The 103989-nt window shown below is 48.6% G+C and overlaps 4 protein-coding genes across 14 annotated transcripts; 1 reads left to right on the plus strand and 3 right to left on the minus strand.

Annotated features, from left to right (window-relative positions):
* Positions 1-5259: 5259 nt before the first annotated feature.
* Positions 5260-64041, minus strand: LOC117902273 (protein turtle). 10 transcript variants are annotated; one of them, XM_034813533.1, is made up of 20 exons: positions 63903-64040; positions 61795-62235; positions 52020-52453; positions 49162-49271; positions 44462-44744; positions 43358-43599; positions 43029-43115; positions 41113-41383; positions 40185-41048; positions 39593-39676; positions 34308-34721; positions 30404-30545; positions 29481-30024; positions 29091-29109; positions 13153-13378; positions 8253-8555; positions 6912-8185; positions 6743-6843; positions 6385-6673; positions 5260-6330 (listed from the first exon to the last, which is right to left on the minus strand). In XM_034813533.1, the coding sequence occupies exons 3-20, from the start codon at positions 52378-52380 to the stop codon at positions 6119-6121; spliced, it is 5826 nt and encodes a 1941-aa protein (XP_034669424.1). In that variant the 5' UTR covers positions 52381-52453; positions 61795-62235; positions 63903-64040; the 3' UTR covers positions 5260-6118. The 10 variants fall into 10 exon arrangements, 8 of the variants coding, with proteins under 8 accessions (XP_034669424.1, XP_034669430.1, XP_034669431.1 ...); XM_034813536.1 differs by lacking the exons at positions 5260-6330; positions 6385-6673; positions 6743-6843; ... (3 more) ...; positions 29091-29109; positions 39593-39676 and adding exons at positions 30185-30255; positions 36920-37003 and having other exon boundaries at positions 29848-30024; positions 49150-49271; positions 63903-64041; XM_034813535.1 differs by lacking the exons at positions 5260-6330; positions 6385-6673; positions 6743-6843; ... (2 more) ...; positions 13153-13378; positions 29091-29109 and adding an exon at positions 30185-30255 and having other exon boundaries at positions 29848-30024; positions 49150-49271.
* Positions 18241-24345, minus strand: LOC117902275 (protein borderless). Of its 2 annotated transcripts, none has more exons than XM_034813543.1 (6): positions 23756-24345; positions 20265-20772; positions 19730-20139; positions 19379-19607; positions 19099-19305; positions 18241-19038 (listed from the first exon to the last, which is right to left on the minus strand). In XM_034813543.1, the coding sequence occupies exons 1-6, from the start codon at positions 23969-23971 to the stop codon at positions 18470-18472; spliced, it is 2139 nt and encodes a 712-aa protein (XP_034669434.1). In that variant the 5' UTR covers positions 23972-24345; the 3' UTR covers positions 18241-18469. The 2 variants fall into 2 exon arrangements, with proteins under 2 accessions (XP_034669434.1, XP_034669432.1); XM_034813541.1 differs by having other exon boundaries at positions 19099-19311.
* Positions 64042-67096: 3055 nt separating the features above from the next.
* LOC117901401 (protein arginine N-methyltransferase 1) lies at positions 67097-68750 on the plus strand. Its single transcript, XM_034812135.1, has 4 exons — positions 67097-67275; positions 67514-67721; positions 67781-68010; positions 68099-68750. The coding sequence occupies exons 1-4, from the start codon at positions 67097-67099 to the stop codon at positions 68733-68735; spliced, it is 1254 nt and encodes a 417-aa protein (XP_034668026.1). The 3' UTR covers positions 68736-68750.
* Positions 68751-84871: 16121 nt separating this feature from the next.
* Positions 84872-85886, minus strand: LOC117900581. The gene is made up of 2 exons (XM_034810990.1): positions 85213-85886; positions 84872-85155 (listed from the first exon to the last, which is right to left on the minus strand). Exons 1-2 carry the CDS (start codon positions 85788-85790, stop codon positions 85062-85064), a joined length of 672 nt encoding a protein of 223 aa, XP_034666881.1. The 5' UTR covers positions 85791-85886; the 3' UTR covers positions 84872-85061.
* Positions 85887-103989: the final 18103 nt, after the last annotated feature.

Consider the following 103989-nt stretch of genomic DNA (forward strand, 5'->3'; position numbering starts at 1 on the left):
CTCAACAACGCTCCACCGCAGGACCTTTGGTTTCTCTTTGGCAACAATTTGTTTGCAAATAAAATTGTGGCGCAAATTAAGCGTATAAATAAGGCCCACATAGAGACCCAGCCCTGCCCCAAAGACGCACATCCGGTTGGTCGGTCTGTCGGCCCAAGCCACCGGATTTCCTACGACATGGCACCGTCGCTCATCATCAGAATTCAGCATTGGTGCTCGCTGTTGGTTGCCATGGCATCAGCCTCAGAGCCTTGGATCCTTTTGGAACTTTGGCAATTGATGCCACGACGATGGCCATCATTCCCATGCCCATGCCCATTCCCATTCCGAGGCGGGGGGGACACAGAAATGGACCCAGAAATCGGCCGCAAGGTCGAGCCGCCGCCCTGCCGCTTGTCGTTATTAATTTATTATGAAAATCTAAACGACTTAAGTGGAATAATATGGGATAAATTATTAAAATTTATGTGCTTTCGAAGGAGCTGAAACAGGAGTCGCTGTCGTCTAGTTCTCGTCGTAACGCCATCCGGTGTAGCGACGGCAGAAGACACCATTTGAGAGGCAGCCAAAAGTTGCTCCTGCGGGGCATACTTCACTTTAATTTCTTTTGGCTGCGAGGCTGAGCCAATGGAGCCACCGATGGCAGCGTGGCGGAAGCGCCAGAAGCTGAGTGATTAAGTGGGCCGCTTTTTTGCACTTATGCTTTTTGCATAATTTGTCGTGGAGCCTAATTTTGGGGCTGGTAGTCGAAGGTGCTGGGACAGAACCTGTCGTAAAACTTGTCTCCCTGCGAGTGGCAACTTTTAATTAAAGGCGCAGTGGAGATTTAGTGGCAGTTGCGGAGCTCGAAAGCAGTTTGTTGCTGCGACAAGGACTTTTATGTGTGCAGCAACTTGAAATTTTCGATTCGTTTTATTGAAATTAATCGAATAATGGGCCTCAGTCGCAGGGAGGCAACTCTCTTTCTCTCCTTTAGCTCTGTTTTTATGGGGCACTTGTTTCGCGTTAATCGCAAATCGTAAACTAAGCATTTTTACGGCACCTGCGGTAATGGATTACCAAAGGGAGGGAGGGAGGGTTACCCCCCGTACGCACTCGTCATTGGTTGGAAAATTAATAAAGTTAAGTGTCGAGCGACAATAAAAATGGAATTTCAAATGGGAAGCCTGCCTGCAGGCGGTGGCTCCTGCTCTGCGCTCCATCTGTCACTCGCTCTCTTTCTGTGTGTGTGTGTGTGGGTGTGTGTGTGTGTGTGGGGGGAGGCCAACAAGTTAGCGAGGCGTGAAACATTCGCCCCAAAGCAATGTCAAGCACATGGAGTGCTCCATGCTCCGTGCTCCGGTTATTGCTTTGGTTTGCAATAATTGCAAAAGTGCAATAAATTTCTTTTATTTGCCCGCTTTAAACTCAAAGTTGAAGCACAGGCAATAAAAAAAAGGCAGGCCTAAGGGCGTACAGTGGGTAGGGGGGTCTTGCCGCAGCCAGAGCACAGGGTACAGTGCCCGTCTGCGTATGCGTAATTGTCATGTTCGCATGTTGATGGACATGCGCTGAGGCAGCGCTTCTCTGATTGCGATTTATGGCACGTTTTGGACTCTCGCATAATGCAGATGCACGATGCAAGATGCAGCTGCACATTAGCGGGGCACTCCCATATCAATGACCTCACACACGTGCGCCTTCCGCTGTCAATTACCGGGACAAGACCGTGCCGCCAGACACCAGACACGGACACGGACACCGACACCGACACCATGGCGTACAGTGCACGGACACGGACAGGTCATGGACAGGGACATGGTTCCTTCACGAGCGCGGAGTAGAGCGAAGAAATTAAATAAGTAAAACACGGTCGCTGGTTGGTTGGGGGATGTGGCGGTTGGCAATAAAAACGTAAGGCCATAAAAAAACTTGCCACACACACACACTGAATGTCTCTCTCTGTGTGTGTGTGTGTGTGTGTGTGTGTGTGTGTGTGTGAGACTTAACACGCAGTCGATGGGCGCATTTCCGGCGTAAAAATCTGCACTCCGCCGCAACGTAAAGTCGTTCCGAGCGTTTCGCGTTGCAAGTTGCGTGCGGCGTTGGTCATTCAGCGAGCGATGCATAAATCACACAATAAAACCCATAAATTTCGTATGCAGCGAGAAAGTCGGGAGGCGAAAGCGACAAAAACTTGAGCGACAAAACGGGGAAGCCAGGGAGCCGGCAAGCCGAAGCTGTAACTGGAGCTGGAGCTGGAGTCTGAGCGGGGCAAAGGAGTCAACAATGGCCAAAAGGGAAAGAGCAGTGACATGTGGATGTGCCACAAATCAGAGATACTTCTGCAGGGCAAATGGGGGATTTACTTTAATCAAATAGCTGCAAATAGTTGCAATAATTAAACAATTGCAGCTGCAAATGCCTTAACTTGGAGAGAGTCTTATTAGCTTTATCTTTAGGCATGAAACGAGCATTGGCTGTAGCAAAAAGTGCTGCCAAATACCAGGCAGAAACGACCGATGGGCACTGCTGCATGCACCTTAAAAGTATTCCCAAGTTTGCTGGCGTTTTCTTGCTGCCGAAAGAGCATCCCCTAGTTCCCACTGCCCATTGCCACGTGCACTGCTTGCAAGTGTTTAAAGTTTAAGTTGCAACTGCAATTAATGCCCGGGCATTAGAGTGAGTCCCTGAGCAACAGGAGCAGACATACATATGCTGGCCAAGGAGACTCGCACTCGCACTCGCACTTGGCTATGCATTGCATGCATTTCATTTGATTTACTTGTCCTCGTCAGCGTCTCAGAGACTGAGGAGATCAGGTGGAAGGGCAGCTGCTGCTAGTTGCAGTTGCAACTGCAGTTACTGGGTGTTGCTGCCACTAAACACATTGTGCGCAAATCCCAAGCCAAATCCCAGACGTGCGATGGAATGAATGCGAGAGAGAGAGCGAGGATGGATGGGAGTGGGGCAACAGAATGGAATTGCATTGGCATCTGAACTGCATTGACAGCATTTTAGAGTGGGCGGAGGCGCCACGCCACGCCACGGCTCAGAGCTCAGAGCTGTGAGCTGGCGCAAGCCTTTAGGGGCAGGTGGGCGTGCCATTATAGTGGCATGTTTGTGCTAATTTATTACGCCTGCGAAGCATAATGCCTGCTGCCTGCCACCGATGCCATCCGGTGGTGCTGCCGCTGCTGCTTGCTGCTGCTGTCCAGCGCCAAGGGTACAGTACAGAGAGAGAGACACAGCGAAAAGGGATTGCAGTTGGAGCTGGAGTGTGAAGCAGAGACGCAGACTGGCCTCGGGGGCATGCTGCAAATGAATGTCTAATTAATTAAAGTGCGAACTGCTCTGCTCGTTGGCCGCTCGTTTGGCTCTCGATTTTGGCAGCGGGCATTAATTGCCACCCTGCCACCCCCCCAGTAAACATATTTAGCATTCGATATCCTTCGTCCTGCTGCTGCCGCAGTGCCACAGATACAAATGATTTTGTTTGATTTATAGATACTGTTGTGCCCCTTCCCCCCGCCCCCTCCCGTGCTGCCGCAATTTTCTATGCACACACATTTGTAGCTGCATTTTCGTATTTGTATTTGTTTGGGGAAAATGCAATTTTCCATTGGCGGCTGTTTGGTTATTTTTAGCCAGAAATATTATCATTTGCCTTTGGGGGCTGCTCCGCGCTGCCCAGCGTTGGTGGCGCATCTGCAGTGGCCTCTCTCTCCCACTGTAGCTTAGCGGCACATAAATAATAAATTTCCCTCCTGCCCATCCATGTCTATCTGTGTGTCTGTGTGTCTGTCTGTGTGTTTGGGTGAAACATTAACAATTTATCAGTGAATCGAAAAAGCAACAAGCCAATAAAAATCACTCCGTTTGACCGGTGACATTGCAACATTGCAGCATTGCCCCAACAGCCAGCAACCCCCCCCATATGTCTCTGTGTGTGCCTGCCCCACGCGGCTAGTTTTTTGCTGCCTCTAACATCAGTTTTGCGCCCCGTTTGGCGTTACAAATGTCAAATGGCATTGCAATATTGATGTTGGAATACATGGAGCGACATGCGGAGTGTGCTTAGGGGGGTCTGGGGTGGCAAATTCTAGCATTCTAATGGCTGTGGGTTGGCCGACAGGGTGAGAGGGAGAGAGGCAGCGTGCACTGCAATAAACGTTTGAAGGATATGGGGCGGATAAAGATGAATTGCAATCGATACGAAACATCATGAAATATGACGCTGAGACATGAGACAACTGAGAGGAAAAGACGGAGCTGAAAAGGGGATTCAAGTTTGTGTTTCAAGTTGTTTTATTCTCAATATTGAGTAAATGTTGCACCCTCTAATATAGAAGATATATTGGGTATGCTCTTTCTTTCACTTGGCCCACACATATTGACCTTTTGTCAGAAAAACGAACCTCTTATCGTGACACTAGTAAATTCTTAATTTAACGCCCCCTGTCAGGCGTCTCGTGAAAAATTTTATTATTGTTAGTTAAGACACAAACCATACAAAGATTTTGCAGCTGTCTGCTGTTACTGGGCATAGCTGCACATAAAAGTACCAAGCAAATGTTAATTAACAGCAGTTTCAGTTCAGCAAGTTTTTGTCAGAGATCACTCCTATAAGCGCCATCTGGTGTAGTATTCAGTTTTTAAGTTGGGACACAAACCGGAAAAGGATACGTTGATAGGATATTTGGTTGGACAAAGGTGAACTCTGACAACAGCTGACTGAACTGAAACTGAAACTGCTGTGCTGACAAAATCTCACTGTCAAGAAACTGGAAGACAAAGAGGAAATATTTCCTTTGCTGCGAGCTGAAACACCCCCAGTGCGGCTGCAGCAAAATGTTCAAATTTATTAAATAAAATTCTTCGTTAGATGTTTGATGATATTTTTGGATTCTTTATTTATACAAATCTACAGGATCGACGGTTTTGAATGCAAATCTGTTGGATTTGAATGTGTTTGTGGGTGTCGCAGTGTATGCTGTTGGTTTTACATTAATTAATAATATCATACAGACACATTGTACATGCACGTAAACATATCCCTATGTACAGTTCATTTTGTTCGAACCAATTGCTTAAACGAGAATTTATGATATAGTTGCACTTCCTCTGAGAGGAGAGGCTGAATATGTTGCCACAGATGTTTAGTTTATACAAAAATTTCACTTTTGTCCTTACAAATATCACACCCAAGGGCAGGGCAATCTTTGGATCTTAAGAGAACATAAAAAGGGTAGAGCGAAAGAGAGGGGTAGAGAGTAAGGCTCAAATGATAATTGCATCTATTTTGGCATGATAAATGTAGTTCGTATAAAATTAAACTAAAAACACGAATTACTAAATTAAAATATAATAATCACAAATACGCCGCAACAAATTCTGATTGGAGCCCAGTACTACTGTCCCTTCCAGCTGCTGCTGCACCTGCCCCTCCCGCTGCCACTCCCGTTCGTATCACAAGGGGAGAATGATGATAAATGTATCCCTAGTTGTAGTACCATCCCAGAACTTAGTTACTAACAAAAAGTAGCGAAAAAGGTGGGGTTCCCAGAAGAGGAGAGGGAGTCTACACACACACACACACACACACACACACTCAAGCTACAGGTTAGGACGGAGTGAAGAACGTTGGGAAAAGGAATTTCTTTTTCTACTTTTAAGTTCAGACTCTTTACAGCTTTTTTGGTCACAAGAATAATTGTTTTCTACAGCAGCAGGAAGGGTGGGGCAGGGGGGCCAGCGGCACGTGTGCGGGATGAACGAACCAAACTAATTATAGATGGGTGTTTAGAATATTTAGTAACTACATGTAAATGTATCTGAATGTGTTTTGTGGGTATGCAGCGCAGAACAGAGACTACAGCGACTACAGAGCCTACAGCTTATCTATGTGTGTGTATCTGTATTTATCTATCTATCTACAGATAAATGTTATAAGAACCGTGTGGCTGCTGTTTTGATACCCTTCTGGCGGTAACCTGTGTGTGTTTCTGTGTGTGGTGTATAAACGTACAAAGCCTAAACGGGTGTTAGGGGGAGAAAATTGAATAACTACGTTGATCCTTTTGATCCCTGAACTTTTTACTCGTATTTACAAATGGGGGGGGGAGCTACTAGGAGCCGCTTAGCGTATCATATGCAGCTTCCAGCGCAGCACAAAGTACGCAATGATGCGCAGGGCAAAGAATATCCCCGTTAGGGCGACGGCATCCACCCAGAAGCGTGCATTGTCCATGGACATCTCCTCCAGAAACTTCTTGGGCATGCGATAGTGGCAGTACATTTGATTGCACTGCAGCTTGGCACGATCCATGCCATAAATGGCCACCATGGCGCCTGCAGGGAGACTGAATTAGAGCGGAAAATCTTAGGAGCAGTGTTCAGACTCACCCTCAAAGCCATAGCGCACATAGCTGACATACGTCACCCACTGCAGGTAGCCTGGAATCGTGTCAAAGTTCACAAAGAAGCCGGAGAACAATATCGTGGGTATGGTGGTAACTGGACCCAGGAACACGCCCGTCTCGATGTTCATGCCGGCGCCAATGAGCAGCCCCAGCGACTGCGCCACCAGCGAATTGAGCACCTGAATGAGCACAAACATGGACACGCGATTCCACTCCATGGGCTGCGAGGTCAGATAGTAGACGACCAGAACATAGACGCTGGAGAAGACAATCTGCGGAGAGGGAAAGAGCAGCTGTTAGAGAAGAGCAAACTAGCGGGAAGGAGTGCCTGGAAGACTCACCTGAAAGGGCATATCCGCTATCGTTTTGGCAAAGTAGAAGGCCTTCAGGGAGTACCAATAATTGAGATGCTCCCGCACGAACACAGACATTTCCGTGGGAACTGCAAAGGGGAAAAATAAATCAGCAATCAGCGGAGCAACAAAGGAGAAGCAACAATCCCCCACTCACAGGTCAAAATGGTTGGCATCATCGCCGTAAAAGTGGTGAAGAGTGACACAAAGAAGATGCAGCCCGCATTGCTCATGATTTTGGATGCCTCATTGCCCACATCGTAGTAGATCATGCCAATGATGGCGCCCACAATGACATGCGAGAAGAGTCGCATGTGCGTGAGCATCCTGTCCCGCATGATGGTGCGAAAGGAGCGCTTCAGCAGTATCCAGAACTGCTGCCAGCCGCTGGTGGGGAAACCCGTCTTGTTCGGCAGCGTCACCACGCTCTCGTGCGAGTCCAGCAGCGAGGTCATGCAGCCCACAACGCCGCCAGTGGTGGGGCCGCCCGCGGCGCTGCCTGGCGCACCGCCGCCCTTGGAGGAGCTGAAGCTGCAGCTGTCCTCGTTGGTTTGTGGCATCAGAATGACGGCGCTGCAGTCGGAATTCTGCGACTGTTGCGCCTCCAGCTTCGGTGGTTTTAGATCCTCTTCCGGTTCGGCATCGGCATCCCCTTCAGCATCCAGTGGATGTTGTATGTTGCCCGCGAGCAGCGGCTTCTCGTCCTCCACGTGCAGCACGGCACTCACCGTGGTCTTGGCGGGCAGCAGCGTGAGGCAGTAGTCCTTGTGGGCGTACTTCTTGCAGGCGCCACTCTTGACGGCATCCACGAGCTTGGGCACCGCATCGCCGTACTCCCCAGAGGCCACTTCCAGTACATAGTCCGCGGGATTGTGATACGAGGGGCACTCGTAGCCGAGCGACGACAGATACGGCACCAGGCCGCGCACCCTGCCCTCGTAGACGCACTGCCCCTGTGCCAGCAGATACAAATGGTCGAACTTCTCGAAGAGTCGCGCCGAAGGCTGGTGGATGGTGCAGACGATGGTGCGGCCGCCGCGTGCCAGCGAGCGCAGCAGCGAAATCAGCTGGAAGCAGGTGGAGCTGTCCAGGCCCGAGGTGGGTTCATCGAAGAACATCACGGGGGGATTGTTGACCAGCTCCAGAGCAATCGACAGACGCTTGCGCTGCCCGCCCGACAGATTGCAGGTCAGCGTGTGCGCCGACTCCTTGAGGCCGATGGTCTCCAGGATCTCCTCGACGACCACACGCTTGGCGTAGGAGATCATGTGCTTGCCGAGCTTGAGGTTGGCGGCCACCATCATGGCCTCGCTCACCGTTAGATTGGCAATCAGGACATCGTCCTGCATGATGTAGCAGGAGAGCTTGCGGAATCGGCGCAGATTGCGCTCCTTGCTGTTGATCATCACCGAACCAGAGAGTTGGGCAGTCCTTCCAGGATAGGGAGAATGATTAGTGAATGTTTTTTTAGTTGGAAAAAAGTATTTTTGAGTCTCACTTGTAACCCGCGAGGATATTCATCAGCGTGCTCTTGCCCGCACCCGAGGGACCCATGATGGCCGTGATCTCGCCATTGCGAAACTTCCCGGAGACGCTCTTCAGGATGGTCTTGCAGCCGCGACGATGGCCGACGGCCACCGAGTAGGATATATCACAGAACTCAATGTCCACCGGCGGCCGCTGGGGCAGGTGGGAGAGCGAGATGGTGCCCTTCTTCTGGCCATTGCTGCTGCCGCTGCCATTGTTCAGCACCTTGGGGGCCAGTGCCACGCCCACGCCATTGCACAGGTTGTTCTGTGACCTAGAAAACAGTTCAAGCAGAAGCGTAATCCGTGATTAGTTGGGGGTTGGCTCTCGGTTGTGTGGCGCCTACTTAAGCCAACATGGGGCACAGTCCTCGGGCCGCTGCAGGGCGCTCACACAGCTGCCGTTTTTCGTGAGTTTTGCCTGCACAAAGGACATGGAGCGACGATGTGGCATCTCCTCGTAGGTGGATCTACGACGCTGCAGTAGCTCCGCCTCGAAGCTGGAATTCTGAATGCCGCAGCCGCTGTTCACGCTGCTGCAGCGCGTCAGCGTCATTTCCATGTTCATTTTTGTCTTTTCCCTTTAGCTATGTGAATGCCACATGATGTGGCACCTTCGCTAACGACCTGAATGGGGGCAATCAATCGATCAATCAGCAGCATTTAGCGGCAAGCCACAAGGGGAAACGGAAACACCCAGACACCCAGCCAGCCACCCACACAGCCACCCAGCCAGCCACCCACCCAGCGACGCTGCAAAATGCCAAAGTTCGAGTCTCTCTCTCTCTCTCTGTCGCGTGTCTGGGGGTTTCATTCATGAAATGTCGCGCAAAAACAGGGAGGGGGGAGGAGAGTGAGAGCAGTGCTTCGAGTGCGTTTTCATTAGTGTGACGGGGTGGGAGCCGGTTGGCCCTGCAGCGCGGGGCCAATGCCAATTAACATTATTACATGTCTTTCGGGTGCAAATTCGTTGAGGGAGCTAAATGGATGATTGCGTGATTGATTGGAGGCGGAACCCAACCACAACAGAGGCAGATAGAAGGAGAAAGAATCTCCCAGAGGTTGACTCTGTATATTTATCTGGAAAATAGCAGCTTATCAGCGCAGCAGCTGAGGCATGAGCTGAGTAGAACGTATCTATCAGATACGCACGCACTTCAAAAGCCAGCCAAGGGGGCACACGGGTTGGATTGGCATCCTAGCAATTTGTCTCTAATTTCGCTGCCGTAAACGGAGTCAAGGAAATTGGCTGGAACGGCGGGGCTCTGCCCCAATCAGCTGTTTGGCTGTGAGCCATGCGAGGCGGCCTCTGCGCTCTCTCTCTCTCGCTCGCGCTCTCGCTGCTAACTGAATAACGCTACAGATACCGATACGTTTAAGCAGGGGGGAGGGTTCCTACTACCACTACCAATAAATAATAAACAATTTCTCATCGTCATTGTCGTCATGGTGGTGCTGCTCAGTCCGGCTCTCTGCTCTGCATTTGGGCAAAATGTTTAATACTCTTTCCGCTTTTGGGTGGAACATTATTTTATTTAATGTTTATTATTTATTGACAGTATTGGTAGTGGTTGCATGCGCCCATTAATGTGTAAAACTCTTTCCTTTACGGGGCAGTATATTATTTATTTATTGTTGGTGTAAAGTTCTCCCCATTTGGGGGGTTCTAGTATTTATTTGAGGATCATAAACAATCGCAAAAATATTCAACGAACCCTAAAGAACAACTTCTACTTTTGCTTTTCTTGCAGATCGCACTCCAAGAACCTATTGGATCTGCCATTCAATTTGACTTGTAAATTGGCCCCTTGGTAAGTGTATCTTTTGCTTTGCACTTGTATTTATCTTTTCTCGATTGTTTTGTTGTTGTTTTGCTTTTTCTATGTTTGGCTTTAGCTTGTTGGCCTCTTTCGAAATACGATAAATATATGAAGACCCCGTCAGACCCGGTCCCCCCTCCCATAACCGAAGCAACTTCTGCTCGTATCTGTAATTGTAATTGCAACTGTGTGTGTGCCTGTCGTTGTGTATCCATAAGTATGGCGAATCGTTTCCCGCGAATATCTGGGTGCTCGTGCACCTAAAGCTCGGGTACATTCTGAGTGCGCATGCACTCGCTTGCACTCACACTCGTGCGGTGAACGAACTCAACGAAGCGAGCGAGCGAGCGAGCGAGCGAACAGCAGCGAACGAAGCGAGCACGAGCAGCGCTGTAAACTGAACGAAGAACGAAGAAAGAAAGAAGCAGTTGCTGCTGGGGCAGAGGGAGGGGAACTTGCTTTGGTCTTTGGCTTGCGAAATGCACGCGATATTTGCACTTGCATTTGGTCAAAGAAGAAAGAATACAGAAATAAAGAAGAGAATTCCCTGGGGGGTGCACCCACAGCTCACAGTTCATAGTCCTAGCAATGCAATTAAGTTCGCTCAATTGGATTCAAATTCAACAAAGTCACGCAACGCCCCACTCGACAAGGGGAACTTGGAAACCCCTCCGTCGCACACGTATTATCAATCTTAATGGCAGCTAATTGTAACATCGATTGCTGGGCTACCTATTTTAATTGATTGATTGCTGGTTGGCAGAGTCCATAAAGCAGCTGCCACAGCTGCTGCTGCTGCCTGCCACAGTTCACACGAGTTCCAGTGCCTTACCGCCTGAACCTTGGCGAGAAGTTACATTGTGTCGCTTGCGCACTGATTAAAGTCGCCAACCGGAAATATCAGCACTCGACTGTGTGGATTAGATCATCCATTGCTAAACGACAATTAAACAGCTCATAAATGCCACACACACACAGGGAGGAGGACAGTGGCGGTTAATCAACGAGAGACGACGCTAATAAAAGCATTAAATTCCCTCCTGCATGGAGGGCGCACTGAGAGCTTAATCCACTTGCGTTGCAGGCGGAATGAACAGCAGACAAAGGACACTCATCGCTGTAAAGGATACACTCAAGCAGAAGGTCAATCAAATATGCAAACGGATGTACGTTTGCAGGCGGGTTGTGGGTGTAGCCCACCGCCTTCCGTTGCCCTCGAAGGTCAGTCCAGGCGGTTGGCGGTGCCTGCCACGAGCTTAGATTTACAGGTTGCACGGCGTCCCACAGTCTCGACGGTCTTGTAGCCTTTTTGCCGCAACTTCATATTACATAACTGGTGGCACAGGTTCACTTGCCAAAAACAAAACAAAAAGCACGTAAAAAACGACTGCGGATATGCGACTCCACACCTCCCCGTTGCTCCCCGTTGCTCCCCGTTGCCTATTGGGTTAGCATTTTTCTTCGTTTTCTTTTTGTTTTTTGTCTAATATTTCTATCAATATTTAAAGCGAAAATTGGAGACAGCCGGCGCCCCATACACAGGCAAGTGCCACACAGAACTAAATGCCGCACGGAGTCCAACTGCCAGACTACGGGCACAACTTTGGACAGCAGCAGGCTGTCGCGTGGCGTGGCGTGGCATGGCGGCATGTTCGATTTTTCCCAACACAGCCAAAAGGCATGCGGCGCCAGCCACTTGCTCTAACATTCAGAAGGAGTTGCTGGGCTGAAGGAAGCAGCTGGAGATTTGTGGCGGTGGGGAAAGAAGTTTGCTTGAGGGAAAAGTCTAGGGGAGAGAGGCAGCAGGGGGAGGATATTAGCTTCATGTAAAGAGCATCCTTTGTTCGGTGAGGCGGGTTCCCCCTTTTTGTCACTGGCTTTTGCTCTTTGGCGGCGGCATTTCATTCAGCTCTCAGCACCCTACCTCCCGTTCCTCCCCCTGTTCATGGCTGGATACATTTCTGTGTGCGTTTGTTTTTGTGGCATATTATTTATGGGGCAACAAGCCAGGGGCGGGACGGGGCGGGGCACTTAAAGCCATTTCTCTCCAGGCGCTGACTGGCCGCTTGATTGCTTCAATTGTGCCGCACATATGCCAGAGGCAGGAGGAGGCTGCCGCCTGGATACACCGGCAGGACCTGGTGACCTTCCACTTTTAATTACACTTTGCGCTGCATTGATTTCCACGTGGATAGAGCGGCAGAGGGGAGGGGAGGCGTGGCTGTGTGTGTTTGCGTTTTCCATTAGATCTCTCTTCTATTAGCATTTTAATTACGCTTTTGCTTCGGCTTCAGCTTCAGCTTCGGCTTCGGCTTCTGTGCGATGACAGCTCAAGGCTGCAGCGCGGCTTGCCACCTGCACGACTGACTTCTGAAGGATACTCCCACAAGCAAGCCTCAGTCCCAGATCCCACTTGAGCCACAGAACTCGAAGTCTAAGGAAATATCTAAGGAATGAATTTTTAACTGATTTTCTCCCAACATTTGTGGCTGCATAATGCTGTGGCACTGCTCCAGTTTGGTGGGCGCCCATTACCATGCCGACACGCCATTTGTGGAGCTACACACAGCGAGAGAAGGATGTCAGATGTCGGATGTCGCTTTTCGAGTAGAAGCAGCCATCGATTTTCTGTAGTTGCTTCCTTCGTCCTCTTGGCGGCGCACCTTGATGGCGTGTCTGTTGGCCTGTCGCGTGGGTGCGTGGCAGATACGGATATTACGGAATGTCCAGACCCAGACCCAGTCCCAGTCCCATTAACGGACACATTGCCATAGCTAATTTTGAGTCGTGTTCCATAAATAGAGAGCCAGTTCCTGCCCCCCCTTAAGGCTCATTGTTTCCTGTGCTTCTGTGATTTGTGATTTAAATAGACAAAAGTGGAGCAAGGGGCACAGCTGGGTGGGTAGGTGTCAAGGCGTTATAAATGAGCTGTGCCGCCCGCCCATTCCTTGTAGCATAAATAAAGGACATGGTCCTTGGGGCCACACACACAAGCATAATCCCAGATAATGCCATTAGTGGCAATAGCAAGGAATAATGGACAAGGACTCACCCATGGTTCACATTGGCATTGCATTGCTTCAGGTCGTTGGTCATCTTCTGCAGCGGCAATCCCTGCAGCGGCTTCAGCAGTGGCACGGGTGTGGGATTTGGATTGGTATTGGTATTGGGATTAAGATTTGTATTAAGATTGTGATTATGTGTGGGGCTCTGGGAGAGCGTTGACAGCGTGGCGCTGTTGTTGCTGCTCTTATAGAGCACGGCATTTGGCGGTGTTGTTGCTGCTGTTGCAGCTCCTTCGGCGATGTCTGTCGTTGCTGTTGCTGTGGCAGGCAGTATGACTGCCTTTGTGGCATTGCATTTGTCCACCAGGGGCACATTGGAGGCCTGCAGTTCATCCATTCTGTGTGTATTTTGTGTGTGCTTCTGTATTGAGTATCCGTTTCAGTTCGTGCAACTGCAATTGGCATTCGGTTGCGTCAGCATTTGGCTTTCTTTCTTTCGAATTTCTTAGCGTGTGAATATTGATTTGTGATTCCAGAATTTGTGACTCTCTTGGGGATGCTCCTCTTGGGCTCCTTCTATTCACGCATCACACGGCATTGGCAGCTGCTTTGGAAGTACTTTTGGGTCTGCAAAGAAAGGGAAATAATTGTAGTCACCTCTGTCGCTAGAAACGCTGATCTCTGCGGCACATAATTTGTGCTGATTGATTGAACATACACCCAAGTCCAAGCCCTGTCTGTGGCCCGCCTTCAATCTTCATTACATCACAATTGGGTGGCAGCGGGAAGCTGACATTCTTTTGGGTCTCGCCTGAAGGCCTCTTACAATACGTTGCTCAATATCAGACACATTCAGCTTTGAATGCTGTGGCTCTAATTGCCACACAATGGGGCACAGTCGGGCAGAGTGTGTAGGCAGCCAACATGTAAACGATAGGCGATAAATTCAATGTCAGAGACTTTTGAGTGCTGCCCTCTGCTGAGTGTCGCTGTCCCTGCCCTTGTCAGTGGATCTGTCCCTGCCCCTGGGGCAGCATATCAGCTGCTAAAAACTGCAGGAACTTGAAGGTTTCCATGAGCTCGGTTTGCCTGCACCGACCCAAGAGAGAGAGAGTATCAGGTGCAGGTGCTGTGGTGCAGGTGGCCGGCACTGGCACCGGCTACGATAAGATTTCCACTGGCTAACGATGAGCCAGAGCGTATTCTGGTAGCACTTTGTACGAGCCCAGCGGAGTATTTATTACAGATTTTTGCGTTTGTTTGTTGGCTGCGATTAGATGCGTGGCCCGATAGGCTTCCTGCTGCCCACTTTTGGCTTCCTTTTGGTGCGCTAATCGGCGTTGTAAGGGCCACAGCTAATCTGCCAATTATTGCTTTATATGCGACGAGACATGCGAGTGGCGGGGCTGGGGGCAGTGCGGGGTTTCCGCGAGGTTTGTTGCCATCTCTCGACGGATGAAGGCAGTCGTCGGCTTATCGGCGACGGCGGCCACGCCGCTCAGGCCACGCCGCACAGCTGCAAAAAATTGTCTAATCGGGCAATCAGACGGAATCAGCGGAAGGCCCGGGGACTGATGGATTTTTGGGGAATTTTGCGTGGCCCAAGAATTCGCAGAAAACTTGTTAAGCAGCTCAAGTGGGGGAGTGTGGGAGCGTGGGGAGTGTGCGTGGGTTGGCGGGGTGGGTGGATGACCTGCGTGTAGAGGTCCTACCCTAATGCCAATCGATGTAGGTCATGTCTGTCGAAGAATCTACTGGCAGCTAGCTGCTGCTGCTGCTTTGACCCAACTTTCGGATGCTCCACTTCGACAGAGACACGGAGACATGCGACCCGCGACCCGCGCACTCACTACCTCGTTTTATTCGTGTATTAACAAATGGCGGGCCATGGAAACATTTAAAAACATTCAACGCCAGAGCAAGAGAGCAGAGCAGCAGATTGCGATGGTTGCGAGGGGTGTGCCGGGAGGGCAAGAGAGAGCGCACGCGCTCTCGCCAGATAAAGATAGAGGCAGCGGCAGCAGCGGCAGGAAGACATTAGAAGATACATATGACGACTTTTCCCCGTAGAGCAGAGAGTACGGAGAGAGTGCGGCGGAGGTGGGGACAGCTAACGGCGTGCTATAATTTACCGCCTCTGGAGTTTCTGGTGGTGGCTGCCTGCGACGGGGAACTGCAGCTACAAGAAAGAACCTTCAGACTTTTGAGGGTTCACTGCGTTACGATTGTGGCAGAGCGGAAGCGCTTAGAGCTAAGCTAGGAATGAGCACCATTCGCATTCGCTTTTGGAATATATTCTATTCATTCCATTCACTGACGACGCAATTTCCTCACACGCACTCGACACTCGCACTCGCACTTCAAAATTTCTATTCGACTTTTAATGTAATTTCTTGGGCCTCACCTTTTGGGATGATGGCAAATGTTTCGTTTTCCTCTTCCGAGAACATCAGACCAGGCACAGGCACAGCACAAAACGTGTTTTCGGTTTTATTAGCATTAAATATTTCGGTTGTTTTTTTTGCTTTTGCTTTTTGTTGTTGTTGTTGTTGGCCACTGCCAGAGATATTTATTTGCTCTGCCGCCTCGCCTCCCTTTTTGTTTTTGGCCACTCGATCGCGCGATTTATAAGTATTTGATTATTACGAGAGAGCAAACATCGTCTGATTTTTATTCAAATGTGCCTCGAGGTGGCAGCAGCACCACAAACAATCTCTTGGATACGTTTATGTTTGTTGTCTTTCTGTTTTGTTGCAGGGGCAAGCAGGGGAGTTCTGTATTACAGCTGCGACTCGGGCTCCAAGGTGGTATGAAACGTGTTTTATTTTCCACAGCAAAACGCGAGAGTGGATAGTCCGTCTAGCCGTCCGATCCGCCCCGTAATATTTCGGTGAGGTGAGGCCAAAAGCAACCAACGCGAACGACGAAGAACTGTGAAATGCGGGAGCTGCTGTTTGGCAACGGAGACGAAAACGAACCCCAACAGCAGCAGCAGGCAGCAGGCAGCAGCACTAGAAGCAGCAGCAGCAGCAGCAGCAGCTGAGAAGCAGTGCACTATGGGGAGTTTTGAGCACTTTTTGTGGCAAAAATTAAGAAATATGAATTAATACATTTAATTAATATTACGCACTGAAAACTCTAAATTCCACTCATTTTGTCAGATGCCTCAAAAGACAAGAAATAATTGTCGTATTAACAGCGCAAGCCTCTCGCTAGCGAACAGCTCTGTTAAAAAGCTGCTAACTTAACAGTGGTCAGCTCTGTTACATTTAGGACTACATAAAAAAAAGGAAATTAATATAAAAATAATAATTTCTTAAGTTATTTTCAAAAGTAGGTTTTGGCCACAAAAGTTTTCTTATTACCCATAGTACAGTGTGGCTGCGCTCGCTCTCAATTGCTCTCTCTTTGTGTATTTGTGTAGGGAGAGCGGATACGATACTACTTGGGTTTCGTCAATGGGGAAGTCGTCGTCACACATTCGCTCTCTCTCGCTCTTCGTCTTTGTCTGCCGTTGTTCAATTGTAATGTTGCCCATACAATTTACTTGCTCAGCGCGCTGAGCTCTCTGAGAGTGTGTTCGTGTGTATGTGTGTGATAGCTGCGCATGTGAGGCAAGGCATGTGCGTTGGTGTGACAAACAGCTGACTGTAAACAGAATGCTTTGTCTTCCCAGCCAGCCTCATGGCGAATGCAGCAGCAGCGGCGTGATGAGTCCAGATGCACTTGGTGGAGTCGCCTTACACGCACTTCCACTCCCCCCCTGCAGATTTCCTTGGAATTATCAAATTAAGAGAGAAAGAGGGTGACCCCAGGGCTTTGGCGGAGGAGTAATCGCATTTCTGCTCATTTCCATGCCCGTCTGGAACAATTGTGACCTTTGAACCGACACGATCACAACAGAACAAAGCACAAACACAATTTTGATTTCTGAGCAGCCGCAGGAGGAGGGAGCAGCAGCAGGCAGTTATACATATCTGCGAGTGAGCAATAACCGACTCCTCCCCCCTGCACCCCCTAAAAATGGGTTTCTTTCGCCATTCAACTTTTGCAATCAAATCCGTTCGTTCGCTTCGCTCCGCTTGGACTTGCTGCGAGAGAACAAAGCTCAAGTCGAGAACGGAACAGAACGTGAGCTTGTGCTGTGCTTTCCTTCCACTGCTCCCCCCGTGGAAATGCGCTGCGCAGGGGACTAATCGTCTAATCGCAATGACCTTATTATAATATAAGCAACTAAATAGCATACACTCATATCAGCGTCCAGTGCCTGTGTACTTGCTTATTGTTTTTACTGCTTTTAATGGTTATTGTTTTTGCCTTCCTTATTATTATTGTTTTTGAAACTCTGCGCAAATTGGTTTCCAAATAATTCGACAGTCAATGGACGATAGGCACACCCTTTGATATCATTTCAGACACCTCATTAGGCTGCTGCCGAGTTTGTTGACTCGCTTTCGTTTTGATTCAGGTGCCAATTCTATAGTTCCGTGCCACACGAACCTCCTCCCAGCTGTAAATTGGGTCAATCTCTTGGGGGCAATGCATCAAAGCGTTGCGAGTGCAAATCAGTTGGCGGTGGGTTACATCAATTGAACCTCCGCAATGACATCTTAATGGGGGGGACGGGGCTCCAAGTACAACGTTTTGGGTGCATTTCAGGTGTGCGCCTAACCAGGAAAATGCGAATGAATGAATTGCCGGAACGACTGTCGGTTTGGATGCACTCAACGTGCGCCATATCGGATGCGATGGCTACGTGCCTGCTAATTGCCCATTTAACGTTGTGACGTACTTCAGCTGCGGATTGCGTGCGTCTCATGGAGGTGGGGGAGTGGAGTGTGAGGACAGCTGTCCTTAGCACACGCCATGCGGTTTTGTTGTTTGAATTTTTGAATGCAGCGAAGCGCAACGTAACGGTGAAAGCCCTCACTCAGCCACGCAACGAAAGAGAGAGAAAGCTCCCGAAAGCATTTGAACATTAAAAGCTCTTTTCAAACCGAAGCGAGCTTTCAAGCAAGCGCATGCATGTAGCTCTTGTCTCGCTTGCGCGCGCCCGAGCGGGATAGCTAGCTAGCTTGCGCTTGAACAGTGCTACCCATCGAATGCGCGCAATTTGAAATTGGTTTAAGATTCCTTTGTTGATTTATTTGATTTTTATTTCGAATTAGTAGAATTTATAGTACAGATAGCAGCTAGACATAAATTAAAAAGTCAGTATTTTATGGTGTAATGGATTATGTTGGGGTTGGGCAACACTGGCAACTGGCAATTCAAGTGGCATCACTGGGGGGCCTGTTATGGTGGGGCTGGGGATGAGGCACCCTCGCTGGCTATCGCATCAAAGTGCCAGCGGATCTGTAGCATTCAGGAGGATTGTCGTATCTTGACGCTGTCCTGCTCATCGCTGTCACAGTCCCCGCTCTCGGCAGTGTCCTCATCGCAGGCTGCCTCGCTGTCCCGGGCAAACAGGTGCCGCAGGCAGCTCCTTTTCACGTATAAAAAAGCGCACAGTGCGCACAATAAAAATATGATTCCCACGGAAGAGCCAATGATCAGTGCCCGCGTCTTGCGCTGCGACGGCACATCGATGAGCAGCTCGGGGCTGGGCACCTGCTGCTGACTGTTGGCGCCCACCGCCACCACCTGCACCTTGAAGGTGGTGTCCTCCTTGAGGTGCCGCAGCTGATAGAAGTTGTCGAAGGTCTCCGCCTGCCCGATGAGATAATGCTCCGGCTCCTTCCACCAGCGCACCGTGTACAGCCGCAGGCCCTCGAGCCCCTGAGTCGGATGCTCCCAGTGCAGCAGCCAGCCCTGCTGATTGCTCAACGCGCTGAGATTTGAAGGGGCGCCCAGCCCACCGCTAAAGGTGGGCAGCTGTCCCAGCTCATTCTGTGCGAGTTGGGCATCGAAATCCTCCGCGCGAATGGGTGAAGCTGCAAGGGGAGAGACATTAGACTCCGCGGAACAAAAACTCCACGCTGGATGAGCCTCACGTTGTGTCTGAAAGCGGAACTGCTTGCTGAACATCCCGTCGCCATATTTGTCCTGACTGAGGACCATAAACTCGTACTCCTTCCCGGGCACCAGATGCTGTATGGTCGCCTCCATCACATTCTTGTCCAGCACGCGCATTGTGCGCCACTCGGGCGCCTCTGTCAGGCGATACCACACGGTGTACTCGAGATTGGGCCGCAGGTAGCCTGCAACTGCAACCATTAGAGCCCACCGCACATCCACATCCACATCCAGCTATGTGTAATCTCGAACTCTCACCTGGCTGCCAGCGTATGGTGATGCAGGTCTCGGTGCTGTTCGCCGTCAGATTGTATGGCGGCCGTGGTGCAATGTTCTCAATCATTAATTCGGCCTCTGTCGTTATGGTTGCCGCTTCATTGGTCGCCGCGCACTCGTACATGCCGCGATCCGATTCGATTAGGCTCGTGATGGTCAGATTACCGCCACTGAGGCTGTGCCGCTCCGGCGGCAGCGGCTGCCCATCTTTCTGTCGTGGAAAGAGGAGCCATGGAGCATGCATAATTAAAAATGCAATCAAGCAAGACTCTGCAGTGTCCACTGTCCATTGAAAATGGCAACAGTAGTCCCCACTCTCCACATTCTACTCACCCGACTCCAGACAATGGATGGACGATTGTTTCCGTCCCGGTCGATGGCTTCGCAGGGCAGGTCGGCCGACTCGCCCAGCTTCTGTATGTAAATGGCCTTGGGTGTGACGCTGAAAATGGGCGGTCGCAGCACAATTACACTAATGATGGGCGAGGGCCCGTCCGTGCCGAGGTCATTGTAGGGTGTGCACGTGTAGCTGCCCGCATGATTCTCATCCACCTTGGCAAAGAACAGGCTGCCATTCATCTTGTAGAATACGCCGGGCACATTGTACGAGTCGAACAGCAGGCCATCCTTCTCCCAGCGCAGATTCTTCAGCGGTGGATTGGCCCTGAAGTGGCAGTCGAGCACGGCAGGTTGGCCATACGGCAGATACACCTCGGGCGGTGCATAAATCACCTTGGCCTTATCTGTTATAGGGGGGAAAAGATAGTCAAACAAACGAATGAAAGGTACTGCCAGGCGCTGGCTCAAAATGTAACTGAAAGCTGCCTGAAAATACCCCGCCAAATGCACGCTTTCGCCTCGCACTCACATTGTATATTGAGAAAGGCCTTGGCCGTCTGCAGTTCACCCTCATTGTTGCGCACCTTGCACTCGTACTCCCCCAGGTCGCTCATCATGGTCGGATCGATGCTGAGGCTGCCGTCGGGGCCCATGAACGAGCGCCGCACCAAATCCTGCACCTCCTGCAGCAGCACCCCGTCCTTGTACCACGCTGCCTGCGAGTTATCCGGATACTTCATGACGCAGTGAAAGAACGCGGTCTGCCCCTCCTGAATGGTTTGATTCACGGGCGGAATGCGTATGAGGGAGCCGCCCTGCACGGCCAGATGGTAGCGCGTGCCATTGTTGCGGATGCTGGGCGAGCGATTGGGAAAGATCACCTGGCAGTGGTACCAGCCTTGGTCTGACTCCCTTATGGCTGTTAGATTGACGGAGGCACGACCGTACTCCGGATGCTGTTCGACGAGGTGCAGGCGGCCATTGAAGAGCTCGTTGGTGGAGGTCTCCTTCTCGAACCACGTGAAGATCTTTTTGTTCTGCGGAAAGGGAATTTCAATGGAAATTAAAGCCCCAAGCACTTCACAGAGTATTGGAAAACATTCATTCAACCCCGCTTGTAATTATGATTGGGCAAGGCGCCTGCTCCGCTTGTCCTTGTCTGAGAATGCCGAATGCTAAATGCCGTAAATCCATTTGTCAGATAAACAGACACACAAGCCCCACCCAGCCAAAGGCCTAGCTCTGTGTCTCTGTTTCTCTCTCTATGCAGCATTATAATTTTCGCAAACTCCCGCTGAGCCTGCGCTCCATTGCCACTGCAGCTGTGTGGTGACGTGGCGCAGCGGTGGGGCCTTGGTAACAATAACCAAGGAGGGGAGCAAGGAGGGGAGCAGCCAGCCCTGCCGCTACTTTGTTGACAAATTTAAATGGACTCACGTGGTGCCACGCGGCGCACTTGAAGTGCCACCAGAGCTGCAGACTGTACTGGCATGCAATAGATTGTTGCCACAAATGACATTTTGTTTTAATTAAAGTTGAATATATTTGTCAATATTTGTGTTTAATGTATGACCTGGCACATTATATCTGCGCAGCATAGGCAAAAAACCAACCGACCAAAAAAAGGGAGAATGAAAAGCGTATTAATAATCGCCCGGAGAGTAAACACAGCGTCGTCTGCTATTTGTTTGCTTTCGTGCTGTTTGTTGTGCAAAAAGCTGCGGCAACACGCGTTAAACTTAAATTATTTAAATGCAATTGAAACGCGACAGAGGCAGAGGCAGAGGCAGCGGCAGAGGCAGCGCGGCATCTGCAACGGCATCGGCATCGCTGCTGCGGTTTTGCATCCACTCTCTAATTGCTTTGGCATTAAACAAACGCAGGCATTTTTATGCTCGTTTTGTTTCTGTTTGTGCACTTGACTTTTTTATCCATTCTATCGTTTGGGTTTGGGTTCTTGGTGGGTGGAAAAAACCGCATGCTAGGGATTTAGTTCGTCGCTCGGTTATTGATAGCCGCTGACCGCAAAAGTGGCAGTGCCAAGCAGCAGCAGCTGCTCCTCCAGCACAAAATTGCAATGGGATACGTTTAATTGTGTGACTCGGGCTCTGGCCTGGGTGTTAGTTGATCTATTGACATTCGCTTTGTGCTTTAATTGAGATCGGGAAATAGACATCAAGATGCACAGCCCGCTGTACTCTGCTGTGACCGAAGTGGGCATCAATGTCACACACCAAGCCACCATTCAGACTGTGAGAATGCAATGATGATGATGATGCATTATGCGATGCACTCAAGAGAGTGCCTGGAACCCAGTGCCCAGTGCCCAGTGCTCGTTCCCATTCCACAGAGCCAGCCCGATTATGTACACCCAACTGTGTGTCAAGTCTGCTGTCTACACATTTATCAGCATTATCCAACCAAATTACAAAACGTAACTTGATTTATCCGGTAATTTTTTGTTGTGCGCGAAAATTGTGCAAAAATTGGCCTCGCGACGGCCGTGAAAGTGGAACTCGAGCACGGCACGCGGGACGGGGGACGGGGGACGGGGGAGCTTCGCTCATGGATTATGCATATTTTTGTTGTTGTTTAACCTTGTCTACGATTTTGTTTAATTACTAAAACCAACGAGAAATGCGAGTAGTATCCTGCCCTTCCGCGGGGACAGCAGATACAGATACAGATCCGCACACACAGAAAATTGAAAGCGCAATTAAAGTGAATCTATCAAAATGACATCATGACCCGCTGACCGAGTGGAATTTTCTGCATTAATACAATGCGGATGAGTGCCACAGAGACACAGAGACAGAGAGAGAGAGTGAGCAAATTAAGCGAGCGGCGAGCTAAATAGTTAAAAACATAAGCGGGGCACAGCGTCGTCGCCCCCTCGATTAAGGGTGGGGATTTGGGGTACTGTTGAGCCAATGATGAGCTTGTGTGTGCGATGAATAGTAATTCACTTTGATTTAAATACAAATGCGAGCATATTTCGCTGACAGATTGAAGCAATGATTGAATGACTGACGGACTGACTAACGGACTGACGGACTGTCTGCGAGGATTGCGTTTTTCTCTTTTGTTGCTGCTGCAATGAATTTGCAATTGAATTAAATTGCATTACTCACAGTTGTCAACAAAATGCCAGCCATTCAATTCGATTGAATCCAATTGAAATTGATTTCAGCTCGGGATCTTTGTGCCACTCCCACGTGTCCCCTGCCCCCTGCCCACTGCCCCACTGTGGCCCGCGTGTGTCTTTGATGTCACACTTCACGCTGACACCCTCCCTGTTCGGGTTTTTTGCTCTCTTTGTTTTTCTCGCCCTGATGTTGGTAATTTAAAGTGTTTGTGATACTGAAATCAGTTTTTCACTGGCGTTCAAATGAAATTTAAATGCCGCATGGCATGGCATGGCCCGGAAGGAAGGAAGGACATAGGACAGGATGCGTGGATGGCAGGGATGCCAGGATGCAGCCTCGATCGACTGCATGTGGTTGCGCTTTAATTAGTAGCCAGGACCCACAGCTCCCGCCATGCCTTCTGTGTGTGTGTGTGTGCATTTAACGTGATGCAATCGCTGCACCTGCAGCCCCACAGCCACCCCAAAATGAATATTTTCTTCTCTTTCTGTTTGACTGGCTGGCTGGCTGGCTGGCTGAATGCTTCCGCGTTGCAGAGTGCGCCCAGTGCTATGGCCATAAAGTCCGGGGTCGCGTAGCCCTTTTAATGAATGTGAGAGTCTCGTTTCACGCTGTGCAGCAGCATCGCAATTAAGGCTAACCAAGCACACACCCACCCAACCCCCCCAACCACACACCCACGCGGGTCAGTCCGTCGGTCATTCTGTTGGAATGTCAGTCGCTCGCTGGCCAGTGTCCGGGGCCACCTACGTGTCTGATAAATTAATAATTTGGACAATTTCATTTAAGAATTGCGTGCGCGTTGGCGTGAGCCATGAATAAGTGAGTGAGTGAATGAATGACTAAAAGGCAGTGCCCGGGGTGACTGACTTACATCCTTGCTCCAGTGCACAACATACGGAATGGGCGAGTCGAAGGGGAAGTCGATGTAGCAGCTGAAGACCACGTGTGAGCCCACCTTAGCCTCCAGATTCGTCTGGCGTCGATGATCGCGAGCGCCAACCGTACAGGATACACACATTAAGAGCGTCAGCAGTGCAATGAGTAGCAGCGTACCGCAACGCACCGATTCCAAAGTTCTTCTCGGCATTTTCTCCAGCTGTCTGTCTCGTGTCTGGGCTGAGCACTCACTTGAACACACTCAAAACACTCGCACACTCACACTCATTCACTCGTAATATTCATTGCATAATAATTCCGCGTTGGGCAGCGCAAAAACAAAGACTCAAAATCAAATTAAAATCTATGCAAAGCCCCGAAAATCAGGTCAAAATGTTTGCTCTTTGCTCTGCTTTTCTTTGCGCGAATTTCTATGGCAGCTACGGCTCGTATTTCTCGGATCCGCACCAGGAAATATCTATTGTATTGTGCGCAGTTTGTTGTTCCCTCTAACCCGATGCTGCCTGCTGGCTGCTGCTGACTATTTGCGGACTGTTTTTGAGGGTCGCGTACTGCACGGAACGACTGGAGAAGCGCTACTGAAAAATGAAATGCGATCAGACTGCAGAACGCGCAGAACGGGAGCTCGGATCTCTGCTGTCTCTGATGTTGTTTTCTATGCTCTCTCTCTGGCCTCTCTGCGCTCTTTCCCCTTCTGCTAAACATTTGACATTTGACACACGCCCACGCCGCAGTTCAACCAAACAGCCATCCATTGGGTCTCTGCGTCTGGTCTTTGGGCCGTTCAGTAGTCTCCCCCCACAATTCGTTTTCGCAGACGTTTATCCACTTAAATAATTAGGCGATCGCCAAAGTGTTGCAGAAAGCATTTATGGCGGCGACTCCAAGAAAGGCGATACCCTGTTTGGGTCCGAGATAATCGATTCTACATTGAATTTTTATCAAATTCTCTTTTAATTTCCCTCAGGCTGAAGCCTTTTTCCCTTAGCTTTTCACAGGGTATCTGCTCTTCCATTGGGGTCTGTTTGCAGCTGAAAATTAAGCTATTTTTATAGCTGGTAAATTTCATTAGTTTAATTGGCCTCGAGCGCGATGATGACTGCCATCGCCTTTGCGGTGGCCGCGCAGGCGTATGAGTGATATTTTGTTGTTGTAAATGTGAGAAAATAATATTTACGAGTATTCTGTAATTAAAACCCGTAGTGCCCGTAGTGGCTTCCGGATTCCGATAGCGATCTGCGACGCATAAAGTTAATAATAAAACCCATAGAAAATGCCATTTAATTCGTTTTATTTGATCAATTTCAAGTTTTTTATTTTTATTCGTTTTTTGTTTGGTTTTTGGTTTTTGTTTGTTTGTTTGTTTTCTTTTTTTGTTTGCTTCTGCTTTTGTTTTTGTAAGTTTTTATTTGTTTAAAAATTTTGTTCATTTTGCTAATTTTCTCATTATAATTGTCAGTGTGTGTGTGTCCCGTGTGTGTGTGTCCTGTGTGTGTGTCGTGTTAATTACAATATATTTTCGTTCTAAACTGATTTATCCTTGTACGATTTATATATATGCTGAATTGGAAATTTGCAATCAGTGTGTGGAGGGGAAATGCAATGCGCGGAAATGGGGGGAAAAGTGTGAAAAAGTGAAGCGAAAGAGGGGCTGAGGAAGGGAAATGTTTGTTGAAGTGGAAGTAGAAGTTGAAGGAGGTGCAAAAGTATCTTTTTTCATTTGAATAGTTCCTATTTGTTGTTGTTCCTATTGTGTTTTGTTGTTCTTTCTGCGAAAGTGAATTCGAGAAGTGAGAAAGTTAAAGACTGACGCAGTCTGTCGCACCTTGTCCAAAAATCAAAGGCAACAGACGACTAAAGCGTTAGATTTTTACTTAACTTAGTTTTTGTTTTCGTTTTTGTTCTTTACTCTTAATGTACATACATGCCAGTTGAATGCCAGTAATCCAGTAACTGCTTTATCCATAAATATATGCACATACAGTAGATACATAATCATATATCGTATGTGCCCAGAAGTCCCTTCATCTGCGCCTATTCTGCTTCTCTGCATCTCAATTAAAATTCAATTTATTCTCTGTAATTACTCTCTCTCTCTCTCTCGATTCGCACTTGGCTTTTCGCTGCCATTTCGGCTTGTGCTTTCGTTTCGTTAATGCATCAATTAATTAATTTATTTATTTTCATTTCTAGTTAAACCTTTTAATGTGTGTGTGTGTGTTGCTGTGTGTGTGTGTGTGTTTGTCTGTCTATATGCAATACAAAAAATCAACTTAATTACTTGAATACCTTCAACATGTACAAGAAAAGTGTTCATCGATAATGCAATTTTCTGCCTATACCAATCCATACCATCCCTCGCTCCCACTTTGATTTGTTTCAGTGTAATTTTTGGATCAACAAAAGTCGGGGCAAACACACACAAATACATATATTTATATAGAAATTCTTGAGATCATTCGAGTAGTTCTTTCGTAGTTGATTTCTTGATTTGCTTTGCTCTCTCCCTCTCGCTATCGAACTCTTTACCCCCCTCAAATCGTTATTCGTATTACCTTTATGATTAGTATTATTATTATTATTATTATAATTATTATTAATATTATTATTTTGTATATTTGTTGTCTCTGTAATTTACATACGTTATGCACACACGTGTCACATCTTCTTTACGCTTCTCTCGCTCTGGCAGTGTTTTGGCGTCAAGTTGTGTCAAACCATCATTCCGTACAATTTGATCGATTTATCGTTAATCGTTAATCATTTATCATTTATCGTTTAACAAGTACCTAAAAAAACAAACAGAAACTCAGCTGGATCTATGCACAACTGTGGCCCTCTCTTCGCGCTCTCCCTCGCTCTCTCTTGTATCTATAGATATTGTATCTGTATCTGTATCTTGTCACCTTACCAACTTATTCAACTGTCGAGTGGCGTCGCAATTGACCAAGTCTTGGGCTGTGTGTGTGTGTGGTGTGTGTTGTGTGTGTGGGATATACTATATCGTACCGGAAAGAATCGTTTTGCTTTTATTTATTTTTTATTTTTATTATTATTTTTTTTTTGGTATTTAGTTTTTGTTTTGTGTTTTGCGTTTAATAAATATTCTTGTTCGAGTTAATTATCGTGTGTTGGTGTGTGTGTTGTGTGTGTGTGTGTAACAGTAAACATATATGCAGCAGTTATATTTCATTTAATTCGTTCGTTAAACTGTTTATTTTTTTCGTTTCATTTTTGTTTTGGTTTTCTCTGTTTGTCGTTAAATAATTTAATTATGAAACAATTTCTCTATATGTGGTTTGTTCTTTTTTAAATACGTTTTTAATCGTTTGTTTTGTTTTTTGTTTTTGTTTTTTATTTTTAACATCGTGTCATCGTCTGCCGGCTATCGATAATCGATAAATTTAACAACTAAATGCTTAACAGCTAGCATATTCCGTATTTCCGTATTGATTTTACTCGTACTTTTAGTGTTCTTGTTTTTATTTTTTATTTTTTTTTAACATAATTTAGGCCTTACGCGCTGTGGGGGATTGTTGGGATTTTTGTGTTAAATGTTCTTTAATTTATTAATGTTTAACATATCAATCTGTACGTGTGTGTGTGTGTGTTGTTAAATATTCAAATATCTAAATACACTCGTAAATAATAATAATAATAATATTAAATTGTAATTTGTTGTTTATTTTTTTTTTTGTGTGTTTAATATCAATTCATTATTCTTTATCGAGTTGTAATAATATGTTTTGTTGTTGTTGTTGTATAATTGCTATAGTTTTGTTTTTAATATTATACTTAAACTTTCGGCTCCTCAGCTGCTGCATGCCCCTCGCTCTCCCTCTGTCTCCTGTCTCTATCTGCTGCTCCCTTCAAATTATTTACAAATCTCGCGTGGAATTTTCGCTCTCCCTTCCCTTTCCTTTCCGTAAAATCTATTAATTGTTTCATTGCTGTGGTAACTTTTTAAGTTTCATATCTGAGGGTAGGAATCTCTAACGTGTGTGGGGGTTGGGGTTGGGGGCTGGGTTTTGGGGGGAAATGGCAGTACGCGTGCACAGACAGATGTGTGGCCTGATCCGATGTTCGTTTATCTTTCTGTGTATCCATGTATCATGTATCATCATCTCATCTGCTACGTATGCGGTTGAATGTTGATTGCAATGGCATGCATGCTGCTTGCGGCTGCCTCAGCCATCGCTCATCCGTCTCATCCGATGGCATCGCAATTTTGCGGTGCTTTTGCTTTTAGCATTGAGGCGCATTTCATGGGTGTGTTGCGGATGTGTGTGTCTGTGTGTGTGTGTGTGTGTGGATGCCATGTGGAACTTAATTAAATGCTTGACTGGAGCTGGCACTCAGCACACGCTCTCCATTTCGGGCACTCCCGCCTGTTGCATCGCCTGCCGCTTGCGGTACGCATAGAACTCCTCTCGCATCGCCTGCAGCCGCACCTCCACATTGTCATAGCGTGCCGGCAGCTGGTGTGGCAGCGGCAAGGTGCGCAGCTTCCGGGAACTGCCCGTTCCGCCGCTGTAGCCCGTGGGGGCATGGGCGTGCAGCAGACTGCCGCTCAGCGGTCCCAGCGTGTGATGATGATGGTGCAAATGATGATGATGGAGCGATGTATCGATGTGCAGATGATTGAGATCTTCGCGCAGCATACCACCCATGCCCGTGGGCGTTGAGGCGCTCGGTGTGGGCGTGGCCGGGTCGAATTCGTAGTGGCCATCGACGCTGCCCACGTCCACGGGGCAGGGCGCTTTGGGCGCGGGCAAATTGCTGTCCGTGGCCGCGTTCAGTCTTGAGATCATTTCCAGCCAGTGGGCCATGGTGTAGGGCGGCGTGTTGGCCCGCGGATAAGAGGAGTAGGCGGAATGCGGCGTCTGTCCTTGGGCCTGCTGACTGCCAGCCAGTCCCCCGCCTGTCCCAAAGTAGCCCGAGTGCTTGGGCGGCGAGGGTGGCGCACGGTACGGCGGCAGCAGTCGCCATTCGCTGGTGCTGCCCGGATGATTGGAGGTGTTCTTCGAGCCAAAGCCGCTCGAGCTGCTCCGCGACTCGGGAGAGGCCTCCAGCCCTGCATTGACCCCGACGCCGTTGCGCAGCGATAGATTCAGATCGGGCAGCGGGGAGAGCAGCTCGTGCTGCTGGCGACTGAAGAGGCGGGAGTAGTGGCGCGGATACCAGCGCGTGCGCGGCCTGTAGCTGTGATACGGCAGCTGCCCGTGGTAGTAGCTCCGCCACGATGGCGGCGACGGCAGCTGCAGCGGCACAAAGTGCTCCTCCAGCGGATGCTGTGGTTGCTGTTGGTTCTGCTGCTGCTGCTGCTGTTGCTGCTGGCGGCGTGTCTCCTCCTGGATGGTTCTCAGCGACGGCAGCTCCTGGGAGTAGTAGCGATAGCGACTGCCTGCGCCGCCGCTGTTGTGGGAACGCTCCGCCGAGTTGGGCGGATAAACGGTGCTGAGATCGCTGAAGTGTGTGGGATAGCCGACGCTGCCACTGCCGCCGCTGAGCAGCAGCTGCTGCTGATGCTGCAGATGGCTCATGGCCGGCGAGCTGGAGAAGATGCGCGAGACACGCGACGGGGTGTAGTGCTGCGGCGAGAGGAGATGGTGATGGTGATGCTGCTGCTGCTGCTGGCCCATGCCCAGCGCTCCGCTGATGGTGTTGATGTGCAGCGGGCGACTCCTGTCCGCATTCCCATACAGGCTGCGGATGTTCTGGTAGCGAGCCCCACTGATGGCCTCCTCAAAGTGCGCCGGCTGATGGTGCTGCGGCTTGCCGCCGATCTTGAGCAGACCCCCGAGGCCCTGCAGGAAGCCGCGTGCCGAATCCGCTGCCGATTGGAGACTCAGCTGGCTGGAGGATGCCACCAGGGGACGCCGCCACGAGGCACGCGCTGTGATGAAGTTGCGCCGCGAGAGGAAGCCGCCATCGTCGCTGGAGGACTTCTGGGAGACGTTGCTGTTGCGTCGCTCAAAGAGCGCGCCATCCACCACATCGATGTTGTTGTTGTCCAGCGTGTAGCCCTCGATCTTGGAGCCATCCACATCCAAGACGAAGCGGCCATCGAGACTGCGCTGAATGCGACTCACAGAGCGCCGCCCGGTGGCAGTGTCGCAGTCCTCGAGCGTTGTGGGGGAGCTGTAGATGGAGTGGCAGTTGGTGCAGCGATCGGGTGGCCAGATCCAGTGAAGAATGGCGATCAGTATGGCGGTTAGACTTGATATTCGGGTTTGTTTGTACCTGCGAGGGGGATGGAAATAAAAAGAGTTTTAGATGCGAGGAAAATGCATGGAAAGGTAGATATAAAACTCAAGTGAATTAAACGCTGAACAAAAGTGGGAAACGGAACGAAAAATTGAAACCAAAGAGTGAAACTTTGAGTAGAAACATTTTTGCTTACGATTTTGATTATGACAGGATGGACCTGGAACTATAAAAACGCTTTCATAATCACGGTAATGTTCAGTATTGCTATTTGGTGGAGCGTTTTGTTTTGTTTGGGTATTGGTGCATTCCAATCAGAGAGAGAGAGATATACAGATACAACAACGTCGGGCATAATTTAGTTTTGCTCCTTGGGTGTGCTGTGGAAGCGGTTTGCTGGACGCTTTATACTCACTTTTTTAAAGGCACTTGACCAGAGGAAATTGAGCCCGTACTGCGATTGTGATGCAAATGATGTTGTTGATGATGATGATTATTGGCTGCATTGGCTGCAATATTACGAGCGTCCGTTATCCTGCAAGCTACCATGTTGAACTCTGTAAACGTATAATTTCTACAATTAATTTTGGCGTGCAGCGTGAGCCGTCCTATCCTCTTCAATAAAATACACAACACCCAATGGACACAATGGACACTTCTACACACATACAACAGCAGATACATTTATTTATACATATATTTCTATATCTGAACTACAGTGCACTCTACATATAGACGAGGTATACACATGGCAGATTCAACCACTTGGGGAAGTGGGAAACTCATTTGCATGCACAGCTGCCCTTCTCCGATGTCTGTCTGTCTGCTAATAAGTTGAGATTTTTAACTAGATTATTAGCTAGGGGTAAGGGCAAGCATTTACCAGCAGTTAGGAGCAGCATTTATTGGGAGCTTGTAGCAGCATTTAATAGTTAGAGCCAGTTACCATTTAGTTGCTAGTGACTAAGCTAAGGAGCTAGTTAGTTAGTTGTTTCGGTTTGATTATGCTAAACGTTGGCAATTACATGTTGCAGAACACACAAGAAGTTGCCAATTAGTGGAGCAGCGAGGCGGAGGCTAAACGGTAATTGGAACGAGAAGCTAATGCCTAAAACTAAATCGAAACTTAATGCTGCCCGAGGCAGCACCCTGGCTGGCTGGCGGGCGGGAGATTTCAAAGAGCGGAAAGGCCATTGATGTGTCGAAGTCGAACCTGCGGCACACATACTGCAGGGAACACACACTCGCAGAACGGACACACACACACACACACACGCCTATATGTAAATTGCAAAAAGTATATAGACATATATACAAATAAATATATACGCATCGATATATATGTATATACAGACAGCCATGTGCCCTCTCTCTCCTCTCGCGGCGCAGTATTTTATTCGGGATATGGCTTCGAAATGGTTGGATAAAAAAAAACAATGACACGTGAAATGGCTTTTGAGAGAGAATGGTCAAGATACGAATTGAATTTGTGCCGCAAACGGAAAACAGAAGAGAAAGACTGAGAGAGAAAAGAGAAAACAAAAGGGAACAGCGAGGCGTGGAGTGGAGTGCAGGATAAGTTTAATGAAAATCGAGAACCAAATATCGCTGATTATGGAACGACAAAAACGTCACAGACAAAACGGAAGCGGAAACAAAAAGTTGAGCCAGACAAAAGTTTGTCCGGCAGAGGAGGAAACTGAAGAGGCAGAAGAAGAAGTGATTCAAGATACAGAAACAACAAAAAATGAACCAGAGAAACGAGAAACGAGCTTCGAAAAACGAGAAACGATAAACGATAAACGAGAAGTGTGAATAAGTTTTTTTATATATTTTTTTGGTAATTTGTTCTTTGTGGATTTCGTGTGATTCGTGGTGTAATTATGAAATCTGTGGTGTGGTGTGGTGTGTGAAATGAGTTTACGGCCGCAGCGGCTGCTTTGAGTGAGTGCTTTCATGGGTGCTTTTTGAGAATACTTTTGGGGCTGCCGGACACAACAGATGGCAACAGATAATTGTATGGAATGGCTTATGAATGATTCAGTGTTTATGGTGGATACAATAGTGAACTAGTTGATTGATTGTTTGATTGATTGATTGATTAGGTTAGTTATTAGGTTGGCTGGGGGGAACTCGTCTGAAAATAACCTTTTAAGTTTTGTTTGTTTTGTCAGTTAACTTCAGTGGATTTTGCGGTGGTTGCACACGACATCGATTTTGTTTTTTTGTAATATTATTAGACAAAAACTTACCCTTGCGCGCAGTGTCGTTGATTGTTTTCTTTGGGGTCTTTGGGGGGTTTTTGGTGGGTTCTCTGCTGCAGCCATTACTTTTGATGGTGCCCTGCCGCATGCCTGCACAGTGCTGGGGGGCATCATCCGTGCAGCCATGTGGCGGGGACACCCCAGGGGCAATGCAGACTCTTGACAGACCGATCATCAATGACTTTTGTCGGAGCGATCATTTTATGCTTGGAAGTGTGGCCTAAGGCCACCTTTCGGTTGGTCTTTTTTCGGCCTTTGTTTCTCTACGTGGGATTGTGGGCCTTCGTATTTTTTACCATCTTTGTGCGTGAATTGTTTACAAAAAACGTCTGCCCAGTATTATTGTGCGCTATATAAATGTGCGACATTTATACAGGATTTGCTTGATTTATTCTCTCTAAAAGAATACCCTTATCCAGCATGAACTCAGCCCTGGGCAGAAACAACGACGAGTTGGCCAAGAACATGCTTTACTTTCTGTGTTAATTTAATTCTTGGATAAAGGTATTTTTGTGGTTCATATTTTCTATCAGATTTTACGTTAATTTGCGCTCTCTCTCACTCTCACTCGACTGTGGCAGCTTTGTGTGTTGTGTTGTGTGTGTTTTTGTGTGTGTGTTGGGTGTGTGTGTGTGTGGATTTGCCACAGAACAAAAGAATAAATCAAAAACAATGTGTTTTCCATAGTGGGAGGATATACGAGTACACAGCACATTCGTAATAATTCAGAGTTAATGGGGCTGCGCAATTTTTTCCTGTCTTTCCTTTTTTTGTGTGTGTAAGTGTGTGGTGGCTCCGAAAAGAATACATAAATAATTGATTGAAAAAAACGCAACATTAATTAATCCACTTAAAATACAGATTAAAAGCAAAAACCAATGACAAAGGCAGAGAAAGAGACAGACGAGGAGGGGCGTCGGGTGGGGAGTTTCGTTTCGATTCGATTCGATTATCCAGCGTATAAATATCGTATGCAATAATGAGGAAAGGCCCTGCCTGGCATATTCAATTTCCGCTCAAAAAAGAGAGACAGTGGGAGGGACCCGGACCCAGGGGGACTTGCTGCTTGCGGCTGGCATCCTTCTTAATGCTTAACTAAAGTTGCAACAACTATGTTTTATATGTTTTAGCATGCGTTTCAGAATTTCACAAATCAAATGCACTATGAAGTCAGTTATGAAACTCAAACGATTAAAACCAACGATTAAAACCAGAAACAGAAACCATAAATAATGCAATGAAATGCAAAACATAAAAGTTTAACTCGAGGATTGATGGTGATGTGTGGCCAATTGCGAACTAAGTTCTTGGGGTGGGGTGGTAGGGGGAAAATGTATCTTTTTAGCTTTTTCTTTTCTCTACACACTGAACGGGCGGGGGGGCCGGTTAGTCGTCTTGGATTGTGGGGTAGGGGACAGAGGTGGGACCCAAACAGAACTCAAATTTAAGGAAATCAAAAATGCAAAAAGCAAATAGCAAACATAAAACCAAAAATCCAATTAGTATGTAAATATTATATACAGCAAATTTTGCAGTAATTCTTTTTTGTTAGATTTGTTTTGTTTTTTTGCCGAATTGTTTGCAACTGAATTTGTACTTGCAACAAACTACAACGAAAATATATATGTACGCAAAAGATATTCTCTCTTCAGACACAGGCATTAATTTTGTGGAGAATTTTTCGAATTTACTTTAACTTTTACGCGGAATACGCTTCAGCAAACAGCACAGAAACGGAATGGTGATGGTCTCAAAATGTGTTGCTGGTTGTGCAAATACTTGCAATAAATATTATCAATTTTGCTCATGTTTTAGCTATTTTTACTCCGTTTTTACTCATAATTTATACCACAAAAACACAGTTTTCATCACCCTTCTGTTTGGCACTGCTGTCAGAGAGCGTATTTGTCGTAGGGGTTCGACTATTATAGTTAGTATGTATCATTAGCATTAGCATCATTAATTAATCACTTATCGGAATTATCGATTATCAAAATGATGTTGATCAAAAACCATTTCAAGTGTGTGTGTTTAGGTTTTGGGCCTCAGTGTTACCTTTTTCCTGTTTTCGTCGTTTACGTTTATTGCAAATTTTTACGGCACAAACCGATAAAATGATCGCAACAATAAAAAACAGGATGCCCCCAACGACGCCGGCGGTTATAGCTTTATGCTTGACACGTGCCGGCACGGGGAACTTCACCTCATCGCTGGACTCGTACGATTTCTCCGAATTGGCCAGCACGCGGAAGTAGTAGGTGCGTCCGCCCACCAGATTTTTCACCAAATACTGCGTCTCCTCCGGCCGTATTTGTCCCCGATTCAATGTCTTCCACTGGGCATCCGTGCGGTACTTAATCGTGTAGAACTTGACGATATGCGCCCGCTCCAGCGGCGACTGCCACGTGATGAGGAATCCATTGGACACCTCCGTGACGGAGACGTTCCTGGGCGGTCCGGGCTTGGGACCTAACACAAAGAATGGGCAAAAAAAGAAAGCTATTAGTTTTTAACAGGAAGTGGAAGTGTTGGTGGGATTTTCCTTCTCCCTTCTGCACCTATTTTTAATTTCAAATCCAACATCCCACCTGTCGCTGGGTGTGGGGGAGCGCTAAATCGTTTGAATTATTTTTTGATTTATTTGCATTTCATTTTTATGCTTTGTTTATTTACGCTCGGGGATTTTCCGCGTAGTCCGCGCGCTGCCCTTTTATTACCTTTTCGGCACTTTGCCTTTGCCTTTGGGTTTGGGTTGGGGTTTGGGTTTTCCTCTGCACAAAACAAAGGGTACATTCACTTGGCTGAGCAGCATGCAGCGCGCACTAATTTATGTCTCTCATAGAAATCTAATAGCTCCTTAAAACCATTCTAAAAACATTATCCCAAAGGGTGCTGCCAGTGTCGGCTTATTCCGCAGGATCTTCTCCGCTTTGTTTTAGATTTCTTTTTATTTATTTCGCTTTTTTTTTTGCGTTTCGCTTAAAAGCTTTATGAAATTTCCATTTGGCTTTTTGCAACTCTTGCGAACCCTTTTTGCCATTGCTGTTTGCTTGCTTTTTGCACCATGCATTTATTCATGATGGAGGGAGGAATGGGTACGAGGAATGGGAATGGGAATGGGTTTTCCATTGCACGAAAAGGGATTGACAAAAACACATTTTAATTAGCATACACACATAAAACTTTGCCATTTTTTGTTCGTATTTGAATACTTTGTGTCAGTCTCCCCATCCTCCCCTCAAAAACGGAAAAATTATAAAAATATACGAGCAGCTACAACATGTCCATGCAACAGCAACAGCAGCAACAACGGAACAGGAAGGACTAACACGGACAGACACTGGCTAGGCCTTGGCCAGATACGGCCCCATGCGGGCCTAGGCCATGGATAACCTGAATTCTCAGTGAATCCTCTCTTGGGCTGCTCCTCGCCGCTGGCTGGTGATTTGTGAGAACTCGTGCTCGATGCAATTAACTGCCGGTAGGTCGTTCGTTCGCTCGCTCGCTCGGTTGGTTGGTTGGTTGCTCTGTCTCCAGGGATTGGTGCGGGGCGGGGGGGCATGTCGCACATGCAAATGCAAATTAAAACTGCTTGGAGAAATTGGAGACACAATACGATATGTCATGTAAATGTACCCCCCCCAGCTGCTGCTGCCCTTCCATTCCTGCAATCCTGCTGCTGGCTCCCTGATGGCGCTTATGAAATTTTCAACAGCAAAAAAGCGATGTGTGTGTGTGTGCCTGTGTGTGTGTGCTGCTGGTGCAGATGCGAGAGAATTTTGTGGGGTTTAAAGCGCAGCGAAACAACAGCAGAAACGAGATTAGGGAGTTTTACCCCCCAAAAAATAAAACTTGCACGATAACAGATGAGGTGGGATGGAGGGGGGTTGCGGGAATGTTTGGCAATAAGTGCAAGCCATTTATTATGAAAACGCTAACGAAAAATGCCACGCTCATTATGTATGTATGTATGTTAATTAAAAATGCTTTTAAAGAGCTCTCTCGGGAGATTTGAAAGCGCATATAGAGAGAGAGAGAGAGAGAGAGAGAGAGAGACTCGCTGCTGCATATATCAAAAGTTGATTATGCGAATAGCTGGAAACTGAAGCTGTATCCTGTGGGTGTGGGCTGGGGAGCAACCCTTTTGGCCCGCATAAAAAATGTGCGCAGATTTGACATAACATAAACGAGACAAGTGACAAACATAAAAAAACATAAAAATGGCAAAAGGAGGAGCAAGAGAGAGCGGAATGGCAGGCAAAAGCGCACGAACACGGACCAAGCAAAGGCCTAAATGAGATGGGTAGACACAGGCAGACAAACGGACGGACAAACGGACAGACAGACGGACGGGAGACACTGTAAAAATGTCAAGGGTAGACACGACCCTGTGAGGCGAGGCGCCGCACGGTTAAATGTTATTTATGACTGCAGCAGTGGCAGCACTGGCACTCGGTAGGTGTGGCACCCGCAGAGGCAGTAAATTTTGCAGCTGCAGGAATTGTGGCATTACAGGCTGTGTCGCAAGACAGAGACATTACTTAAGAGCGACTTGCAACATGCTGGCCAAGGCAGGGGTTGGGGCTGGACTGGCACTGGCACTGGCACTGTAAAAAATATTGGGCAGGGTATAATCTGATATTTGATATTTGATGTGATACGAGTACCTTTCACTCTCAATCTGGGTGGCGAATAAACTAGCTTGCCCCGCGAATCGGTGTGAAAGAAAATGTCAAAATATGCTAAGAGGTCTGCAAATAAAAATGGAAACAGAAAACACACAAAACAACAAATCACAAATCAAAAATCCACAACAAACAAATCGATAAAAAATGTTTTTTTTTAAATTAAAGTGAGAAAATGTGTGAAAAAGTGCAGCCCGAAATGAGGAGGAGGGAAAAAAGTGCAATAATAGAGAGTGCAAACCAAGAACCGAAATACAAACTACGAAAAACAACGCCAGGGAGGAAAATGCCAAAGGTCAGGCCACACCTTATGGCAGGAGGAGAGCGAATGCAATCACTCAAGCTGCAGCCGTCAATTGGTTTTCCTTGATGGAAACGCAAATCAAAGATTGAGAACAGAGCTCCAACCTTCAAGCGGGAGGCACATAAGCCACGAGCTGCAGCTGCAAATTATGACAGTGAAATGCATTGAATATTCATAAATACTCAACGTGCATGTGAGTGAGTGTGTTTGTCGAGCGTAATCAGCCTTGACATGCATTTGCCTGCTGCTGCTGGATATCCCACAGTCGAGCAGCAGTCGCTTGCTTTATTTTGTCGAATGTCAGTGGCGGAAATTTGCAACCGTGCAAGTAGCGCTGCTGCTGCTGCTGCTGCCTCGCATTGTTGTTATTAATTTTTAAGCGCTGCGGCGCAAGGATAAAACAACAAGCGCTACCAGCAGCAGTGGCAGCAGCGTCAGGGTCTACATGGCGTATGAAAATTGCTTGACATAAACAAATGCGGCACGGACACACACACGCACGTCCTGCCGCGTGGCAGGAGGGTATGGGTGGGTGTGGCAAATGGTTTACCGTTGATGTTTTATGCACGATTTAAACAACAACAAAAGTAAGAGAAAAAATATTACAAGAAAGTAAAAAAAAGAACCAAAATAAAAGCCAAAAAAGAAATACAATTTCTGCTGCTGCTAGTTGTGTTGTGTTGTGTTGTGTTAGTGTGTGTGTATGAGTATGAGGCGCTGCATTGGGGTGGGGTGCCTGTAGAGTAGTGGGGTGGGGGTGGCTGGTGGCTGCTGAAACTGAATCTGAATCTGAATGGGGTGGTGGCAGGGGGCGGGCGTTTGCGTTTTTGGCGGATGATGGTTGTTGTTGTTGTTGTTGTTGGGTTTTGCTGAAGGTGTTTCGTTACAAGCGCCAAAAAAAAGGTACACACGTACACGAAATCCAGGGTTGCATTACACAACACAGCGCACATTGTTGCCGCCAGAGTTGCCACCGCCAGAGTTTCCTACAGCTTTTCCTACTACACGTTGGCTCCTACGTTTTTTCGTTGTTGTTTTTCTTTTTGTTTTTGGTGTTTTTTGTGTGTTATTTTGTTGCTTCTGCTGCTGTTTCTTGCTTATTTTTTGAACATACGCGTGCGCCAAAACACGTATACGCACTGTTACACACACACACACACACATATGCTACACACACATACACACCCATAAGCACACACACAGATACTAATGCAAGTAAATTAAATACGCTAAATGGGGGGAAAACATTTGTATGCGTCTTCGTGTGTGTGTACATACAGCGGGAGGGGGGCTGAAGGGGGATTGTAGGGCATAAACTACAGACCAAGGGCTGGAGCAGCTGGGGGGGGAGTATAAAATTAACTATTATCGCAAAGCGGTTGGAAAAACACGCGGCAAACGTCGACAAAGGCATTCAAATTGCCGCACCTACAGCGCCCGCAATGGGCGGCCCACGAACAGAGAGGAGTGGTAGGGGGACATGGGGTATGTCCTTGTTAAATGTGCCTCGGCATTTGGTAATATGGTTGTTTAAATTACACCACCACCCACCCTCACCCAGGGGGCCATGTAGCCTGGTGTGGGTCGTGGGGCGTTGTCATATCGACCGCACGACCTGCAAGACACGAAAGGCAGCGCCATGGCTGTGTCGGGTGGGGGCACAGTTGTAAAAACAGTTCAATTAATTTAAATAATTAAATGTGGGACAAACTGTTTTAATTACGCGCACACATAGATGCAGCATTACGGCTTGAAATGTAATATTCAGCGTACGGACAAGCCTCCGCTCCATGCCACTCCATGTGCCAGAAATTATGCCCCGTGGGAAATGGCGCGAATTTGGGGCGTGCTTTGGCAGCCAATAAAGCCGGGGAGTAGAGCGCAGATTGAGGGCAGATCTCGTGCGTTGCTTAATTGCTTTGCATATTTAATTGTTGCCCCGAAAATTAATATTGAACACCATTTTCTTTGTGGGTTGTGTCTCTGGCCTAGCCTTAAATATTTGCTGCTTATTTCTGCGTAAATTTGGGCACTCCACTTGGCAGTTGAGTACACAAAGACAAGCACTAGGCTCTGCACTACACTACGCAAATGAATGCCCACTCTTGTGGTGCGCTGCTCCTTCAGAATCATTCATCATTCAGTTCATTCATCGTTCTGTAATCCTTGTTATTTGTGGCTGAGTTTCCCCCCTGTTGGTTTTGTTTCTTATTTACATTACGCATTCGCAATCGGAATCGCTTTTATGTGCTTGACTAAGGATTTTGGTTTGTTGGGTTTTTGGTTTTGGTTGGAATTGGTTTTGGTTTTGGTTTGTTGGGTTTGTTTTTTGTTTGGTTGAATTCTCTTACCAGCTTCGTCTGGCATTAGCTGAAAGAATGAGTCGGGCGGTTGTGTTGCAGCCTTGACATTACGTGGCGCTGCCGGAGCGTCTTCTATTTGAATTGAATTTGAATTTTTCAATGGTGGCCGCCATCCAAAAACGTCAGCAAGAAAAATTCAAAATTCAATGAGCGCGCGAATAGTGAGAGAGAGATAGAGAGAGAGAGATTGTCGATGTGGAGAGAGAGAGAGAGAGAGAGAGAGTTTGTTGGCATTTGGCGGCGCATGATTTAGTATGAGAAAGTTATAGATCGAGTAGCGGTTTTTGGTTGGTTGTTGGTTGTTTTGGTTGGTTGAACATCGATGGCGATTGTGAGAAAAAAGAGAAGAAAACGAGAGAGAGAACAAACAAGAAGAGCGTTATGTTAGAGCCAATCCAAAGTAGAGAGCAGACTGCGTCGAGTCTGCCCTTTGTGCAAAAGGTTTTTCCATGATAGATTAATGTGCAAACGATGCTGTAAAGTAACCCAAAAGGAGGAGCAACCCAAAACAATAGCCAAAGCAAACAGAAAACAGGAAACCAAAGGCAAAAGGAGCAACAAGGAACAAGGAAACACTCACCCAAGGTGCGCACTGTCATCACTTTACTCATCATCCCGTCGCCGAGCACGTTGCGGCCGACCACCTGGAACTCGTAGGTGGTGCCGGAGGCCAGGCCATTGATGGTCACCTGGGTGCTGCCGGAGGGGGTCACCGAAATGGTCTGCCAATCGTTGACACCCGCCTCGCGGAACCAGATCGTGTAGTCCTGCTTGTACTCGGAGCCGCCGCTGTAGCCGGGCAGCCACTGCAGCGTGATGGAGGACTCGGTGGCCTTGCCGGTGATGTTGTAGGGCGCGTGGGGCTGTGTGCCCTCGATCACCAGCTGCGTGACGGCCATCAGCGTGGCCACCTCATTGGAGACGACGCACTGGTAGTAGCCGAAGTCCTCGCGTCGCAGATTCTCGATGGTCATGTTGCCGCCGGAGATTTTGATGCGATTGCGCTGGGAGTCGGCCAGCTGCTCGCCCTCCTGGCGCTGCCACTTGATGGTGGGCCGCTCGGTGCCCTCCGCCTCGACGGCGTCGCAGTGCATCTCGACGCTGTCGCCGACCTTGCGCTGATAGAGCGTCTCGGGCTCGACAGTGAAGGCCGGCGGCTTGCGGACCAGCACGTCCATGAAGCCGGAGGCGCCGTGCGTGCCCTGGGCATTGTAGGGCGTGCAGGAGTACTGGCCCTGATGCTCCTCATTGACGCGCGTGAACAGCAGCGACCCGTTGGCCATCACCACAATGTCCTTCATCTGGTAGGGCTCCAGCAGGCGCTTGTCCTTCGTCCAGGTCACATACTGCAGCTGGGGACTCGACTTGATGTAGCACTGAACGACGCCAGCCAGTCGGAAGGGCAGATATTGCACCGTGGGCGTGAATGTGACCTTTGCTGGATCTGCAGGGGGATGGAGGAGGGAGGAAATGATTGGCTGAATCGCTCAAGCTGGACTTTCACTCACATTCAACGCTGAGATAGGCGGAGGCACTCTGCGGATCCCCAATGCCGTTGGTCACCTCGCACAGATACTGGCCCGAGTCGTCCGGCTTGATGGGATTGATGATGAGGGAGCCGTCCTTGCGTATGGTCACACGTGTCTCCAGCGAGGCGACCTCGCGCACCGGTGAGCCCTCGCGGAACCAGCGGACGGTCACATTGCCGGGCATCGCCTTAGCCTCGCATGAGAATATCACTTTTTCGCCCTCGAGCTTCGTTTGGTTGGTTGGTGGCACCTGTCAGACAGAGGGGAAAAGAGAGAAAAGAGAGAGATTTTCCCTTGAGACAAATCTTCGCTGTGGCATGAGAAGGGCACAAAACTTATGACGGTTGACTGTATTCTCTTTTGTGGACTGTTTTTTGTGGACTGTAACTTAAACTCTCCAACCCAAAACTAAATCCTAAATGGTAGGAGAATCCTGGAGCTTGACAGCTAATTTTTGGCTGTCGCCGTCATCGATATTCTCTCTCTCTCTCTCTCGCTTGCGACTCATGAGAAATAACATTTTGTGCTGTCACACAACTATGAAATGATTTTACCCCACTGCACACCCGCTGACTGCCATTGACAAGTTGTCAGTCAAATGTCAAAAGCGAACATTAAGGGAGAACCCTCTTCGGCCCCCTTCTGCCATTCGATTCGTCCTGACTCTGAGCTCTGAGCTCTGGGTAATTGCATGAGTGCATTTCTCTGCTCTGCTCTGCTCTGCTCTGCCTGTTGTACGTCGTTTTGGGGTTATTTAATGGGCACATTTGCTTTTGCTTTTGGGCAATTTGCTTGCAGAATGTTTCAGTTGAATTAGTCTTAGTTATGGCAAAGCATTTGGCTCTCTGATGTGGGTCGACTGACTCCCGGCATAGGCTCATAAATTGATTCGGAAACCCCAGTCGAATTGCTGTGTGTGTGTGTCCACTCAGCCAGTGTGGCCACAGTTATCTACAGATAAATGTTATTGCAATATTTATGCGAAAATTGCAACACAAAATGTGGCAATTGCAGTAATTGAAGTTTGACTGGGTCTGGGTCTGCCTTTAAGCAAGCTCCCTGCTCCAATAGGTCATGAAAGGTCAAAGTGCAAGCTAGGCAGGCAGGCATATGAGTGGGAGTGCCAGAGCTAAGGGCAAACTGTGAGCAAACCGAAATGCAAATGCATTAGCGAGGCGCGCACAAAAGTATGCTATGGTTTCGTGTGCTCCCACACACATGCACGAGGAGGAGGCAGGAAAGAGTGAAGAGTGTGTGTGAAGGTAGAGTGGCATGTTGTAAGCGGGAATGGGAATGCCAAGCCCAGACCCAGGCCAGGCGAATGACCAAGTCAAGTGTATGCCTGCAGGAGTACGGAGCACGAGTACAAGCAGCTCCAACTGCTGAGCTCCTGCTGCTGCTGCTGCTCTAAACTATTCCGCATGCCGTTCTGTTCAGGGCACTGACTGACTCTCTGGTTTTTTCGCGTTGTAGCTGCATCCAGCCACTGCGTTTTAGTGCCCACAAAAAACTTTTACGCTCGTTACAATTTTTTTTGTTGGCCTGTGCGCGGGCTTAACCGCGTTTTTGGGTTGCGGCTCTAGAAATCAGAATACAGCAAACAGCAATGGGTCTGGGGATGGGTAGTGCCACTGACTGAGGCACTTCACATCCTGGACATGGTTTGGTCTGGTGATTTCTGAAGCTCTTTAGAGCCTTTAGAGTGATTAGTTTGCTTTCAATTTGGTCTGAAGAGATGGACTGCAGCGGCAGAGTCTTTGGCTAGCGGTTGAATGGAAAAAGCGTTGAACATTGATTATAAATGCAGTAAATGCGGAATGCAGAATGCAGAATGCGGAATGCAAACAGAGAGGATGAGTGGAGAGTCGGAATAGGAATTAGAGTTCAACACTTACTCTTATGGCAAATTTCTCATTGATGGCATTCGCCTGGGGGGACTTGGTGGACTTGGTGCGTGCGCTCTTGTCGTTCGCGGCATTATCCTTTATTTTAGATCAAGGATTTGGGCAGTGGAAAGAATATACATACAAAGAAAACTATTAGCGAGAGAGCGCGCGAGACCCCGAGAAGACTTTTGTTGGCCAATGATTTGATAAACGCTTGAACCCAGTCCCTGCCCCCGCCTTTTGGCATACGAATTTGCAATTTAAATTTAAATTTACATTCCGATCTTTTCGTTTATGTTATTCTCAAAGTTAATTGATTTGTATTTTTAGGTTTTTACCATGATTACAGCGCCGCCCGCGATTATAACACGGGCCGTATGGGAGACTTGCCCCTCACCATTGCGTGCAATGCAAGTGTATTCCCCGATATCCTCGTGCCGTATGGTCGAGATCCGTAGCTCGGTGCCGTCATTGAAGATGCCCACCGTGGGCGAGGGATCAACGGGATTGGCATCCTTGTACCAAAGTATTTCCGGGGTCGGTGTGCCATCAGCCTGGCAATTGAGTATAATTGAATCACCTGCAAGAGGAAATGACACAGAAAGCCAGAGAGAAGGAACGAGAACGAGAGAAATTAATAAGGTAAGTGGTGGCAATTGTTACGCTTTTTGGTTTCATTTGATGCGAAAATGTGTGTCTGTGTGTGTGGAAAAGGGGGGTGTAATGACCAGGGTGGGGGACCATCTTCCGTTTAAAACTGTGGCTTTTGTTTCTGTTAGCTGGCTGCACCATCACCATTTGCAGCAGACAGACAATGGCAGCTCTTTGTTGCAGCTCGTCCTCGTCCTTCGCAGTCATACTTTGTGCCGCCTCACTGCGCCTCCCCGTTTTGTGTCTGATTTATGCGGCTGCAGCGCCGCATTTTCTCTCAACGCAACGCATTTCCGGCAAACGGCTTTTGTTTCGCTTTCGAGGGGCTCAGACTTGTAAACATTTTAACTTTTGATTAAGCGACGGAAATTTGATTTGATGCGATTGCGAACATAAAGAGCTTATCGATTTTTGCCCCCTCTTCGGTCTACGCTCGGACCTTGCCCATTCAGAAGATGACAAATGGCGGACACATAACTCCTTGGGGAAGAAAGGCAAAGGAAAGGCAAAGGAAAGGAAAGTATGGCACACTTTTTACGACGCATGTGGAGAGGTCGGGCGGCACTGTAGTTCATTTCCAAGGTGACAAACTCATTCGGGGCGCTGCAACAAATTGCCGGCCATTTGACACAGTCAAAAAAAGGAAAGGAAAAAGGAAAAAGGAGCAGCAATAGGCGGCAGAGGTGGCTGCCACTTAATCTGTGGCACGTTGACAGCGCAGCAAATATGAGAAGTGAATGTAATTTATAGGAGGAGGTTGGGTTGGGGCTTCCTGCACATTATTTACTCACCTAAATTAACGTATATTATATCCTCGGGCGTAACACTAAAGCGCGGCGGTGCATGTACGTCTAAGTGGAACCATGTACCGTTCTTGTGCTGCTTGGGATCGCGATTCAGGAAGACGACCTTGCACTCATACCAGCCCTGATCCGACTCCCTGATGTTGGTCAGATTGAGCGAGGCGCTGCCGAACGGCGAGTCCTGTGAGACGCGCGACACGCGTCCCTTGTAGCCCTCCTCGATGTGCTCCGGATAGCTCTCATACCAGATGTATATGGGCAGATCGGAGCCCTATATATTCGGTGGGTTTAGGAATAAAAAAAAGCGAGACATTAGTCGTGATCTGTTTGGTTGTGATTCGCGTTGCAGATTTTTGATTCGATCTTCGACTTGTAACGTTATGCATGGGTGCTAAATGGCATATTCTGTACATACGATACGAAACGGAGTCTGAATTTACACTCGTACACAAATGGGGAGTGGGGGGACAGGTTACAGGAGGGATTACATGGGTTTATAGATAGTTTTTTGTTGCTAAGTTTGTGAGTTCTTTTGAGGGCTGAACGGACATGAAGCGAATGTTTATTTTTGTACAAAAAACAGTTGCGGCAGCATGCGTTATTTATGTTCTATGTATTCTACATTTTGCTACATATTTACTACGTGACATGCAGGTGCTAAGGCACGACAAAAAAAGGCGAAAAACTTTGCGTACGCTAATCGGAAATTCAAGTTTCTGTTGGAGCGCACAAACAACTAAACAACTGTCAGAAATAAATTGAGTTGCGACACATAAAAAACACACACACACACGGAACATACATACACACACAGTTACATGTACAGTTAGACAATGACATAACTGCGACTCCGTCTCCGTCTGTGTCTCTGTCTCTGTCTGTGGAGCGAAGTAAAATCTACAAACAGTCAAAACAAAAACTCATCACGTTAACGTGAAGAAATTGCGCTGCCGCATGGTAAACACACACACGCACAGCACACACACACACACAGACATGGCCACACATTTTCACTGTCAACACAAGCCCGCTGCCTGCCGAGCAGTTTGCATGCTCATCAACAGCCCCCAAAGGCACACACACAGCGAGCGAGTGTGCCAGGGACACGCTGGCAACAATAAATCATCTGTAGCTGTGTGTATCTGCTGTGTGTGTGCTGTGTGTGTGGTGTGTGTGGCAGCAACTAAAACAACGACGGGGCCAACCGAGAGCGAGAGATACATTTGAAATTCTAGCTTGTGCAGATACAAAAAAAAAATGTACAAAAAATTTGTTGTGCATGTAAAAAATATTTTTTTGTTGAGGCGAGGAGCAAAAATTGGGGTTAACCTGCACTCGCCCCCAATCCTCAAAAAAAGGCAAACCCTCCCCGCCTCGCCTCTGGCTTCCTCCGGCGGGTCCTTTGTTTATTTTATACGCTCCACACATGCCACATGCCAGAGGGGCGGGGGCAAAATAAAACGAATGCATTGAACCGAATGCATTTTCGATTCGAATTCTTTCGCATGACCAGAAGTTGGCCAAAACCCGGCCAAGCATTAACACTTGCTGGCAAAAAAATCAAAAGGATTCTTTGCTGTCTTTGCGCTCTCTCTTCCGTTGCCTCTCTGGCGACAGCGAGATAATTGCGTATACATAAATAATTGGTAAGAAAATTGCTCATACGCCATGTTATCCCCGAGCCCTGAGCCCTGAGAGTTAATCGATTTATTTTCGTAATTAGACGGGGGCCTGCTGCTGCCTGCCGTCTGGCAACGATATATAGGCAGCTACGCCTACGCCTCTCTCGCTTATTAAAACTTATAGACGTTTTAATAATTTCCTAGGCTGACGTATGAAATAATTTGCTTTGGCATCCGTGGCACACGAGGCGGAGCAAAGGGACTTCGTCGTGGCACATTCAGGGACAGACAGAGACAGAGAGAGAGAGACACAGACAGATAGACAGACAGAGAGACAGACAGGCAACAAACGAGGTCCTGGTCCCTTGCTCTCTCTGGTCCCTTGGTCGTTGGGGGCCAAAATTAATATTCGCACTCGCAGAAGCGTCATAAGTTGGCTCGGCAAACATTTTTCCGCTTAATTTATTCAGTAGCAATTAATTTAGATTGCAACTAAGGCAACGCCAGACGCTGACGCCTCTGCTCGACTCTCTCCCTCTGCAAGCATTTTCTTTCGCTTTAAAGAGCGCGCGCACAAAAGTAGGCAACATTTAATGAATAGCGCACAGAAATTTCTGTGCCATTTTCATCCCGTTTTATGGTCCAGCACCAGCATGTAATGCCCGAGAGACAGAGAGAATGCGAGATATACGAGGGCATAAATTAAAAGCTAAAGCCATGTTAATCCCTTTAATTCGGCCATTTAATGTTTTTCTTTTGCTTCTTTTGCTTTTCCATTTTTCCCATTCTCGATGGCGAATGTGTGTGTGTGTGCGACCGTGTGTGTGTGCGCATTTTTATCGCGACAAAACATAAACATACTTTTTTGCAGTACTTATAACTTTGTTTGGCATTAAAATTGCTTGTAAAACTTTTAACTTGCGCACAAAAAAAGGCAGCTATGCAGGAGGACAGCAGGAGGACGTTATCTGCCACACACACACACACACACACACTTCCACATAGACAGTAAGAACTTTTGCAGTGCATTCTCCGCGTGACTTTGACGCCCCCATGCCCATCCCCCACATCGCATTCTTATCCCGGCCACAGCGTCGGCATTTCCACTTTATTATCCTTGCGGTTTTTCTTAGTTTTTGCTCGGCTTGAGCTGCGCTATCAAGCGGCAGGCAACAATCGCTGGAACTCCCACTCTCTGGCCGCCCGAAGAAAGTTAGTTTGCTAGGCTTAGGCGTGCTTGAAATTATGGAAAGTAAGCTGTTTGAGGTTGAGGTTTTAGGTTTTAGGTTGAAGTTGAAGCTCGAGCTTGAGGAGGTTGAGTTTGCCCACGTTAGTTGGCTTCATCAAAGTTTGCATTGCTACAGCTGCAAGTGTCTCCCAGCGACACAGAGGAGACAGTGAAAAATGAGAAATAAAATGCCAGCGAGAGCGAGCGGCATGCAAATTATTACACAATATATTATTACACACAAAATTCCGAAATGAAAATGAAAAGGAGAAATTTCAACAGAGTATGAAAAAGTGATGAGTGTTGGTGTTGGGGTGGTTTGGTTTGGTGTTTTTGCTGGTGCTGGATTGGATTGCCTCGTTTGCTTATTTGATTGGAATACAATTTGCTTATCCTACAGGAATTTGCATTGGTGGCAAACTTTTGGCAGAGTCAAAGTCAGAGGGAAAGTACTGCCATCAATCCGTCACTAGCTGATTGTCCGGATGGCAGTGGCCAGTGGCAGAGTTGAAAAGTTTTCGCATTCATCCCCATGGAATTCGGAGAATAAATCTTTCGTCTGTTTATCTACGGCTCAACTTGGCCAAACATTAGCATATTTCTCTCCGACTGTGACACTGCCCGGTGCCTGCTGCCTGCTGTGGGTTGTGGTTTCAAGAGTGCAGTGGAGAAAATCTGAGAAAATTGTGTGACTAATTTGCTTTCAATACGAGCACGAGAGTGCCGAGAGTACGTGAAAGTGGAACGTGTGCCCTTGCTCAGCTGTGAATAGTTGTGGCTAATTGTTGTGGATTTTTGGATTGGAGTTTTTGTTGCATTTAGATGAGAGAGGAGCAGAATAACAAGAGCTGGAAAAATGTTCGTTGCAGTGAGCCGCTAAGCTAAAGGCTACATTTTGGCTGTGTGTGTGTGTGGGTGTGTGTCGATTTATGTTTCGAGTCGAACGAATTTCGAAAATGGAATTTGGTGGATTTTGTGAATTTTATTTTTGTTTTTTTTTTTTTCGATATATTTTGATCGAGTTTCTTCTCTTTCGCTCTCTTTGTGGGTGGGGGTATCCGGGTGCTGTGAAGCCCGTTCAATGCCCTTCAAATTGATAAATAATTTTCATTAAAAATTGTCTCATTCGAATGCCGCAAAAATAATCATTTCAGAGTGTACAGAGAGTGTGTGTCGGGTGTGTGTGTGTGGAAAAATGTTTCGCTTGCACAAAGCTGAAAGTAAGCCTGAACAAAACACACACACACACACAGTATGCGCGTGTGTGTGTGTGTGTGTGTGTGTGTGTGGTGTGTGTCTGTAGGGTTGGGTCAGATGGTAGATGAAGAACTGGAACTAAAAATGCAAAATACGAGTAGGTACCAATCGGGCAAACACATAAACGAACACTTATACGAACGATAGTTATGTCAAGCAATCGGATATCGGATCTATATATATCGGAACACAAATTTAATCTGTTTAAGGGTTTGCAGCCCTGCAAGCCGAAAGCCGTAGCTGATTTGAAAGCTTTTAAGTTAACACAAAGGATGCCAAAAAAACTCAAAGAAATAATGATTCGAGATGCTCTCAGTATTTTGTATTTATAGCAAAAATAACACACTGAATATTAGAGTATTCATTTAGGAATAGGATAGAGTAGTCGTAGATTGATTGATTGATTGATTGATTTGGTTTCTGGTTTACTGTGTCGCCCTCTTGCGTGCGTGGTAACGGGTCGGGTTTTTATCTGACTGTTTCTTACTTTTTCTTGCTTTTTGCGTATCAGAACAACGTATTGTAAAAAAAGAGAGTTTAGAGAAGAAATGTTATCTGTGATATCGTACCGTTTCGCTCACCTTCTTGTCCCACTGCAGGACATACGGCACCGGATGGTCGTTGGGGAACTCCACATGGCAGTTGAAGATGACACCCTCGCCAAGTATGGCCGTAATGTGCACCGCATCTTCTGCAATAAAAAATGGGAGAACGAGAGAGAAAATTGCATTACTTGTTGGGTGTTCTGGGATCGAGGGCATTCCCCCAGGGACGTGCTGCGCCCATAATCCAGTTAATTCGGTGCAAAAGCCGCAGTCCGTTGCGCCGTCGTTATTGCTTTTCCATTTAGACGTGACATTCAGCACGATTCTACCATTTCCATTCTCCATTCTGCTGACATTCCGTGCGATGTGTTGGCAGTGCCTGAACATGCCCCCGGGGGAGGCTTTGGTTTGGTTTTTTTTTTTAAATGGATTTGTTGATGGACTACGTCGGTCACATGTCAAGTGCTGGTCAATGACTGATGTGCAGAGTACCCCGAGAGGTGTGGAATATTAACAGTTAGCGCATAGAGTGTGCAGGGGCAGGTGTGGCGGAATTTGCAGTGGTTTGAGGCACTCAAACAAAAGTTATTGGACACGAAACTCTCGGAACTCTGTCTCTCAGACGCTGATTGACGCAAAACTTGCGGCTGTCTGTCCGCCCCTCTCGGCACTCCCAGCGACTGGTGACATTTCATTAGCGTTTGTCACTTGTCTGTCCATCCTTCGGTCGCTGTCTGTGTCTGTTGGACACTTGACAGTCGCTGATTAGGCTGCTTGTTGTGCGAGGTGCGAATGTGTGTGTGTTGGGGCTGGGGGTGGGCCAGCACGAGTCAAAACTGAAGTTAAAGTTGAACATTATTGTGCAGCAGGTTGGCGCACAACGGAAATGCAAATGAATTGTCGGAAACAGCAGGACAACAGCAACAGCAGCAGCAGCAGCAACAACTAAGAAGCAAATGCCATAACGTGAGCATATCCTGTTACAGACACGGACTCCACTCGAAGCAGAAAAGACTCCTACTGGCTGCTGGCTGGCTGCTGGCCCTGGGCATGACACTAAACTTGTTAACAAACAACTTTTGACCTGCACATGTGGATGATGCTGAGCTGCCTGCCCGCAGCCTGCTGCCTGCTCCCTGCTGCCTGCTTTTGCCATTGCAATCGAGTGGCTGGAAGTCCGTGCTGGTCCTCCTGCATTGTGGCTTTGATTTTTGCTGCAGCAGGGAGGCACGGGGCTGAATCGAAATCAAATGTGGAAGTGGATATGTGCCAGAGCTGGCTCTGATTGGGTGCGCAGCAATGGCAACAGCAAAAATCATCTTAATGCATTTTGCATAATTTTCTTTTGCAGTGTGAAAATGGGAAAATGAAGCTAGGAAGAGCGAGCAAAGGGGTGGCTGTCAGGACTTGGTTACATGACGTCTTTGTTAGCCACTCTTGACTAGACACTTAACCAGTCACTCACTCAGCTGGCCCCCCCGTCATTCATCTCGTCTGCCCACTGTCCCAGGCCCTGTCCCTGGCCCCTGCCTCAGCCTCAGCCTCAGCCAGCGTGCCCTGCTCTTTGGCTCGTTTTATGCACTGCACGCTTGTTGACTTTGGCATTTGCATAAATTTATGTTAACTTGGCCAGCAGCTTTGGCAGACTATTTGCAACGCCACTCCACAGCCCGCCCCAGTGCTGGGCTGCTTCCTCCCGAAATAAAAAGAAAGAAACATTAACATTAACAACGTTGAGGATAGGTTGAGCATAGCAGGATGCTGCTCATAATGATGATGATGATGGAAATGAGAAGCGTATAGTCGCCGCACTTGTGCGTCCATTGCCCTTTGATAGTGCTGCAGACATGTCGCAAGTCCAGAGGGTAGCAACAGCAACAGCAGCAGGAAGTCGGTGTCGCCCTCGTGTGTCTGTCGCGCCTTTTGATGGCGTTAACATGCAAAAGTGGTTTCATTATTCCATTTAGAATGTCCTTCACAGGGCAGACATTTCCACTCTGCCAGCACTCCAGTGCGGAGCGCACTCGAGCACTCGAGCTCGGCAGCGACTGAGCGCCGCACTTTGTTTTCATTGATTAAAGCCAAGTTGAGTCGTTTTTCCGGGAACTCATTTCGGTATTTTCTAGCTCCAGCCACGCCCCAAGCAGTTGACCTTTCGACCGTGCAGCAAAGTGGCCATCATGGCCACTGCCTGACTGCCTGCCGAAGGCTAAGGAATCTCAAGCGGTTTTTCCAATTTTCGGCTAAATTAAATTGAATTAATTCACTCGAGGAACGTGGCAGGCAGAACGTGGCACGTCACGGTACATTGAGCGGCAGCGAACGAAAAGTAGCAACTTTTAATGTGCTGCTCAGGGTGGGGATGGGGAATGGCTTATTGAATTCAACAGAACGCCGCCTACTCAGGACTCGCATTTTCGTGGAATTTTGATGGGAAAAACGAACACCACAGGCACTCATATGCCACTCTTTTTGGGGTGGGCACAGATGACGCTGCATGAATCTGAATCTGAATCCAAAAACCGAATCGAGTGGCACTTTTCGTCAGGCGACTGTCAACTAATTGCCAAAATGTAATCTGCTTTGCCCGGCACGTAAGCCGCTTATTGTGCACCATTAAATTTTGCCTGAACACGGCATAAAAATCTACCCACATGGCCGGACTACGGGCATTAGATTGCAGTGGACTCGAGTCCGTTTTCTATCCCTCTTCGGTAACTTCCTGCGCCCTCTCCAATCAGTGGAGCTTCAAGGACTTTCGGGGGGTAACAAAAAGTAAAACAAAAAACGTTTATCACATTTTTTGCTGTAACTTTTGACGAGGCTTAGCCAGAAATTTAATTAAGCTGCGAAGCGGATTGGGTTTTGCATTCAACTAGAACCTCCTCACTTACCTGGAATGTTGTGCGTTTGTGCATGCTCCGCTAGTAGGGAAAGCAACGAAATCAACACAAATTTGATAACTTGTATCGATCTGGTGGCAGGTCCTGAGCAGCTCGAAAAGAGTGCACTCGATCTGGCGGCATTCACTTCCTCGTTCTCGTTCTCGTTCTCGCTCTCGTCACCGCCTGCTACTCGTCGTCGGCCTCTGCTTCTCGTTGATGTTTTCACTGTGAATGCAGCCGTTTTCGTGGCTGTGGCTGTGTTTGCTGCTGGAGCGCTGTTTGAGGATTGTTGCTGCTGCTGCTTTGGTGGCTGGCTGTGGCTCAATGCCCGACACCATCGATGAGACCCAAGGTCCGCACACACGCCCATGCCTCTGTTCCCATAGTCAATGCCGCCGCCACTAACGTATCCTCCTCCTACTCACTTGTGGCAGTGGCGTCATCTGTAACGAACGAGAAAGATGAAGAGAGAGTGAGTAAATGTCTTGCTGCAGCCTGCACCTGGCTGCACTTGATGAAGCTGTCACTTGGCAGCCAGTTGCATCCATCATTCGTCAGTGTCAGGCGTCGGGCGTCAGGCGTCAAGTGTCAACAGACATCGACCGACATTGGCCATCTACAGACTGCAATATTCCGCGATTAATCTCTGGCAACGATGACAGACCCAAATCTCGGGTCTCGACAAAACTTTAACAACGCTCCTTACACAAATTAATAAACAAAAGTTTTCCATTTCAACACCCAAACCCGACACACACACGTCCGTAAAATTAAGCAGCTAATATGTTGTAGAACTACGAACTGATAAGGCGACACAGCCCCTGCCACCCACCACTTAGCAAAGATTGGGCGACAGAAACTTACGAGGCGAAGGCTTTGCGCTGCTCTCCTATACAAATAGCACAAACTTTTGCCGCTGCTCATTGTTTGGCAATAAAAGTTTGGGTTTTAATGTAAAACTCGTGTCGCCCGAGACACTGAGATGGGGGGAGTGAGACACCCATTGTTATGGGGATAGAACAGCCAAGGATCTGGGTGGTGCTGCCCCTCTCTACTGTTGCATTGTTAATTGAATTTGTGGCTGCCAGTCGCTGAGTTTTATGACTTGGCCACAGGAATGCAGCCAAAGAGAAATTAAGGTGCAAAAGCGCGAGTGGAGAACAAAGCCAGAAATGTGTTTTTAATTAAATTATTCGGGCAATGGAATGCCTTAAACGGAATCCGCTTAATTTGTACAAAATGCGAAACAGACTGAAGGCAGGCAAGGAGCAGGGCAGGCCACCCACAGGCACAGACAGACAGCAGATCCCTGCGTGTATTTTAAATGGCAAGCAAAGCATTTTTGTAAGCATTTTCATTGCCATAGAGGCGGGAAAGGAAAGCCTCTGCTGTCACTGGTGTGTTGTCACTGCAATTAAGTAACTTGAGCAAAAAGAAAAAAAGGTACAGGAAAAGGCAGAGGCAGGAGCATCACAGGAGCTCTTCTTTTAGTTGGCTTCTGCGGTGAAAAGTTACATTTCCGTGGCTGACAGAGCTGTATAAACGTCATTAGTGTCATTTTAATGCACAACTTAATACCAGGCTGCCAGGCGGGAGAGACAGCAGAGAACAAAAGAAGACAGACAGCAGCAGGAGCAGCAGCCACAACAGCCCTGCTCCGACTCTTCCTGCTGCCTCGTGTGTGTGTGCGTAAATTTTAATCCTTTTTGGCATGACATGTAAAATTTTAATAACGTTCAAGGTTTCTGTGAGGCGTTATTAAAAGTTTCCTTTTTTCTGCTGCTGCACATTATGACAAGTTTATTAAAACGGAAAATGTATTTATAGAGCGTACTCGAATGCCGCAGCTCCCACAAAACTAAAAGCCCAAACGGGCAGACAGAGAGAGAGAGAGGGAACAGCCAGTCAGTCCAGGCAGCCAACAAGCAAGCAGCAAAAATCGCATTAACTCTGCGGCAATGTCTGCTCGTCCCTGTCCAAACTGAGGCAGGATGCTGGGACCCAACGCCGACACAGAGCTAACTAAAATAGAACAAAAGCCGGAAAAATGATTTCCCTTATGGCTGAATTTTCATTACCGAAATGCCCGCCATGGCGTATGATTTCATTTGTAAATCAGCTCAAGTTGAGACTCGACCAGCGCATAATGTGCCACCCGATAGGGGGCTGGACGTTGGACAGCAAACAATGACAAATCAGCAAACGAATTGCATTTGCTGATACACGTAGCCAGACGACCTCCCAACCAAATGCAAAGCAGGGCGAGGACAACGAGGCGGACGAGATGCCCCATCGAGATGTGAATGTGCCGTGCACTAAATCAGTTGATTGGTTTGCCTGACAACCCAGCCTACTGGCACAGGTCCTGACGCTGCCTGACTGCTGCCTGTCCTTTGTTTTTGTCTATGGCAGGGGGGCGGTGGCGACTGTGCCATGAGACCCATAACTGAATTGTCGGCCACGTCGTTGTCATTAAAATGTGTGCGACTGTGTGTGTGTGTGTGCCGTGCAGATCCGCATGTGGAGCTTCCATTTTATTTTTCGGCTCTGCTGTCAGTCGTTGCTGTTGGTGCGGCGGCAGCACTTTATGGCATCCGCTTCCGTCACCGCCAACGACTGATGGAGCAGCAGGAGCAGTAGGAGAGGGTTCGAGCTGTTTTGGTTGACTTCACACACGGCACACAGGATTCACACACCGCATGATCTTCCACGCGGCAGCTACTTGGCGCTCATTTGCATTACTGCGGAAAGGCAGAAGGGCAGCGCCAGTTTTAATTAAAAACCCTCCGTACTCCTCCTCCTCCTCCTGGCAGCCACAAATTATTTTCCCTTCACGTGAATGGCCCTGGTCGTGGTCGTGGTGCTGCTGCTGCCTGGGATTCAGAAACTAATTAAGCATGTTGTGCGCCACAACTTGCGGCCCCCGAATGCCCGAATCTTTTGGCAAGGACTCGCTACGAGCACTACTCGCTACTAGCTGCAGCCCCCCATTGGCACTGCGAATAAGTGCGAGTGGCCACTCGACCAATGCTACTTGTCGCCGGCTGCCACACCCCAAGACATTTCGACAGGTCCTGCCGGAGTGCACATATATGTTTGTGATTGTGTGTGTCCTTAACAAATTTTACAACTTTTGCACATTGTGCCAGAGCAACGGCAACGGCCAAGTCCCAGCGAAGAAGTGGAGTGCCCCAGAATGTGTCCCATTTTCCAAGCATCCATGGGATTGCTGTTTCTTCTACATTTTAGTATCACTCATACGCCGCGTTGCTGTACGCCTTGAAACTTTAATGAAATGGAACGCCCTGCTCCATTCGCTCGCTCTCTCGCTCTTGCTAGCATTTGGGGGAATGAGCCCTTAAGCCATCTGGCAGTAAGCTTGTTAGCAAAGCTGAAACAACAGCAACAATGCCCCCAACAAAGAAGCAGAAGGCAGGCAGTGGGGAGGCAGCAGCAGTGGGCCAAGCAGCAGCACTAGAGAGGAGGGAACTCCTATGTAGGCCAACTGCATAACAATGGACCGGGGCAGCTTTGCATTGACAACCCTTATCCCCTTTGGCCCCCCAGTACCAGGTCCAGAGTCCACGGCAATTATTTTAAAACGCAGCCTCCCTGCCCCCAGCTAATTTTCCCAATGATGTTCGGCCAGCCAAGATATGGCCATAAAGCGGAATGCTATCACTTAATCTAATGAGTTCTCCCCACCTTTCAAACGGGGCAATTACGTGAAGAACATAGAGAGAGAGAGAGCGAGAGACTCTCTCTTCTATCTCTGTGCGCCGCCAAAAAAAAGAACTTTGCCCCATTAGCAGGGCGGGGCAGGAAAGTAAACGTAAAAGTTTGAAACATAACAGCAGGAGGAGGAGCAAGAGGAGCAGTGGCTGGCAAAGTCAATATATCATTAGGCACTTTAGCGTTAAATGATCCAAAAAAATGCGCCCAAATAGACCCAAGAGCTGTGGCCATGTTTGGGCCATGCAAAATGGCCCGAGCACTCGGCCATTGGCCATTGTACAATTTTAATTGCTCTAAAATGTTGTAATACAACACGAACCACAAATAAATAAAATTTGCTGACATCAACAGGATGTTTGCGGGTTCCTGTGCGCAGTCTAAGGGCCCAGGAACAGGGCCTAATGGCTGTCCGGGGCCCAGGCCGGGCTTTTGAAAATGTAGGCAGGGGCAGTGGGGGGGGGTCTGTGGGCAGGAAATGAGTCGGAGCATTGCTTTGTGCTGCCGTCCGTTCGTTTTATACTTTTTTACAATATATTTGTGTGTGTGCTTGCCTGCCTGCCGTCTCATTTAGTTTTCACTTTCTTATCGGCTTGCCCCCCATTACGCAACAAATTTTCATTCACTCATTCATTTATTGCGGAGACACAGCAGCATCTCGGCTTTTGTGCGGCTCCAAACGGTTGACTGCCATAATGGATTGTTTCACTTGACGACGACGACGACGACGACGACGGCCCATGTGTGAGCAGAGTTATTTATTGGTCAATTCATTGTGTATTGGCCGGACTGTGGGTACAATGACAGCGGCAGGCATGACGGCGCACAAAAGCGGCTCGGTCGCCGCGTCTGCAATTTCTTATATCAAATGATTCTCACTTATTCGTTTTACAATTTTCAACAATTATGCTGCTGCTGCAGAGGGGCGTGGCTAGCCGCTTTGCAGCAATTAAATTCTTAACAAAATTTCGGAAACGAAACTGCACAAAACTTTGGCTCTCGCTCTCTCGCTCTTCTCTCTGTTTTTTGTGGCAAAAGTTTAACTTGGAAAATATTTTCTTCCTACACTCGGAGTCGCACTTGAAGTCGCACTGGGGCTTGGGCACAAATATTTCCCAAAAACTAAAGCAAAAGCAGGGCAGAGAGGGTTCCGGCTGCGCGTCAGAGCAAAAGGAAAATGCTGAACAAAGAGAGCGCAAAACGAGCAAAAGTTTTATGCTTGCTGCTTAATTGCGGCATTTCGATTAAGCAAAATTAATAATAAAAGTTTGTGTTATTATTTATGCAGTCCCAGGACGAGTGAAAATATCAAAGGGAGAGGCAGCGCAAAGCGGAGCCCGGCGGATGTGAAAATTTAGCCTGCGCCCTGCAAAACTTTTCCATCTTTTGGTTTGTCTTCGTTTTCTCTGTTTTTCTGCCCCGCTGTATCTTTATTCATTTTCATTTTCTTTGCTTGGTCAAGGCGGTGTGGGGGGCTGCTCGCCGTCTCTTTCACATAAATCCCCGTAAAGTGCTTCAGAAAAAGTTTTGCCCACCACAATTTGAAGGCTGAAGGACGGGCAGAAGACTACTAGCTGAGGTCGACTAATAACTGCAGACATGCGTGCAACATAGGAAGAATTTTGTCCTTTTGAAGCTGTCAGCTCTTGGACCCCCCGCACCCCGCACCCATCATTATTGTACACTTTCCCCAGCCATTTCTGCCTTGCATCTCCTCGCCTCTTCACTTATTATATGAAGTTTTGTGTCTCTCATTTAACTTTTTTAAAACTTGTTCAAACTAAAGCTCTCACACTAACTAAAGGGTGGGTGGGGGTGTGGACTCCCTCTTTAGTCTTTAGCGGCTCTAACTTCCACTGACTTTTCGGACGCACTGTAACGGGGTGGCGCAAAAACACAGAACGGAATGGAAGAAAAATAAATAAATGTAATGGCAACGCTAATGAACGGCCACCCAGCCAGCCATCCATCCATTCAGGCAGCCATCCCCAGCCCCAGCCCCAGCCCCACCCCCAACTCCGCTTCGACTCCTCGAGAGCAGCGGACATGACCATAAACTTTGCTGCGTTGCTTGGCGCTGCTCTCCGCTCGCATAAAGTTGATTTCGATCAGAGCAAAGAGGGGCGGCGGAGAAAAAAGTCAAACGGGGATTCGGGCAAAAAAGTTTAGCACTCGAGCGTCGACGCTGCCTGCCATTCCACCCCTGTTTACGCACGTCTTTTGGTCGCTGCATCAAATGCTGCTGAATGTTGAATAGCGGAAGAAGATGGAAAAGGAAAGGGAGCACAAGAACAAGAGCAAAGGCGAGCAGCAGCGCAGTGGGAGTGGGGAGGAGCGCGGCAAAATCATGACTGAAGTGCAAAACTTTTCCCATTATGCAATAAATAAATTTCCATGCTTTAAAGTGGCAATCGGATGGGTGGTGATGGGTGGTTCAAAACGTAATTACGTATATGTCATGTGCTGTACCTTGTAATGGGGCATATCAGCCTCGAAATTGAATAAGCAAACAAAACAACGAAGCGCCGGCAGTGCCTGGCGAAAACTTGGCCAACAGTTTCGCCCCGGCCAGATGCAGAGGTGCTGCTCGCTCGCTCTGCTTTGGCAGGTTATTGATTTTTCAGCGGCACTAAGCGGCGTCTTATGTTTCATACCAAAGCAAGCGAAAAAAGGGCGCACAAGCCAGCAAACACGCGCCTGCTGCCTTCCTCCCTTTTGACGAGTCCATTGAACTATTTGCTGTTGTGGCCTGAATGTCCTTATCAAGAGCTGGTCCTCGCTGCCTCCACGCCGACTGGGCTCCTGTCGATATCTCAAAACTAATAAAAAGGGTTCCGTGCATCGAAAACTTTGGCAACTTTTTCGTTGTTCAAATTGATACTCGAGCACCGAAGGGTGAAGCAACTGCTGGTCAAGCAGAGGCTTGGACCGGGGCTAGCAAGATTTCTGATTGCGCTTTAATGGGGCCTAATGGCCGGCGACAAGTGTGGCAAATTACTTTAATGGCCACTACGAAATAATGAACATCGAAACACTTTACAACGGAGCGGGGCAGAGGGCAGACTGTGCCCCGTTTTGTGGCCGCTTTTTGGTATTGGTTAACCATTATGGCCGGGGCGGGCACCCCCGTGACTCCTTTTTCTTAACATTTTTCCTTTCCTTTTTGCCAACTTGAAAAGTCCTTAAAGTCCGTGCATTTGTTGTGCTGTATGGAAATATTTTAATTTGCCGTTCTTTCCACTTAAACATTTTCACATTCCGCTGCCGGCAGAGCCTCCCAGAAGTTTGGGCCGTAAGAAAACAAAAGAAGAGCCCGCATAGTTATTAAAAGAGCGCAGAGGCATGTGGCAAAAGTTGTCTCTGACAGTACTTTGTAGCCTTCGCTTGTGCCAGGGAGGAGCGGGACAGAGAGAGACTTCTTTTTTTTGTATCGCAAGCGAAAAAATGCAAACAATTTTCAACTTTAACTGCAAAGTTGCTCCGTCCCTGTGCTGCCTGCTGCCAGGCCGCAATTTTTGCCAGCAAATTGAAAATGCATTCGTGCACGGCCGCCTGCCGCCTGCCGCCTGCCTGGCTGACGGACCTTAAAGCAAAACGAGACACAAATCGTGCTCGCTGGCTGGCTCTGGCTCTCCCGTTCGCATATTCAGAAATTCGAATTTCATGCATATAAATGGAAAATTGAAAACGAAAATTCGGGCATTGTTTTTTATGTTGCAGCTGCAGTGGGTGCCACTTGCCACCCTTTCCCATAGCTGCCCCCACGGCTGACTCCCTGTTTTCGCAGAGCTGTAAAAATAAATCAACAACTGGGTCAATTTTAACGCTTCACTGCCAATGGAGTGTAAAAACACAACAACAGCAAAGGCAAAGCCAAAGGCAAAGCCATGCACCCGCTGCCTTGTGGGTGCAACACTCGACCTGAGAGCCCAGCTGAAGCCCTGCTGCTGCTGCTGCTGAAATGGTTTCCCTGGCTGCCTAGCTACCTGTACCTGTCTCATATGTGTGAAAGATCGTCGTCGACAGCAAATTGCATTTTATGTTTTCATCCAGAGACTCTCAACTGCCTGGCTGGCTGGCTGCTGCAGGAAATTCTGTGTATCTATCGGACTCTGGAGGGAGTCGCTTTGCAAAAGAAAAACAAGTTCGAGTTGGAGTTGGAGTTGGAGTTCTCTTATACGCTCGACGATGCTGTATATAAGCGAGAGATACATAAGCCGTAGAGCGGATACATAAACTCCAGTGTAAACCGATCTCCAAGTCTTGAACTTCTGCCTCCAAAAACAACAACAAAAACTTCTACGCCTTCTACGCTTTGCTTGGCTTTTATTTTGTGTTTGTTTGGACTCAAGTTTCAGCCTGAGAGTCGCAGGTCTCGCTCCTCATTATGTGCGCCAGTTTGTAGTTTTTTGGGAGCCAACTTTGGCCACAGCTCGGAGTCGCTCTGTTTGTGTGTGTATACCCAAAGCTTCTCGATCGCTTGCTCTGGTTTATTGGTTGCCCCCAAGAGCAGAGCAGAGCATAGCTTCAGCCTCTAGCAAAATTCCAATGAACCACGGAATCGTAGACATAATTGAGCGCGTTAAAGCAGACTCGCTGACTGACGAGTGACCAGCGGAGCAGCGGAGACCAGCAATCCCCCCCTCCAGCTGCTGCTTTGTTTGTAGTTTTCTCGCATTGTTTATGTTTTGTTCCAGCAATTTGGCTGCATTCGTGAGAAAAAAATCGTTATCATTAGGGAGGGGGGGAGAGACTGCTGTGTAGCTAAGCGACGTCATCATAGCCCATAACCCGTTTTGACTTGGGCTTTTGGCTTTTTATTTGACTCCAACTCTGCCTATGACCTTAGCCAGCAGTCACGCAAGGCGCCCACTCCTCATATGTAAAGTCAAATGGGAGTTACAACTTCGTTTGTAATAAGAAATCGATTTGCTGATGAGCAGCAGCTCGGCACATAAATCTGCGTTTGAGTGCAAATGTCTGGGGAACATAATCCTTTCTTTCTTTCTTGCTTTCTTGCTTTGGGGACGCATCATCGATCAGAGCGACACACTTTCATTTATCATTATTAGAGCCCCAAAACAAAGCCCCGACTGGAAATGAGGCCTGGGGCCACGGCCAGCGACGGAAAGTGGAAATTCGAATAAATGATTGCACGAGCCACAGCCACAGAATGGAGTCGGAGCAAAGATAGAGCAGAGACCCAGAGACAGAGAACGTTTAGTGAAGCGCAAAAGGCAGCAGTTCTCTCTGCAGTTTGCCTCTCTTTTTGCACTGTGTTTTGTGTCTCCGTTTAAGGGAATTTCAATTTCCTGGGCCCATACATATCCATATCCACAGATGCCACTAATAACTCTGGTGGCCCTTTGTCGGAGTCTCCGTCGTCATCGCTTACACATGTTTGTTGCTTCGTTACGAGCATTTCCAATTGCATTTGACCATCTGTCCGGTCTCTCTCTGTCTGCTCTGAGGAGCATGATGTACCCTCCAAAGCCACAAAACCAATCAAGCTGCCCCCTTGCCTTTCGCTGCCCAAACATGTTGCACTTGGCTGGGATGGCTCGCTGTCTCTCTCTCTCTCTCTCTCTGGTGGGTTGCCATTTTCCCTGACGTTTGCTCTGGCTCTGGCCCACTTTTTAGTTGTTGTTTTTATTGGTCCGTGTGTGTGCGTGTGTGCGTGTGTTTTTTCTGGCCTCAAATATATATTTTGTAATTGAATTGTGCCATAATGCCCCAACGCTCTCGCATTCGCACTTATTTACACTTTTGGTCCAATGTAATTGAAAATTTCATAAATTTTAATTAAATTTTAGCCCCCGGTCGTCGGGAGTATTTGATTGCTTTGTGTTCAGTCCCAGTATTGGCAATTTATGCTTTGCTCCAGCTCCCACCCCTGTCTAGTTTATGTTTTCCCTGCGGAGTAGTTTTTAGTCGAGTTTTAGTCTCGATTTTCCAGCCCGCGGGCGCGTCTGCTCGCTCGAATATTGAAATTCTGGCAACATGTTTATGTAGTTAGAAACAGAATTCAGCGGCGGGGTTGGCTGTGACTCACCTCAATTGGGCAACCATTATACGATGTGTTCAGATCCAGAGTCCAATGTTGGTGGGGTGGATGGGTGGTGGCTGGGCGCTTCCTACCCTGGCCAGCAGAATTGATTGCTCAGGTCGTAAAAGTCCTCCAATCCGACAGCGGGTTGCCTGTGCCCGTTCGCTGTTATGTTTGCTTTTGTTCTTTCCGCTTTTCCGCTTTTCATGCACTCCAAATGTGAAGGCTTTATTGGAGCAACTCCTGGCTGTTGCGGATCGAATGTTGTTCTTGATGCTGGCTGAACGCTCTGCTGTTGTTGTTTTACACTTTGTTTACAGGATAATCGCACGCTTTATGACACTTTCCCTTCGAGCATTCAAGCATTCACTTGGCTATGCGTTTGATGAAGGACGAAGGACTTTGAAACCGTTGTAGCCGTGGCCGTTGACTTTCTACGTGGGGCTGCTGCAGCACAAAAGGGAATGGAGCATTTTTATGTTATTCTTTGGGTTGATGGCAGGACAGAACAAAGGCAAAAACATAAGACATAAACACACACACACACACACAGAGGCAGGGAGAGGCGCGGCTTTTATGCACAACAAAAATAAAATCAATATGGCGTAAAAATAAGGAAAATTATACCGAGAATTATTCGCTTTTGATGTTGTAATCGCGCCTGGGTGGGGGTCGGGCTTATGGGCTTTGGGCCTCGATTGTTTTTTCGATTGTCCTATTGGCACACACACACACACACAGAGGCACACACGCACACGTGACTCATGCGGCGGCATTGGGGCGCGCGAGGGTCACGCCTTTTGTCTTTTGTAATTGGTGCCGCCGCCGCCACTGCCACTGCCACAACTCAACTCAACGAGTTTTACCGTACATTATATAATTGTTGTGGCATTAGAGGACACTTTATTAGCATGGGCCACACACCGCGCGAGAGCTGGCGCCTGCTGGCTTTGCCTTTGTTCCTTGGAGCTTTACTCCCTTTACACAGAAAATCACAGTGGGCAGCGAGCCAGCTAGTACTTCTCCACACAGCTGTGCCACACGTCGCACCGCCACACCAATTGCCGTTTCGAGACTTGCGACTGTTTGGCTGTCGACAGCAGCACACGGCCAGCCAGGCAGCTCCTCGTGCTGCTGCCTCTCAGCGCTGGAAAAGCGCTGCACAGGGGCAGAGCCATGGAGAGCCAGAGTGGGTACCAGTTTTCCAGGGCAGCAAAATATTGGGTTTTATTTTTGGGCCATTCACGGCAAGAATGGCCCGAAAAAACTTTCAAAATCTTAGACAAATTTCGGGTTACTCTCTCCCCCAAGCCACAACGAAAATCAGTTGAACTTTTAGGCAGCATTTTCACAGATTTTTCTGAAACTTATTCGTTCTACTTTCAATGTCATTTTATTTCCGCAGCGCCGCAGCACAGCTGATGCGTAACGGTTTTTCGTGCAGTGAAAATTCCATAATAACGGGAATTTGATGTCCACTTGCGCAACTGTCGCGAAAATCCTTGCCACAGCCAGCCAGCCAGCAGGCCAGCTATGTAGCTCCCTCCCCTTTTAATGTTTTTTTCCAGTCAACTCTCGCAGCAACTCTCGCGCTCTCTTCTGCGCTCTCCTGCGCGCGCTCTCTCTCTCTCTCTCTCTCTCTTCGTATTTTGCGATCCTTACGAAACTGGAAATTTTTCTTCTACAGCGCCAGAACTCTGCTGCTGTTTTTGCTGTTTTTCTTTTGGGTTTTCTCCTACAGCGGCTGTGGGTTTTTTTTTTTTCTTTTTCAGCCTGTGCACCCGCGCGGGTGTGGTCCTGGCTCTGGCTCTGTCACTGATTCTGTTTCTGTTTCTGCCATGCAAATATTCATTTTGATTTTCGCTTTTATTAAACACGAAACACACTCACGCACGCACGAGCACACACTCACGAGGGGTGCAGCCACCCCTTGGGCCATGGGCTGGGTTCCGCTTGATTGCCGCTCCGTAGCCGCTTTTCCTTAGCGCAATTTATTAATCAATTTCGTATCCATATTTTTGTACAATTTTCCGAGTCAAACTCAACACACACAAACACACAGACACAGACACAGAGGGACAGAGACAGGTAACGAGTGGGAGGAGAGCACTTACAACAACCGAGACACAAGAGACACTCACTAAACGCTGCGTGCGATTCAGCTTCAGCTTCAGACACGGACTGAAATTGAGATTCGACGTTGATTTTCTAGGTCCGCGCTCACGTACGATGCCGCAGAATAACAATTGAGGAATATTGAGGGAATAAGCGCCTATGAACGGCGCGACGCGACGCGACGCGACGCCAGCATTGCAGCCACCACAACTTCCGGAGAGTAAGCAGCGGAGAGTCTGTAAAGCAGAGAGCGAGAGCGAGAACGTGCGCAAAGAGCAGGCGGAATCGTAATCTCTTATACGCTGCTCACCTTTCGCCGCCGCCGCCGCTGCTGCTGCTGCTGCTGCTGCTAACCTGTCTGGACAGTCGGGTTCGGGATGCGGTTCGGGTTTCTCTCTCTCGCTATCTCGCTCTCTCCCGCTCGCTTTAACCCTTTTGGCTTTGCATGCCCTTTCTGGAGCGAGCCTGAGAACCGCGAGAGGCCTCGATTCGGCTGTCCCATTGAATAATTATCTGGAGTTTACCTGTTCAGGGCGGTCGGCCCTTACGTAGTGACCCAAAAACCAGTTTCAGTTTTCTGTTCTCTGTTCTGTGTGTTGTGTGCGGGGTTCTGGCCAGCAACTCGTTTGCCACTCCGGCTTGGAGTTGGACTTGAAGTTGGCTTTCGGGCCATGGGCGCACAGAAAAAAGCGGCAGGCGCATGCGCGACGCGCTGAAAAGCCCAGCTTGAAGGGGGAACAACTCTTCAGCCATGTGGAAATGTGTTAAACGCCAAACACCAGTCGCGCGGTGTATTTCTATTTGAGTAGCCGTAGAGCCGTAACTGTGCCCTGTCGTTGCAGATAATTGGATAATTTCGAGCGTTTGCTCTTCCCCCTCTCCCGCTCTAATAAATGGCTTTTTAATTATGGCCCCGCTATGGGAATGCTGTCCAGCATCTGCTGGCTGGCTGTCTACCTGCCCTGCACTCTCCAGTGCAGCAGCCTCAGGCAATGTACTGCCGCTGCCGATGATGATGTACCTTTTGTCCAATCTTTTGGCAAGTCATAAAGTTCTCATGCCTTGACCTACGATGCAATATTTTAATTAGCAAACATCTGCTGTGAGTGGAGTTGCGAGGAAGAGTTTCGCCAGAAATATTTCCCTTGCAGACGCTGGCCGAAGAGCGAACTCCGCGCTCCACTTGGGAGCGAAGCAACTGGAAGGCAGAGAGCCAAAGCGGGAGAGCGCCTGCGCCTAACCTGCACGACGCGCTCTCGCTCTCTCGTGGCGCAAGTCGGAGACATGATGCCGCCCCAAATGCTCCACAGCCCCAACCCCACAGCTTTAACGAGCAGCTCCGACGTTGCCAAAAATATTTCGTTTTTCGCTGAATTTCACTTGGTTTACAGGCCAGGGCACGGGCACCCAGGTCGTATCTAGTCGGAGGCCCCAAGGAGCAAAGGATGGGGGATTGGGCTTGGGCTTGGGGTGTGGGTGTGGGTGTGGGTACTTGGTGCAGTATTTATGCCCAATTCGGGCAACAGTATATGTTGACTTAAGCAGCCTGATTTATGCATTATATTAGCGTTGATTTTTAGCTGCAATAAATCTGCAAATACTGCCATAAACCCATCCGCCCTCATCCGTAATCATAATTCACTCGAGGCAGGCCCAGTAATAGCTCGGGAATAAATGTGCCCTTCATTGATGCATCGACTAATTTGTGTCTGGATCGTGGAGCGCTGCCTGTCCTGTCTGGCCTTAAAGGTTAAAGAAGTTTCGTGCCATATGTTGCCCTCGCTTCAGGGCATGACTGAAGCTTTTGCAGCTGTCACACACCTGAGACCTGAGACCTGTCCAACTAATTGGCAATTTCATAATCGCCAAAATCACAATTTGCGCTACGAACAAAGCACTGAGAAGATTGCCTTGTTCTGCCAGAGGTTGCACAACTATTAATGACCACACGCACGCGGACAGACAGCAGCGGAGAAGGAGACAGAGACTGAGAGTGGGATACGGGTGCTGCCTGTCCGTAGGGAAAATCCCGGAACGTGTTCTGCCTGGCCAAGAAAGTTTCCTCCGACAGAGCTTGAATTATTGTCTCTGATCTGCCAGCGCCCCTTACTGCGGGTAACTCATAATTTGCTCGGCTGCAAGGTGTTCATGTGGCCATAAAAACAATAAAATATTTAACACAAATTTTAACTTAATGCTCGGGCTCGTAAAAATGTATGAGTGTAAAAATGTTTACCTATGGCACAGGAGCGTGGCTGAGTCCATTCCAATGTCGCCTCATTAAACCAGAAATTACACAAAGGATAACGCGCAGCTTGACGGCAATGGCCGCAAAGTGTTTGTGTTTGCTGCCTGCCTGCCTGCCTGCCTGTCTGTCTGTCTGTCTGCCTGTAGCTCTGCCTCACCCCTTTAGAGGCAGCCTCCTCCTACTGCTGGCTGCCTTTGGCTTACGGCTGGCATACAAATAAAAAATTATCGCCCACGTCCAGGAGGCTGCCTAAAGACTGCCTTTGCCTGTGCCTGTGCCTTTGCCATTATATTTTATTTTCACAATTTTTCGTCACTTTTGATGCCAGGATACACAGAGCCCAGCAGCCCATAGCCTGGCAGCCAGGCAGCTTTATATTCTTTTTTTTTTGTATTTTGTATTTGCTCTCGGCTTAATATTCTCCAACCCCCCAGCCCCAGATGTTGTGCCTAGTACCCGTCCCGGACCCCGCCTCGTCATTGTCTTTTGACGCTGCGAGCGTTTATCGGTCTGTCCCTCCGCCTGTGTGTGTATCTTTTCCTGTTCGAGGCTGCTTCCTGCTTATTTCTTATGTGTATTTTTTACCGACGCTGATTTTTATTCCTCTGCAGGATGTGAGATATTTCATTCAGCGCAGCTAAATGCTCCAGCCCCACACCAGAAGGGACCAAGTTGAAGCAGATAATAATTTTTCATCTTTATGATGTTTTCACGCTTTGCTGTGCCCTGCTTAAGTCAAGCATTCAACATTCTGCGAGTGCGATGGCTGCCAGGCAGCCAGGCAGCGGCATCTTTCGCTTTTCACTTTTCTTTCTTTGCCGCAATCGAATTGGGGAATGTCCGGCAGCAGTGCTGGCTGTGGGCTGTGGCCATAATTGCAAACGAAAGACTAGACGAAGACATTGTTTTGTCCGAAGGCAGCACGATGATGATGCTGTGAATGATATGCCCGGCATCCATCCTGCTCCCTGCTCCCTGCTCTACTCTGTTTGCCGCGACCCCGTTTTCGCAGCAATCTCCTTCGCCATCTCATCATCATTCGTCCTGCCTCCATTATCCATTGTGCCGCTGTCCATTGTGTCCACATTGTACGTGGCAGTAGGTCAGGGCGATGGTCTGCCCGGGTTTGTACTCTTAGTAATACAATTTATGTTCTGCATAACGCTGATTTATGCACGCTAATGAGATTTTTAATTAGTTAATGCACGTGCGGGTGGGCGGCGGAGAGTGCCGACATTTAAGCATTTAATTATGACAAAAAACTAGCAGAAGAGTCAACAAAAAGGAACGCCAAGAAGCAGCCATCAGGTTGCCTTTGCTTTGCACGTCAAAGTTAAATGATTTTTTGTGGCAAATTCGCAGCTCAGTCGCTGGAAAATTGTGTTCAAACTTTAAGCAAATGGAAAAGCAAGCAGAAAATGCGGCAGCTGGCGATTATCGAGTGCAGCAGGCGCTCTACTTTAAGATGTACTCACGGCTCGAGGTGCAGGAGTGGCTGGTAAAGGATGCCGCTCGGAATGCGGCCTACCGCCAGGCCATTGGCTGGAACAGGGCGGCATTCAGAGGCAAGGTGAGCGACGGAGCAGCCCACTGATTAGCACTCCCCCCTCAATCCTCCCCTACCACAAGACTGTCCTGGATGTGGGCTGCGGCCTGGGCATGCTGTCGCTGCTGGCTGCCGAGGCGGGTGCACGCCGCGTGATAGCCGTGGATGCGGCCAGCATTGTGGAATACACACGCCACATCGTTGTGGACAATTCATGCGCGGATGTCATCACGGTGCTCAGGGGCAGGGTGGAGGAAATAGAGCTGCCCGAGGGCATCGAGAAGGTGGACATAATACTCTGCGACTGGATGGGGTAGGTGTTGCCCCGAAAAGAGAATTTTCTTTTGCTTTTCTGCCCCTCTGCCCCTTGCTAACCTCTCACGTTCCGTGGGCATCCGCAGCTATTGCCTGTTCTCGGGGAACATGCTCGAATCGCTGATATTTGCCCGGGACAAGTGGCTGGCACCTGGGGGACTAATCTATCCGGACGCTGCGCACCTGTATCTGGGCGCCATCACGGGTCAAGCGGGTGAGGCCCTCGAGCAGTGGAACGATTTGTACGACATCAACATGGGGGCCATTCGTCGCCGCTGCGAGGCCACGGCCGTGCTGAAGCGCCTCGATGCACGCCAGCTGATGAGCAAGGTCGTGCTGGTGAAAACGCTGGACCTCTACACCGCCCCGCGCCACTCCTGCCTCACGCGCACCCACTACGAGCTGAAGGTCACGCACAGCGGCCACGTCCACGCCCTCTTCGCCTGCTTCGATGTGGGCATGGGGCAGTACCCAAGGCGCGTGTGGCTCAGCACGTCGCCGCATGCCCCTTGGACCCACTGGAACCAGACCGTTTTCCATCTGCGCGCTCCACTGACCGTCGAGCCGGAGCAGCTCATACGCGGGGTGTTCAGTCTGAAGCCCAGCCCGAAGAGCATTTACGGCTTGGAGTTTGACATTAGCTTTGAGCACAAAGGCAGGGAGCAGCGAGCGATGGGCCGGCAAGACTACTCCTTGGATTACTTTCTGCCACAGGGGTTGTAGGGAGGGGAAAACCACAGACATGAGAGCGCAATATTTATATGATTTAGCACTACGTACATGCTGCAGCTGCTGTAACAAATATAGCTACGAATATACGAACCTTTTTGCTGTATTTAATGTGAGAGTAACGGCCCCAGCGGCCAGCCCTGCACTGAACAGCACTTGGACAAGCCAACAGCCTGTGTGCTGGTCTCTCTTTTGGGTTAAATGGTGTAAATAAGAGCAGAGCCAGCATTTAATTATTTAAAACAGTTTTCCAATGTGTGCTGGCAGGAAAATCTAGTGCACAGCCAGTTGGTAATTTATGCGCCATGTTTTCATTTTTACAATTTTACAATCATTTTTGTTGCTGCTGCTGCTGCTGCTGTTCTGTTTTTCTGGTTGCCATTTCTCATTTTTTCGCCACACTTTATTTATGTTTGTTGGCCAAACTAAAGCCATAAACTAAAGCATTAAGCGAATGCTTCAAAATTGACAACAAATATTTTTGCAGCATTCGAGGGTGTCCCGCGGCGTGATAAATGTCCTTCGAATGGCAAATAAAATGGCTGAAGGATGACGCTGAGAATGAAGGAGTTTCCAGCTTCTTGCGCGGAGTTTTCAATCAAATTATAAGCTGTTGTTGGCCCAGTTACTCTCTCTCTCTCTCTCCACATTTTACTCACAAATTGGCCCACAGAGCGAGCGACCGTCGACCGTCGACTGTCGGTTATGCAAATGTTAGGTAAATGCGCATAATAATAATTTCAAATAAATTTAATGTGCTCTCCGCACACACATGGAGAGCGGGAGGAGCTGCAGGGAGCGCGGCAGCGCCTTTTGCTTGGCCCCAGCAGCAGGTACAAGTACGAATAGCTGTCCCTGTGTGTGTGTGTGTGTGCTGTGTCCTTGTGTGTGTCCCCGTGTGTATGTAAATGGCAAACGAAACGTTAGACATGCGGCGCCAGCGTCAAAGCTGAAATCTTCCCAACGCTGCGGCAAGTTCCGAGTCCCCGCCCTGCGCCCTTTGCCACCGGTTGTGTGTGTGTGTTGGGGGTGTGTATGTGTGCTGTGCATGTGTGTGTGTTTGTTTGCATAATGTGCAACATTTTATGTTTTTATTACATCTGAGGGAAGGAGACAGGCCACGGCGACTGGCAGGCGTGTCTAATGGCTCTGTGGATATGGGCCTTTTGGCTACCATTTTGGCTCTTACCTGGAGGTGCTCCCCCACCGCAGCGCACTGTGCGGAATGATGTGCGGACTATTTGCGCTGTAAATATAATAGTTCTAATTTCGCACTAATGCACGAGGCACAGAGTAAGCCACAGTTAGCTCGGGTAGCTTAGTGGGTGGCGTGCCTGAGCGTTGATTTATCGCGCAGCAGCAACAGAAAAAGAGTAGCCAAAGGCCCGCTGCAGTCGGCGGGCACCAAACAAATCATTTTGCACACGCCAGCCGGCTGCGGATCTACTCCGCATTACAAGGCCAGTCCGCACAGCGATGACAATTGGCAGCTAGGCAGCATGGGGCATGGGGCATGGGGCATGGGGCACTGGTCTACCGCAGAGGCTGCTCCCGATAAAATAATAAACTGAAAGGACATGCAAAGCGGCCAGAGCGGAGAATTTACGACCGCCAGACGGAAGCGGAAGTGGCCGAGGCACTGACCAGCACTCCGCTGGACTCTGCCCAAAAAAATGCTCAAGTGACGAAGTGCCGTGGCGGCGGCACACATCTGTATAGCCAAAGTCCTGATTTAGTGGCTTATAATGAGCTGCAGGAGAGGCAGGGAGAGCGATATAAATCATGCAGCATTAACAGCTGGCTGGGTGCACATCAAATCCGAGTTAAGTTTTCCACGCTGTCGGCTGCAGCGGAGATCTAGAAAGCAACGAAACAATTCCCTCGCTCACCCTGCCCGCTACTCGGCCATAAAACAAATCGCTTTGAAATTGCAGTTTAAATATTTCTGCACAATTTTTCACTGCCGCTGGCGCCTGCCCTTGCCCTGAGCTGCCTCTGCTCACATGTTTTGCCATCGTTGCATTATTTAACTTTTACTCGAGAGACAGCCACAGAGCGACTCCTCCTGGAGTAGATGGAGAGGCTGCTGCTGCTGCTTGATGCTGAAATAATTTGCAGTTGGCAAAAACCGAAAATTTATGACTTTGCCAGTTGATTTCTTTGCAGTTTGAGTGATTGTGCGCACACACACAGAGAGAGAGAGAGGGGGAAGGAGGTCCTTGAAGCTGCACACTCGTATCTGTCGTATTTGCCATATCTTCGCTTTGTGCTAACGCATTCACCAAGAAAATTGCTTCCTTTGCAGCTCCATCTCCATCTCCATCTGTCCGTGTGTGTCCTGTATCTGTGGCTTTTGGCTATGGCCCCTGCCTGACCTGCTGCACAGGTCTTACGCTTTTGCTGTTGCTTTTGCTGTTGCTTTTAGCATACCAAACGAACACTTCCGATAGCTTGAGAGGTTGCCTCTGCCTCTGATGATGATTTAGATTTGCTTTGCACTTGCCGGCTGCCAATGTGTGCGAAATTAATTACACGAATTGCCATTTAAAGCAGGGCTCGGCACGGCCCTATCCCATGGGTGCGGGACAAGGCGCTGCTGCTGCGCTGCGGCTGCGCTGCCCTCACGTACAAGCGTATTACAGTGATTCGTACCAATACCAATGTTCCGTTTTGCGTGCGTCTTCACACACAAACGCAAAAACGGCTCGTTAATTGTATAGGTGCCGAGCCCTGATTTAAAGTAACTCGAGTGTTGAAAACTAATTAATTTGTTGGCTTACAAATGCAAGGAGCGAAGGGAAAGTCTGTTTAGCGCAGATTACCTGCTAAAATTTCAAAGTTAAAGCCAGCGGAAGAAGCTAGAAGCCAGAGCCCAGAAGGTACCATGAGTATGACTTGGAGCTCCCAATTTGGTGTGTGCTCTAAGCGAAGAGACGACTCAGACCTTGCCTCAGCCTCTGCCTCAGTCTCCGCCTCGGCTTGTGCTTTAATTCAAAGCGAAACTTTCACTCCTTTCTGAAGTTTCCGCAGAGCGTGGAACCTTTCTTTGGCTGCGCTGCGCTGCGCTGCTGGCAAAGGCCAAACAATATATGTGAAGCTTGGCATTTAACGACCTCCTTTGTGCCAGCTCCAGCTAGCCCTCCCTTGGTTGTTTGTTGTCGCTCGTAAATGCTGCTGCGAAGCCTTAGAATTGAACAATTTAAGGGCCGCTACACTCTCCGCACTCTGCCGCACCCTGCCCTGCCCTGCCCTCTGGTAGCTGCCATTATGGCTGCCGCAGTGGCTTTCGCATGGGCAAGAATGTGCCTCGCTTTTGTTGTTATTTTTTAGCGCTCTACACACACACACACGCACAGCACTTTGCGGTAAACTACACACTTGGCACTTGACACCTGCAAAGGCAGCCGTGGACACGGGACACGGGCAACACGCATACGCCACGCTGTCCCCCAAAGTGCCCTAAAAGAGCGTAAAACAGCTAAAAACATCCAGTACTAGAGACTAGGAAGTCTCAGCTGCGTCTGCCACACCCTGTGGCAACCCATTTCCATGCTGCGGCTGGCCATTGTTTATTAGCACGGCTTCCCTCTGCTGTGTGGCTCACAATTTTCTGTGTGTTGTTTTGTGGCTTTTCATTGTGTCCACACTGGGGCTGTGCCTCGTGCTGCATGCGGCTGTTGTGTCGCCTTTAGGTCACCGAGTCATCTCTGCTGCAGCACGGGCCATGCGCTCGAACGGCCTTAACCTGACACCCAGACCACTCCCCACTCCCCGGACTTTGCCAGCCTGTTTGCCAGGAGCCTGACCCGAAAGCTGCACTGGCTGGTCTCTGCCGCGATTCTGGCTACTTAGCCACGAGTTTTTATTACGCTCTCTTTATTGGTGCTGCTGCGGCAAACGAAAAGCGGGGCACTGACAATTAATTTGGCTGCTCCTTTTGGCCATGCAATTTACATTTTTGCAGCCAGTAGCCAAAAGCAGTTGCTTGGCATTTGTATTTCCACTTTTAATTGAAGTGACAAGAGCTCCCACTCCAAACATTATATTCCTGCAGCGAACGTTGAAGCACAACAGGTCAAAGGCAAATAGCAAAACGGAGCACGGAGCGAGGGCAAAGACTAAAATCGATATGCCAACGCGCGGTGCAAACTCCCCTCGGGCCGCTGTGCTGATAGCCACTGGCAGCCTCGATTTCTGTTTGCTTTGCGCCGTTAACTGATATCTCTCTGCACCTATCACAGTCCCCGCTTTCACCCGCTTGCTGGGGTCCCCCCTTTGGGCACATTCTTTTGCTGCTTTCTTGCGCGTTCTTTAAGCTGCTTGATGCTTGACTCTGTCGCTCCCTCTGTGTGGTTTTTCCAGCTACAATCGCCTTAATGGCTGTCCAGCCTGCGAGCCATTCACTTGCTGATTTGTCTACACTTTCCTCTCGCTCCTTGTGTTCCCCCGCTCTGTGCTGTTTGACAATTTATGTTATTAGCACATATCAATAGTCGCTGCTCGGTGCAGTCAAAGGATGTTTTGCGGCTGCTGTCTGTGGTCTGCCCACTTCATGGCAGCACATGCGAGTGCGAGTGCGAGTAGCAGCTCGTAATTTAATGAGTGGTTGAGTTTAATCCACTTACATGCTTTATTGTGGTCATTGTCAGCCATCGCAGGGGGAGCTGGCTCCTCTGGCTGTGCAATTGATTGCGTTGCGGTTCACAAATCGAAAAACAAATCATGTCACTACATTTGAAGCTCTGTTTTTTTGGCAGTGCAGGGGCGGGGTCTGTTGTGCATTTGATTTGTGTAATTTTGTGGTAAATATTGCTGCACAATCATCATGCAAATGGCCAAGCAGCGCGGTCAATTAACACGGAAAGCCCCGGCTGTTAATGAACTACCAGCGATGCCTCATGCCCTGACAGCGCGACACAAATTAAAAGTACTTTTTGGGTTGCAAAATTTGCTAAATTCGAGCCCAAAGTATTTTTGACAAAAAGACATAAAACTTGCGGCCAGAGAGAGGAGGAAGCAGCAGCTGCGCGAGTAGCAGCAGAACCACTTAAGAACCGAAGCCAAAGCCAAAAGCCACAGGAAAATTAATTAAACTTTGCTTTGGATGGGTGGGCAGAGAGGAGAGGAGAGGAGCAGGCAGAGTATATTACCCGTAGGCAGACTTAGAAGACGGCGCACGAAATGCATTTAGCGCCTGAGCCTGAAATGCAACACCCAAAATGGGAGGAGCATCGACAGACAGAGCGGGGAAGAGGGAGCAGAGAGCGGAGCGTAGCGTTAATGAAGTTACGCGGCATCGTTGCGGTGGCGTTACCATATTGGAGCATCACTTGAGAGTGCACTTAGCAAGGGGAGCAGCAGGGGCAGGACAGGCGCCACAATCGCTGCTGTAGCTACTGCCTCGCAGCCGATTGTCGACAGTCTGCCGAGTGGCAACACGAAACTATTTGGGGAGGCTCATCGAAGCTCATTGCGGGCTACGGCAGGCAGCGAGTGAAATTAAGCATTTCCAAGTGTGCGGTTTGGCTGGAGACAAGACAAGGACTCGGGCTGCTGCTGCTGCTCCAGCTAAGGTGCGATGTTGAGGCACTTGCATGTATTCGTATTCGTAATCCTCACACTCCCCCCCTCCCCCCGTGTGTTGCAAAGTTTTGAAAAGCGCCACAAAAGTTGTTGCCAGGAGAGTGGGTACAGGATACGGCTGCAACATGCAGATAGACAGAGACATTGTCTGCGGCAGTTGCACTCACCTCTGCTGCTGCTGCTGCTGCTGCCTGCCAAAGTTTAGTTACTGAAAAATCCCAAATCTTGGCGCTGTGCGAGTCATAATCCGCTCAAGTGTGGCAGCAGTCGCTCCCTGCCCTCTCCCCTCCCTTGTTAATTGAGCAAACATCAAAGGCGCGTAGCAGCGAGATTTATGCCGAGAGTGGAATGAAATTTGCATAACTTCGCAGGAGCTGATTAAGCGCGGGGCCTAGCCCTGCCCTGCGCCCAAAAGTTATGAATGTTTCAAGCTGCAAAACAAAGCAGCGGCAAGAGGCGAGGGAGTCGCAAGGGTACAGCCCGCATATGTAAGTGTTTGCACTATCGAAGCAGCCAATAACTCATGTGTGCGCCTCGGGGGGGTACAAACCAGAGAGCCAGAGTGGCACAGCGGAAGAGGCAGAGACGGAGACACAGGCTGCGCGACGGCTCCTGCTTGACAGCGTGGCCCCAATGCGGGGGCAGAGTGGCACAAAAAAAAACTAACAGCGCCAGCAGTAAAAAGAAATCGTTGGCATTAATCTCTCAATAAATCAATCGGGTAGAAGATGGCTGTGCAGAGTGGGTGCCTTTTTCTGTGGCTTGTGTGGCACCCGGCAAAGTATGCAATGCTTATTTTCATTTTTGATTATGCCCCAACGCTGATTGCGCGAACAACTCGCACTTCAGCCATTCGTCTTTGTCAGCAGCTCAACACAGGCAGACACACAGACAGACAGGTGGGTGTGGGGCTCCAGCATCGATGATGCTAACAAATTGCAGGGCAGGGCAAGGCAAGGCAGGTGCTCTCGAAAACATATTGATCACAAAAGCTCGTGTCATAACAGCAGCGCAGAAATGCGGCCAGATGCTGATTGCATTCGCAAGCCAAAATCGAATGGGAGCAGCGCAGGAGGAGCTTCGCTACGCTCCAGATATGGATTTGTGGGTGAGTGGAGCGGTGACCCAGCCCGTGGCTGGGCTTCATTTCATTTGTCATTTGCTGCAGGTTTGAAGTCTGCAGAAATGACTTTGCGCTCTGCCAAAGCACAAACTTTTCACAGCTCAACACTTTTTGTGCTCTTCTCTCTTTTTGTTGCCAATGAAAGTCGAGGCAAATGTTTGCGGCACAGATAAGCTGCAACAAGGAGCGGGAGCAAGCACAATCGCTGCAGCAGGAAGTGCTTCTGGTGGCAAAAAATGCCAACTTTTAATTCAATTTGGAGCATAGGCGAAATGAAAAATAAAACTGCCTTTGTGCTAAGTTTTTCTCTCCGCTCTCGCTCTCTCAATTGTGTTTGCTGCTGCTCCACTTTTATTTCATTTCATTTTTTGGTTGCGCCACAATTTGATACAAATAATTCTATTATGGTGGGGAAAAGTCCGAGAACCCACACGTATCTCTGGCATAGAAGCGAAAACTTAACGAAATTGAAATGAAAAAGGAAAACCAGCAGCCAGCAGGTCCTTGGTGCAGGGTATCGCTGTTGGAGCAGCAAAAAGGAAAAAGGAAATCAAGCAATGAAATCAGCAAAGTTGCAGACAGTCGCAGGGGCAACAGTGTAACAGCAGCAACAAAACAATCAAACGAAATCATAAAGCAGGCAGACAGAAAGGGCAGACTGGCAGACAGTCGGGCTGTGGCTGTGGCTGTGGCTGTGGCAGAAATATCAAATGCCACAGCCGCACCACTGAACTCGGACCAAGGAATCAGCAGGAAACACTCGCAGCGGATCACATCAATGTCCTGCATGGACTGGTTGGCCTTCGATGCCCACGATTTACGCTTCGAATTATTTTCTTTTTTTTGGCACATTTATCAAAAACACTTTCACTTGGCGCAAATTCGCACATTTATCTTATGCAAGGAGAGCGAGCAAAAAGCAATTCTATTACAGCTGCTGGCTGGCATGGATTCGGATTTGGATTTGTATTTGGAATTCTATGGCCATGGCACACAAAGTGTCCAGGGCTCTAGGAATATGGGCAGTTTGCCACTTCCAACACACAGAGGGACAGTCCTCTGGCTCTCCGAATATACTATTTCATTTGCATTTCGTATAAGTCACATGGCTACGTGACCCACATGTAGAAGAGACTGAGACTGAGACTGAGAGACAGAGGAAGGGAGCGCAAACGAGTGCAGACGAAGAAGTCGAAGTCGAAGTCGAAGGCTGTAGCTGTAGCTGGGACTGGGACTGGGACGCTATTGTGCAAAGACAAGCACAAATTTGTATAAATTTTCAATAAATTACATCAAATCAAGCTGCAAGCACTTGAAAACTACCAAGACACGTGTTACAGAGCGAGGCTGTGTGCGGAACGAGATTAGACTTTGGACCCCACACACACACATGGCATGCCCGTGGGGACGGGGGGACGGCAGTGTATTAAAAATGTGCCAATGTGCAGGAGGCGGCACGGAGCACTTTGCTTGCAAATTTGTTTGCCTGCGCCTGCAAGGGCGAATTTGAGAGTAAGAGAGGGAGAGACAGGGAGAGAACGATGGAGTACCGTTATGCATATGAGGGCACCCACAGGGCCAGGGACACACACAACCCTTTTTTGGGGCCTGGCCTGCCTGCCTGCCTGCCTGCCTGCCTGCCTGCTGGTGTGTACATGCACGGCTTAGGCTTGTCCAAACCTGATCGCAGATAGTGCACGTACGGGGCACTGGGCACTCCTCTCTCGCTCTCGTATTGGCACCACTTCGAACCCCCATTCAATGTATCTCAATTGGTGTGTGTGTCTGCCTGTGTCTGTCTCTGGCAAGAGCAACTCGAAAAGCGACGCCATTTGACAAAGATTAATTCTAGTGTAGCACTCTCGATGATGGCCACGGCAGCAACTACGAGCAACGAGCCAGCGATACCCTCTTTGCAGCTGCTCAACTCGACTCGACTTGACTGACCCTTTGCCACCAGCAGCCAGCCACCAGCAGCCATCATCTGCCTCAGCCCGCAACAGAAAAAACACATCAGATTCAGCAGCAACTAGAAGCAACGACAAGGACACACAAAGCGTAACGACAAAAACATCATCAGCAGCAGCAGCAGCGGCAGCGGCAGCGGCAGCAGCAAAAAAGAAAGGAGAAAAGGGAGAAGAGGGAGCCAAAGCAGAGACCGAAAACCGTTCAGTATCTGTGTGTGAAATTTGGCACCGAACCAGCGAGTGCACTGTGGGAAAAAGTGCCACCAAAAGTGCCAAATGATTTCATAATTTTGTGACTGAGTTTTGCTCATGGAAATTGCTGGCACAGATCAGCCAAAAGAGCTTCAAGAAAATCGGTATGCAGGTGCTAAACCGTTTTTGTCTCAGTGTTCTCTGGGCCCTGACAGCCATAACAATCTGCAGTTTTTGCTGCTGATGCTTTGCACTGTCCCCACGAGAGAGCGAGCGACTACAGCGAAGTGAAGATAGCAGAGTGAAAAGCGTAAAGGGCAAAGGGCAGGCGGCAGGCAGCAGGCGGCAGGCAGCAGGGAATGTAGAGACAGAGCCAGCGTATGCGAAAGACAAACTCAAAACTTATTTACACTGAGAGCCAGACACACTCGCACACTCGCTCACATTTCTTCCATTTACAATGCATTTTGGCATGACCGCAGCATAAAAATTTGTAAAGAGCTCCACGGGGTGGGGGGGCTGAGTCCCGAAACAAAACTCCAGGACTTGCAAGTAGAAATAGTTGGCCAGCAAAAAAAAACAAAAAAAAAGAGAAGAAAATGCAAAAGGGAAATGAATAAAAGGCCGGAAGCAATATGCATTTCCGCTGCCAGAAAAATGTAAGCACTTTCCACTTGCCAGAGCGTAGCCCACGAAGAGGGATCACAGTCAGGGGGGGAGGGGGGAGGAGCTGAGGGGGGTAGAGTGTGAACTAGAAGCAGGCAAAAGTGCAACTGCAAAAACTAAAAACTGCAAAACTCAACTGGCTGACAAAGCAGAAGGAGTAGAAGGAGGAGCAGCGGGCTGCAGCATCGCGCATGTTTATGAATGAGTTTGAGGCTGAGTGTGTGTGTGTGTGTGTCTTGTGTGTGTGTGTGTGTGTGTGCTTTCCCTTTCTGTTGCCAAAGCCAGCGGCAGACTAATATACTAAACTGGTAAATACCAGGCAACCCGAAAAGTGTTTTAAATTTTGGAATCCTGCTGGAGGATCCCTCCTCCGCTGGCAATGTGTCAAGCAGCCTGGCAGCTCGGCTGGCTCGCTTCTCTTGTCGTGTCTTTTGGGTGGCTTTTAACTTTATTAAAATAGATGAAAGTGGGCAGAGCACTTTGAACGGAATTCTTAACACAACACGAGAGAGGGAGAGCAGCACTCAGAGGAAGTGCAACAAAAGATTTACAACATGCCCCACAATGAAAAGAACTAGCAAATGGTCGTTGGTCCTTGGTCCTCGGTCCTTGTGTACTGCAGTTGACACACGGACAAATGAATCAATCGGAATTTGAAATTTGGCTTCGGCAAATGCGGGTCACTGGGCTGTCCTCGCAAGCAAATTGAAAAGTATCGAGCGGACGCTGCGCTCCACTTCGAAATTGAATTATTAATTCTGAAATAATGCGCAAATAAAAGTCGATAAGCCAAGAAGCAAAATGGCAGCTAAGCCTAAGCCTGCAAACACACAAACACAGCAGAGAGGAGCGTCTGTCTGCCTTTACTTGTCCATCTGTCAGGCAGAGTTTGAGCTCCAGCGTGGCAGCCAGGGTGCCTGCGAGGATACCTCCTAAAAGCATGTCGATATTGGGCAAGATAAATTGAAAATGAATTGCGAAATGGAGAGAGGGAGCATCAGCACAGCTGAAGGGGTAGGGCAGGGTAGGCAGCGGGGCGTGTTCAGTCGAAAATTGCCGCATAGAAATAAACATTCAGAGGCAGAGACAGAGCGACAGAGCGGCAGAGAGGCAGCATTTAACGCAGGATATAGACCACGGTTACGGTTACGACTTGGGCTTCAGCTACGTCTACGGTTTTCGGGCTGGATGTCGAAGTCGATGTCGATGGCATTAAGTCAGTGGCGAGCGGCAAAGGCATCAAGAGAATTGAATGAAGCGGAAACGGAAAGCAAGCTAATGAATGAAGCACAACGAACCAAATGAATAGCCGGGGCCAGGATGGGTCCTAGAATGGGGTTTGGGTTCTGGTCAGGCGACTGTACGCTTCGCTGGCTACGCAGGAGTGGAGCCAGCCATTGCGGTCTTGGCTCCTGAAACGACGACCTTCACAGCTTATATACAAAACGACAAATGAATATTTGGCAGACAATGTTCCTTGGGGCAGGGCTGAGACAATTGCCACGTTTTGCGGCTTTGTGCGGGTTTGTTTTTTGACCAGCAGCCAGCCGTCACCCACGTCACACTTCAGATAAGAGCAGAGTTTTTCCCCACAGGATATCTGACAGGATATCGTTCATTAGAGCACCAGAAGTTGAAGTCGAACTGCGAGTCGTGCCCAATGAACTGTTGCCCAGAGTCGTCATCCAATCACAATGTCCAATCATTTGTTTAACAAAAACCCCCCAAATCGAGGCCCAAAGTCAACTCAAATCCAAGCAGCAGCGGCCTCTAAAGTGCCTCCCAAAGATCAAACACAAATCATTCGCTGAGTAATCGCCGCGACAGTAATGAAAATGACTTCCACTTTCGACCTACGAACTCTGGCAGGGCCAAAAGTTTTACATTTAACTTTTGATTGTAAGTTTGTTGTGGTTGTGGATGGCTGAATGGATGGTTAGCTAAGGCGAAGGCTCAGGCTCAGGCTAAGGATCTCCCCTCTCGAAAAACATCCTGGGGGTAATGTTTTTGATTTTTGGGCTGCTGATTTTATATGATTCCGGCAGTCTTTGTTGTTGTGTGCAAATAAATTTCAACCGACTCCATAGGCCCAATTAAATTTCAAGCTAAAATGGAGCCCAAAAAGCAGGAGCAACTTTTCGCCCGGGCACAACTTTTGTGTAATGAAAACAAATTATGCTTAATAGAAAGTTGCTGGATTGGAAATGGTTTTTGGGTTTTAGTTTCAACAATGAGGGGGGGCATGCCAGGGACCTACACCTAAAAGTTCTAGATGGAAGTTCCTTTCTACCGCTGGAAAGGGGCAAAATCCAAATCCAAATGTAACGAAAATTGCAATTTCCGTGGCTCGTTATCGAGGGAAAGGCTTTCCTTTCCGCTTTATTGGCTTCATATTTCTTTATTTGGCGGCTGCGTTGCACTTTATGGCTGGGGGAATGGGAGTTTTTTTTTATTTGATTTTCTTGTCATTCGGTGGCGCTGTTTATGGCTCATGCACGGAGTGGCAGTCGGTACGTGTGTTTGGTTTATAGCGCACACAATCATGCATATATTTTCACAGAGAAAATGAAAGGAAAGGCTGAGAGGCTGGGAGCCTGATCGAGTTTACGCACTTTATTAACATGTATGTACATATATTCCGCGTCGCTCCTCCTGCGAGTACATAAAATATGAATCCCCGCCGCTGGTCGTGCGTCGCACTCCACGGAATTTAATATAAAACGCACAATGATAATATTATAAAATGCTTAAACAGAATATTGAAATGAGCTCAAGGAAACGTTTCACTTTATTGCGAAATTTCGCAAAATATCTGCCATAAGTCGCTTGTCAGCAGGGGGAGAGGGGGAGGAGCAGAGACACAGACAAGGAGCAACAACCAGTCAGCAGAAGGGTCGAGTCCACTGATGATGTTCCATTCAATCATCTTCGTTTTCCGACTCTTGAATATACAATTGACTTATGAAGATGTGGATGGGGTTTTGGAGTGTTTTCTGTGTATTTTCTGTGTATTTTCCCATGTTTTTGTGTCCCTGTTTTGCTGCCCCTCTGTGTTCAACTGTGACAACACAAACCCTACTCACGCTCTACCTCTCTCCGACAACGGGTTCTGTTTCGCTTTCTCTTGCTGCTAGCAAAAGGCTTAGAGAGGGAAGTAGCTGACAGAGCAACAGGCTGCGCTCTCCAGTGGGGCTGCCCAGTCTCAACTTTAATTAACTGCAGTCGCAGGCTGTAAACAAATTTCACAGTTTAATTAAAAATTTCACAGTTCGCGTCAGCGTTCAAGAAAAAAAGGAGTGCTGGGACTGTTGGGCGGCTGCTCTGTTTGTCGCCGATCAAATGCACAAAGCAAACAAAAAAAGGATCTCCCCCTGCTCCTCCGCCCCTTCCCTGTCCACAAGCAGCAGCGCAATGGAGAAATAACCACGCGAAGGAACGACGGAATGGCATGGAATGGCATGGAATGGGGACGGTGGCCGGGGCGCTCTGGTGTCACTGGGCTGCGTGTGCCTTTGGCATTGATGATATTTCTGCTGTCCGGGGGTCGTCCGTCTCGTTTTCGTTTTGTCCCCACTGAAGCGCTCGCTGGCTACGCAAAGTGTCAATAACAATTTACACTTGAGACGATATCTCAATATTGTTGCACGACAACACACAGCAGCAACAGCAACAGCAACAGCAACAATAGCAATCAAACGCATGGCAAAGTGTGGAGTGTGTAGCGCAACAGGAGGACAATGCCACAGGCCACACGATGAGCAGCTGCTGAATGCTGCTGACACGGTAACGATGGGCTGCTAGTTTTGTTTATTTAGCCACACGCAGGATGAACCCCCACAAAGGCGCCGCGCTATCTGCTGACCATTCTTCTGGGGGAGCAAACAAACCCTAGGTGGTCCAGGCACACTGCCCGGGAGACTGGGCCACAGATAAGCAGCTGTCAAATGCCTGTCCACCCTCCTTAAATATTAAAATCAAAGCGGCGGCTGGCACTGTCGTAAAAGTCTCGCTCTCAAGTGGCGCCCAAAAATGAAGTTTTTATTTCCGCTGCAATGACAATGAACAGGGACACTGCTCGAGTGTGTTTTGTGTGTCTTAAGGCGTTGCTGGAACAAGATTCTCAACACATGCTCAAGGGTCAAAGAGCGAGTGAGAGTGAGAGAAACTCAAGTGCAAATAGCGCGTATCGCTGCTGGAGTTCTACTGCAAACACCCAGTTCCTTTTCGACACTTTTGCTGCGGCTGAGCTTCAAGAGCCAAAAGATAAACAAGCTCCGCCTTGCGTGGTGTGTGAAGAGTGTTGCAAGAACACACAGAGAGAGTGTGGCGACTGATTCTGGGTTTAAAAAGGAGTGTAAAACCCGTGGGGGCATTGCTGCCAGGTTATGCGCATTCCTTGGGTATTTATGGCAATTAGCTCGCTGCCAAATGCTAATTGGAAGCCAGCACTGACCGTACGGCAGAGGGACATTGCTGATAAATTAGCCATGAATATTCAGCGGCGCCCCCACGCGCCAACATTATTTTGCGCAAAATTAAATTATACATTTTTAAGTTGTGCGGAAATGAAGCCTCCAAAAGGAGGAGCAGGAGCATCCTCATAATTAGCCACTTGAATATTTACCCCATCCTGGAGCTGCCATCCTAGAGCTCCTTCTGCTTATGATTATGATGATTTGCAGCCAGCAAGCAGCAAGCAGGCCAAGCATCTGCGCTGTCCCGTGGCCAGTGCCCGTTGCCCGTTGCCCAAGTAGCCGTTGGCCAATTTCCTCAAGGATGTCAGGAGCCCTCTCTCGCTCTCTCGGCAAATGTATTGCGCAAAACGGCGTGGAATTGCTTTTAAAAACGCATCAAATTATGCTAAAGGGGGAACGTATCCACTCTCAAATGGAGCGGCCCCCTTCAAATTAGTGCACACAAAGCCAGCACCGAGTAGCAGCAGGAGGAGGGAGGTTGGAGGATGGATGCTGGAGGCTGCCACTGCTGGCTACTTGGCGTATTTACCAGGCGCTTAACCGACTTTCTGCACGCACGATGCCTGCCCCACGAGCTGCGCCAGAGAGCGGACTGTGGAGCAGCAAATATATTGGCAATGCCGCTGCCTACTCCACGGTGGAAAGTGCTCCACAATGGCACTCGTTCAGACAATGTTAAATGCGCGCTCGTTGCGAGAGCTGTCTGTCAACTTGGTGGGGACTCGGCTCAAGTGGCTACACAGAGACCCAGAGACCCATGGCCCATGGTGCCAATAGCAACTGCTCCCAGTCCCTCTTCACCCACTCGATCGATTCCCTACCCTCCCCTGCCTGCCTGCCTGCCTGACACTCGCACAATGCGAACGCGGATGCGGAGCGGAGTGCACTTGTCGCCATCATTGACATCAATGCGTCGTAGCTGGCTTTTTAGCTGTCGCAGCAGCCAGAGCAGCACTGGCCAAACACTTAAACATAATTCGCTCGCATATAACTAATGGGCGTGGCTCGGGGAATTTGGCAGAGAGAAAGAGAGAGAAAGAGAGGGAGAGCAAGTCGAAGGAGAGCCGTCAATCCGTTTCAATCTGCAATCTGCATACAGAGCCAGCCACAGATTTCTTTGTGCGGAAATTGATTGCATATTACGTATACGTAGCAGCAAGTGCGCCACACACACACGCACACACACACGCACACGCACAGCCTCATCAATAACTAAAGCCGACAGCCGAAGGATTCATTTCAGAGTCAGCGCCCAACCCAAGCACCTGCCTGCCCGTTGCCTGCCTCCTTCCAGGAGGAGAGGTTGTTAGCACGCTCGACTGATATTATTTTTTGCTCCCTTTATGAATTATTCGCAAACGCACATTGATTTTGAGCTCAATTCAGTTCAATGCCGCCGCCAAAAGGTAGCAAAAAAGAAGCAGGGAAGGCAGCGGCCCAAAGGCGTCTTGCTGTGAAATTTTCATTTGGCTTTTATTTACGTTCAATCGAGTTTTCGCGAAATTAGTTAAGTTTAGCGTGAATTTGATTATTGCAGGAGGACGAGGAGGCAGCCAGGAGCGGGCAGGAGGCAGGCTACCAGCTTGGAGCAGCAAAGTTCTTGGCTGGAGCAGCAGCCAGGCGCAGCCTGAGAGGTAAGCAAACTTCTTAATTAAAAGATTTACCCACTGATTGCATATTTGCCGTGTTTCGGGTCAAAAGGGCCACAGCCAAAGGCCTTTTTGTGCTGCGGAAGAAGCCCTAAAGAACATGGCATTTAGTTTCAATTTGTTGCATGCATTCGAGTGGCTTTGTGCTGCACTGATAATTGCCAGAGAGCAACCAGCAGGGAGGCGGAGCAGAGGTCAGGGGCCATAAATCACATTTCAAATAAATGTTCATAGATATGAGCTCGGGTGACCCCTGACTGGACATTCGAATACGAATTTTGCCATTTATTTACGGCAGGCAGAGTTATTATTTTGAGCAGACCGAGATTCTGTTGCTGTTGCTGCAGCAGAATTTTGTGCAAAATTTAATTTGTGGCATAGCTTTGCTGCCCGGCAAATCAGTGCTCGGTGCTCGGTATTTGCATTTGAATGAAGTTTGCAACACCCAAAGATGAGCCTGCAGCATGCTGCATGGTGTCTGTGGAATTTTGTTTATTTACCAACAAAATGTTGGTCTCTCAAGAGCATAACTCGATTAATTTACCGTTGAGCCCAAGTCCATTGATTGCTATTGATTGACCAATCAAGGCGGAACTCTTTGACTCAATCAAAAACATTTTGCAATTACAATTTAGGAGCAGGTCAGGGCACAGGCTGCGCTCGCTCTAGTTGCTCCTTAATTTCAGTTGGTTGTAGTTGAATCTGCTCCTGCGTGTGGGTGCTGCCAGTGGGCTGGCGGTGCGCTGTGGTCCACGCTTGCTGTGGGCGAAAAGGTGTCAATGAAGAGTCACAGATTCCTTTTGTTATAATCCTCACCAGGCGCTGTAGAAGTCGCTGAGATCTGCGTTCTCACTGCGCGCATTCATTGGGAACTTTTTGCTCAACTGATGGTCGCACTGTCCACCCATTTGACGGTCGAACTGCCCAACCCTCTGCCAGTCGCAGCTGCCGCTTCCCTGGCAGCCTTTCTGCAGCATCGCGCGTAGCTGCTGCGCCCCGCCCTGCTGTATCAGCTCCACAAACATATTGGTCATCAGCTCCTCCAGCTCCTGCTCCGGCGTGCGCTTGGCTTGGCTGTGAATGTAGGGGTTTACGTAGTGCATCACCTGCTCCACGGTGCGCTCGTAGTCCACGGGCAGCCCAGTGCGACGATCCGCGCGAAAGAGTCGCGGCAGCTGCACCTCCTGCTTGGGCTTGCTGCGCACGATCGTCCTGCGCCAGACTTGGCCTTGGGTTTGGGCTTGAACTGGGCTCGACTTGAACTTTTTGGCTCTGAACAGAGTCTTGCGCTGGCTCTGCTGCTTGGGGCTGGACTGCGGCAACTTTTGTGCCTGCTTATTGGTGCCTTTCTTTTTGGGCAGCGCCTTGGTTGGCAGCTGCTTCTTGAGCGCCATGACAGAGCTTGAGTTGATTTCAAATTACAATTTTGTGCATACCAAAAAAAAAGGAAAGGTTTGACACGACGACGACTGAACGTACACTGATGTAAAACCGAATTTAAAGGCTGAGCCAGGCCTGCTATGAAATATGTGAAATATTTTGGAAGCCTTTTTTGGGTTGTGACTATTAAGCGTGCGGGGGGGTGAACATGATTACAATTGCAATTGCAGATTTATGATTTCATTGCTCAAACATGAATACACACACACACAGAGACACACAGAGGCAGAGAGAGACACAGTCAAGCTGTGTGTGTGAGCTGCTGATGTGTGGCCACAGCCAACTTAACTTTTGCAACAATGTCAAATACAATAAGCGCCCAAACACCCACTCTGCACGTAGTGCATGTAAGTGTGTGTGTGTGTGTGTTAGTGTGTCTGTGTGTGTGTGTGTGTGTGTGAGTGTGTCTGTGTGTGTGTGTGTGTGTGTGAGTGCACAAACCGCATTGTTTGAATGCTGCGTTGGCGAACAATGTAAATTGCCAGCACTAGGTACTGCCAGACAAATGTATGTAAATATGTAAGAAAATATGTACACATATGTGTACATGCAGGATTACATAGTTACATATATGTATGTATGTATGTACATATGTACAAATTAAATGCGTTTGGCTGCAGCAGCAGATCTACGGGCTACGGGCTACGGGCAGCCCAACAAAGTTGAAACATTTCGCAGACACAGAAACACACACTGCCGCTGCCCCTCCTCTCTCTCTGACACTCAGTTGAATTGCAAAAGACACAGCAGCAGCAACAGAACAAAAGCAATATAATTAATCATCGAAGAGCAGGCCAAGCAGAAGCAGCAGCCATGCTGTTTAAGCAGCAACAGAGCAGAGGCAAGAGACAAGCGGACTCTGGGCAGCAGTCAAGCTCCTGCAATAGGCGCAGCAGTCAGGATCAAACGCACAATTGTGTGGATTGGACAGCCAACGGGAAGCTGCTGCCCCCCTGCTGTGTCGTGTGTCAAATATTGTTGCAACATTGCTTACAACATAATTCATATTAGCAGTTTTGCAGCGAGTCAAAGTCGAGGCAGAAATGCTCTCAAAACCATTCAAATCAAGTGCCGCAAAGGGCAATCCTTTGCAGGTCAGCAGGGGCAACTTGCTGGCTCTGGCGCTGGCATGATAGAGGCGTGGCAGAGTTAGCTGCAGAGCCAGCCACTCGGTGTATAATCAATTATGATGCTGCTGCCACCAATGATATCGGAGACTGGAGACTGGGAGCTGCAGTCACCAGGGACTCCGGCTCCTGTCAGCACTCGTCACCATCCAATCATCGATGGAGCAAACACACACCAACTAGACTCCGAGAGAGCGGAATGTGCTTATGGTCTTATCCCAGAGCTAAGTTCAATTAGGAGTAGGTGGGGATGCAGGGGCATGCCCCCCCGCGTAATGCGAGTGAACGCAACGTGAAATGGAAAAGCATAAATGTCATTTTCCATGAGAAACGTCAAGTTTGATTTTATTCCTTAAAGCAGACAAAGCCAAAGCCAGGGAGCGAGTCGAGAGGGAATTTCTATGGAGCGTCAAGGAAATGACTTTACACCTTCTTGCCCCCTGCCACCCCCCGGGCGACTGCACGTGTGTGGGCAAAGGAGAGAGCAAGGAATGGATCAAATATAGATTTATGTGTTTCATGTCAAAATAAATGGATTTTACATGTTGCCGCAAAGCGTTCGATGCGCGCTCGCTGGCTCGGGCTCTGGCATGCTCCTGTGTGTGTGTGTGTGTGTGTGTGTGTGTGCGGGGCAAGCACAACAATGTTGACAAACAGCAACAACAACGAAAATATAACGTGGCATTAAAATGTCATTTCATACTGGTACAAACACACCCGAGCTGCTCCTTTGTTGGTGGAGTTTTTGGGCTGTGGCTGTGGGGCGGGAAGTTAATATGTTTGGCCCGGCTTCCCTGCATTGATCCTTTCAGAAATGCTGTAGTTGCAGCTGCAGGATATTAAAGCCATAAAGTATGAAATTTCAGCGTTCAGTTATCCGCCAGCTAGAGACAAATTTTCGCCCACGCCAAAGATTATTCAAATTATTTTCCACTTGCGCTCAGCCAGCGATTCTGACAGCTACGTCAGCGCTCTCCCGCGCTCTCTCTCTCTCTCTCTCTCTCTCTCTCTCTCTGTTCTCTCTCTTTCTCTACCCACACCCTTGTGACACATGATGCCGTGTCATATAATTTATCAAGGAATTTTTAGCATTCAGCGCGCGTCGTGACATTGCCCTGAAAGGCCAACAGCAACAGCAACGGCGGCAGCAAAAAAGTGTCTGGCGTGGGGCAAGGGGCGAAGGTTCGGCTCTCCCTGGAGCTTTGTTTTGCTGCCACTTCTGCTTTGGCTGCTTTTCATTTGTGATAAATATGTGAGGAGCAGAAATCTATCATTTCGCGTGTCGCATAAATAAATACATCAAGAGGCAAGCACACGTACAGTGGGGTTGGGCGGGGGTTAAAGCACACAAAAAAGACAACTTTCTGCTCGCTCGCTGCGGAGTTGGCAATTTGTTTTGTCGTTCAACTTTTGTAGCGTTTCGGTTTATTTAATGCAAATTGATGATAACGGCAAACGGGCAACGCGCTAATGAGTCTATGAACATGTGTAGGAGACGGCAGGAGAGAGTCCTTAACCCGAAGGAACAGAATGTAACAGTTTGCAGACCAAACCCACACACTCGATCTGTTGTTGGGGCTTTATTCCACAGCGTATACAAATTTAATGAATGTTTTACCACCCACCCCACCCCATAAATAATCAACGAGCATTCTTTTGGGGCATTTGTGGCTGTTGTTTTACTCGCTCTGCACACACCTTCCGTCTCATGTGGGGCTGGCCGCAGTTTTGTTAAATGAAATTTCGTAAAACAAAAGCTGAGAAAAAGTGTGGAGCTGCAAGGATTCAAGGCTCCTCGCTCGCTCGCTTACGTGTGCAGTCAATTCCACTCGGCTGGCCATTGAAAAGTTTTGCACTTCGCTGCACAAAGGACATGGAGGCAAGCGCAACATCAAGGGCAGCAGAAGCCGCCGAAGCCGGCGCTGAAAAAAACAAAAAACTAAACACTAAACATCATAATATAACTTTGACATGAATGTTTGTCCTGCTAGAAAAAGGAACAGAAAGCAGCAGAGGAACGAGGAACGAGGAGCTCCTTGCCTGCAGAGTGTGGAATAATTTATGTGTGTGCCAGGGGATAAAACATTTTGTTGCAAGAACTTCAACTGCAACTCCAACTACAGCTGCAGCTCTGCTTTGCTGCCTGAAACTTTCGCACTTATTGAACTGCAATGAAAATACATTTTTTGCCCTGGAACTGAACATTTCCATGCGTTGCGCCACTTTGTTATATTTTTGCGTTATCTGTGGGGCTGTGTGGACCGTGCCGGGGCGGAGTCCATTTCCTTAACTACCGAAAACACACCAGAGGAGGACAGGGGATGGACCGGCGGTGGAAGTGACCGCAAAACCAATACGAGTGCCAGGACGATTCGATTTAATGGAAAATCGACCGCAGAAACAGCAACAACTTAAGCGATTCAGAAATTGCCACATATGGAGGCTGCGCTGCACACACACACAGCTGACACACTTACACACACACACAGAGCGTTGGGCGGGTTGGTGCGGCCTTTGCGGTGTCACGGGCCACGCAATTAGGGGGCTTAACCACGAGCCAGCAGCTGAGGGGCAGAGCGCCTGAGAGCCAGAGGACAGCCTTGAACTGCGCTGCTTTTTGCTGCTATCTGCAGCTGAAGTATGTGGCGCCCATTGACGATATATTGGAACTTGAAAGCATTAAACGAACGAACGAACGAGAGAGCAGACCAGAGCCAAACCCAATCGCAACCAGCGCGAATGTCGAAGCAGCCGCAACGACGCGACGCGCAATTACGGCGGCAAGCAGCACTCAAAGCGGGCAGGCAGGAGGGCAGCTCTAACACTTTTCCACAATTCCCACACCTTAAAGTGTGCAATAAATGTTCGAGCAACCCTCGCTCTTCCTGCAGTTGCTGTAATAAAGCCAGAGAAAACAAAAACTAGGCAGTCCGGCAAGCCGGGCAAATCCGGAGGACTTGCCAGGGCCCCCGTGTCGTCGATGCCATCGAGAACAGAAGTTTTACGATTAAGCGCAACGAGCAGCAGAGAGAAGAGAGCTACAAGAGGCCAGCGAGTGGTGGTCCGTGCTGGTGGTTCCTGCAAACCAATTCAAGTGTTCCGTGAAATGAGTCGAAAATTGGCATTCGATTTGCAAGACCATTGCACAGAGAGCCGCTCAATCGTCTGCTGCTGCTGCTGCTGCTGCTGCGAGGGCGTGGCTCTGCCTCTGCCCGATTAAAGTCCGTTTCGTGCCTTAAAGGCGCGCAAAAGTATGCAATTAATTCAGCAATTGCATGTGAAATGCACATAAAACGTTGTCCGATGGGAGTCCGCTGCGAATTCGCAGGAAAAATGTGCATATTCCAGGCGACAATTAAGCAGCACCAGAGCTGGCTCCATGAGTTCAACTAAATATGGGCACAATCGATATGGCACTGGGACACCCCATGCAGCAGGCACCCAGGCCCGTGCATTGTAATCTTCTTCACATCTTCATTTGCATTTCGAATGAGGCAGGTAGTCGGCTCTTCAATTGCCCAATCGTCCAATCGACACTCTTCAAATTGAGTTGCAGGTGAATCATGGCTGCAGATCGCTCAAAGGAAGCCAAAGCGGAAGCTCTAAGTGGAGCTGGAAACAGTTTTGCAATTAGACTGAAGCAGAGGACAGGCAGGTCAGGTCAGGGCAGGGCAGGGCAGGGCAGGCCAGTCGGCAGGCAGCACAACTTCGTCAGTCACCATAATTATTCACATCTCTGCGACTGGCCCTAATGAGAGTGCCGCAATGGTTGGGCCTGGGCCTGGGCCTGGGCTGACTCTGCTGTCTCCGTGGTTTTCCCTGGCGCAGCTCATTAAATATTTAATTGCGAAATTAAAAGAATATGCAAGCACTGCACAAAATGGACACCGCACCAGTCAACCAGGACATTCGCTATCTTTTCTCTGTGTCAAGCAAATGTGCAGCTGCAGCAGTCAGGAAACTGCGGAGGCAACGCGTAGACACAATGGCAATTATTTACACAAAATGCTTATTAAAATTGCTTTTACAACTTGTTAATTTTCATAGTACACCGTTTTATTGTGCCCAAAAACGAACCCCGAACGTGACGCGGGGGAGGCAGGATAAAAGCGAAAACTTTAGCGGCGCAAAAGTTAAACTTTCACCTCAAGCCAGGCCTCGTACTCTCTCTCGTGGACCAAAAATATACTTGTCCAAGTATGCGCAGGGCGTAGACTCTCCTCTATTGATCGCCTGCGGTGTTGCTGCACAATTTAGATCAAGGATATCGATAGCGCCCCTCGATATCCCCTCGTGCTTGTGCCAAGCAAAACGTTTTGTCAATGCCGAAAAACATTTATGCCAATTTGCGTTTTGGCGCGCTGACAACTTTGCAGCGTGGAGAGGAGAAAAAAGTCGATGGCGAAAGTGGAAAAATGATGCCGCTGAGAGGGTGCCGCGCCGCCCGCCCGTCTGCTTTTGGTTGCTTCGTGCCTTGTGTCTTGGCAAAAATTACAAAATTAAATTATTCTCAGTCGAATTTTATCAACAAGGCAGCAGGGCAGCAGGGCAGAAGGCGAAGGCGTTGAAGCCGAACGCAGCTACCGGAAATTGCTAAATATCTTTGTTACCAATTGAGTTTTTTGGTGCCACAGAAGGAGAGTCTGTGCGGGGTAGCTCCATTTATGTTTCTCCATATTAATGACATAATTAAGCAATAAAATGTTGGGGCCTGCTATCGCCTGCTGCTGATGATTTCGATCTAATGACTTTGTTGGCAAGAAAATTCAAATTGAGTTGTTGATAATTGAAGGAGGAGCTGGGGCCAACGCCCACAGACAGCATTAAATCACGGAAAAACTTTGCGTATTAGATGTGCCGGAATCGACACACGCAACTCATCAGCAGCAGCAGGGGAGGAGATGGAGTGGGAGTGGCAAGCCGTGAATCCCGAACTATGCCAATTTATTTGCCACACTGATTGGCGTATTGTGCGCACCACCACAGACACACACTTCCTGCAACGCGCATTCACGTATTCCCGGACTACGCAGGGGACTCCACCTTATGCGCCTCCAGTTAAGCTGCAAACTAAGCCTCATTATACGACCCAAGTCCCAGTGCCGGTGCCAGTGCCTATCCCTGTCTTGGGCTCCTTCCTGCATCCGCAGCTTGAGCACCGAGCACTGACTGGCTGTAAGACGTAGACAAGCTGCGCAACTGATTGCTAAATAGACAGAGGCAGCCAATACACATCGATAAGACCAAGATAACCGACAGATTGTCTATAAATGTGGGTCGGTGGCAGGTTGCGCTTGGGTTTTGTATGTACAGCACTCAGTGGGTAGCGTCCGGACGCTGCCTGATTAATTAGGGCATTAATTTTGCTAAATTACTCCAATACATTAGGGAGATCGAAGCCATTTGTCAAAATTAACCTGGAGAGGACCAATGTAAATGAATTCGCCGTGCGTCGAACGTAATGAAGTCCGGGATATGCCGAGGACAGGCAGAACCGACTTCAGCTGGGGAGCCCTCAAATGGGCGTGGATTGTGGCAATGACAACGATTACGAAGGCGTATCAATGACTGATGACGGCACGGCTGAATGCAGAGCACGTGGTCTGTTGTTGACGACTTTGCAGAGAGAGAGAGAGAGAGAGTGGAAGTGGAAGTGGGAGTGGGGGAGAGCTGGCCCTCAGAGCATCAATCTCCTGTCCCTGGACTCCGTCTCACAAGTGCATAAATCAGAAGACAGCTGCAGCGCCCCCCATGCCCAGTCGTTTTCCAGCTGTGAGATCATACGAATTTCGCACTGGCCATGCCTCAAATGTCAGCGGCAGTCAAGATGCCAGGATGCCTCTGTAGCTTCGTCTGGCTTGTCTATCTGTCAGTTCGTCAGTCCGTCAGTCCGAGTCGAGGAGTGCCTGTCTGTCAGACAGTCCGACATTCAGTCAGTCAGTCATTCGGGCATGTTGCTGGCTCTAACCAGGCGCCAGCTTGTATCCAATCCCAACGGATAAGTTAACAAAGCGCCGAGACCACAGAGCGGAGCAGAGCAGAGCACAACGAACCTGGGAAAGAGTCGCAGCTGCTGAGATGTTGATGGAGAAGGCAGACCCAGACCCAGACCGGAGGGGCTTTGCGCTAAGCCACTTTTGTGTGGTCACACGGAGGACGCACCCGCCAAAGATGTTCGTTCCGTTCCCCCCATTAATGTGTATGGGGCGACATTTCCCACTCACAATTGCAGGCATATTATGAAAAATGCACAATGTGCCATCAGCACACGGGCAGCTTAGCCGAAGATGAAGGAGAGCAGCAGCCAGAAGCGTCAGCGGAACGGCATGGGAATGGGACTCGGATGGAAGGGGCGACAACTGTAACGACGTCATCAGTGCGCTGCGCTGCGCTCTCTTTCTCTCGCTCTCTTTCTATCTCTGCCCGTAAGCTTAAAGTTTTCTAGCTAGCAAAAGGAAGACGTAGACGAGGGGGAGCGGACGGCGGACTGCAGACATAACGGGAGACAGAACAGGTAGTCGACGACGCTGCTTTACATTTTTATGTGTTGCTCTATACGGTTGTGCGGGTGTAACACGGGGTGTGCCAAAGGACGGTTTCCTGGGCGGCATTAATAATTGAAATATTCACTAACAGGAAGTTGAAGACGTTAATGGCGCTCGACGAGGTAAAGGCTGAGGGCGCGAGGGCTGTGGCTGTGGCTGTGTGGAGCACCGAGATGCGAAAACCGAGAGCAATGAAAGCTTCTGTCTACCTACTATCACACCCTACCCGTTACCCCTTGCACCCGTTACACCCGTTGTGCTTGATTGAGGTTTACTTTGCTGCTAATGCATAAACCATGCACAGACATCAGCAAGCAGCTCACATCACATCAGACGCGGCGGCATCAGGCTGCTGCGTCTCTGTCTTGCTGCTGTTTTCTCCTCTGTTTTGGCTTGGTCTAGGGAACTTATTTTTAGCTCATTACGGGGCAAACGACTCCAAGGGACGGACAGCAGGACGAACGCCGCCACCTAAGATGCCTCGGAGCAATGTCCCGGACTTGTCCTTTTGCGTTCGCTTCCTGCTTGTCACCCTTCTTGCCACGACTACATGGCTACGGCTATGGCTTCTGCCTGCTTCCCTTCCCGCTCCTTGTGAACTTGTGAACCGTATTCCCAAAACACTGGCATGCGTAATGAGGCACGGCACGGCTCGAGTTTCCACTTTCTGCTGCTGCTGCTGCTGCTGCTGCTGCTGCTGCTTCTTCTTGTTTTGTAATTTCAAAATCATCTCGCCATGCTCTTCGCCAAATGAGAGAAGAGAATGTGAAGAGGAGACTGCGGTCCGTTGCTGCTCTCCAGTTTCGTTTCGTTCCCGTTGCCGTTGCTGGTTGCTGTCCAAAGGTCGCTGCTTGTTTACCGTACGAATTCCCGTAGCAGTCATTTGCGTTTATTATCACACAACGACGCGCTCCCACTCGAACATAAACTTCAATACAGACTCTGGAAACTCTCTGTGAAGTAAAGTTTAGTATTCGATTTGTTGCAGTGACGGCTTTAAAGCTGCCCCAAAACAGTCCGCTTTAATGTGCGCATGTGTGTGGGGGTAACCGCAAAACGCCAAAAGGAAATAAATGTGCGACTTTGCAATGAAACAAGCATTTATGGTGCCATAAAACAAACCAAGCACGAATATTTCTAACTCATCTTAAAACAAATACATGCAGCGAATGTTTCGTTGTGTGCTCCGCACACACAAACACACACACATAGCGCACACTTATGTAAGAAGAGCGAACGTACCTCCCCGCCAACCCTCCCTCCATGTGTTTGATTACATGGCCAAAATGTTGTGTGTGTTTTGTGTTTGACTACGGCTTAGGCGGCGAAAGAGAAGCAAAGGAGAACGAGCAAGAGAAGGAGAAGAAGAACGAGCATGAGGATGCTTTTGTGTAGGGAGTACGGCGGATTGAGGGTAAGACAAAGTCAAGCATAAAGTTGCTCAGATAAAGTTTGATTAGTGCGACAGACTAAAGCCCAACTGCCGGGCAGACAGACCGAATTGGGGTTAACAGATAGTCACAGCTCCAACTTTAGCACCAAAACTGCGGTCTTTTCGCTCAGTGTATTCCCATGTCTGCGAGCATATGTAGACCTCAGCAAATTTGTAAAATTGTGAAATAAAAAACCGAGCGAGAAAAAGACGCCGCCGAAAGCCAAATTCAAAACGGTGGGGGAGAAACCGTGAAAAACAGCAACCGGTGCGAGGGAAGGAGCACACACAAAAAACCGCAAAATACAAAACGCAAAATTACTCCCACGGGACATTCAAATGGCGATGGCGCTGTCGCTGTCGCTGCCGATGGAGTGGGTGTGGCCCCGAACAAAATTACCGCCGACCCTGCCAGGAATGAGTGGGAATGAGCTGGAATGAGGTGGGTGTGTGGGACTGTGGAAATGCTGAAATGTAAGAAATGACATGTCGCATTTTAAAGTCGTTCTCCCCAGAAGCTGTGTCAGCGTCAACCTCAGGCCTGTCAGGCCGTAGCCTCAGGAGTGGTGTGGGAGTGGGGCAGGGAGCAGCTCCGTTGGGTGGTTAAATTATTTTAAAGTGCTTTGTTGGTTATTTGGTTTCCGCTGCTGCCGTTCTGCTGCTCTTTTTTGTGGCATGAAATTTGAATATGTGAGCCTTAAAGTGAAAGCTCCTCGGAGCCCGCAGCTTCAGCAACTCCTTCTGTGTCCTCGTCTCCTTCTCTCCCTTCTGACCGCGACACATTTACGGGTAAACAGTGTTAATGAAGTCGCATTAATTTGAGTGCGTTACAGAGGACAGAAGACGACACTCCGCGTGGAGTAAGAGTTGGGGCAACAAAGACGTAACAACGAGGAGACAGAAGGACAAACAGCACAGTCCCGCCCAGAGCCTGCACACACGGAGTGGCCGCGCCGGAGAGACAATGACAATACAAACATTGAGTAACAGGGAAAAATGGCTCAACGGGACAAGGACACAATCTCTGGCGCTGTCTCTGTCGCTGTGTATGTGGCTCAAGACGAGCGTGGGGCCCAAAGAGTTACTGCCCCAAGAGCTGGCTGCTCGTCCTGGAGCGTCGTAAAGCGAGCGACAAAGGCGAGGAAAAACATGGAAATCTTGTCATATTTTTCTTGTTTACTGTCAACATCTTTGTACTTGAAGTCCCATTATGTTAATTATGATGAAGTAAACAGGACACAGTTGTTGTTTATTATAATTACCAGCAGTTGAGTCGAGTCAGCAGACAGTCCAGGACTCCAGACTCGAGTTGCAAAATGAATTTGTTGCACGTCCAGGCGCGGCAGGACGAACTTAACTAATTCAATTAGCGAAGATCCTGCTGCTGGTGCTGAGAAAATCATTGAAATTTCGCTACACATGAGTGCCAGCTGGCGAATGCCTGGCCCCCGCGGCAGCAATGATTCGGCGTCGATAATGCTTGTGGACCACGCCCACTTTACGCATTAACAGTTGGGTGTTTGGGCGCTGGGTGTATGGGTTTTTATTGAAACTTTGTTTTGTCCTTTGTTCTGCGGTTATAATAGAAAATTCCGGGCATACTTTGGCTGCATTGTTTGCCCGCAGACAGAGGCATGCCACGAGGCCCAGTATTGACGGTGGCGGCTGCCTCAATACAAACACAAAATAATCAATAGAAATTGTTATGCAAACAGCCTGGCTGTCAGTCCCTCGCTTATTTGCAGAAGAAAGTGATGGGATGTGATGTTTGGCAGCCCAACAAAAGACAGACAAAGGCACGCCGCGTACTCCCATAAGGACATAAGGAGAGGAGACTTCAAAAAGGGTTTCAGTGCGCCCAAGGAATGCTGCGCCAAGTGCTGGCTCACACACACAACACCTCCCACTCAGAGGGACAGGCTTCCGCTTCACTCCACACTCTGCTCCACCCACTGCTACAGTCTCCCCACTCCCCTCTCTCTGCATCCTTTACTGTTTCCTCTGCCAAATGCATTTTTAATAATGCAACGGACGCTGCGCTGTCAAAAAACAATGACATTAATTAGCCGCTCTTTGTGAGTGCAGAACAAAAAGTAAATTTCTATGCAGCTGCGCTTTGTCCATGCCCGCCCCGAACCCATCCTCAGTCTCTGCCTTCCTTCATTTTCTTGGCCCCCCATGCTCGCTGTTGTTGTCCATTTCTTTTATGTGCACCAACAGCGGAAAAATTCATTACACTTTTGCACATTGTGCGCGTTTTTTGTGTTCAGAACAAAAAGACGTGCCGGCCAGGGCACGCTGTCTCGTTCCCCTCTCGCTCTCTGTCAGAGCGCAGCATGAAAAAAAGTTATCTAAGAGTGTAGAAAATGGCCGCACTGGCAGGGCGGGACCGGCAGGCAATGTGTAGGAGTGTTGAGTGTCGAGTGGGAGCCTCCTGCCTGCAACTGGGACGGCTGCATATGCCCGGCCCGTGGGATAATGAGTGATGACGGACACCATGGGGCGTATATGTAACAAGCAGCAGAAGTGCTAGGCAGACACGGCAGACGAGTGGGTGCCAATCAATCACACCTACAGCAAAGGGCAACAGTAACTACAGGCCAGACTCATCCTTATGGATGTTGTACGAGCAGCAAAAGCTCACCAGGAGCAAGGAGTATAACTCTCTCGCTCTTCTCTCTGCTTTCTGTGGGTATCTTCTAGTCGAGTCCAGCATTTTCCCTCTAGAAGTAGCACACTCTAGGGTTCTGCGTTTCATGTATTATTGCATTCTTCTGCTCAATGTGTTGGGCACTCCTCTGACTCTGTAGTAGGACCTACCACCATCGTCGTTCGACAAGTGGCCGGCCGGAGCTCAATGCGAATGGCGACTAATGTCCAGCAGGCACGTTTCAAGCGCACAAAGCTGTAAAATATGTAGCAGACTCGACTCGTACAACACACACAGCAAGAGGCAGGAACCAACAGCAACAAAAGCAGCACACAAACACAAACACAAACACACACACACACACACACTGGTGCATCTGTGGCCGACGTCGTGCATGCAGGAAAAACAAAGAAAATACTAAAAAAAAAAAAAGAAAATAAAGAAAGAAAGATGAAAATAAACAAATCGCGCCATAAATTGCAACTTTGCAATTTTGAGAATGTAAACAGGAAATGTTTTCATTTCTCTGCTGGCTCTGGGTAGATTTTCTAATGGAAAATGTGCGATGTGCGAGTCCACTTTTGCGATGAATGTGAATAAAAATGTCATTACCCAAATGAGTGAGTGTGTGCCGAGGCTTTAAGGTGCTTCACTGCGCACCCCTTGCCTTTCACTTTTGCTGCTTAAAGTTTGTGCCTCCTGCCGTGAAATTTCACTGCAGATTGCTGGCAGAAGTTTACTTCAAGTATCCATAATTGCTGTGCAGTTTGAGTGCTTACTGTGAAGGGTGGAGAACACCCCTTAAGTCACTCTCAAAATCGCACAATGAACGGGGAGCGGTGACTAATTTCTTCTTTTTTGGAAACTTATTTTCAGCTTCTTGAGTCTTGAAAAGTTAATTTGTAGGCAACGCGACAAGGATTTGACGCATCAAGAACTTTGATTAAAAATCCCACACATACGGCACACACACATATCAGTACATATTTACACCTATATGACACACACACACACACACACGCACGAATTGATATATAAATTTGCACATAAAGTGCTCGACAGCGGCAGCAGCAGCGGGGAGGAGGCAGCCTCTTTGCCTTGGAAAAAAATAATATAAAACAAATTTATAACAAAAACGTGATGTGGTTATTGATGGATGGCTGCTGGAGGATTGCTGCCTTGGAATTGTTTTTGCTCGGGTCAAAAGGTAAGCGTAACCGTAACGCACCTCCGAGGGCCGGGCGGGGCCACACACATGCAGATAATAAAACGCCACCAATCCCAGCCACCACTGCCCCCTGCTCCCGACTGTGTCTGTATTGTATTCCGATGCACGCGCAGGGGTCAGGACTTCCAACGTTCCCCCTTCAGTGGAAGAGTCACATATGGCTACGTTACCGTGGGGCATGCCGCTTGTATCGGAAAAAAGAAATAATGATTTTCCTTTTGGCTGTCGCCTTTAATTATTTTTGCGAATCCTGCAGCTGACCTCCCCAGCAACTGGCAGGCAGGACTACCAGCAAATGCAGGAACGTGTCGGATTCGTTTATTATGTGGGTTGGATTAAGAGCTCTACGCAGGCAGACTAGATGGGGAGTGGTTAGAGGGAGGGACCATCACGTGCTGCCCCTGCCCCCGTTCGCTGTTTGTTCTTCGTTGAGCGCCGCTCAATCGATACATCGAGCAAGCCGAGCGCCAGCGCTGGTCACGCAGCTTTCGCTCCTCTCCTCTTGCTCTCCTCTTTTTGCTCGCTTCGTTTCATTAAAAGTTCACATTTGTTTCGGGGCCAGGCGCTTTGCTAATTACGGCAGAACACAGGGGGATGGGCGGCACATTAAGTGTCCTGATCCTCTGCTGCTCGCGTTGCATTGCCCGACATTATGGCACCCCCTTGGACGCTGCAGCCGTACGCAGTTCTCCCGCTCCAAAGGTGTGGCACACATGCCTCCCCCCTCTCTCTCCCTTGGGGCAGGCAGCGACTGTTATTGTTGCCACTGGCACTGGCGGTGTTTGGTTAATGCGTCGTCGTTGTCCTCCACGTTCCTGCACTCCAGCGAACGTTTTTCTTTTCGCTTATTCGTTTATTTTAATTTGTATTTCGTACGAGTCCTTGTACTCGTCCTGCCATTACCCTGAGCCTGCCTGCCTGCTCTGCTGCTGCCTGGCTCCTCTTGGCTGTCGTCGAGTTCCCATTTCCAATCACTGAGCAGCAACAATCGAACGCACGCTCCAGGCAGCGAACGGAACGCTACGCTTGGCAGTCGTCGACTGGCGGCGGCGGCAGTCTACAGTCTGCAGTCTCCAGTCTGCAGTTGGCAGTTGCCAGCCGGCAAATGTCCTTGTCGTTGTCGAGGCGCACAGAGAAAAAGCAAAATGCTTTTAACTTTTATGGCTCTAATGGAGTTTTATGCAAGTCGGTGGAGGAGGAGCGCCTGCTGCTGCACCCCGCATTGCCGGATGCGTTGATTCTTTCACGTTCTTTTTCCAAGTCAACAGAAATGAAACTGCACTTTAACCCGTAGCCACGTACCCATACCAATACACACATGTGGGGCCTTACCAGCATGTTATCTGCTTAATGGTTGCCCCAACCCCCGCGCCTGTTCTCCAATTTGACACTGAACACGGGGACACTGGAAATCGAACAGCGATCAGAGAGAACCCCGAACAGTGGTCAGCGTGATGAACTGACCCGCGGCCGACAGGCCTCCCTCCACGCGCCATTGTCTGCCTGTGTCCTGTACTTATCGAGGTGGCCACGCTCCGCTGCACGCTTTGCACCTGCAGCTGCAGCAGCGGCAGCAGCATTGGGTAAGCACTGGGAGTGGGATGAGGCTTGCCAATGCTGTCGAAATTTTGAATTTTGATTGGCATCAGCGTGCGGCAGCGGTGTGCAATGTTCCGTGATTATCGTTCGCAGTCGCAGAATGGCCCACTGTCCCAGTGTCCCGCTGTCCCACGCTCTTCTGTCCCACTCTCCGCTATCCCACTCTCCGCTGTCCCACTCTCCGCTGTCGCGCTCTCCCACTGCTGCTGTCTCCGCTGTCCCACTCTCCACTGGCCCTCTCTCCCACTCTACCGCTCTCCCACTCTCCCACTGTTCCGCTGTCCCACTGTCTCTGTGTGCTCTGGTGTGTCAGTGACCGGCTTATGGCAATTTGGTCATCAAAATTGCATAGTGCTCATGATGCTAATTGCACGGGAACGACACAGCCTGGGCCGTGGCTGTCCCTGTGCCTGTGCCCCATGTTTTGCTCACTAATTTTGTTGTTTGCCACGGAACTTTGATATCACAGACAGATAGCAGAATAGGATAAAAGTTGCCATTTGTTCGCTTTAGAGCATGGCACATGACCAGGCTGTCAATTTTCGCGTGGCCCGCGGACTTGATTAGCCGATTGATTGTTCCTCCTCCCCACCCCCCGCACACAGACAATCATTCAGTGCCTTTGGGCCAAAAACTGTCAACAGCCAAGAGTCGCGACATTATGGGAAGGAAAGCCCGCGAAAAGGGGCTCAAAATACCTAATTTTATTACAGGACATCAGTGTGCTTTCAGCGAAAAATTTAATTTTCCAAATCACAAATTCTTTATTTGTTTCCAGGCCACTCCGAGGAGTCTGGAGAGCCTGGAGACGCAACCCTTGGCTGGAGCTGCGAGGGTGGAGCCACTCATGCTGGTCCGTAGTGTTTGTCCTTATTGAATTGCTGCAATTGGACGAGCGGACTCCACCCCCTCCTCCTCCTACAACTTGGGTGGTTTCTTCTTCTCTGGCTTCTCCAGGCTGTTGAAAAGTAAAACGTAGCACGAGAGAACACAGGGCAAGCCTGCGAGAAAGCCAGATGAAAATACTGTAAACCCGCTTTATTTTCACATTTTATAAATTTTGTTCCTTTTCTTTTTTCGTTCGCTGCCTTTCCTCGTATCTTTGCCTTGTTTGTGGTCTTCTGCACTGGCTTCTGCTGCTGCATTCCGCTCGATTCTATGTGTGTATCTGTGTGTGCCACTTTTACCGTTGAAAGGTAGAAGACACCGGACGACCGAGGGCCTGACTGAAGCAAAAGGCACGCGATATAAACACTCGGGCAGCCTCCGCCTCGACTGGCGCTGGCACCGCTGACAGCAGCCAAACGAACAAAAAATAGATATATTTCGGAGCAGCTACAGCAGGGCAGGAACAGGGGGGGTGTACAGGGGGGAGAGGTGCGGGGGTATTCCAGCAAAATAGCACAAGCGGCAGAGCGGAAACGGAAAAGAAAAATATTGTTTCAATTCAATTGAAGCTAAAATTGCATGATTGCAACCAAACCAAACGAAAGAAGAAACCCAACCGGATAGAAAGCAGAGAGAGGAGAGGGGGAAGGGTAAGGGTAAGGGCAGAGCACACACACACACACACACACCTCACATTGAAGTGGAAAATGAGCTGCGACTAGTGCTCAGTGTTTAAACAATAAACAAGCAGCGAAAAGTACAGCAGGATACAGCGTGTAATCCTTGAACAATGCATTGGGGTTTGGCGTTTTGCTATCATTAGCGTGCTGTGGATAGGGAAATTAAACGATCAATGAGTGGATAGCGGCAGGCGATGGACCTGACTGACTCGCAGGTAATCCGCTGGTAGACTGGGAGACTGCCAGCCATCTTATAAGCCCTGTGTATCTCTCTATAAGCAGCTTACAGGCCTCGCAGCCAGTCAAAGGAGAAGTCCCTGAAACTCGAAAAGAATTCCAAGTCCGCCGGCAAAAGTATTCAGCAGGAGGAGGAGCAGGAGTTGCCACAGCAAGGTGCACTCTGCCCCAGTCCGTAACTCTGGTCATCCGCGCTGCCATCTCATAAACTCTTCATGAACAATTTTCCCTCTGCTCGGGCAGCGCATAATAATGTTTGCATAGCTTTTGGGTTTTATTACTCGGCTGTGTAAATGCCAGAGCAGAGTCCTGGCCTGGCCCTGGTCGTTACACTCGCTGCTGCTGCAGCAGCATCCTGGGCTCTAGTTGTGCCTCCATTCATCTCTAGCCTCAGCTCCAGCTCCAGCTCTAGCTCCTTCTCTCTACCTTTTCTTTGGGCGCTGCGTTCGTTGCCTCGTTGTCCCTCGTCTTGCCGCGTGACAGCGACAAGCCATTCCTCTCCTGGCCTGGCCTGGCCTGTCCTGTGCAGTCATTTACATGTTTCACTCGCTCCCATCTTATCTTGTAGCTCCTTCTTGGTCGCTGTCTGGACGAGTTCTGGACGTCTTGGCCACTTTATGTTTTGCTTTTGTGCATTTTTGAGTTAATATGCTTAGCAGCACATTTTGTTGTCCCCGACGATGTCGTCTTGGCCAGAAATGAAGCCAAGAGAGAGGGGAGAGAGGGGAGCTTATCTGCTCGTGCTTGTCGAAATTCTCGACTTTCGCTTTAAGGAACTCAAACATATTACTCTTGTACTTTTGCTTGTTCTGCTGCCATTTTTCTTGGTCGCCCTTTGTTTTAGTTTGGGCCTCCGCCCTCGTCCGCCTCGTGCGCCTTTTGTTCTGCTTTGAAGTTTGCTGACGCTGACTGGTCTTTAAGGACATTGGAAATTGCGGTCAGGACAATTAATTTCCGGTTGAAGAAACTTTGCTTCAGTTTTTTGGCAGCCACTCGAAGCGAACCCGAACCCGAGCCCGAGCCCGAGAGGCGGCGCCTTCGACTTTGAGTTTGTTCTGGACTTCGACTTGGATTGGGACTTTTTCGTTGGGCATTAGGTGGGCATTATTATTGAGCGTAAAGGCAAAGCGAAAACTTTCATCTTGCTCGTTGCTAATCGACCTTGTTTGGGGCTGCCTCTAGCCATCGTTTGATTTGCCGCATAAATTTCTGCTATCGCTGCGGACAATGAAAGTTTTTGAGTGGCTGTGGCAAGAGCTGATGGCCTAGCCACAACAACAACACACAAATGCCTTTACACACGGTGTGGCATAAGTTAAAAATCACTTACCGAATGGCTGGGCCACACGTTGCGTATACTCAACAAAAGTGCCAGCAGGCAAGTAAAAAATGTGCACAAAAAGAAGGTGTCACCCCTTCTATTTAGCATTATAACGAACGCATTCAGCAGCAGCAACGGAGACACAGACAGGACACAACTATTTACAAGCCTCTGGCCCATGCATGATGGCTGGGGGAGTGGAGAGGCTGCGTCCATGTCCACATTCAAGCTGTGGATATGCCTCTATCAGAGCACAGAGAGCCCCAGCAGCGATACGTAGGCAGGCTGCTCATTAAAATTTCAGCTCACGTGCACAATCTGCACTTAAAGGACCCTTCGAGGTTTGAATTTTTCACATTTTCGCCAACTCAACCAAGATGATTTGGCTCCCCCCGCACTGCCCCTGTCTGGCCAAGAATGGAATGGAAAACTACGCTCGTAGCAGT

The sequence above is a fragment of the Drosophila subobscura genome, chromosome U, assembly GCF_008121235.1.
Source record: "Drosophila subobscura isolate 14011-0131.10 chromosome U, UCBerk_Dsub_1.0, whole genome shotgun sequence".
NCBI classification, from domain to species: Eukaryota; Metazoa; Arthropoda; class Insecta; order Diptera; family Drosophilidae; genus Drosophila; species Drosophila subobscura.

Excerpts from the sequence above, each read along its gene's own strand:
- LOC117902275 (XM_034813541.1), bottom strand. The coding sequence starts at position 23,971 with ATGCCGAGAAGAACTTTGGAATCGGTGCGTTGCGGTACGCTGCTACTC. Across the intron at positions 20,773-23,755 it reads TTGTGCACTGGAGCAAGGAT|AACAAAAAGATCTTCACGTG; the intron begins GTAAGTCAGTCA and ends CCCTTTCCGCAG. Across the intron at positions 19,039-19,098 it reads GTTCCGCTTTCAGACACAAC|CTTCACCCATTCGCGCGGAG; the intron begins GTGAGGCTCATC and ends CTCCCCTTGCAG.
- LOC117902273 (XM_034813533.1), bottom strand. The coding sequence starts at position 52,380 with ATGGGCGTGTGTGCGGACCTTGGGTCTCATCGATGGTGTCGGGCATTG. Across the intron at positions 30,025-30,403 it reads GGTCAAGTGCCTTTAAAAAA|GTACAAACAAACCCGAATAT; the intron begins GTGAGTATAAAG and ends TCCCCCTCGCAG. Across the intron at positions 8,186-8,252 it reads AATATCCTCGCGGGTTACAA|GACTGCCCAACTCTCTGGTT; the intron begins GTGAGACTCAAA and ends CTATCCTGGAAG.
- LOC117901401 (XM_034812135.1), top strand. The coding sequence starts at position 67,097 with ATGCCCGGCATCCATCCTGCTCCCTGCTCCCTGCTCTACTCTGTTTGC. Across the intron at positions 67,276-67,513 it reads CAGGGCGATGGTCTGCCCGG|CTCAGTCGCTGGAAAATTGT; the intron begins GTTTGTACTCTT and ends GCAAATTCGCAG. Across the intron at positions 68,011-68,098 it reads ATACTCTGCGACTGGATGGG|CTATTGCCTGTTCTCGGGGA; the intron begins GTAGGTGTTGCC and ends GGGCATCCGCAG.
- LOC117900581 (XM_034810990.1), bottom strand. The coding sequence starts at position 85,790 with ATGGCGCTCAAGAAGCAGCTGCCAACCAAGGCGCTGCCCAAAAAGAAA. Across the intron at positions 85,156-85,212 it reads AGCGACTTCTACAGCGCCTG|CAAGCGTGGACCACAGCGCA; the intron begins GTGAGGATTATA and ends TTTCGCCCACAG.